Genomic DNA, 121,896 nt, shown 5'->3' on the forward strand with positions numbered 1-121,896 from the left:
CAGTCGGTCACCTCGAAACAGCCCTGTAGTTCCGCTATTGCCTCCTCTGACCACCTCCTAACAGTCCTGGTGGTCACAGGTTCCCTCCTCACAATTGGCACATAGCGGGGGGTGAGGTGAATCAGGTTATGATCTGACCTACCAAGTGGGGGGAGGGAGGAGGAGCTGTATGCATCCTTGACGTTAGCATACAGTAAGTCTAAAGTTTTCTCTCCCCTGGTGGGACAGTCCACATATTGTTTGAATGTTGGTAGTGTATTGTCCAGTGATACATGGTTGAAGTCACCCGAGATCACAATAAAGGCACTCGGGTGCTGAGTCTGTAGCCGAGCTATGGCAGAGTGGATAGTGTCACATGCAGCTGTGGGGTTAGCAGAGGGGGGAACATAGACAGCCACCAAGATGACGTGAGAGAATTCCCTGGGTAAATAATACGGCCTGAGTCCAACAGCACACAGTTCAGTGTCCGGGCAACAAATCCTTTCTTTGATTGTTATGTTGGCAGGGAAAGGAGACAGTTGAGGTGGTTTGCCTGTCTGACTAACACTTCTCCTCGATGTCTCCTCAAGCAAGGTGTTCGAGTTAAGTCCTGCCAGGCAAAGACCTAGGAGTAGGTCCAGGACACTCTGGGGAGATTATATCTCTTGGCTAGCCTGGGAATGTTATCCAAGGTGTTCCCTTGGATAAACTGGAAGAGGTGGCTAGGGAGAGGGAGGTCTGGGTTTCTCTGCTTGGGCTGCTATCCCTGCAACCTGGTCCCAGATAAGTAGAAGATGGATGGATGGATATTAAAAGCTATTCTTGCAGTATTCTGGTATACCTTTTTTAAACCCCTTGAATTAAATCTAAGGGTTTAGACTTGCTGTTTGTTTTAAAATCCACTGTGTATAGAGGCAGTTAGAAAGATTGCATTGTTGTCCAAAAACTTCTGAACCTACATGTATAACAGTTAGCCTCCTGAGTACCTTCATCTTACCCAGAAAGATGGATAGCTTTGTCGTGGCCAGAAATATATCAATACTGAAACAAATCCTTAAAAAAGAAAAAAAGAATTTAAAGTTAAATAATGAAGATAAATGTATATTTATTTGTAAGGATTATTTTCAGTAGGTTACGGCTCAGATTTATTACATTGTACTGGTTTGATTTTTAGCTTCTTGAGTGGACGCGGTCGCAGTTACTTTTGACCTAACTTTGGTTCTTCAAGTGAAAGGTGCAGTCCAGCCTCGTGTTGATAAAAGACTGGCTGGAAGTCTAACTGGCTCTTTGAAGGATAATACCAAACAATGGAGAGAACAGGGGAGATACTTCATGCACACTTGAGTGCACATGCTCTTATTCATTCACTTACTTATGTAAAACTTTCTTTTCTTCTCCTCCTCCCTCAGACTCGATGTCTCTCAGCTCCGTCTGTCCTCAGCCATCTCTCTCGAGTGCTTTACTCCAAACACTTTTATACTTAATCTCTGTCTTCTCTCCTTACTTACACAGTCACCGTCTCGTTGTCTTCTTTCTTCCTTCTCCCATCCTTCATCTGTGTACATCTAATGCCTTGCCAGTCAGTGCAGCACCGCTAGCATACTGAGAAGGTTCAAGAGAGACAGGTGGGAGTCAAGACAAGACATGAAGAGGCAGAGGACATCTGGAGCCTGGTTGCTAATTCATTCACAAATGATAAATGAGCTATTTTGCGCTTGGTAATGGATGAGAGAGGTGCCGACAAACGATAAATGTTCTGACTAAAATATATGTGTCTCCTCTCTGAGACAAAGTCCGAGATAGTTTAAAAATCAGGATGCGATTTAAGTAAAGGCAGTAAAATATGAAACATCCCTGTTGCTTGTAGTTGTTCATGTTTGCAAATAGTAACTACTACTTGACACTTGCAGAAGTTTGAGTAAACCGGAGGTGAAGAAGGTTCACCTTCCAAATTAAAGCTATGCCTCAGCAGGCAACAGTTTCTATTTCTGCTTTGTTTCATGCTTTTCACAGTTTCACTAAAGCTCAGAGAGCACCTGGCACTTTATGAGAGTACCTTGCAGACAAGTCAGTGACCTCCATGTAAGCTATGAATGACTGATGCATGCTAGCAACCCAAACAATCACAAGGAGGTTTTATCCAACCGCTTGGGAAATGTAAATTTCTTTTCCTAGCAATACCAGGGGGTCACACACCAATCTCTGTGGCAATTTTATTCATACAGCACAATTCATTATACTCAAACTCAATGTGCCTAACACAGAAATAAATAAATTATTTTACAATGACTTTATAATGAATACAGCAAAAAAAAAAAAAAAAAGATTACAAAGAGGTAGAACACACAGACACACAAGTTGACATACACATGTCTGTGTATTTCTGTGAGAATGAAACAGTTTTGAGTTTTTTTAGATTTCATATGTAATTGATCTCAGGTCAGCAGGCAGCTTGTACCAAAAAACAGGACAGCAGTAACTGAAAGCACCCTCAGCACACTTTAGACCTAATTCTGGAGACAGTTAAAAGAGCTGCATCTGATGAGAGTTCTAGTTGGATTATAGATACTGAGCCTATCAGTAATGCACTGAAGGGCACTGAGAGCTTTATGAACTAATAAAAAGTAATTATGGGCTCCCAGGTCAATACAGAGAGTGATGTAGCCTTTTCAGAAAATACTACATTCGGGTGAAACTTTCAGGGATTTCCTTACTTGTAGATTTAAAACTTTCCTTTTTAATAAAGCTTATAGTTATAGGGCGGATCAGGTGATATTGAACCTACTCTTTATATGATGAATAAAGTCTTTAGAATTCACAGCTGAGAAGGCTGACACTGAGGTCATGGCAGTCATTTGATAAGATTGTGATTAGCTAGATAAATTACAAAAATATATATTTTCTCCAATACTAGAAACTCTTTTCCGGAAGAGAAATGCAATTTCATTACATTTTTTTTCTTTAAAGAAATTCATTTGGTACAGTTTTGGAGGGATTAAGTATAGGTAAAAATAGAAAACCATTATTAGACTGATTAATGTTAATCAGTTAGAGAGATGTAGGATTGTATGGCTATTTTATTATTATAAAAATTAAGTGTCTTTTTATAGATTTCAAAGCTATTTTCTCTTTTCTCAAGTGTGTGACTAACAGTGTTGGTCAAGTTACTTGAAAAAAGTAATCAGTAACTAATTACTGATTACTTCCCCAAAAAAGTAATCTGTTACTTTACTGATTACTTATTTTCAAAAGTAATTAATTACTTAGTTACTTTTAAAAACATGATTTACAACCTGAATAGGTGATAAAGCGATAGATCTTTCAGCCCAATTCTACTTTTTCTACATAATCCATCATACAAAATGTAATCAAATGGAAAAGTCTCTTTTTTTAACTTGTTTTATTAATTTTAATCTTTTAACTTTATGCATCAAGCAAAAATTTAATTATCTGCAACATTCTCTGACTTGAATAAATTAGTTTAACATTTAAACCTATTTTTGACACATTCCAGCACATAAAATAAAATATTTTTTGTGTTTACACTCACTCTTTCAAATAGATGCAAGTAAAACACAGCAGAAAATAAATAAAGTCAAAGACTCAGCGGTCCTGTTGCTCTATTTTCACCCGTAAAGCAGGAGTGGGGTAGGCGGAGGTTTACCCTGGTGCAGGTGTGCCGCGGTCAGTGGAAGAATCCGCGAGTTTCTCTGTGAATTTCCCATTACGTCGTAGCTACTCGGTGCTTGCTTAGAAGTTTTGGGGGTTTTTTCGCTGTAAAAAGAAGTTTTCTTCCCACGCACAACGGACAATAATGTTTTTGTCACTTTTTATGGAATCAAACTCAAAGTAAGGTCAGTACTTCCACGCTTTAAACACTGCACGCTCATACTCTCTCCCACAATCGATATGTGATCCATTGTTGATCTGCACACAGCCGTTGTCACTAACGGCGCACTCGCGTCCGTCACTGTCGTGAGAGATTCTCGCAAAAAATCACGGTTTTAGTAACGCAGTAATTACCGTTTTTGCAACAGTAATCCCTTACTTTACTCGTTACTTGAAAAAAGTAATCAGATTATAGTAACGCGTTACAAGTAACATGTTACTGCCCATCTCTGGTGACTAATTATTTGTACATCGTTACCTTGTCGCTGTTTTTCTCCAGGAAGCTTTACGTGGAACGTGCATTTATAGTTCTAACAGGAGCAATATGATCAGTAATGTGAGAAATTTTCCAGCTTTTTATCACATGATGACAGAACTGATGATATGTACTTTGAAAATTCGCTGATAAATGTATTGGCTGTGCTGGCATTGATCTAATGCTTGTTAATGGTTTAGTTGGTGTTTATTTTGACACTTGAACAGAATATTTTGTTGTGATAAATGTCAAAAATTATTCAGTTATTTAGACATACAAAAAAAAGAAGGTAGAAGCAAAGTAAAACAGGTAGACAGCAAATGTTCAGCAGTTGAAGAGATTGCATCGCTCAGCAATGATGACAGTCAATGAGCAAAAGAAGTATCAGTCTCTAGGTCTGCATGATTGGGGCTTTAGCATGATGGTCTAAAACCAGTCTCTATGTGACTGGGATTTTATTAATTCTACATTGTTGCCATGATTGTCACACGTCTAAAATGCAGACGATAATACCACTTTTGTTTTGAAGGTTATAGCAAGGAATAACTTGGCTTAGGATGAAAATTTGAAAAAAAAAATCACTGATTGTGTGTAAGAGACAAATGTAGCTAAAGCCTGTCTAGCAGCAAGTCTTGTAACAAAATAAGCAGCTATCTTGAAACAAGACCAGATTATCTAAATAATGGAGATGGAGGCATAATTGTAATTTTCATGGTCACTAACAGATGAAAACTTCACAGTAACATAAATCATGCTGAATAAAAACTCTTCAAAAAAGTCTGGACAAAAAGACAAAAAACTATTTTTTTTTTTCCTCATCAAGATATAGTTGTACAATACATGTGCACTGTTTCCCAACTGTTCAGCTGCATTACGAGCTCGATGCAAGGTGGACACCATCCTGCTCAGACCACACGAGCACTGGAACAAATCCAGTGTCGAATGTGAATCTCCACTGTTTGCATGTGTAATTGCAACATCATGATGGACAATATCCTAAAAAGTAGCCAAACTGGGTTGGCAGGTTCGAATTTTCAGCCAGTGCTAGTGACTTTGGTTAGCCGGCTGGATCCATCAACTGTATGGATGCATTAGACAGGCACAGATATCTGCTAAGCAATGCTTAGGAACATTCAAATACAGCGTCTTCCTGAGTAGGTTGTCAGCATTAATGACACAGTGAACCATGTTTAAAAAAAAAAAAACTTTCAAAAAGCACCAATGCCACAAACACAGTTGAAAAGATGCAGTTTAGAGACTCGAATGAGCAGAAATATTACTCAGCCAGCTCTATCAGCCAGCTCTCTGTAAAACCACCCATACATAATAATTGGTGCATTTAAGCATTAATACAATAGGAATTGGTACTTATAAAAATACTGTAACGATGGTTAAGTGTTACTGGACAGTGACATGTTGGTTTTCTCTGCACACTGTTGTTGTTCCTTTAAGATTCATGTTTGGTTGGGCTGCAGGAAGTAGTGAGGGTGGTGTACAGGAAGGGGTGGGGGGACCTGGTTGTTCTGTGTGTGTGCCAGGCTGAAGAGAGGTGTAGTTCGAGAGCGCTTCCCCCTGAGTTAACAACCCGCTGGCTTATGTGCCGAATAAACGGACAAACTGAGACCCCAACCGTCTGGTTCTTGTGAACGTTACAATACATTTCTCCCTCTACAGCAGTCCCAGCAGGGAAAGTGCCATTTATTATTATGTGTCATTTATTTTTTCTGTATAGGTGGGCATTTTAACACTGGGTCTTTGGGGATTCACTCACTTTTGGAGCCAGCCTCAGGTAGACATTTGAGGAACTGCAGTTTTTTGCCATTTAAGCTTCATTCTTCTTCTTCCCAGGAGTTTGCTGCTTGCTGGAGAAACTGGGGCGAAAAATAACCTGACTCTGTCCAAATCACCACTTTTTAATTTGTATTTTATCTTTCTTTTTTTATTTGCCATAATATGCATAAAATCGTAAAAATGTTTATTTGTGTTTACTCAGTTAAAAAAAAGAGACTGTAAACAGCTCCTAACTTCTTGAATCACTATCTATACTTAAAAAATGTTTACAAAAATGGATTGATAGATTCATTTGTGACTCCTCACTGTTGTTTAGTTCTGATAGAGTTAAAGGGAGTGCTTTGAAATCACTTATGCAAGAAAAAAAAGAAAGGAAATCATTCCCAGGCGTGACCCATTTCATTTTAACGCCTGCTTGGCTACACTTTCCTACATTGTGATATTTTTTTCTTTTTAAACCAGGTTTCAAGGCATAAAGAGCAGGAAACTGTAAGGAATGAGTAACCAAGCTGTGGCCCATGTCATGCTGTCTCGCCTTAGCGGATTGTAATGAGAACTATGCCCCTGCATCATAATCACCGGTGACCCTCACGCTAAGACTTGATTGGCTCCTCTGTGACCTCCTGGGCGTCCTCTGAGCAAGGTACTGACTGTCCACTGGTTCGGACCTGACCAGAATATTCATGAATGTGTATGTATGGAGGCTTATATTGGTTTGTCTAAATAACCCATGCTGCTGCTGCCAGGGGAGAAGACCAGGTCGAAGTGTTGGGTTTCTGATGGATGTGTTCAGCTTCTGCGTGTATGTGTGTGTGGTTTGGTTTCTCGCCTAAACCATCAATGAGTTGATAAACTAATTTGGCTTGGATTTGTCTTACCTGCCAATACTGCGAACGCGCTTCAAGAATCGATGAATAGAGGTTCAGGCACGACTCTTTCAGAGTGAACCTGCTTCCTCCGTGATGCTGCTGTATAATGACATCACGCTGCTGAGGGGATTCGTGTAAACGGAACCATATGGCTGTGAGCACCTCTGCTTTCTGTCAACCTGTTATTGCTCCCCACTACTCATCTAATGTGCACATGCTTAGATGTTCTGCCATTGTTGTGAATGTTAGCAAAGCGACTATAGCTCATACGGTAATATCACACCACCTGTCGGGAAGGTTAATTGTTCCGTGGGAAACTCTCAGAGCTCATTTTATTCACTCTGTTGGCTTTTTAATATGTATCTGTTTATTGGCTGAATGAAGAAACTCGTGGTATTTAGATTTTGTAATAGCATGAAATAGCAGGGGATTCATGATGAAATAATTGTGTATGTATGTGTTCCCGTATATCAGTGTGTACTTTTAATGCTCATTAAAATATTCATTATTATTTCTATTTGAATATCGTTTACGATCATAAAGCTTCTGGTTGTTTCGTCTCTTCTCCTAAAAGCGGTAGACGCATTATTCATGTTTTCCGAGGTTACACACAGCACCAAAATTCCCACAGCCATCACTGCATTTGTTTTGCTGAGAGGAATACAAATGTGCTGTGTCTGGCACCCACAGAGATGCTCTGAACCACAGTAGGAATCACACATCCAAACTACATTTGAATTTGCAAGTCTCTCTTCAGGCTGGAAACAACACCTCTGGGTCATTTCTCTATGAAACTTTTTTTGATGGGCACGGAGGATTGGAGTTATGTTTTTGACAACTACAAACGCTACACCAACCTATCCTGTCATCTTTGACATATAATTTATTATTTACATTTATTAAGATGAAGACATCAATATGTGGTGTCTTAAAGTGGTTACTGTAGTGTCTTGACCGGCATCAGAGGGACTTTAGCACAGTTGCCTCATGGAGAACATCTTATCTATCTCACACTTTTACCCCGGTGTGGGATATATCCTATAAGTTAAAGCTGCAATTTAGATTGTCTTTTTTTAACAATAAATCAATATTAAAAATTAGACTGCAGGAAGCTGTGACCAGACAGTAAAGTTCAGCTTAACTCCATGTGTCGCTTTAGATGCTTTTTGTTCAGTTTTGTGGATATTCAGGTTTTCATAGGCCTCTATGCAAACCTATGAGTAGCTAGGTATACCTCATCATTCCACTGAATGAGTGCCTTATAAAAACACTAATACATTTCTTGTTGTGGAGCAATTTTGACTCACTCGTTTTTACAGCGCTGCTTCCATTCACTGAGGTTTGCATCCATTTATTTACACACAGCTCTCTTAAAGTCCCACCGCTGGTGTGCTTGGGATCATTGTCCTCTTGCATGAATCAGTTTTGACCGTTTGGCTGTCAGACACACGGCCTCACATTTGACTCGAAAATACTTTAATATTCAGAGGTTTCATGGTCAACTCAATGACTGCAAGGTGCCCAGGTCTGGTAACTGCCATCACCCGTCCACCACCGTGCCTAATAGTTGGTATGCGTATAACATTGTTTATTATGACCACACATCCCCACTTTAGTCCTGTCTGTCTAAAAGACATTGTTCCAGAAGTCTTTTCCAGTGTTGTGTTCTTGTTTTTTGCAAACCTAACCCAGGCTGTCATGTTCTTCTTAGAGAGAAGAACATGGCCTGGATACGGCAACAAACAAGCCATATGTACAGTCTTTATCTAACTGTACTGTCATGAACTTACTGACTGGCAACATTTCTGCTTTGACAAAGGTGCTCACACTGCTCAATTAATCAGTTCCATTTGATTTGCAGCACCTGGTTGGTTCTTGCCCTCTTAATTCTTATGGAGGCTTTTTCTGTATGTTTAAATTAATCTTCAACAGGTGGCATGAGTGGAAAAACCACACAGACAAGGCTAGCAAACAGCTGATGAGGGAAGTGTGGCATTGCGGAGTTGTCCTGTCCTTCAGTAAGTGGAGACAAAAACAAAAAAGAGTGAGAGAGAGCTAAGAAGCGGAAGAAATGTGAAAGATTTCTGAAGTGGACAGTGAGCTGTGGACAAATGAATGTTAATATTACTCACTGCATGCCGGAAGTGTGAATAGTATACACACCATAACAACAGTATCATGAGTATGTGCACATTGTGTCCAAAAAGAGTCAGTTGGTGTATCTGCCAACAGAACGCAAAACTTTCCAGATGTAACCTCTCATTTTTTAGTGAGCGGCCACTCTTCATACCTGCTACCACTGTTTCAGGTTCACAGTTCAGCACCTGCAGCTTATGTTACCTGCAGTTGCATCAGATGTCAGCCTTGGTCATTTGAATCATGATACATGGATATAAAAATGTGTAGTATATGTTATAAAAATCTCTGCTAAGCTAATGGTCGCCTTGTTTTATTTTTAATTCTTTTCTGACAGATAACAGGCACATTAGGGCTTTGTCAGCAGGCAATATGCACTGATGTCAAAAGCAGAAATGCTTCTTTCACTAACTGCAATAAACACAAGCCTGGCTGATATTCTCATACGTCATTAACTTTTGGTTATATCTATTGTACATATAATTTGTGCCTTAGCGGCTGGATTCAGGCATGAGTTATGGTTAAAGGCACATCACATTATCTCGGCTAAATCTAAGTGAGATGGATTGAGGGAAAGAAGGTGCAGCGATGAGAAATCCTGGAACTTTCCATTTGGTGTCGCTGGGATCTGTGACTTTGACAGCTGTGCCTTCCAGTGGCTGAAAAAAAAAAACTGTTTAAATGCAAAATTTAATCCTAACAGGAAGCCTGTCTTTCCTCTGTCAAGTCTGTGGCAAGCTGATTTTAACACACGAGATAATCAACGCGATTTGTATTTTCTTCCATATATTTGTGTAAATTTTGTGTTTGCAGTATATTGAAATCTGGTTGGGTGTCACTAAAGGGTGCATACATACAGAATATCATGCATCGCTCGCTCAATTTTCTCAACGCCTCAAATGCAAATGAGCCCATTTGATGTAGTGGTTGTTCAAAAGATATTGTAGAGGCAAGGAGATTGGTTACCGAGGTTGATAATTAAAAATGGGAGACTCTTCCCTCGCCTTCCTGTGTTTATAAGCAAGTGAACAAAATTCTCCTCAGAAATTATCTGAGTTGGCAGACGGACAGATGAATACGTCTGGTAGTTAAAAGGAAAAGCAGCCTCGCACTGTTTCAATATGTGTCAGAACAAGATGGTAGCTTTCTGCAAGCCTCCATTACAAGGCTTTACTAATCCAAACATGCAAATCTGTGTCTAAAAAGCGCTTTATGCATAATCCTAACACAATTTCTATGGTATTAAGATGGGGCAACAAGAAAAAGACTGGTTGCCAATACAGTATCAGTATGTCAGCTCTTTATTGAGCCGTACTGTAGCACAGAGCTAAGCAAACTGCAGCAGAAAGCACACAGGAAAGCATGCATCACGATTTTCAAAATACTGCTGTACTGGAGAAGCACACAAAACAAAAAGTAATATTTCATTCTTGCAGTGATTTGAGTCTTTATCACGGTGAGCACTCATCGGCTGGCACACAGAGTCGTGGTTAATAAGTTCAAGAAATCAGCAAGGAATTTCACATTGATTTTCCACTTGAACTGTGTCCGTGTAGCTGATTATTTTCTAACAGCAGTGGGTTTGATTGCAGGGATCAACATCACATTGCCCAATACTTCAGTCCTCTTTAACAAACACGCAGGAGCCTTGATTTAACCAAAGAACGCTTCGAGCTTAATTCATGATTAAAGACCGAGTCTCTAAAGTAAGGAGAGGCTTGCCAAGTTCATTTATATGGCACAAATTCCTTCTATAAAAGGCACTTATGTGACTGATATAATGCATTAAAAGGAAACTGCGGGGAATGAGTAAGATGCAAACCACCGCCAGCTTCACCTGTTCTGACATTTCTGAATGTGCACAGTTCGGAAATAGGTGTCTCTGAATGAATGCTCTCGAATTCCCTTTTAATGGCGGCTTGAATCCCTCACATGACAATGTGTTATTATGCAGCTAATTTGCATCAGCAACTCACTTTCACTGGTAATATTCAGCGACAATGCAGGATGCAGTGTGGCATTCACACACTCTAAGGGAAAACTAAAGGCATTGTGAAATAATGGGTGGTAAAAGAAGGTGCTTACATTACAGGCTGAGATTTACATCCTGTCTCCTAACCATGAGCTTCCCTCAGCTATAGTTGTTTTGCCTGGCATTAGATCACACTGGTTTCTCTAACAATAATTAAATAAATAAGCATAGCAATAAATACACAGTTGTTCTCACAGCTGCATTTAAAATGATAAATATGACATTCACTTTTTGTTTTGGTTTCAAGTGTTATTTTCAGCTTCTTTAAATATGTGAATGTCATTCAACTCCAGTGATGGCCATAAATCCCTCATCCTTGCTCCAGGGGACACTGTGTCGGGAAACGGTTACTATATTAACGTCTCTAAATCAAAACTGTATTCACACTGCTTATGATTTTCCCTCAGACACGCCGCGAGTGTTTAAATAAATCACGTGAGTTTAAAATATTACTGTGAGGCTACGAGACTTACAAGAAGTTCTGCGGTGACTCTGAGACAGATTTACTCAGGAATGGTGACATTTCCAAAGAGTGATGCAAGCTGACACAGCCACCCTGCCCTTTCCTGCGCGATTCAGCTCGATTTGTTACAATTATAATTCACTGTCCAGAGAGCGGGGCAGAGTGGGACGTGCGTGTGCACGTGTGTCGTGAAGTACAAATGCCACCACAGTACGAACAGACCGGTTACAATATGTTAGGATGAATACCTCGCAGCGCACACCGCAGACAACAGTTCATTACTGCCTGATTACCATATGCTTGTGAGACCGCGGGTTCAAACCTGGTTCAGATCTAGCCGGTGATTCATGTCCGACCTGATTTCACTCCGCTGTGCGCTGTTTACAGCAACAATGGAAGGTGTTTTCAATCAGTGACACAAAACGTCTTTAAATCTCGCTAATTGCGCGGGATGATGAAAATCACATTTCCTCTGCACTGGCCTGTTTGGGGGGTGGTGGACCAGATTCAAAGCTGGTGAAAGGATACGTGCCAGCTGGTAGCAGGTGATGTCAAATCGAGTAAGTCCTTTCGGTTAGAAAGACAAGAGAGGGAGCAAGGCCATCTGTGCCTGTGGAGATTTAGAAGGAAACGAACAGAGGTTTATAAATCTGACTTTGTATTGTATTATGGGACATATTACTGTAGACCAATCTGGGTATTAGGAAAGTAGTAGTCATGGTTAGGGTTGGAGTAAGTCTCCATGAATGTAAGCCAGTGTTCTTTTCGTTAGAAGTGTGTGTGTGTGTGTGTGTGTGTGTGTGTGTGTGTGTGTGTGTGTGTGTGTGTGTGTGTGTGTGTGTGTGTGTGTGTGTGTGTGTCCCATGTATTCGTTAACTAGCAGTGATTCAAAGCCTACACAGACACGATACGGAGGCTAAAAGATTAACAGCGTGTCACTGTCACATGATTCAAATTTCTCTGCATTATGAATGTAAGGATGAGTTTAAAAATACACAAGGCTGTGAATTATGCAGCCATGCTCTGTGGTTGTGCAGCTTCGAGTCAAAAAGCCTCTCAGTGAGTAATGTGGCAAATGTGACTGAGGAGAGCACCAGGCTGGAGGTGAAACATGTGACATGAAACAACATTCACGTTCTGTTCAAGTGCTCCAAAAATCTTTGGCACAGTTTATTTCATAGCAAGGGGGGGGGGGGGGGCAATTAGTTTAAGAGCAGTGGAATAATTAGGCGGAGAGAATATACCACCCGTGGAGAGTGTAAATAAGGCAATTTATTTGCTATCATGCAGCTGGATTCTTGTGCGCTAAACTCCCCAAAACTCCAGCATGCGATAGCATACTTTAATGAGCACTATCCTTTTGCTTTTTTTTCTTTACACCCTCTGCAAATGAATTGTTCTTAGACTAATTCTTGATAACTGATTTTTAGCTAAAAGCTCAACATACTTTGTGGGGTGTGTCTTAAACAATGCCTTTTCTATTCACCACAATCATACATATATATATTACTCAAAAATATCTCATTTTGATTCATTATGGGATGCTGCCTGAAATTCTCATTGTCAAATGAGGCAAACAGTATTGTGTGTGTGGGAGAGAGAGAGAGGCGCTGGGTGCATGTGTGTATGCTGCCACCTAGTGACAGCACTCAGAACAACGAGAGCAGATGAGTCATTCTTGCAGCCCGGACCGACTGCCTTTCCTCGGTGCTGATGCAGAGGGACCCGGGTTAGGTCATAAATTAGTCTCTTTTAACATTCACAGCTGATGGAAGGCAATCTCAAGGTGTGTGAAGATGAGGTTGAAAGGATGTGTAGACGGTGAGCACAGAGCGGGGAAAGCTGGGGAGGGGAGGTGGCAGCGGTGATGGTGACAGGAGTGAAACATGGATATGTGCAGAGGTGTGGACTCGAGTCACATGACTTGGACTCGAGTCAGACTCGAGTCATTAATTTTATGACTTTAGACTTGACTTGAAAAAATGTTCTAAGACTTGTGACTTGACTTGGACTTTTACACCAATGACTTGGGACTTGAATTGGACTTGAACCGGTTTACTTGAAAAGACTTGATATTTCACCCCAAATATAAAATTTAACATGCATATTATATAGAGATTGAAAATGTGACGTCATTCACGGGTAGAACCGCAAAGGATTCTGGGAACTCGTGGCAAGCGGTACTAGCGCACGCAGGCTTTCAATTAAAACCAGTCACACAGCGATAAAAAGAAACACAAAAATGTCAAGAAGCCGTTGTATTATTAACTGCAATAGCCGGTCGCATGACAGCCACGGGAAGCCGACGGGTAAAGAGATCGGTTGTTATCGGATTACGTCGTTGAAGAGAAATTGTTCGAGCCATGTTTCCGAAGTAACAAAGACACGACTGGATTGCAGCCATTCAAAGACCAAATATAACGTCCCAGAACACTCCAGCTCACAGGTTAGTCTGCTCCAAGCATTTACACGAAGGTCAGTATTTTTTAGTAGTTAATACGTCATTTTTCATAACATAATTGGTGATATAGGTTACAAGCAAGTCTGGCGCTGAACAGAAATTGTCGCGCTATGCTCCTTTATTTATTGTGCATAAATAGTAAATTATCCTGACACAATATTGTGTTTCGCTTCTGTTATTATGGTACACTGATAAAAACATATACTTTTATTCACAGGATAAAACAGGTTTTTTGTATCACTAATTGCACAGTACGATTACAGCATACAGTATTATTGTCACTGCTACATTTCTGTGATGGGTACCAGAAATTATTTCCACTACTAATTAATTACCGTTGAGCTCAAAGGTCCTATTAATAAACGGTTAAGGAATGTGTATTTATGACGACGATTTGTGAGACTGGTAAACTTATGATACGTACGATGGTCTTTACTTTCTACACGGTGCATTTCAAGGTCCTGCACCCATCCGTCGGTAAACTGTACCTGGGCTTGTTGCAGTGACCTGAAGTTACTAAACTTCATGAGTGTATGCACTCACTCCAAGAACCGTATAATTATAAATATGCATATAAATATGCTAAGATGAGATAGCTGACTTCATCTAACTAGCAAATGTTTTCCAGGCTACGTTGGTGATACAGTTTTTTTTAATGTGTATGATATTTTTGTCATGCGGTTTTAAAGCTGGTCCTACAACCGCATCCAAGAATAACATGCAGCTTATCTCAGAACTGTCGGTGAAAATTATTCTTGGAGCTAGGTTTAATTGAGCTGCATTTTAAAGAGGTGCAATTTCACAATTTGTGTATATTTTCTAAGTTCACTATTTTGTCATGTGTTGAGAAAAACACAGATTTTAAAATTACATGGTCTAATATTTACATTTAGCATAACTGCAACATTATTTTTTCTTTTTTTTTTTTTAAAGACTCGAAAGGACTTGAAATTCAAAGTTTCAGACTTGTGACTTGACTCGGACTTTTACACCAGTGACTTGAGACTCGACTCTGACTTGCCTGACATTACTTGAGACTTGACTTGAGACTTGAGGATAAAGACTTGAGACTTACTTGAGACTTGCAAAACAATGACTTGGTCCCACCTCTGTTTTCTAAGTTCACTATTTTGTCATGTGTTGAGAAAAACACAGATTTTAAAATTACATGGTCTAATATTTACATTTAGCATATAACTGCAACATTATTTTTTCATTTTTTTTTTTTTAAAGACTCGAAAGGACTTGAAATTCAAAGTTTCAGACTTGTGACTTGACTCGGACTTGCCTGACATTACTTGAGACTTGACTTGAGACTTGAGGATAAAGACTTGAGACTTACTTGAGACTTGCAAAACAATGACTTGGTCCCACCTCTGGATATGTGGCTCTGTGAAGCAAGAATAAGAAGGCGTGAGCCAGTAGAGCAGGGCCGTGGACAGCTAACCATTCAGAGCAACAAAAAAAGGAGCTGTCATTGACAGTTCTGCAGTGTTATTTCTGGAAGGAAAGAAAGAAAAACATTAAACCAAGAAGTTTATTTTCAGTGGCTTTTTCTGGAAGTTTATAATTAGACGTCAGAGCTTTTTTTTTTTTTTTTTTTTTTTTTTTTTAAAGGAACACTGAAAGCATTTCTCAAGACCAAGAGGCTGTAAAAAGCACCTATCTCTTTCCCCCCTCTATAACCTTGAAGAGCAGCATATGTTTTTAAGAGGTCACTGATAACAGGATTGTTTATGTCTTACAGACTTTTGTCTTCCCAAAGATCAAACTCTGCATAATTTAATATTCACCATCGTGTTTAGAGTACATTTATGTTGACAAAATTGACATTCAAAGCCGCTTTTGGCGCTGTTTAAGCGTACTGTGATTTAATCATGTCCCGAAGCCCCTACGTGCTAAATTAAGTCCCGGCAAAAGCAAATGTGTGTATTGAGGATTAAAGAAACGAAACGGCATAACATAGACGGATTTCCACTCAGAGGAGGCGTTAAAAATCTAGCAATAGAGGAGCAAAAAAGAAAAAAATACCCAGTGTGGAAACAGTTACCTTGAACATTCCGCTGAAAGGAAATGTCACAGGTGTTTATCCATTCGCTGAACTCCTCTCTTCCATAACCTCCAGCGAAATTGCCATAAGACCTCTAAATGACTGTAGACTGTAGTCAATTTCCAGACCCAAAGCCCCATGAAGTCAAGTAATACCACAGGCCAGTCCAGCATGAAAAGTATTAAGGCAGGCGCTGAATTCATGTGAGGATAAATAGCCTTCCCTCCACTGTGTGAGTTAATCTTTTTAATTGTGTGTCTTTTGTTGATAAATGGGCTTTTTTTGCATCCTTCATTTGGTAATACGAGAATAAATATGCATGTTAGGCCAATTTCCTTCTCACTCTGTGTTCAATCACAACTTGAGACATGGCATTCCATCCCATAATTACCACGTGACAGGTAATTTTAGTCAAGTAAAGCCTGGCTGTATTGATATTTTATTAAAAAAAACTGCTGTAAAGGGATGATGTATGCGGTTTAAAAACTGTCATTAATTACAGTCTGACATCGACCTTTATGTCCTTTTTCGCATCCTACCAAAATGCTGTCATCAATTTCAGTGAAATATAGAGTCACAATAAGTATGCATTAAATGGCTTAAAGAGGCCATACGTTTAAATTCTCCCCCTGTCTAGCACATCGCTCTCCTCCCTGGAGTCACTCTCAGAAAATTACACCATTACAACATTTTTAACTAAGCAGCCTCGGGCCACTGAGCCACTTGACACATCCTCATCCGTCTCTCTCCCTCAGATGTCGTCCACATCATAAACTCTGGCAGTCTGCACAAACACGCGCCGAGGAAACGCGTCGTGAAGGAGCGGTGACATTGACGGAGTGAGAGTGCGGCCACAGTGCGATGTAACAGCACGCTGCCACTTATGAAAACACCTACTACACACTGTCAGCAACTTAACCTTCTATCACCTGAATCCCCCGCTGGAGGATTAAATGTGGCAGATGTAGGACGAGAGGAGGGGGATCAGGGGAAGGGAGTGACAGAGGTGAGGTGGAAGGTAGGAGTGACTTCATAAGTTTTGGGAGAAAAACAGCTGAAAGGGGGAAAAGAAGGGAAACCGAGCAAAGGTTATACATGAGAAGAATGAGAAAAGGTGGAAGAAGAATTGAAATAAGGCACTTGTTTATATGTGATGCCAAGCAATGGTGCCTGATGTCCACATTATATATATATATATGCCTTTGTAGCTGAGAAAATGTGGGGGACACCGACAATATCTAAAGCACATTTTGTGCCAGTTCTTCCCATATTAAGATTATTTTTATATATAAGTATACTGGTAATAAATGTGAGTAATTAATGAATGCATTTCTGATGAAAATCACCATAAATAGCAAATTAATTCATCATCTGTACTGCTTGGTAAACATCTGGACTGCAATCCTTAAAAAAAGCAAATGTAAAAATTTGTTCAGTACATCTGTTTGTTATGTGATAAAATCATCATATCATTATTCACCAGAGTCTCAGTGCATATTTAAGGCTTTAAATTTCATTATTATCCTTCGCTTATATAAATTGGATCTGTGATGCTGTAATTGGGATTCATCATCTGGAGATGATTAATATATGTTGTCAGGCCACGAAGAATGAATGCAGTTCTGAAGGCAATGGGCTCCAACCTAGTATTAGGTATACACCTTGCTGAGACTAGGTTGGAGCCCCTTGCCTTCAGAACTGCATTCATTCTTCGTGGCCTCCAACAAGGTGCTGAAAACATTCCTCAGAGATTTTAGTCCATATTGACATGATAGCATCACATAGTTGCTGCAGATTTGTCTGCTACACGTACACGGTGCAAATGTCTGCACATGTGTGACTGTGGAGGCCATGCCTGGATTATCGGTTTACAGACCTCTGGGCACAAATGTTTGGTTTGGTTGTTTTTATGGTCAGGCTTTTCTTTTCTCAGTAGTCATACATCTCATACAAGTATGTGTAAACAGAATGGTTTTATAGAGACTTTTTATGGCGCACTTTAACTTACTGAAAAAAAGTGGTCAAGGCAGTGCACTGTTCCACTAAAATCTTTAAATTGTCAAATATGAAATGGAAAAAGTCTTTGTAAAGGAATAATAATATATCTCATTTAAGTTCACACACACACACACACACACACACACACACACGTTCTTGTCTCATCCCTGTCTCTACGTCCTCCTTTCCTTCCTTTCAGTGGTGCTTGCCAGTACCACTCCACTCCATCTGTTGTGCTTTTTCACAGTCCCACAACTGAATGAGTGCTTAAAAAATAATTGATGTGAGAGTAAATAGATTTGCCTTTTTTCATTTGTCAAAAATGTTTAAATTAAATTAAATAGACTAATGGATGGGACCCCAACTGTGGTAAGCCCCTGCAGATGTGTCCAGAATGATTAATCCAGCCCTGAGTACAGTGTTCAAGACACCAGTTTGAGATCCTCTGAGCCTTGCAACTTGGTGTGTTGTCCTCGGAGGATGGGTTCACTGTCGTTATTAAAGGATGAACATTACTCAGGTAGCCAGTGGTGTTTTAAATGATGCTCAGTTGGGCCCAAAGCATGCCCAGAAAATATCCCTTACACCATTACACCACAAGCAGCCTGGACCATTCATACAAGGCAGGATGGATCCATGTTTGCATGCTGGTTATGCCAAATTATGACCATACCATCTAAATGTCACAGGAGACATGAAGACTCATCAGACCAGGCAACATTTTTCCTGTCTTCCATTGTCCAGTGTTGTTTAGCCCATGTGAACTATAGCCTAATTGCCTGTTCTTAGCTGACAGGAGTGGCACAGGGTGTGGTCTTCTGCTGCTCTGTTGCATGATCAGAGATGCTTCTGCATACTTTGGTGTTAGCAAGTAGTTACTTAAGTTACTTTTGCCTTCCTACCAGCAGGGTAGGGAACAGTAACTCAGAGAACTGCTGCTCACAGGATATTTTTTCCTTTCTTTTTTTAGATGACTCTGTATAAAGTCTAGAGATGGTAGTGTGAGAAATTATCAGCAGATCAGCAGTTTCTGAAGTACTCGAACCATCTGACACCAACAACTATGGCACGTTTATTTAAATCGCCTTTCTTCCCCCATTGTGCTGCTCGGTTTGAACTTCAGCAGGTCATCCTGACCATGTCTACATGCCTAAATACACCGATTTGCTGCCATGTGATTGACTGATTAGGTATTCACATTAACTGCATCACTGGGGTGAAAATCTATTCATGCAATCAGGTTCTCATAGTGAACATATTCGTGCAAATTTTCACAAGACTACTTCCACTTTCTGTTTAGATCAAAGTGCTAAACCATTAACTAATTAACTAAACAGAATAAAATAGGTAGCCTTAAATAAAAAGTAAATGTCCATGTCAGCAGTGTTAGTTTTGTACAGTGCATAAAGGATGATGAATGTGTCTTTTCACAGTTGAAAGGCAGCTAATGGAGCAAGCAGACTTGTTAGACAAAAGGCCCTTTAACAAGGACACGAAAGACACATAAGGACACAGAAATGTGTCTGAATTAAGTCATCCTTCACCAGATGAACATCAAAGATTTAGACTGATGTTTGTTGTAAAGTTTATCTTTAAATTAGTTGCATCATCTTACTGTACATATTCAGGAGTTTGAGGATTTTCAATCTTGTCTTGTTGATAGCAAAGCATGCCATCAACTTCCAAGCCATGATATTGTCATGTATGTCTGAAGCAATAAATATACAGACAACAGATGGGTGACCAATGAGCCTTTTGATAATATTGATTAAGATTTTTTGGGGGGACAAAGTTTGGTTGCAAACAAGTGTGGTCTGCAGCAAAAAATCTTTAATCAGCTACTCTGTGACCGCAATCCTACATTTTCTGTGACTGTTTTGTGGTATAAGCCAATTTATGTTTAGTCAATTAAATGTTTTGAATGAAAACCAAGTGCACTTAGACTTCCACTTGTTCAGAGTTAAAATGCCAGTCTTCTCTACTAACAGCTAAAAGCCATACTTGAGAGGCAATTACAGAATTGGAACATGGATTTTGCTTTAAACAACCTTTAAAGCAGGGAAGTGTCTATGGCTGGGCAAGGGTGGACACTGCGCACTAGATGAAGTCTTGCCAACTAAGAAGCAAAATAATCTTTTTTATATGACCACTGGCCTGCAACCTGCATGATTTGGAAACGAGCAGTCATTTTCCCAGCAACTGCCATCAACCTCCAGTGGCCACCCACAACTAGTTGGGGAATGCTCATGATCGGAGGTTTCCAGATGGTTGCGGACCAGTCTTAGATTGTATGACTGTGACTGATTCGTTTGATCCTATATTATAACGACGATTTTCACATGTTCATGTGAGTGCTGAAGTCTCCAAGGAGCTATGGAGTCCTCAGGCAGAGCCCCTTCTAGGAAATTCACCAAAACACTCCAAGAAGGCCAGAAAAGGTCTGAAAAGCTGTTTGGCGTTTATGCACAGGCAAGAGTCTAAACCTTACCCTCCATGACTCAAAGTCATACAGAAGTGGCTCTCTCGCTGCTTCCGGGTCAGGAAACGGGGGACTCTTCTTTCATAACCACATTTTTGTTCTTGCCCTCCAAGACAATCCAAATACTCACCAAAAAATAAGATCTCAGTAAAATCTCTGCCCTAAATATTAAAAAACAATCCTAACTAAAAGCTTGATGGTCTGTTGATATGGAAAACATGATAATTCATGTATCTTTAAAAAATGACCACCAGAATATTCTTCAATCTGGCAACCAAAATGATTTTCTTAATATTAAACTCTTATCAAGCTTTACAGTGATTTCTTTTTTTATCCAAAAAACAAAAAAAACAAAAAACCCACCCACATATCTTCTTATGTATTAATATGTGGGACATTTGTGTTGCAGCAACGTGCTGCAACTGGATGTTATTGTTACTTTTATGCTCGGGTCCTAAAGTATCAGTTAGTGTGTTACCATTTCATTTGACATCGTCCTTATTTACTTCATTTTAAGGACTCTAAGCTTAATCACTCAGCTCTCTCAGTACAACTTATGACTGTTTAATCCCATCAGCAGCAGGGATTGATGTCAGAGTATTACTGAATTTGACAAATGACAGAAGCAGTACAACTGGGATTCAGTTCTTGGTAAAATGTTGATTCATGATTTCTGAAAACCCTACTTTCCAACTTCCCTCAAGCTTACAGGACTTTGCTAAACAGATTAATCTTCCACACTCAAAATCAACTTTTCCTCAAGCACAGCAACACAAGGAGTTTCACTGAGGCATTACAGCCATCTCACTATTGCATCAGTCAACAAGTTTTGTGCGAGTTAAGATGGTTGCAGAAGTTGCGTGTAGTTATTTCCTCTTTTTTTTTTTTTTTACCGAGTTCTTACTAGCTGAGTTTTATTGCATTAATTCTTGACAGTATCCACAAATGATTTATTACTTCCTGTCATGGTCATTCCTGCTAATGAGGCATCATTAGCATACACGGTTACATAAGGACATCTGCCAGAGGTCAGCAGCACTAACCCAGTCAACCACGCCTCCTCCACCTACCCTGATTGGTGTCTTTTTAGGAATTTGTGAGAAGGGTCTTATGGGTTTGACTCAGAGACCATTTAACATTTTGTGTGTGTGTGTGTGTGTGTGTGTGTGTGTGTGTGTGTGTGTTTGTTTGTTTTAAAAAAAAGAGATAAATGCCACTTTTTCAGATCCTGACTGTATATAAAATTATATGGCATATAAAAAATATTTATGACCTAATAAAGGACAAAGAGCAAAGTTTATTTAGTGTGGTTTGAGTCTGGGAGAGATTTGATTATGTTATTTTATGATGTTTCTAAAGTAGTTTACTCTGACTGATTACTGAACTGTGATTATCTGTCAAAATGCTTCTGTACTAATTTGTATATTTGCAAATGTAGCACAGAATAAAAAAAATATTTCATGTGAAATAATGTAATTTTATATACTAACATTCAAAAATTTTGAATGTCATACCATTACAACAGTATGCTATTTGCTGTACTAATTGCACATTATATTCTGACGACACTCTACCTTGTTCTATAGAGTACTTAACTTTATTTGTTTTTCTATGATTAGTATTCTTGTACTTTTGATTAGTTGTATTTATTTACTACAGTAGCAGGTAGCAATGTTTCATTCATTTGGATTTACAAATGAATGAAATGTGAGCTGAACGGTCAGGTTCAGAATGTTACTTCGCAGCCACCGTACTTTTCTGAACGGGAAACGGCGTTTGTTTGTTGTGTTACCTGTTAACATTAGCTAAAGACATGGCGGAATACGCACACGTAAAATCTACCAAACTGGTTTTAAAAGGTCATAATAAAGGGTAAGGGCTATTTTTGCTTTGTGGCATTACCCGATGCCACCTCAACTACTTTTCGGGGCTTATTATGTGCTCTTTTCTCTGCTAGCTTTAATTAATACGCTAGGCTAGGCTAACAGTAATGCTACAAAGAAGAAACTTACCTCTTAGCCCGTAGTTAACCAACATATCTACAGTCTTTAAGGTTGGACAGGAACGTTTTTGAAAAAAGGGCTTTGCAAGTGAAATAATTACCAGTCAAAATAAACAGAAAGATTTAAAGATAAAGCGTGATGTTAAACCACCAACCTGAAGGCTTTACCTAAAGCATAAGTTAACTGGAGTAACATAAACTAATCTGTTAGCAATGTTAAAGAAAGTGTAAGTGAGAGAGAAAGAACTACAAAGAAAAAAAAAACCCACATTATGCAGCATGTGGTTTGCAAAAAAATCATATTTATTATAAGGAACATAAATAACTTCATAAAATGAAAGCTCCAAGCTATAGTTTGGGTTAAAATTCACTGGAGCTGAATACTTTTATGGAGAAACAGAAGTCCTGAAACCTTTTATCCATATTAAGTAATAAATGATAATATTCATTTGGTGTTGCTTAGTATTTAGTATATATTATTTGGTATTATTCCAAGAGAGTGGAAGTTGCATTTCAAGGAAAATGCTTGGATATTGCAAGGTCTATTTTATAATTACATTTAGCTACTGTACAATTTAAGACATTTTTGATTTTTTTTTGTGTGAAAAAAGTAATAAAATACTAAATTAAAGCAGTCTGCCTATTTACTTGACACAAACATTTTCTTTACATAGGAATACATATATATATATATATATATATATATATATATATATATATATAACTTTGTAGCTAGCAAGCAGGGTAAAATATACCCACATTAATTTGTCTATTAACTAGTGCTCATTAAGAAGCTGATCTTTTCCATCTTGATATTAATGTCACAGGAAAAAGAAGAAAAACAAAGATAAGAAAAGAAAAGCCACAGATGAAGAGGAAAGGCTTGATATTGTTGGTATGTATATCTTCTGTATTTTATATTAGTATTTTGTCCATTAAGCAGTAAGTGTTCTTTGAGCATACAAACAGCTAAGATCTTTCAGATATAAAAACGAATAAATTAGAGGGGTCTGTTCAAACTCATTCAAACATCAACATTCTTGATACATTCATGACTGAAGGAATATATTCTTCCCTACTGTTAATGTCTCTTAAATTCACAGTAGTGCCGTGCATTATTTAAGCTCTGACATGGACCTTTTTTTCTCACTAGGTGGCTGGTGGTCTGTAAGCAGCTTTGGAGAAATTACAGGAACAGTTGCCATAGAGATGCAGAACAAGTCATACATCCATGCCCTGGATACCGGTCTCTTCACACTTGGTTCACCACACAGAGGTAAGAGGAGAGACTGGGGTTACATCAAAATTTAACTCTGTTTTTTTCAAAGGTTCAGCTATTTCTGCAGCTCATGGCTTATTCTAGAGACAGTCGAAGTTATTAGCTGATAAATAGTGTAAAACTATTTGAAGTCTGTGTCCTGTGCTGTATCTATACAGCATAGAGCTAAATTTCATTCAAGATTTTTTTTTTTATTATTTGTTTGTTTTAAGCGACATCAGACATTATCATGAAATCTGAACTCAGATTGTGCAAAGAAACTTGGAAGTCCTTAGTGGATAGCGCTAGGCTAGCAGTAGGCTGCCTGTACTAAGCAATTATGGATGAGGGTTTGGAATTTAATGTGGTTTAAAATAAGCAGCAAGCTGGAATTATTTCTTCTCAGTCAGTAAGCAACAACATCTACCTACTGTTATCCAGCTTTGTGTTTTCATATGACCATAGCATGCTATTGAAATGTTATTGTCATTGTTTAAAAGCATATTCTTAGGCTTTTGTAATCCTGTACAGCAGCTTATTATTACAGTTAGCCATGTTGCTAATGATTGGCAGTCCAAACGCATGCCAACTAATACAACCGAAAGGTTAGCAAGTAGATCAAGTATGATCCACTAAGGTAATGCTAATATAAACAAAAGAATATGTACATGGATACTCCTTTCCATTCTCCTCTTTTTATAAAAAGGAGTGTGTGAATCTAGGATTTAATTTTTAATGACATGATTCTTCTAGTTTGTGCTCATAGTTATTTATTTTGTGTTCATCACTCTGCCTGCTGTGTTCAGTGTTGTTTTTATATTAGGAGTAAAACAGGAAAGTTATGTGATGTGGCACAACAGTTCCTGTTGAGTCACTAAAGGAAAAAAAGTGATCTATTGTAGATTTAACTGTAAGATCAGCTCCTAGGAACTGTGATTTAGGTTTCACTGGTGTCTATTTTTTTATTTTGTTTTGGGTCTTGTTTTGTTTTTTATGGGACTGTACGAAGTCCGAACCAGAAGTTTCACCCTATTCAAGTTTTGTCCATTCCCTTTGCCTTCCTTACTTTGGGGAAAGGGACAAACAAAGCGGAATGTGGTGAGTTGAGTTTGAGGTGATTACATGTGATGGCAGGCCCCTCAGCTCAGGTCATTTGCACCTCAGATGTGGTCATTAAAGTAGAACTTTGCACTGGGAGCCTGAGCCTGTCGCTGAATTTATGGTATATGACCTCCTGACTTTGCATGTTCGTGGTGGAGTTGAGCTCTCATCACCCCTAACTAGGGCTGTGCGATATGACGAAATATAACTGATGACGTAATTAAAACATAATATGAAACACGTTTCATATTATATCTATCATTTGTTTCGTGGTGTGGCAAAATACACTGTATACAGCGATATTTTTTTCATCGTTTGGATGGTCACTACATGGATGCAGGCACAGAGAATACCAGCATGGCTACTGGGGATGAAGCAGAACCAGGTAGCTCCAAACAGAAGGACCAGTCAAAACAAATCGAGGACCTTATTTCTAAACAAGGGGCTACCTCTGTTCATGGACATGGTTTGGTTATGAAGTGTCTCACATGGACCAGAAAACAGAACTATGCAAATTATGCCACAAATCCATCCCCACCACAGACAGAATGCAGTCATTAACAAAGCATGCCATAAAACTATTGCTGCAAAAGGTAGCAGTACCATGAATTTATTCCACCAGCTGAAAAGTCTTCCACTGCAAAATGAGACCGTTTAATCTTGGCATGTCCACGTCTCCCCACACATCAAAGAAAATGTTAAATAAATCAGCTGTGATACCTGTGACTATTCCTCGTCAGTTGTTTTTATAGTCACTGTTTACGCTTTTGTTTCTGTAATTTGAGGTTTATTGTAAAATTTTATATGTTAGAAGCATGAAGGAGCACATTCTTAATTTCATTTGTTTTCAGAATCAGAATCGTGTTTATTGGCCAAGTATATGTGCAGACACATACAAGGAATTTGGTTCCGGTAGATGGTGGCTCTCAAGCACAGCAATGTAAAACACACACACACACACACACACACACACACACACACACACACACACACACACACACACGTCTATATATACACATTACACATACATACACAACGCTGTGTAAACCAACTATAAATAACTAATCTAAACTTATATACATAAAATACAGAAATGGAATGAATACTACAGAATGTACATAAGGTGCAGTTGCAGTCTGGCAGTGGGAGCAGTGTGACAGGTCAACTGTTTAGGAGGGAGATGGCAAGGGGAAAGAAACTGTTCCTGTGTCGGGTGGTCCTGGTCTGCAGGCTTCTGTACCGTCTGCCAGAGGGCAGCAGATCAAAAAGTCTGTGACCAGGGTGTGAGGGGTCTGCGATGATTTTCCCTGCCCGTTTCCTGGTTCTTGAGAGGTACAGATCCTGGATGGAGGACAAGGGGGCGCCGATGATCCTTTCTGCTGCCCGTACAGTCCGCTGCAGTCTGTTCCTGTCCTGTTTAGTGGCTGCACCATACCAGACTGTGATGGAGGAGCACAGGACAGACTCAATGACCTCAGTGTAGAACTGGATCAGCAGCTCCTGTGGAAGACTGTACTTCCCCAGTTGTCTCAGGAAGTACATCCTCTGCTGGGTCTTTTTGAGGATGGAGTTGATGTTGGTCTCCCACTTCAGGTCCTGGGAGATGGTGGTACCCAGGAACTTGAAGGTCTTCACAGTCGACACAGGGCTGTCTGATATGGTGAGGGGGAGCAGAGTTGAGGGATGTCTCCTGAAGTCCACTGTCATCTCTACAGTTTTAAGAGTGTTCAGCTCCAGATTGTGCTGACTGCACCAGAGTACCAGCTGCTCAACTTCCTGCCAGTATGCAGACTCATCACCATCCTGAATGAGGCCAATGACAGTGGTGTCATCTGCAAACTTTAGGAGTTTAACAGCCGAGTTCTTGGAGGTGCAGTCATTAGTGTAGAGGGAGAACAGCAGTGGTGAGAGGACACATCCTTGATGGGCACCAATACTGAGGGACTGAGTTTCAGAGGTGATCTCCCCCAGCCTCACTTGTTGCTTTCTATCTGTCAGGAAGCTGGTGATCCACTGACAGGTAGCTGGTGACACGCTGAGCTGGGAGAGTTTGGAGGGGAGAAGTTCAGGCACAATGGTGTTAAAAGCCGAACTAAAGTCCACAAACAGGACCCTGGCATAAGTTCCCGGGCGGTTGAGGTGTTCCAGGATGTAATGCAGCCCCATGTTTACTGCATCATCCACCGACCCGTTTGCCCGGTAGGCAAACTGCAGAGGGTCCAGCTGGTGGCCTGTAATGTTTTTCAGATGGGCTAACACCAGTCGTTCGAAGGATTTCATGACCACAGACGTCAAGGCGACAGGTCTGTAGTCATTCAGTCTCAGTTTATTTTGTCTTCTAAATTCTATGGCACTATATGGTTGAAAATAACATTTGTATACCGTGTATTGTGATATGGATGATCTGATATCCTCATGTTGGTGTTGTTCCAGGTTCAACATTGCAAGTGACCAATCACATTGTTGTGACGTTATTCTTTTGCGCGCCAAGCCATTCGTGCATTTATGAAATTCCAATGTTGCAAGGACAATATCAATTCTGCTTACTGTTTATTAAAGGGTTAGGGTTAGGGTCAGGGTCATGGTCCGTTGATCGGCGGACAGAGGCGGTTTCACGCAGCTTTAGAACAGTTTTTTGTTTTACGCCGCTTTTTCCCGAAGTTGCAAAAGTATGACGTCACAACATTCTGATTGGTCACTTGCAACGTTGATCCTGGAACAACATTTAGTATGATGATCTGGGAACAACACCAACACGAGGATATCAGATCAACCATTGTGATATAGCCAAAAAATGTCGTGATATTAGATTTTCCTCATATCGTCCAGCCCTACTCCTAACACAAAAATTTGCATCGCCCTCTCTCTGAGGTCTTATATGATCGGATGATAATTGTACATCTACTAACACAGTGGTTCCCAACCTTTTTTTTGCTAGGCCCCCTTTGTTTTACAAGAAAAATGTCTCAATTCTCAAACATTTAGTAAACAATTAAGCAAATACAAGTAAACTGCAATAAACTACAGGTAGTAATAAAATAAACTACTAACTCTTTTACGCTACGTGCACACCTACACGGGTATTTTTGAAAACGCAGCTGTTTCTGTGCGTTCTGACCTTTCGTCCACACGGAAACGGCGTTTGTAATCACCGAAAACTGAGATTTTTTTAAAACTCCTGTTTTGCGTTTACGTGTGGACGAGGAATACGGAGTTCCTCTCGCAACGTCAAAGGTATGTTCCTTTTTTCACATCACGCTGTGCTCCACATTATTGTTTACATGACATGAATTGCAGAATGGCAGATAGAGACAAAATACTCGCAGTTACTGTCCCTCTATTTACAAAGGCAGAGGCATCACGGTGTAATTATTTTACGTGTAGTTGTTTTTTTCCTGTGTAATAATATTCAACATTGCTATCAATAAATTTTTTCAAAAAATGCCTCTCTGTGCAAAATGGGTTTAAAAAAATAACTGTGGGATACTGTTTGTCCGTGATTTGAACCGAGGGAACAAATCGTGGCAGGATCAGCCTGATATTATTTGTATCCCACTGTAACTTTACTGTATAAAGAGCTAACATCTCCAAAATGTCAGGAGTAGTTAGTCATTACAACAAGTGCTTGTGAACTAAAAATCAAGAATGATACTGTTTGTCTGTGATTTGAACAGCCCAGCGCTGCTTTCGATGCAGGGAAAACCACTTCTGTCGCGGAGATCTACCTCGGCACTTGTGCAGGTGAAGCCAAAGGGAAGATATGCTTCACCATATTTTCTAGTCTTTGGTTTGGAAGGAAGTTGGTTTGGAAACATATTTGGCGATGCTTCATCTCCTGCTTTGCGTTTGTGTGGAAGGAAGCCCCGTCAAAAAAACTGTCCATTATGCTAGCAGTGTCCAAGCGTTCTTTTTTTTTTTTTTTTTTCTTCATACTGCGCCCCCCCTGCAATGGCTCTGCGGCCCCCCTAGGGGGCGGGCCCCACACTTTGGGAACTTCTGTACTAACAGATTAAACAGTGATCATATTGTTCTGTGTCAGAAAGAAAGCGCATACAGGGAGTGCAGAATTATTAGGTAAATGAGTATTTTGTCCACTTCATCCTCTTCATGCATGTTGTCTTACTCCAAGCTGTATAGGCTCGAAAGCCTACTACCAATTAAGCATATTAGGTGATGTGCATCTCTGTAATGAGAAGGGGTGTGGTCTAATGACATCAACACCCTATATCAGGTGTGCATAATTATTAGGCAACGTCCTTTCCTTTGGCAAAATGGGTCAAAAGAAGGACTTTACAGGCTCAGAAAAGTCAAAAATAGTGAGATATCTTGCAGAGGGATGCAGCAGTCTCAAAATTGCAAAGCTTTGAAGCGTGATCATCGAACAATCAAGCGTTTCATTCAAAATAGTCAACAGGGTCGCAAGAAGCGTGTGGAAAAACCAAGGCGCCAAATAACTGCCCATGAACTGAGAAAAGTCAAGCGTGCAGCTGCCAAGATGCCACTTGCCACCAGTTTGGCCATATTTCAGAGCTGCAACATCACTGGAGTGCCCAAAAACACAAGGTGTGCAATACTCAGAGACATGGCCAAGGTAAGAAAGGCTGAAAGACGACCACCACTGAACAAGACACACAAGCTGAAATGTCAAGACTGGGCCAAGAAATATCTCAAGACTGATTTTTCTAAGGTTTTCTGGACTGATGAAATGAGAGTGAGTCTTGATGGGCCAGATGGATGGGCCCGTGGCTGGATTGGTAAAGGGCAGAGAGCTCCAGTCCGACTCAGACGCCAGCAAGGTGGAGGTGGAGTACTGGTTTGGGCTGGTATCATCAAAGATGAGCTTGTGGGGCCTTTTCGGGTTGAGGATGGAGTCAAGCTCAGCTCCCAGTCCTACTGCCAGTTTCTGGAAGACACCTTCTTCAAGCAGTGGTACAGGAAGAAGTCTGCATCCTTCAAGAAAAACATGATTTCCATGCAGGACAATGCTCCATCACACGCGTCCAAGTACTCCACAGCGTGGCTGGCAAGAAAGGGTATAAAAGAAGAAAAACTAATGACATGGCCTCCTTGTTCACCTGATCTGAACCCCATTGAGAACCTGTGGTCCATCATCAAATGTGAGATTTACAAGGAGGGAAAACAGTACACCTCTCTGAACAGTGTCTGGGAGGCTGTGGTTGCTGCTGCACACAATGTTGATGGTGAACAGATCAAAACACTGACAGAATCCATGGATGGCAGGCTTTTGAGTGTCCTTGCAAAGAAAGGTGGCTATATTGGTCGCTGATTTGTTTTGGTTTTGTTTTTGAATGTCAGAAATGTATATTTGTGAATGTGGAGATGATATATTGGTTTCACTGGTAAAAATAAATAATTGAAATGGGTATTTATTTGTTTTTTGTTAAGTTGCCTAATAATTATGCACAGTAATAGTCACCTGCACACACAGATATCCCCCTAAAATAGCTAAAACTAAAAACAAACTACAAACTACTTCCAAAAACATTCAGCTTTGATATTAATGAGTTTTTTGGGTTCATTGAGAACATGGATGTTGTTCAATAATACAATTATTCCTCAAAAATACAACTTGCCTAATAATTCTGCACTCCCTGTAGTTATTTTTAGGCTTGTTGTTTCATAATATATCAGTAGTGCTGCAGTAGTCCAAAAGAGCTCCGTATCAGCTCAGGATGCTTTTCTTTGACAGTCATAATAGTAATCACAATAATTAACTCGAGGATTTTTTTTTTCCTCAATTGTCTGTAATTTTATAAACAGAACATTTTCTTGTTTGCAACACTTTCAGACTATTTTATGTGTATACTTATCTACATGATGTTGATTATGGGCAAGGATAATTGAAGAGCAGGATTATACGGAGGGGGGGTCACTGTGTACAGTAGGATATAAGTGGTTCTGCTTTTCATTTTGTCGTTCTAAATGAAGATGTAAAGTCTGCAGCTTTTTACTTATTCCATGCTCGTGCAAACTTGAGAAGCAAAAACCTAATCTGGGGTGAGGTTTACCGTAGGCTCCTGGATTCGCCTTCAGTCCACAAAGCAGTAATTACTTACGCAGTAAATCCAGACACCAGACTGAAAAGGCTGAACAGGGGTTGACTTGAGGAGGAGGGTAGAGCCAACTCTGAGTTTTCACCCATTTCTGCCTTCAGGCACTTCTGAGGAAGCGCTTTTCATTGACACAGTCCTCCCAGAACAGAGACCCTACTAACAATTAATTCAGACCACATTTATTGAGAACCTGTGAAAATGGCTGGAAGATTGAAACATCCCAATTCCCTTAGTGGGTCCTCATCCTCTGCATGCGCAAACACCAATTTCCAGTAGATAAAAGAGGGCACAAGCTAGAGCACCGAGAGGGAGATGAAAGATTTCATCGTCTTTACTGAGATTTCTACACTGATGCCACACTGTGGATGTTACAGCCTTTTAGAAATGTTCAGTCACTTACAGGTCAGCGGAAACATGCGGATGTTCTTTTAGCCACCCCACTGGGTCACAGTCAGACATATTCCAAACATAATCAGTGTCTGTTATTCATTAATGCATTCTTTAACATCTCAGAGTCTGCTCGGCGTTGACCTGAATGATGGACTGTGAATTCCTCAAAGCTCTGACTGATTGTAAATGTCAGAAAGTAGCCTCATCTCAGGCACCCAGATCAGCACAGCACTACATAACCAGTGGGTCTGCATCATTTATGAAAAACATACATAAGTAAAATACGAAGCGGGTTCAAAGATTCAAAGGTTCAAACTCTAAATATTGAATTAGGACAAACTATGTATAGGGTTCAAAAAATGGAATAAAGCCAAGATTATAATGAGAGCAATAATATAACACTTAAACAATCTGAAGAGGGCCACTGACACCTGTAAAATCTTTAAAAGGCAAATGTTGCTTTGTGTTTCAGATGATGAAGGACCAGATCCTCCCGAACAGTTTACTGCCATCAAGCTCTCAGACACACGGTGAGTATACAAAGATAAACTGCACATTGTTTTTTCATCTTCTCACCAGCAGATTTATTACCCCATTTCTGCATTTTATATTAAGGATCTGTTTCTATTGTCAAGATGTACACAAGTAATTTACCAGCCCATGGGCGATCAATCCTTGAAGATACGCTGCCTGTTACAGAGCTATTTCTTATGCATTAGTTTCAGTGATAGATCTCAGATTCATACACTAATGTTATTGAACTATTCTTTTCACAGAGAAACACATATTCTGTGGCGAACGTGTTTTGAATATTAGATTAGCCTTTTTTACAAATCTGTTTAGGGTTTTTTTCTTTTTTGCTGTCGCAGGATAGCCTTGAAGTCTGGATATGGAAAGTACCTCGGCATCAGCTCTGAGGGTGTGGTGATGGGGCGCTCTGATGCCATTGGCTCCAGGGAACAATGGGAACCAGTCTTCCAGGATGTGAGTAAATCTTCTAATCGATGTATGCCACCAGTTCAATAATGACATGCAGAGCTGCTGTTTGAGTTTCTTTCTAGTCCAGTGAGTTTTTTTGCAGAAAACAAACGCATCTTTTCAAGATTCCAGATTGGTAGCTTGAGTAGTTTCTGGTGGTGACAGAAAATGTGGCTTAATCCCACAGGTCACAAAACTATTGATTTTATTATTAATGTCAATTTCAGTTATTCTGGCAGACTCATGCTGCGCATATTTGAGTCTGCCAGCAGCAGGGCTGTGAAAGAAGTTTGTTACCTCATGAAGAGGTGTGCAGCGTGCTGAATGCAGCTTGCTGTGGCTTCTGCTCATTGTTTTTTTATCTTGTACTTATATAAAACATGCTGAATACTACAGCCATACAGTGATAAATCCTGAAACCTACTGAATTTTCTGTGATTATGTCAAAATATAACTCAACCCACCAATTAAATGCTGCAGCTGCCAGGAACGTTCACATTGCATTAGCAGTAAGTTGATATGGCCTTTGTTTGTTTTTGTTTAGTTTTCTTTTTGTTTTTGCTGTTGGCACAGTTACCCAGTTTGTATTATTGCAAGTCGCGACTGAACATCTGACATTTATTTTGAAAATTAGAGTTGCTTGATCTCACACTACAGCATCAGCATAATAGGCCAAAACAAGCAGGTGCAGCACCCACACTACCCCTCCTCTTCCTTTGTGTATCATTTACATCCACCTGGAAGCTTGTGATGATCCAACCGAAAACCAACCCGTCGCTATATAATACAATAAATGTCCCTAGCAAGTTGTCATCAAGCAATTTCACTTGTACAATTGTTTGCCTTTTGTGGCTGAATGCTCTCCGACTTCCTATTTTTTCATTGCCGTGTTAGAAGAGACTCTTTTTAATAAAAGGGACAGTGTTTTCAAAGGAACGAGGTTCACATAGATATGGATGGCCAGGCTGCCGAAACATAGAATAGAAAACCTTAGATACTTTATTCTCTGCTAATGAAGCTATCACTCCACTAAATCTAGTAAATGGTTGCACTGGGTTTATCAAACCCTTCTCGATAGAGTACACCAGCCAGATTTAACTGCTAAAGGCACTGGATTAAAATAAGAAAAATAATGATTATGTCATAGTTTCTAATTGCCTTCATTATCAAAGTGGCTGCCAACAAACACTGGAGGGACCCTGGCGACTTACTTTTAATTGGTGTGCAGCCTTTTAGTCCCTTTACTGTCTGACTTTATACTCTGAAGAGATGATTTGGTTAAAAAGGCAGTCGCACAAATTTAATCAGTGCATTTACTAGCCCGCTAGCAGCAGCACCACTGTGCAGTGAAGTGCAGAGAACATGTGCATGTGAAGATAGAAATCTAAACAAAGATAACAGGCTAAATAAAGATAAAAATTAAAGCATCAGATAATGCTGTGAACACTAAGTTGCTCTACTGATCGCACCGACACAAGTAAGATAATTGACTAAACAATTAGTGGTCTGATAAGACATTTGAATATATTTACTTGGGTTTTCTCTTTTTTTCATATGTTTTGGATACCTTCAAACTTGCAGAAGAATGATAAATGTTTTAATAAGAACTTTATATTCTTGAAATTTGTAAATATTTGTATTTGAAACACAACATGCATATTTTGTGGTTGTGTCACATCGTGTAAAAGGATCGCTTATGTTTTAGTTTCTTTGTTTTGTTTTGGTTTAACCAGCCCCAAAGAGCCCTGATTCATACAACACGCCTCTCGACTGACATTAAGCCCATGGGAGATGGCATTTACCTGAAGTTATGAGCAACTAGCTCATTATGCAGAAAGCATCTACCTTATCACTGCAGCGTGCTGCTTGCCTTCATGCTTTGTTGAAACTATAAACAAGCTGCCCAGCACAACCTTGAAACTCTTTTACATCAAATATTGGGCAACCTTTCATGCCTGTCACAACAACCAATCCCACTGCAATTCTATCTAATCTACCCGACCCCACCCCTCTCCCCATCTCCTGTGTTTTCTTTTTGTTCTGCTTCAGGGTAAAATCGCTTTCCTGGCAGCAAATAGCTGTTTCATTTCCTACAGTGACAACGGGGACATTGTGGCCAAGAGCAAGACAGCAGGGGATGGCGAGATGGTGAAGGTGATGTGTAAATAGTGTTCTTCCACAAGGTTGCACGTTAATCCTTTGATTTTAAGCATGCAATCTCTGTAGGGGTCTGACTGTTAAGTGGGAAGGGGGAAATGTTGTGACCTCACTTCATGGAGTTCAAGGTATTGATATGTAACGCACCACTTCCCTCCTGCTCCTCTCTTTCTTTCTCTCCCTCTTTCTTTCTTCTTTCTCTTTGTTTTTTGTTTTTTTCCCACTGGACAAAGAACAGATCCGAACTTGTGCAGAACGAGAGGTCAAGCGTAAAGATGACATTGCAGATGAGGACAGGGGCAACGTGAAGTCCTGCGAGATCAATTATGTGTACGTAACCTCTGCTGTTTATAAGCGGTGCTTATGAAATGTGTAAGCAGCCCAAACAAAGACTAATGAAGGAAAAATGTTAAGTTCTCTTATATTTTCTTTGGAATCTTCTCCGTTAGAAAGGTTATCGTAAGTTAGAATAAGTAAATGTTATAATTACCTGTTATTCTTTGCTAAGTTCAGTAGATGCTTTTGTTCTCCTTTAATGTGAAGTTTAACTAGACGTTTCTGTTCTCTTTCAAAATAGGCCTGTGAAAAAGAGGACGTTGTAATTTATTGACGTCCATAACCAGAAAAAGCGGCTGCATGTACCACGGCCCACTACTTAAAAAAAAAAAAAAAAGGCTTGTAGCAAGCAGTGAAACACAGATAAGCTGATGTGCTTATGTGAGGCGTTGCAAGATGGTTAAAATGATAGGAAAAGAGGGATATCTGACAGGGAAATACTGTGTCTATAGCAAAGCTATAGGTATCAGTCAGTATGAGGTCTCATCGATAAGCTGCTCAAAAAACAACGTTTAACCTCCAGTGTTTACAACGTCATAAAAACATTACATTTAAAGGCATTCATTAAGAGGTACCAGGTACTTTTTTAGTACCTACTTTACTGGGTTTCCAAGTGAGTGGAGTCGCATGCCACTGATTGGCCAGCCAGTGGCATCACTGTTGTGAAAGCAACTTTTTGAAACCCAACAACAAGGGAAACAGCAGCATGAAAACCAACACCGTGTCTCTGAGTCTGACTAAAAGCTGTAGACGGAGCAGCAGATGTACCATCGCCTCAACGTTCTTCATTGTTTTGTTGTGTTTGTGTCGCATACAAATGACATCAAAAGACTTTTGGCCATGTTGCTACGGCGACCTGACACACATTGAGGTGGCTCTCAGTTGTAATGGAAAACAACCAAAACCAGATTGAGCCGAGTAGGTACTAGTGGAAAAGAGGGATAACACTTCTTTTATATGACATATCATTTGTAATATTTCAGCGTAAGTAAATCATCTGAACCCCGACCACACTGCTGGTCACAACTTCTCGATGTTCCAAACAGTGAGCTGCATCTACACATGATGCTTCGGTTTCAGAGGTTAGAAGACTGAAAAATGCCCAATTTAAAATCGTTATGTTAGAAAAGGCCAAAGCTTAATGCCCGTTGGGTTAATCTCTGCATCCACACAGGAAACGATTCGTGTCGAGGTCACGATCAGAGATCATAGAAAACCACTGCCTTCGGCTTGGTGATGATGTCACTACTGTGGAAACACACTAGCAACCAGACGTTAGGAGCTCTCAAGATAAACTTTAGCACAGGATACTGGTGATTGCCATATGGCAGAGTAGTAAATACATTCAGAGGGTTGCCTAGACAACCCGATCCTGGACCAACCATCAGCTTCAAAATGATCATCACCTTTTTCCGTCCCATTTTCTGTAAATCATAAACTCTGCTTTGATACACTTTCTTTGTAAAAAATTCATACTGCTAATAGAATTTGTCTTACAAGCACTTGATGCTTCCTATCAGTAATTAAATTTAATATTTTGCAATAATTTGACATTTTACAGTTTCAACCGAGCACCATCTGCCTCCCCAAAACCAGGGAGGAAAATAAAAGAAAACAAACAGTAATTTCTTTATCCTCACAATTATCTTAAAGTGTCAGTCTCTACTGACAAGATTTGAACAGCAAAAACACTTGCCTGGGTGTGAAGAAGATCACGCCTAAAGGATCTGCCTCATCAATCCAATGCCTTTAAAGGCACAATTGATGGTCTGCTGTAAAAGCGTGATGAGAAGGCAGGCAGCGGCGCATTTTCGCTTCCAATGCTTCAAGTGTTTTATATACAGCCTGTCTGTGGCCTATTAAGTTCCGGGCAATATGTCTGAAGCTGTGTTTTTGTTAGTTTTTTTACTTGGCATGCTTTGGCTTTCGTTGGCCACTATTATTTGTTTTAGATGAATGCGGGGGAAATGGACTCATCTTGCTGACATGTTGATAATGGCTGCCCTTGAGCCTGTGTCTTGATGTAGTGTTTAGCGTCTGAAATGCTTTTCAGGATGGAGTGTGCCTTGGGAACGGCAAAATGCAGGCAGAATGGGAGAGAAAGTAAATATCGGAGAGTTTTCCGACACACTGCCGCGCTTGTTTATGAAGGTTTTGTCTGAGATATTTAAGTATGTTGTCAAGGTGGCTTATATTAAAATGAGGGATTATTTTAAGCTTTTTTCCAGGGACTTTATGATATTCAGGTGAAGCTTATTCAGATGCACAGCAACATGTATTAATTAAAGGGGAAATCCAACTACCCACTTCAACGCTTCCGGCAGCTGAGTATTTAAATAAGAGCACTGTATGTGTGGTCGCTGGTGGCAGCTGGTAGGCTTAACCACTCAGCCTTTTGCTGTTTAGGTGCCACTGTCAACATTTAGATAATACTTGAGAGCATTATTTGGAATTATTTTTTAAGGTTTTAGCTGCTTATGAAGCCTTGATGTCATTGAACATTTGTGTGTGTGTGTGTGTGTGTGTGTGTGTGTGTGTGTGTGTGTGTGTGTGTGTGTGTGTGTGTGTGTGTGTGTGTGTGTGTGTGTGTGTGTGTGTGTGTGTGTGTGTGTGTGTGTGTGTGTGTGTCTTACAGGAAGAAGTTTCAGAGTTTTCAAGATCGAAGGCTCAGGGTTAATGAGGGCGACGCCACTGTCCTAAAGAAAGCCAGGACGGATGGAAAATTTCACGAAGCTTTGCTCGACAGGTGTGAAAATAAGTGTATTATATCCTTACTGTCAGCCACTTACGCTTCTTTTAATGAGCGCTCTCTGTTAAGGGATCTTCTTTCCCAAATGAGTGTTTCTACCTGAAGTTATTAAATTCAAAGTGCCAGAGGAGTGTTTTGTGTAAAAAGAAAGCACTCAGGTACTGCAGAGGCCTGTGTGTTCACACACTGTGTAATACAAAGCAATGAAAAGGTGGCATTCAAGATCAGCATGTGTGCATTCAAAATCCACTTTATTCCTGCACTTCACTTCTGTTTGTGATTCCCTTTCAAAGATAAAGCTGATAGCAGTTTTACATCTCTAAATGAAGATTTGCTTTGGAAAAAATCTCAGTTGAAAAATTCAAGTGGGATTCAAGGGTTTAGAAAAAAACTGAAGGGTATATATATTTTTGTTTCTTTTCTGATTTAGTTTTTTTACACAGTGAAATTTTCGGAGGTTTTATCCTGTTGTGTTGGCATAATCTTTATCTACTCTTATAGTATATAAAGTCTTACACAAATCAGTTCTCTGTAGTTACCATTTAGAGCAGTTTTTAAATTCAAGTTATTCTAATCATGGAATTAATACACGTATTATTTGCACTGATTAACCCTGAATATAAGATGTCCTTTTTTTTTATTCTATTGCAGGCGAAGCAAAATGAAAGCAGACAGGTACTGCAAGTGAAGAATGTGGATTGCTGTCATGCCTTTGTAAATGAATGCATTTTATAGATTTGATCATATGACATCGGATTATGACTGTGAGTGTTTTATGTATTTTGAATAAACTTTTAAACTTTATTTTGTTTTGTGTCCTTTTTTACAGCCATGTTCATCTTTGTGAGATTCTTTGCTTTGCTTTGCTCTGGAGAAAAATTGTGTCTAATGTTTGTGGAATGCTTTTGCAACCTTTGATAGGAATCAAATGGCCTGTATAGTGGTATTTGATATGTGAACTATGAAGATTATTTAGTGGGAAATTAACTACAGGCTGATGTTTAACTAAGCTTTAATGAAAGGCAGCAATACCTAATTCGTTAATCTATAACTTAGTTTGACAGTACTCTGTGTGCTTCAGTATTTGCAATGATTTTATGCAATAAGGGTACATGAATGCAACTCAAAAGAGGTAGTGAATTCACTTACACAACTCAGCATGTGTTTTACCCTCCACTCCAGGCATTTATCCTTTTGGCCTATTGATGCATTACTAAATGGGCACACTGGGCACAGGATTATGGGGGCATAGATATTACACGTTTTCACCTGCAAAATATCTGTGTGAATGAAACCTAGTCTAGAATGAGTTATAAAATGAATACAATCAGTTACAAAATACTTCTTTTGTATCAGGGCAGTGCTGGTGATCTCACTGTTTTAGGATGTGTATTCATTTCAGTTCACCCCCCATAGTTAGACATGGGGGGTGAACAGATATTTTCTTAAATGTATCCTCACTTGTTGAGTTAGCCACAACCTAATTGTTGTCCATAGTCCCTACCTGTAGTCAGAATTATAAAGAACCTTTAGAAAAAAAAACTGTCAGCATTACAAAAATGAAAAGAAAGCGAAATAACAGACATAAAAAAACAAACCATAGAAGGATAAAATCAATGGAGACAAAAGTGATTATCAATCAAACATCTTTTAAACTGTGTTTAAAAGCTGTAGATGGTCTGCTGTCTAATACTAGTTTGTATAGAGCTCCACTGTTGCACAACCTTTACAGAAAATGCACACTGACCACAAGAGCTCTGCCTCAAAGGAAAAATACAGGCTTGTCAAACGTCTTTGATTCCTGTTTACACTGGCAATGAAGTAACTAAATGTTGAAGAAGCCACATAAGGTAATTTTCTTATAAATAGGACATGACCATATATATATGTATAGCTAGATATATATATATACACATATGTATACATACATATACGTGGTCAAGGGTTGTTTTTATACGGAAGTGGAAAAGGACACGTGATGATTTGCATTTATTTTTCTCATGTGACAGCCACTTATGACCAGTTACTGTAATCTGATTACTTTTTCCAAGTAATTTGTAAAAGTAAGGGATTACTATTGCAGGTGAAAATAGACTTAAGAGCAACAGTACTTAGTGGTCCTGAATCTTTGACTTTATGTTTTGCTATGTAAAAATATTTTATTTTGTATGCTGGAATATGGAGAAAATAGGTTTAAATGTTAAAAACATTTCTTCAAGTCAGAGAATGTTTCATATAATTTCATTTTTACTTGATGCAAAAAAGTTAAAAGATTCAAACTAATAAAACAAGTTTTAAAAAAACGTTTTCATTTGATTTAATTGTATATAATGGATTATGCAGGAAAAAATAGAATTGGGCTGAAAGGTCTATTGCTATATAACGTTTTCAGGTTGTGCATCATGTTTTTAGAAAGTAACAAAGTAATAAAGTAACTAAATACTTTTGAAAATAAGTAATCAGGAAAGTAATGGGATTTTTTTTTAATATATACATATATATTAGTGTATAACTGGCTGTCACATGAGAAAGATAAATGCAAATCATCACGGGTGTCCTTTTTCGCTTCCGTATGGAAACAACCATTGTCCTGTCATCTGGGGGGTGTTTTATAACACTTTAATTATTCTGTAATTGCTTTGTTCACGTCTCTCGCTTGGCAACCCAAAGCCATTTTAATTGTGCTGTTTTATCCACTCAGAAGACGTGTGGGATGCGTGTTTCCCTGCATTTATTAATGGAAAGGGCGTTTAATACATTCTCGAGCTCTTCCTGTTTCCCCTCGGCTGTGCAAAAGTCAGTTCGCCGTCATGGGATAAACAGCAGGAACTTCCGCAGTAAACTTAACGAAACAACAAACCGAGCTGGACATTAGAAAGCGGTTTGAGGGAGATCTTCTGAAATGGGTCCCGGTGTGCTTCTCGTTTTAGCGGCTTCGTTCTGTGTCGTATGGACACAGTTTGTGCCTCCGGTAAGCAAGATTTCTCTAACCACACTAACACGCCGTGTTATCAAAGCTCGACTGTTGTCTGACTGCATTGTTTTCAGTGATGTTTGAACCATAAGAGACAGTGACCTTCTCTCCCGCTTATTTACTGCTGTTACTTTCGTGTGTTTGCAGTACACAGAAGACTGTCGGACGGACATGTATCCACCGAAAGGCCCCACGTATGTCACATTATTGTGTAGCTGTCATGTTAATGTTTTAGAGTTGTTACAGAAACTCCGTGATTCGCCTGGTAGCTGAGTCACTGCTGTGTTTGATAACAGCCCTGCTTCGTAATGAGCTCTGCTGCTTTCACTTACTCCTCGTAAATTTGTTAGCCGCACATGTATCCGTTGACAATACTTTGTATTATTTCTTTATGCAATTTTATTACTGCCATTGGCCCTAAGTGAGCTCTGGGCGAGCTTTCTTCCCTTTTTGTGTGTGTGTCTTAACTGTACACTAAAGCTAAAACTGCCAATAATGAATATAGATAGCAGGGATCAGGACAACACATATGCATCGGATACTTCACCTTTTAAACTTTATCCACAGAGTTTTAAAGATCTCTCGGCTATAAGGGAAGTGTAAGATTTATTCTTTGCCACCATTCTTCAGTAATCAGGCTTAACAAGTTTTGATGAGGACCCCCTTAGATGTCTGCACTCCCCCACCCAGGAATTTAAAAAGACAATTCAATTCACTAATATTTATGCAGCGCCAAGTCACAACTGCAGTCACCTAAAGGTGCTTTAATTCTAACAATCAACCTTTAGGCAAGCACTTAATGAAAGTGGGAAGGAAAAACTCCATTTTAACAGGAAGAAACCTTTGGCAGAACCAGGCTCAGGGAGGGGAGGCCATCTTCCATTACCGGTTTGGAGTGAGGGGAGGGAGACGGGGCAAAAAAACTACTTCTTTCTAACCGAAAGAAGTAGTTTTATCCAGCCATTTATCATTTATGTCATCATATCTTCGACTAGTTTTGCACTCACTTTATTATTTCTTAACCAAGTCAGTAATGTATTAGAACTCACTTAGCTGCGATGAACAATAATGCTGTGAATGGAGGCTTACCACTAAAAGCAGGGGAGTAGTGTCGTTTTTAAATCTTTTGCTTTCTAATCAGGTTCAAAGGAGCCGTGAGCTGGTACACAGTGGACCTCGACTTACCGCCCAGCAAGAGATGGTCGGCTGTGATTACTGACAAAAAAACAGATGTAAGAGTCATTGGAAAACACTTCGCAATAATGCTCCAAGTCCCAGAAAAAAAAGCGCATTAAAATCGTGATCTTATTCTCTTCAGCTGGTCAACATGATAGAAGCCATCAAAGAGCTGGCTGACGCTTTAGTGCCGAGCGGAAAGCTGATAGAGATGGTCGACATTGCACTGGTGAGTGCTGTCTTCTCTTCTCCCACTTCCTTGATATATACTTTTTTTTTTTTTTAAACTTCATCTCAAGTGTTTCTGATTGAATCCTTTGCAATGTTTCACAGCCTTTAATGGTGGACACACTTCCAAGCCCGTTCAATGAAGAAATCAGAGGAATCGCAGCTGCTTCAGGGGCTCCTCTTGGTAAATAAATGAATTGAAGTAAAGTAGTCAACTCTCTAGTAAGCGAAAAAGGAAATCCAAATAATCTCTGTTTTCGTCATTCTTAGGTGAAGTCGTCTTGTTTAACATCTTCTACGAGGTGTTCACCGTGTGCACGTCGATTGTTGCAGAAGACGAAAAGGGTAAGTGGGCTGATTTTTTGGAGTCAGTGAAGTGATTTTTATTTTTTTTAATAATTAACTGATACACTGTTGGGCTTTGGCTTTTTTCAGGTAACCTCATTCATGGCAGAAACTTAGACTTTGGTCTATTTATGGGGTAAGTTTATCAGTTTCACAGGTTTCAAATTTTAAGCCAAGTCTTGCCTCAGACAGGTTAAAAGTGTGTTCTTCTTCAAAGCTGGGACGTGAAGAACAAGTCGTGGATCATTAGCGAGAGGCTGAAGCCTCTCGTGGTCAACCTCGACTTCAAGAGAAACAACCAGACAGTCTTCAAGTCAACAAACTTTGCCGGTTATGTTGGCATGCTCACCGGCATCAAGCCTGTGAGTCATTTAGTAGCACATCTGAGGACTCAATCGGCATAAAACATTATTTAAGGCAGCAGAGTTGCCAATGCTCTTTGTAGTTGTGGAAGTACAGAAGATTAAAAGGAAAGTTTCTCTTGCAGAACATCTTCACCCTGACTATGAACGAGCGCTTCAGCCTCGACGGAGGATACATTGGTGAGCTTTTGGGGTTCTACACGTGCTCAAGATCAGATGTTTTGTCATTGTTTGTCAACGTGTTGATCTGCTCTCATGCAGGAATCCTGGAGTGGATCTTGGGACAAAGAGATGGGATGTGGATGAGCTTTCTCACTCGATCAGTCCTAGAAAATGCAACCAGGTATTCTTTGATACTTAAAGCAGTTTTTTGGCCACTAATGAGCACCAAGACAGTGTGACAGTGTGCCTTTTCGTGTTAATGTGTAGAAGTGGGAGGCAGTGAAACGCTGCAGTGCCCGACTATAACAAGACAAAAGTAGATTTAAGTAGAAGATTAAGTTTTGCTGTTATTTGGTACGCAGTGCATCCACTGTTTGATACATCTTAGGGATTTCGATGGCATTGTTAGTAATAAATTAGTTTGTTTGTTTTTTGTTTTTTAGCGATGATCTCTCCTTTTGAGTTTTTGAAAAATAAAGCATAAGAATATCAGATTATAAATCATTGAAAGAAATCATATTAAAATGATTAGAAAATAAAATTCTTTCATTGGAAAGAAAGTTTCACTACAACATAAGAACTGAGTTAAAGCGCATTGTAGTTTCTTTGGTGAATCGGTTTCTGCGAACAATATTTATATTTTTATTTTTTCCCTCTCCAGCTATGAGGAAGCTAAAAGTCGTCTGGCTCAGACCAAGCTGCTCGCTCCAGCCTATTTCATCCTTGGAGGAAACAGCACAGGACAGGGCTGCATCATCACCAGGTCTAGGCTGCTCAGCATTGATATCTTGGAGTAAGTACTGCTGCCTAGATCAAGGCCACTTAATATTAAATGTGTGTTGAACAACACAGAACCTTGTATTCTTGGATAAAGGGATGATAGATCACCCTCATGAGGTCCTGCAAAAATCTCAGTGTAGATCTGTGGCGATTTGGTAGCTAGAGACCATAGAAAGTGATTATTTTGGTTACTTGTAAACCTTCAGGCAAGCGACTAAAGAGACTACCAGTAAGAATTGATAATACCATTGATCGATATAACTGATAAATACATTAGAGGGTCACTGAGGTACCCAGATCCTGATCTGCAAGCAACGGGCTGGCAGCTTTAAAGCAATGCGTGACAAGCGTATCGCTTCCTGTTTGTACACGGCTTAAGGCGCTAAAATCCAACACACAGCAAAAGTACTGGATCATGAGTCAGTGATGCTGCTTTCCTCATGCTCTCATGATTTGTTGCTTAACTAGCAGCTGAGGTCAGATGGTAAACAGTCCAGTTACTTGCTGTTATTGCACGTCACACACTGAAGTTTGACCAACTTGTTCCTCAGGATTGATCTGAAGCTGGGCCGGTGGTACGTCCTGGAGACAAACTACGACCACTGGAAGGACCCTTTCTTCCTGGATGACCGCAGGACTCCAGGCATGAAGTGCATGAATCAGACCACACAGGCTGTGAGTACTGAAGACGCCCACTTCCTGTCCAGAACTGACAGAATTCTGTCAGAAACCTGGCTTTAGGTCTGAGTCTCTTATCACCTTTTGATCATTTCTTTTGTTTTATTTAAATAGAACATCTCAGTGAAGACAATGTATGATGTGCTGTCAACCAAACCAGTGCTGAATAAGGTGAGCATTTTATGATTGCCAGGACTTATAAAACTAAAGACTACTGTACTTTGATCGGCTGTAACTACTTTCTCCTCCTCGATTTACTTTCTTTCCAGTTGACCACATACACGACACTGATGCAGGTCTCTGAAGGCAAGCTGGAGTCCTACATCAGGGACTGCCCAAACCCATGCATGCCGTGGTGATCCTCTAGACACTGAATCCTGATCAGTTTGGAAGTGCTTCCTGGCACAGAGACACTCAACTGATCCTTTGGATAAAACTAAGCTTTTGTACAGCAACCAGTCACCTGATCCAGTTTCATGTCACTCCAGCATTTGTTTTGCAAGCAGTTTAGTAATACTTTCAACTCTGAGAATCCCAAATCCTTTTTTTCCTCTTCTAATATAAAAGAGAAACGTGCCTCATTTTGTTTTTCCACTGTAATTATTTGTATTTTAGGACAAGTCTATAAGTTGATCTCTGTGTGTGTGTGTGTGTGTGACACAACCAAAATGTCAGTTTATTTGTTAAATGTGTCAATTCCAGCTCACTCTTGTCAAATACGTCAATAACAGTTAAGTTAGAGGAACTTAATGATCTGCCACCACATGACTGACATGTTACACACTGACAATGACAAATGTGCATCGGTACTGAACTACTTCCTTTTTCACTGTTTTAAATTATGACTATTAAAAGAATTCTAATAATGAATGCTCTGCTTTTAATTTAAAGGACAGTCCAACCTCTAGTGCTACTTATCCATCGAAATGGTTTTGATGTTAACTTCCCACTCTTGGAGATACTGGCTATAAACGTTGCTTCTGACTATAACTGAATTAGAGGGCCCTTAGTTCTTAATGCAACAAACCAAATTTAAAAATTAAAAAAAAAAAAGCCATTTCAGGCAGGACTGTTTTGTCTTGTCTAAATCCACCAACCAGGAAAAATAAAAGACTAGATGGGCAACAGCTCAGCTCATTATATTATTACATCCTGTCACACTTTCATGAGCACAAGCCTTCCATCCATAGATGCAGACCACCTCCTGCAGAATAATACAGCTCAGTATTTCAGAGAAGGCAGACATCCTGAACTGGACAATTCATGCTCAAACAATCTGCACGAATAAACTAAAACAGGCCAGAGAAACAATATTTCTGTATGACTGGGTGAACTGTGCCTTTGATCTATTTTTTTTTTCCTCCAATAAATCCACTTCATGTTTTTTAGTCTGCTAAGTAGATATTTATGTTACTAACCAGTTGAAGTGGCATACCTTATATTTACCTACATTCACCGACCACTTTATAAAGCGATATATACATACATATTTTTAGATATAATTATATTTGTTCAGTAAACTATGTAGGTGACAGTTCATTCAAATTTAGTGGTATCAAGAAGAAGAGCAAACAATCAATGAGCAGTAATGGAGATTTATCGTTATGATATATGTAGTAACCACATGACAAAACCATGTTTGAAAGTTCCAGCATTTTATTAATTAAAACTCATTACTGTAGCCAACATTTTAAATACATGGAAAGACTAACCATTAACTGAAACAGTATATAAAGAGGAGTGTGAAGGGACAGAAGCTGAGTTGGAGCTTAAAGGTGTGTTCAAGCTAAAGAAACATTTAGCTGAAGTCAGCTGTCATCTCTTTGTAAATAGGAACCAACTTCAGAAAAGGTGAGATGTACAGTAACAGTAAGGCCAGAGCAAGACAAATAAAACATTAAAAAAACCAAAACAAACAAAAAAAACCAAAACATCACAACTGATATCGAACTGATCCCAGAACCATGGGAGAAAAAAAAAAAATCTAAGGCGGATCTGAACAGGAGCATCAGCACTATAGCGATTCAAGCAGAGGATTAACTGTTGTGATCCAGAGCATAGAAGAAAATTCTCCACTCCAGATTATCCATAAATCACATTAAATATTCAGGGATAAAATTAACCCAAAAGTGTTGTTGTATAGGAGTACAAGTCTTAGTATTATCTGTTGCACATGTGTTTGTTAGAGAGTTGCAAATGATTTGCAACTTTAAACTATCAGATTAAGAGTTAACAATCCTACAACCAGAACAGGTTTTAGGGTTTTAAAGTATAGTGTTGCTAAAAAACAAACAAACAAAACATCTGTATAATTCTTTAAGCATCCTGGGCAGCAGCGGTTTCTGAAAAATAAAAGAGCAAAAAAAAAAAGGGTACAATTTGCTGTCACAAAAAAAAAGCTTCACAGTTTGTTTATGTATCGACTTAAAAGCTGCTCGGGTCTGTGGATGTCTGCCGAGAGACGGCGGCTTTGCTTTTGGCGAAATGTGTGACATCCGCACAAACAAAACTGCGATCTTGACTGACAGAGACTGTAATCCATACCTGGTTCCTTCAGTGCCTGCGCGTTTCCCACCAGCCCAGTCAGCAATTCAGTGTTCCCGTTGAGGATCTCTACCGACAGGTTGTTATTCTGCTGCTCCTCCACGATCCTCTTCTGCAGCTCCTCCTGATGTTTACAGCACACAGACACATTGTACAATCAGACACCTTTTGCCACGGGGGTGGGGGTCATGCCTCGGCTTTTAAAATGCTTGCAGTTTGCATTTTAACTGAGCGTTTTTGTTTTGTTTTTTTACTGTTAGTCTTTACGCACCTCACACATGACTGTGAGCTGTAGCGGTAAGTCGTCCACCTTAACAAAGTCGTCCTCATCAGACTTTTGGCTCGCGTTACCAGATCCCACCTCCTGAGCATAGACCCAGAAAAAAAAAAAAAAAAGCAGCAAATTAAGGTTTGACATTATTTCTACAACAGGAAGGGGAAAAAAGTCACATATAGGTCATATTTGGACTTGCATCCACGCTGATCATGACGGGCGAGTCTGTGTCTGGGCTGCTTGTGGTCGTTGCCTCCTTGGTGACATCCTGACCTTGGTACATGGTGGACTCCCTCTCTGAGGCAACAGCAGAAGCCCCAGCTTTGCTCTCCTCCTCGGGGCTCTGGCACTCCACCCTCTCATGCTCCTCCACTCCAGAATCCACAGTCTCAACTGACCTCACGATTTCTGCAAGACAAAGTTTGTGAGTGTGCAAAGAGAGCCCCAAAATATTCCTGACAAGTTTACTATCGCGCACTGGCCGGGATCGAATTCCGCTGCTGAATACGTAGAAAAGGCCTCACCGTCGTCATTCTCCGAGCTCCTCTGTTCAGTTCTTATCTCTTCGGCTTCGCTGGCTGCTGTACCCTGGAGTACAACACAATTACACAGTCAGACTAAGAAGAAGCTGCTTAATAATGTAAGCTACAGCTGTTGCACACATCTCCATGGCTGACCGTGGCTGTGCTCTCCTGCTCCGCCTGTCCGTCTGCAGAAGCCTGTAAGGATGTTTGGATGTCTACAGGTCCTGCTTCAAACTCCTCGATTTCCTCCTCTTCGTTCTCATCCTCCCCACTGCCATAGTTAGTCAGCGCCTGCGTCTCTGCTTTGGAGAGACCTGAAAAGCAAAAAAAAAAAGTGAAAATGAAACGGCAAAGTGGTCGGGGTGCAGGTTTAAGTGAGCAGCGATTCTCTGTTTTGATTCCCAGCTGGTTGGCCATTTTCCAGGTCGTTTTTACTGTTTGTTCTTGAATAAAGGCGTAAAATCCCAAAAGTATGTGCTTAAAAAAACCTTTAAAAAGAAAAAAGATAATGACCTTTGGGTTTAAAACTGTAAGAACATTTGAAGATTCAAAAACATTTAAACGCAATAAATTATGATTACAGATAAAGAGTAATTGAAATATTTGCACCATTTCAAGGGCACCAATCACACTGCAGATACCTTTTATTATTCTGTACTCAGGGTCAGATATCTTTCAACTTGTATACCTTTTACTGAAGCAGCCTTTCAGATCTACTAAACAGCAGCTCATTTAACATGCAGCCTCTGTTTACCTGTTAGAGACGTGGCTGCGATTAAAGTTTTTTAGAATAATGGTGTTTATTGAGCAGCTTTGTAATTGCAGAAAACACGGCATCAGAATTAGACAGCTGCACTGAAACGACTCCACTTCAGCCAGCGAGCAGAGACACTCAATTTTCCAGAGATGTGCTCCCCCTCTGGTTTGTACCACACTGCATGATAATGAGTACACATACACCTAAAAGGTAAACTACTACTTGAAGATCAAAGAAGACCAAGAAGTGCTGACTCTCGTGGTCAGTTACCTGACCTCAAACTCCACCTGTGGGGTGGAAGAAAAGAAGGAGAAGAAAGCGGAACTTTCTTAACACGACAAGAAGATTTTCGGAGCATCGTTGGGTCATGCGGGGATAACTCAGGCCGTCACAGTTCGAGGGCTGCAGTTATTAAGTCAAAACTGAGGCGTGATCAGACATCACGAGAAAAAGTTGCCAATTTTGTGTCATAAATACTACAAAACCGAGTAAAGAGCAAGAAAGTGAGGCTGAAAGAAACCTTTAATGTAAAGTTCCTATCAGAGTGGTTATCAACGATTTCAAATCACAGGATCATAAGTTGAATGTTTTTTTTGTTTGCATTTTTAAATATTTAGACTCTTATCACCTCAGAAACAACCTGCCTGACAAGTAACATAATTTGCTGTTTGCAAATTAAAGCAAAGGGCTGAATTCTGTTCACTGAACATTTTTAGCCTGAGGACCTAAAGTTATTCACAAGAACCGCCTTTTCTTACTCCACTTTTCACTCACTGATTGACAGAGGCACTTCCCGTCCACCTTCTTCATCCTCATTATCCTCTTCAGCCTCCGAAGCCTCACTGCTCCTACTGTTCTTCATCTGCGTCTGCAGGTAAAGCTCCTGGGAAGCAGAGGCACCTCCCTGCTCAGCCTCATCTTGGTCCTGGAAGACAGTGAGAGACATTGTTGTTACAAAGATTAATTACTGACAGTTTCACCCAATAAAACAGTCATCGGTGTGAAGATTACCTACCTTGTCTTCATCTGTGTATGCTGGAGAAAGAGATTTATTGCCGCCACCGGCTGTATTATTCTAATACGGAGGAATAAATAAACACAGCATTAAAATTAGGATCATTCAAGCTAACATTGCATTACAAATGCTTGGAGAAAGAAAACAAAAGATGTAACCTTCTGACTGTGTTTGGCTTTACTATGCTGCTCAGCCCTGTTCTTATGTTTGTGTTTGGCTGCCAAAGCGGTGCCGCTGCTGTTGTCCAAATCCTGCATGAGCCTGAAGAAGGCCAGTTCATTGAAGAGGATCTCTGAAATCTCCACGAGCAGGTCCTCCCCGCAATCCTTCAGAGTACGGCCGACAAATTTACTGAGAGAGTCCTGGAAGAAAAACAAAGAGTGAACCGTCAGACAGGCAACTTTTCATGTGATCCAACTGCGCTTGTTGAGGCAAATTTAGAGCAAGGCTGGCATCGGTCCTACCTGCAGTATGCCTCCCAGCTGTCTGTGGAAAAAACGGACAAACTCTTTGCTCTCGTCGTTTTGCTGGGTGAGAGTGAGGACCATGCGCCGGACAGAAGTCAAGAGCTGGACGGAGCACACCTCGTCCATGTTCTCCTGTGAGAAGAAAGACGGACAGTGACGAGTCATTTTAGTCTTCAGTAACTGCTCAGAAGCGCGAACTTTACTGACAACCGAACGCACATTAGAGCAGTGTGTGGACAGCTATCATTCTCATTTCCAACTCCACATTTTATTCTTGGACTTCGCATGAGTCATTTGAAATTAATCCCTGTTTCTCTTATATTTGGTGCAAACCCTCAGTTCAGCCTCTGTGCTCAATGCTATACACCTGAAAGACACACCTTATTAAAGACTGGAAAAACAAGAAAATCTGAAACTGAGGGTTTAGAGCTTCTTTCTTGCAACCATGTACATTTTTGAAAACTGGGAAGAGTTTAACATAATCATCTGACATTTCAAAAGTATATAGGACAGAAAATATTGAAAAGGTTAATAGGTGCCACTTAAAGGCTAATTTGTTCAATACACATTTAGTTGAAAGTTTAATAAGCAATTACTAATAAACCACAATGTGTTTTGCTTCTGTTAAGCACAGAAAATTCACGTCACTTGAATATTAGCAAACTCTATTCACTGTCTGTGGTTTATCCTACCTTAAGGAAGGGAATGACTTCTGTCATGATGGCTTTGATCTGACGATCCAACTGCTGGGTGTCGATCTGAGGGCAGTGCACTTCGCCTCCTGCAGCTCCTGATCACAGAGAAATATATATATTAATTCAAAACGCCATCTATTTATAATAAACAGCCATAAGAAAGACCACAATCAGCCAGCCACAGGCCTTCGTTGTACACATGCAGGGTCTTGTGATTAGGTACCTTCGAGGTGCTCAGCAGGGTTAGCAGAAGGACGTTCAGCATTTGAGACGTCAGAAGTGCCTGCACCTGCAGTGCTGGCGCTGCAGGGGTTAAACTCAGCTTTAAGCTTCATGCGCTCATATTCCCTAATCCTTGCCAGAGCTTTATCTAAATGAATCACCGTGTTGCCTGTCAGAGCCGCACAGAAAGGAGAGGGAAAGGAGGAAAAAAAGGGGGGGGGGACACACCAAACATTTTACAATCAGTGAAGCAAGAGAAAAAGAACTGAATAATAGATTGTTTTGTATCTGTAAACAGGTTTACACCATGGGATCAAACAATGTATGGCAGCCTTGCTCTCAAGTTATGATAGCAGGCCAACAAGTCAAAGTTTTACATTGCCAAAAAGTCCTGTTGTTTACTTATTGATCCTGACGTGTAAACTGATTGGTTTACCAAAACCAGCACTAACAAGCCCAGCGGGGGAAAAAAAGCAAGAGGAGGTACCAGATTTGTAGTTCAAGGCAGAAGGAAAAACGTTTCAGATGAATACCTCCAAGTGGAACTTTAAAAAAAGAAATTTTCCCCAAATACATTTATATATACCCAGGTCATCATTAGCAAAAGGTTCCAGGTTGGAGGAGGTTGACATGGTGCTGTCGTTGTCCACAGATTCTGCATCATCCCTCTTCTTCATTGTGTCTTGCGTGATCCTCAGATTTTTCTCCACCACCTCCTGAAAAAATAATTCAGATTTGAGGCACATACGCTGTGGTCGCCATTTTTTAGCATGGAAAATTAGACATTTCATCCATCACTCCTGAACGAAGCCATTATTTAGACAGACAAAAGCCTTGGCTCCCAATTAGTACAACTCTGGGGACCCTGGAGAAGAACAAAGACCACATGTCTGATCTGGCAACAGACGCACAGGCAGAACAGGGTCATTTTTTTTCCTTTCTCTTTTTCCTTTTTTGAAAAAATACTTCTGACGCGTGCCGTCAAGTTAAACTCAAAGACAATGAAGATCGGGGAGGGAAAATTAAAGTCAGAAAATAAAGAGGGACATGGAATGATGAAAGGAGACAAGACGAGGTGGGATGAAAGGAGATGAGGCCGAGAGAGAAATTAAAGAAAGGTATAATGAAATGTAAGAAAGAAAGCGAAGGGGAAGGATGACAATGAGGGATGAAAGGCTTCAGAAGGACCAAAGCGACATGGAAGCAAGAGAAAGGAGGAAGAAAAAAAAAAAAGTGTGAGAATGCCATGCTGGGAAGCAATAATGTTTCTCTTACTGCATCACTGGTAGTCAGGCTCTCGCTGGGTGTGAGCTCAGACTGAGAGCCGGCAGCCCAAACTGCAGGACCAAGACGGGGCATCTGGTCTTCGGTTGCACTCCTCTCGGCTAGATGCCTGCTTACTATGTCCTGTAAGAAACACACAGAGAGGGTATCATAACTGTTAGATCAAGTGTTTCAGTGTCTCTATCTGCCCATGTCATGTCACAGACATATAAACATTACAGTGCATCCAAAGACACAAGCTAGAGAGAGTCCATGAAAAAGGAAGCCCATCAGCAAAAACAAAAACTGAAGCAATAACAAACACACACACACACAACCCTAAGTTAACATCCCACCCGGCATGATTTCTTTATCTTGTCCACCATTGCTACTGTTTTGTGTGCATATGTCACTGTACCTGCCATGGCAAAGAGCTACAGCGCTGAACTAGACAGCAGTCAGGAAAAAGAGAGGAAGACAGCCCAAATTCCAGTAAAAATAAAAAATATTCACCCCTCACCTTTATTTGAGTTAATACTGTAATCTTGCTCAATTGACAGGATACATTTAACCAACTTCATGCAACTCTTGAACTTAACTTCCTTTTATGCATGTGGCTAGAGACTGGCCACAAAGTCAAACAATGTTAGTTCCTCTTCAAAGAAAATTTCACTAACCCTGGCTACCAGCAGCTAACACAGGCTTACTGCATCAAAACAGCAATGCTTACTTACAGAAAAGTTCAGGATCTCCTCAACAAATCGCCTCAGTATCACTTATCTGACAGAAGTGAGCTTCACTGGCTCATCAACTCATATCAGACTCCTTTCACAACAAGTTTTACAGCCTCCTCTAGAGTAAATAGACTTGGACACATGCTGACAGCTAAGGTCAACCACAGACTGACAGCCTAGACTCACTATACATGAATTATTACAGTGAAAAAAAAGTTTTATTTCCATTATTTCAGTTTCATAATCATCAGAAGCCAAAATCACATGATTAAAATTTTAAAAAATAAAAAAAAATAAAAAAAAATAATTTTGAAAAATATGATCTGTAGCCATGTTTTTTCAAAATTAGTTTTTTTGTTTTTTGTTTTTTGTTTTTTAAATGATCTGTAGCCAGGCAGCACGCTGGCACGGTGGTTAGCACTGTTGCCGCACAGCAAGAAGGTCCTGAGTTCAATTCCAACATCAGGCCGGGGTCTTTCTGTGTGGAGTTTGCATGTTCTCCCCGTGTCTGCGTGGGTTCCCTCCGGGTACTCCGGCTTCCTCCCACCGTCCAAAGACATGCAGGTTGTGGGGATAGGTTAATTGGATAATCCAAATTGTCACTAGGTGTGAATGTGAGTGCGAATGGTTGTCTGTCCCTGTGTGTTAGCCCTGCGACAGACTGGCGACCTGTCCAGGGTGTACCCTGCCTCTCGCCCTATGACAGCTGGGATAGGCTCCAGTGCCCCCCGCGACCCTGAAAAGGATAAGCGGAAGCAGATGGATGGATGGATGATCTGTAGCCATCGTCAGCTGTAGCTCTAGTCTCAACAAAAAGCAGAGATACTTTCAAACCTCTTTCAAAGAGGTGTTCCCAGATATTTTCAGACGATTGTAAAAATCAAGTCAGTGATCAAAGTTATCTTTAATACTTGACAGACTGTATTTACAGATGTTCAGTGCCACATTCTCACACCGAATCCTCTTTCCAGCCAGATGGGAAAAAAATAAAAAATAAAAAAAATAAAAATCACCCAAAAATCTTATTATGTGAACCCAGGACATTGGATTTAAACAGCAGTTGAACATGTTGTAAAAATTTTGAGCCTACCTGTAGGGAATACAGTGCCCTCTGGCGCAAGTAGTCCGTGTTGAGCAGCTGCAGTTCGTGGAAGAGCTCAATGAGAAAGTGTGGCCGGGACTCATTCTGGGATATCAAAGTAGCTACTTCAGAGTAAATGGTCTCCCTCAGCGTTTCAAACAGTGAGAAGTCACTGCTTGCATCTGAAATTTAAAGATGTGACACCATTACAGACAGATATTTGCAAACTGCCACAAACAACAGAAAATACCATACAAAAAACTACTGACTATTTTCACAGCTAAAGATTTATCCTGCACACATGTTTAGTTAAGCCAAAAAGGAGAAGAAAACAAAAAAGCCCATGCATGGGATAGTAAGTAATGCTAAGATCTGCATGGTGACTTTACCTGGTGCTTCAGTGCATGCAATTCTGTTAGAGAGGAAGGGTGTTCTCCAAGCATAGGCTGTGAGTAAGATAAATTAAAATTGACAAAAAAAAAAAAAAAAAAAAAAAAAAAAAAAAAGGAAATTAACCCAAAATTAAAATGAAATCTGTGGTCATGAAGAATGTGCCAAGTCAATTACATATATATTAAAATAAAAAGACAGGGTGTTATTATGAAAGAGAAAGAATAAACATTCTACAATAAAATAATGTGGATCATAAATAAAAGAAAACACACACACACACACAGAAATAACAGAGGAAAAGGAGGGTGCATTGATTTTACTACAAGCAGCTTCAGCCATACCAGAGGAGAGGTCGTTCCGTTTGCTCCCAAGCTTAGCCTTGCTGTCCAGCTTTTCTTGAGTAAGTTTGTCTAAAAGACTCTGATTGTGCTCCTTCTGGTGGCACGTGTCTGCCCTCTCCTGGACAGAGTCTGCAGTGCTGCCAACACTGTCGCTCTCATGACCTGAGGGAGCCACCAACAAATGAAAAGACACATACTGATAATGTTTCTCATATCAATAATTTGACACTTAGGTAAGGAAATGCAGAAAAATGCCCCTGAAGATAAACTCACAATACAATGGAACTGAATTCAACAGCTTTTAAAAGGAGCTTCCTGCATAAAATATTCAATTGGCCTCTCAGCAGGGTGCAGCATTCCACTTTTAATACCTTCACTGTTCTTGCCCTGCCCTTTGCTCCTCCTGCGGCGGCTTTTGGGAGTCTTGCTTCGGGAGGCCAGGTTGGCTTGTGCGGAGGCCTTGCGCCCGGTTTTAAAAGTCTTTGTTATGGTGGTGGGATCGACCGGCTCGGGCATGCTGCTTAAGCTTTCCTGCGACCCCTTGTCAAAGTCACGATGTCTTGATTGGTGGTTGGCAAAAATGGGAGAGGAGGAGGGAGACTCTCGGGCCTCAGCGTTAGACAGTTGATGGCGAGTGATATTGTTTGAGTAGGAGGTGTTAAGCCAACCTGCCGCCCTAAGGCAGGGAAAAAAAGAAGGTATTGATAATAATGTTCCATAAAGAAACACAAATGAGTTTTCAGGCAACATTGATTGACATACCCTCTCTCTGTAGAAGTGTTAAGAGGAGAACGCTGCAGCGGTGGAGGGAAACTCAAGTATTCTGTTTTGATTGAAGTGTTGGGATCTGACTTCTGCTTCTGATGTTCAGGAGTAGCCTGACCTACTGCACCTTGAGGAAAGTCACTCATGGAACCAGGGAACAGGGGATATAAATTAAAGCCTTCAGACAGAAAGAAAAAAAAAACAACTTAGATTAAGATGGCAATTAGGCAATTAAGTCAGACAGTGAGATTTTTTTACATTTCACACCTACTGAAGGTCCCCTTTGAATATATTAACCATTTCTAAATCAAATGCACCGATTGAAAATGTGTAATTCACACCAATAATAACATTTTTTCAATAGTGTTTATGCCAGAGCAGTCACTGGAGGTTATACTTTTAATTTTAGAGTGGAAAATAGGATTTCTGGCCAAGTGTAAAATTTGGCTTTTTATAGTACATCATAATCAATAATTCTGGTTAAAAAGTGAAAATCCTTATGCAAACTTGGCCCCTTCACTGTCCACTTTAAAAACAAGTCTTGAAACCCATTTTTCCTCCTTGGCATATGACACAGTATGACCCTGATTTTATTGTTTTAAATGTAATTCTAATTATCATTTTATACTATTTTATTTTTTTGCTATTTGTGCTAATTTTATTATTTTAAATGTCATTTTAATTATCATCTTATTTTTATTTATTTATTTTTTACTTGTTAAGTGTATCATTTCTGGCATGTCAAGTGTACAGCACTTTGTGTTCAGCTGGGAGTTGTTCTGAAAGTGCTATATAAATAAATTGCTTCCTTGCTTGCTTGCAAACTTCCTCTCTTTTCAGACTCAAAAATATTTGCCCTCTCTGTCGTTTCTATTACACAAAAATTCAAAAATTATTTAGAGAATTAAACTCAAAAGCTGATAAATTTTCATATCATACTGGGAGGAAACGGGGATGTCATGTTGTTGGCTGAAGGATGCAGGGTAGAGGAGAAGGGGAGGAAGAAACCAGGAGAGGCTGGAGGGCCGGAGCTGGATTCCTGGGATGATCCCTGCTTCTGGGTTTGCCAACCTGCTGATGAAGAGGAAGGCATAGGCTGCTGCTGATGAAGAAGGTCATTGAGGACCTGCTTTAGTCTGAAAGAAAAGTGACATCATGTAGTTTCTGTACTTCATAGACATAAAGTGAAAAATACATATTGAAGTTGCTGTTATCACCTCTGGATATTGTTCTGTTGCCAGGCCAGCTGGGTGTAGCACTGGTGTAACTGGTGCATGATGAGCTGAACCTGTGGTGATGACAGGTTGTTGGGCAACATGCTGTACTGACCTGTCAGCAGAGTTTGTAGCATGTATGATAGTGTCTGTGGAAACAGGTGAGACACAAAAAGAATGCTTTTCACTTGTTGACAGCGGTTTTAATCCAAACACTGGACACAAACTTCAACCAAAGAGCATTTCAGCATCTGTGCATGTATGTGCCGAGTGCACTAACCTGCTGGTCCTGCAGGAGTGTCTGACACATGCTGGTGCTGTAGTCCAACTGTCTCTGTAGCTGGCTGACCTGTTCCTGCCAGTGATACGAGCCCTCTGTGAAGGAGAGCTCCGAGGCCCAGCGCAGGTTTTCTTGTCGCCGTGTGCCCCCCTGCTGGCTTCCAGACTGGTTCAAACTTCTTGACTGCTGCTTGGCCTTAGTCTTGTTATGAAGAAGCCCACCACTGTCACTGGAAAAGGCTGCCGGAGGCTTCAGATTGCTGCAGACACAAAAAAAAAAGCATGTAAATTATTGATCACTACACAGTGACATAAATCCTTCCTTTGCCACTTTGTCTGACCTTCCTTGATTCTTCCTGTTACTGTAGGAGCACAGGTTCCTGCTTGGTGAGTAGAGATGAATGTCATCATCAGAGGTGCTATCTGTACATTCTTCCTGCTCTTCTTCTTCCTCTGCGCCCATCTCAGAGCGATATTCCTCCTCATCATCATCATCGTCGTCATCATCGTCATCATCGTCATCATCCAGGTGGCATGGAGAGGAACCCCAGGTGGCCATTGTTCTAATAACAAATCATGAACAATGGTTCAAAACGTTTGTGAAACAATGACAAATGACAACCTAGCAGAGGAAATGCTCTGCATCCGAAAAAGAGAGCATGCGTTACACACTTTCGCTGCTATTCATCTTCAAAAAAATTATCTCCTCATGAGACAGACCCCTAGAACAGAATCTCTCCTACCTTTCATCCCTGCTGACAGGCTGTGAGGGTGTAGCGATGCCCTCTTGATCTTCAATCTGGCAGGCAGAGTCTCCAAGACCACTACGCCTCTGGTGTTCAGCCATCAATGACTCTAAGTGCTTTCTTCGCTGTCTCAGTTCTTCGCGCAAAATTTGATGGCGACGCATTTCTGACCAAAGCTGCCATTTCAAAGCAAGAACAGAAACGATCAGTGGATGTGGATTATTCTCAAAGTGTAAAGTGTGTTTGATATATCACAAGAGTTGGTTTAAATAGTTAGCTAGCAGGTGTTTTGTCGTCTATGGTGGAGTCTGTCACCTCATTGTCAGTGACTGAAGAAGTAGCTGCTTCTGGGGCTGTGGCTTTGAGTACGGCTGAGTTTGTTTTGGCTCCAGACGATGGAGGAGCCGGGGCGGTTGCAGGAGTGGAAACTGCAAGTGGAACCTTCCTCAGCAAACCCTGCTGACTCACCGTGCTGGACACAGATGACTGGAAGGAAAACCAGCAGAAATACTGTTTACATCTGAAAACAGCTCGTAACACCTGACTTCTAAGCACAATGGCAACATGACATGGCCAACTGTGTTGGAATAAAATCTGTGGTTACAGTTACACTGGATTAAAATTCAATTTGTCATATAACAAAGCAAAAAAAAAAAAAAAGACTTCTGAAGTATGAGTATAAACAAGAGATCAATGTTTTAATGTTACAAACTTTATCTACTAACCTTATGTTATGTACATTTTTCTTAGCGAGTTATTTTTAGAAATTTCAAGTTTGTTTGTGCCATTGGTTGGCTTTGCCATAACTGAGCTGCCTCCAGTCACTTGTGTGTAAACAACAACACAGGTGGACATGAACTGAATCCACAAAATTCAATTTCAAGTACTAAGAATCAGAAATAAAAAGCATTACTTACTACATTCTTAAAGCATTAACATGTCAGTTTTTATACACTGAGACTGTTCCCTTTGCCACCAGTCCTACATATAGCTGCATGTATGTGTATTAATATGAGTCAAGTACCTGAAGGTCAGGGCAAGCCCACTGCAAGTCCTGGATCTTGCCTTGGATTTCAATGAGCTTCTGACGCTCTTCATGAAGCATCTTCAGCTCCTGCTTCTGCTGACGTAGCTTCTCCTCATACAGCTTTTCTCTGTCAGAAGAATAGGGTGGGACTGATGTGATGCAACTTCAAAGTCAAATAAAGGGTTTTCAAAAAGAATATTTTTACAGTTCTGTACCTGGCTTTGCTGGAGAGGGTAATTTCTCTGGGACTCTGTTTTGATCCTGCTCCTAATGTCCCCGGCACAGAAGCCCTGGTGTTATTTGGCTGCTGGCGTAAAGCTTCATCCTCATTAGCTGTTGTTCCATCTGTGTCATCACTCTGGATACACACAGATTGGGTCAGTGCTTCTTCACTAAAATAGTCAGTCGTTTATGATCTAAGGGAACAGTTCAACTGACTGCTTTAAGCGTCTTTAAGAGTCTTTTCCTATTTTTCTTGCAGTTGCAGGTGTGTTTGTTTTTTCATTTTTGTTTTCTCATATTCCAACAAACTAATGTCTTATGTTTATTTAAAACATAAGTAAAAGTAATGGTTGTTGAATTTGTCTCCAAAAATCCAAAACATTTCTACATGTCTACTCATGTCTAAGTACTCTTACTGAATTCCACCTAAAAGCTTTGGCACAGTATCAGTGGTTCAGCTACAGCTGGTAGGGTTAGCATTTAAAGCTTGGAACACTCTGTAATCTGTTAAGTCGCTTCGTATTTCAATAGTGAACCTAAACATAAGTCCCATAAGTACCAATAAAGTGCATGTAAGCAACAGATTCCTCAGTAGTGGGATAAAATGATTAATTTTACACACATTTACAGAATCAGAGCCTCATGATGGTTTACAGTGGTTGTTGCTGGGTTTATTTAATGACAGTTTAATCTGGAGTGTCTTTGCTGTTTACAGGTAGTTTGGATTTTAAAAAAATCTTTTTACTTTGTTAAGCTACACCCAACTCATGACCACAGAACTTTGAGCATTGTTCTCTCATCTTTCTCACTTGAACCATGGCCACCAGCTCCTGCAGCTGCCACAGTTTTTGCTTCGCAGTCTGTCGATGGACCTTCTGACCAAAACCAGCTTCATTCCCAAGGCTGCTCCTCCGACTAGACTCCGATGCCTCGCTGTCTGGAGCCACAGCCTGCGCCCCTCGCTCATTATCAAGACCATCTTCATCCTTCAACAAATTATAGGGGATGTCTCTGTTGTACTGGCAGTCTAAATCAAAGCAAAGTTACAGGAGTATCACTTACAGATCACAGAAAAACAAGACAAAACATTGGTCTGACTTTGACTTTAAGTGGCTGCTCAAGTCAAAGAAATAAAAAATGAAGGTTAACATTATTTTATACAATGGTCAAAACACAGCAGAAGACAACACATATGAGTTTCTCATACATAGGATTTTATTTGGACATGCCACCAGGTATTTTAACCCTCTCGAGGCAGGCGTTGCTGATTTGCAACAGTTAAAAACTAACAACCTGATTACCCCACATACATATTTTATGAGTTGTTTTTTTTTTTTACTCAGAAGTACCACTGCAGGACTTGGTTGTGCATTAGCAACAAAAAGTTTAATTTGAGCCTGAGAGGGTTAAAGACTCTCACGAATGCTTGGTGCCTAATTTTTACAAATTTTTCTGCAGCCTGACGCCGGTTATCTGGCACCACTTTAGTCTACAGGAAGGATTTGACAAGATTTGACATGGGTTGTCAAACAAGCGGCAGACTTTCACACCAGCATTACAAACTTACTCTCAGACTGTACTACAGTCTAAGAGAATGGTTGGTGAGCAATTTTTACAATTTTTTCTACAGCAGTTTAGCAGCAGTCAACCTTGTTGCTTTTATTTTGAAAGTTTAAACCCCAAATGGTAGATAGCCCCGCAAGTCCTTCCCATGTCATATTTTCCCTACTGGCTAGCTCAATCTGTTATGTAATTCAGGTGCCGTACTCCAACTACACCGTCTTGGACTGAAACTAAAATTAAAAAATTAAGTGCAGTATAAGCTTATATAAGCCTATTATGACTAACTCTGTTATTCAACTCACATATTCTTATTTATAAAATAACACTAACACCATCAAGTGTGTGTCAGTCTGTGCAGTGTGTACCTATAGCTGAGGGGATGTTGAGGCTTCGAAGGTTTGCTGCTGACCGGTTGTTGATCTCACATTCAGTGTTGAGCCTGCCGTCCCAGTTGTTTGTGGCGCCACTCCTGGGGCTGCGCCCGTTGGTCAGGCTGTTCAGGTCTGCCCAGTTCCCACCGCGCTGTGGGTTCCTAAACAGATAAGGTGCAGTGACCGTTGCGGTGTAGAATTACTTACACACAATCACCTAATTACTAATGCTATCATATTGCAACTTGGAACCAGTGACAATAATAACCATTTTAACAAAAGATACTGAACTTGTTAACAAAGATTAAGAAATTCAAAAAACATTTTATTCATTAAGTTACCCACCTGATGTTAGTTACAGGCTGGCGGTTCTCCTGCTCCGAGTCAAACATGGCCTCAAACATCGAGCCATCCTCCGTCTCATCTTCCTCGTCCTCCTCCTCATCATCGTCATCTTTCACGTTTTCATTTACTGCGTCTACCATCATATCAGAAGTCTGCTCGTAGTACTGGACCAACTCTCGCAGTTCATTCAAGCGCTTGTGGACCTCCTTCAGCTTCCTGCAGGAAGTGAATGAAATGTGAGTATATGCTAGGTTTAATCATTAAAAATTAAGTGACAGGCCAGGAAAATATTTTCACATTTCTCTTCCTTTTCAAAGGCTAAAGTATAGAAAAAAGAAAATAAAGACTGCCATAAACGAGGAGGTCTAGTGTCTTGTTCAAGAGCACTTTAGAAAAGGATGAAACTTGTCAACAGGAGGCCGTGTGGAAGGTTTTGTGACGTCAATGTTATACTATATCCCCACTCCCTGTACAGCAACCTGCTGTTGATATTTGACCTGCCTATTCAAGCTGTGTCTTTGTTTGCGTACGCACCTGAGCTTATCTGCTGAGTTGGAGCTGTCCTGCTGTTGTGTAATTGAAGGATGAAAGGAAGTTGAGGCTGAGGCCCCAGAGGTCAGAGTGGATGGAAACTCTGAAGATCCCCCCATACTCAGACTGTACTGTGCTGACAAGCCGCGACCTAAGTGAATCCACACGCAATTCATCAACAACTTTAGAAGAATAAAAGCCATGTAATGGTTGAAAAGAATGCCTTAAAAATACTCATACGTGAGTTATTATTGAGTGTCTGGTCTCTGAGTGAATGCAGCTCCTGCAGGATCTTGTCCATGGTCTGCTTTTTGTCTTGAAGTTCCTGGAGTTTGGTGAGTTTGGCGCTGGCAGCTGTTGCTCCAGTGTCTAGACCAGTGTGTGGGCCAGAGGCAGAGTGGAGGAGCGGCCTGTGTTGAGGGGGGCCAACAGGCTGCGGAGTCCTAGACCAGCACACCTCTCTGGAGAGGGAAAGACTCTCTGCCTGACGCCGGTTATCTGGCACCGCTTTAGTCTACAGGGAGGATTTTTCAAGATTTGACATGAGTTGTCAAATGAGTGGCAGACTAACGCCATTCACACCAGCATTACAGATTTACTCCCAGACCGTACTAAACAAATAGTCTGACATGACTGGCTCTGATGGAACTGATATGAATCTAATGTAAATCTAAAGTCTGTAGACTGATGGCTCAAACAGAGGGGATAAAATTATATGATTTATGGACATGAGAGAGTAAATTTACAGTTTCTACCATACCTGAGAGTCATGAAGCTGGTTGTGGAACCGCTGGATCAAATCGTTTAACTCATCATTGAGTTCTGAGGTGATGCTCAGACCAGAAACGCTGCCTGTGGTTTCTGTGACAACTAATAACAACAAAGAAATTAAGAGAAAAAAAAAAAAGAAAAAAAAAACAAACAGATTTATTTGTGTCAGTCACTGAATATAAATTTCAACTCTTAACACCTTTACCAGAGAATACTGATTAATGTTTGTAAATACATTAGCTCTGCTGAATAAATATTTCCTGAGAATATTCCATCTAAGATGTCAGGAATGCATAACCGACCGTTTGTGAGACAAATCGTTTTAAATTTTTCCTCTAAGACCAATTTACACAACGATGTGATGTGAATGATCATTCTAACCCTACACACTAATAGTCTGTACACAGTGATTATGCCTGTCACTTTTTACTGTATATCTCACCAGTGTCTTCAATCACAGCGAGTGCCTGCTCTGCACTGTACTGCATGGCCATTAGAGCTTCCTGTCGGCCCTGCAGGGCCCTGAGCTGCTCCTGCTGCTCCAGCATCTTCTTCAGCAACTCGTGCTGCTTACGCAGATTCTCCAATTCTTCTTTCTGGTCAGCACGCATGGCTTCTGGCCTTCCTCCCTAACAATGCAAACCCACAGACAGTCAGCATTATTTTACCAAAAGCCATGTTAACAATACTGTACTGCTACTGAACAAGAAGGTTAGAAGAAATAAATAAGACAAGATAAAAGCCAGAGGAGGGACAAAATGTTTAGTTTCCATTTTCTCATCACAGAACTCAAAGACAAAACAGAGTGTGTACGTACTGCACATATGTATATAACAGCTGTACATACTGTTGCATTTGAAGCATCTGAAGATCGAACTTCTGTGTTAAGAGAAGTGCTCTCTGCCACTGAACCTGAGCCAACTGCAGAGTCCAGCGTCCCCACATCATCTTCCTCATTCTCCTGTGCCTATAAAAGCAGCAGAGAGAACAATCAGTGATTGTAAAAAAGGATAAAATCAAGAACTGGCATGCCTATATACTCCCTCTCGACTGCAATAGATGGTGATGATAATTAATTGGTAGACTACAAGGCTTAAGACTAAAATGTATCTTTCTAGAAATTTTAATTTCTCAGAGAAAATATTAAATAAAACTACACAAAAAATTAATAATAATAAAAAAAATCACAGAACAATAAAAAATGGTAGTTACAGTTTTTATAGCATATTATAGCTTAAAATATGATTAAACTATTTATTAAATAGCGTGTGGAATAGCCCAAAGACAACAAACTACTGTAGTTATGAAGAAGCCAAATTTGTAAAAGAAAATAAATAAATAAATAAATAAAAATAATAATTTCCAAATGATGTTAAAAGCATGAAGCAGATTCTAAAAGATATTCGGGTGGAGCTGGAGAAACAAATATCAAATTTACCAGCATTTTCTGCAGGAACCGTAAATAGGACTTCTCCTGCTCCTTGAGGTGGTCGATGAGATGAGAAAGACGCTCCACGTTGGCCGGCACGTCATTTTTTTCCACCAGGTCATCCCGCATGGAGCTGGCCTTACTGATATACTCGCGGATCTGTACCAATTTGCTCACCACCTGAGACCAAAGAAAAAGAGGAGGGTGGTGTAAGGGTGTGGGTTTCAGATTGAAAATAAAGAGTAGACTGAGAAAGACTGTAGGATAGGTGAGCAAGCATCTGTAAGGAAGGCTCAGACTGGGCTAAACAAGGGCAAGAAAGGGGGTTGGGCGGAAACACTGGGCACAGAGGGTGGCATATTTATAAAGTGCCCTAAATACAGCCTCGTTTCAGCTGCACTGGCTCTCCCTCACTTTCATCCTAGTTCTCGTTTCTCAGAGTTGAGTGCAGTAACACACGGACGACGACACATATATGTATGGATAGGTTATTTCACTTGCATAAAATATAAATATCAAGAAAAGATCAAAAATTTTCATTGCATCTCAGTCAAATTAACTATAAACATAAATGTGTGTGTTTTTGGTAAGTGCCATTTACCTGCAACACTTCAACAGTCCACACTCTGTCTTTGCTGGAGGTCTTGTACCTGCCCCATAAACTAACTATAATTGCTATTCACCACGTGTAGCTGGTTTTAGGCCTTGTTCCTTGCTTGCAAACATTTCTTTGCAGCATCTGAATGTTAATATTATATACCACAGATAACAATATAACCCCTTTTTTGCAATTTTACATTGAGTAACATTCTTAAACTTTTAAAGTAGGCATTCATAGCAACTAAGCATCCACTCAGCCACTGCAAACTGATATTAACTTATTTTTAGATGTTCCAAAGTTTTTTTTGCTGAAGTTTTTCCAACTTATGAATTATTCAAATGATATTGGTTGCATCCACTTCAAACATAGTGTTGCATTTAAAAATAACAAGCAAGTTAGCAGTTTCAATACTTCACATGTCATTTTTGTCCTGTTTTGATCAATACAAGGTTTCAATGATGTGCAAACATGTTTAACACACTGTTAAAGATTCAAGTTCCCAAATAGATCTCCTCTAACTGCTTTAAAAAGTCTTATTTTCCTCATAGCACCATAGGCTGGTCAGAGTTTTCAATCATTAAAATTCCTATCTACTTAATGGATTGATATGTCTGCAAACTGCTCTCCACTCAATCATCAAAACTCCAAGACATCAAGCGGACATCAAACAACAGATCAAATTAGTAACAACAAAACATTACCTGGCTGCTGTCTATTCTCGGCTCTCCTCTGCCATGTTCCCTGTGCGACGAGGGCAATCTGTCTGTGCTGCCATGACCGAGCCTCGGAGGTTCCTTCGTAGGAACGACAGGAGTTAATGTGTCTCTGAGTCCTTGGCTCTGCTTCTTAGTTTCCTTGGTGATCACTGGAGTAGCCGGGGCAGAGGAGGAGGGGGGGAGCAGCTCCTTGCTTTTGTTAGTGTTTACATGCAGAGGTAGGAAGTTATAGGGCTTCTTGTTCTCGACAGCTAACTGGCGCTGGTTGTTGGCAGCTGTGACGCGCCCCTGGGAGTCACTGCCGATGCTCCTCTGAGTAAGAAAAGTCATCACAAATCAGACAAATCACCACTCAAAGTTTTGGGTATTTTTTATTTTTTTATTTCACAAACTGCAAGTGAAGTAAATGTTCAGAATTTTGTTTCTTTAAAGCAAACATCTGACAAAGGATAAATGAATATTGTAAAGGTATGTAATTTTATTTATATATTTATCTAACTGCCTTTTTTTTTTTTTTTTTTTTTTTTTAAACACTCTCCTCAACTTCTAGCTTTCTCCACTAATGAAGAGCCAAACAAATAGTTATATATTAACAATCTTCTCTTTTGCTTTCTCCATTTACAATCCCCAAATTCATCTCCCACGCTTGTGTGCCGCTCTGTCATTCTGCCACCCACACTGGTGCAACAGAACAAGGTCAGTCAAACAACTCTGTATCAAACTATGAAAAATATTCTGCTATCACTTCCCGCAGCGACTGCTGAAGTGCCACAGCAGATTTAATCACTAACTTTTTAGTTTGACGGTATGATAAGTGTAGCCTGACAGATACTGGGACTTCTGAGATCATTACCATATAAATTAGTTAATAAACCTGATGTTTTAATGAATCTGACTACTGAATATTTTTGTTCCCAACCGGCAACAAAAGCAACCAAATTTTTTAAGTGAAACAAAGAAATGCGAAGGCTGGGACACCCGAAGCTGAAAAATAAACTGTCCCTGACTCTGGTAGCCAAGCTATAACATTTTTTTGTGTCATTTCCCAGTTGAAATTTATACCAATGATATGTCTGCAACCTGCTCTCATGAGCCAGTATGACTTGTAAGCCTTACTCCATTCCTGTGGCATGCATGTGCATTCCTGTAATTGTTTTTCCTAAAAGACAGCAGCCATATTCATCCAGTCACAGGAAACACTGTCAGATTATAAATTCTGTATTGTGTTACTGCACAACAGCTCTTTGAACAGAAATCAAAAGCAACAAATGAAGCCAGTCAACATTTTTATACAACACCACCACCTGAGACGGGACATAGGTGTCATATCACTAACAGTAAGTCATGCAAGCCACTTTTTAGTAATCTATCACAGTAATACCCATTAACAAAAAGCAAAGCATTTTACCTCATCCAGGTCTGTAAAATTGATCCTCTGCCGGAGTTTGTCTAGTTCAGCCTGGTCCGGTACAGACATTTGGGTCGTGTACTTCATATGGGGGAAGGAATGAGGAGTGCGTGCTCTCCTGCGACCTGCCCCAGGAGTGGACTCTGGCGAAATATCATTAGTGAGGCGGCTTTCCACCACCGCAGCTGACAGCTTTTTCTTGTTTTTCTCTGATGATCGGTTGGCTTTCTTCTGCTGTACACCCCAATCCTTAGGAAAGCACACACAAAAAACAACATTTGAGGTTAATTATTATTCAAGGTAAAATCAATGAAATGTATTTATTTTAAAGGAGAGTGCAGTTTAACATAGTTCCAAAATGGACATGAAACTGATCAGAATCAGAATGAGAGAAGCTTTATTAATCCCGTAGGGAAATTGATTGACAATTAATTACATAATACTATCAAAACAAAACTAAAATACACAGTGTAAATAGCATACAAAAGAAAGTAGGATAGACGGCTATAAATGGGAGTTACCATAGTGTTTATATCACTTGGTAGAAAAAAAAGATAATGAGCTGTACTTCAAAAAGAGAAAAGTCCTTTATTGTCATTGTACATGTACAATGAAATTATGGGGCTTCTACCATTCTGACATTCAGCATTGGGCCAGCCCTTACCATGTTGTTCAGCCTATCTTCAAGACTGCAATTGCTTACAGTCCAGTTGTGCAGCTCTTCTGCACTGTCATCAAAAGGTGTACCTCCAGTTGCCATGCTACCCTCCTACAGCTTGCTGAAATTCACAAAAATTGTCATACTGGTCAGCACAGAAAAAGCACTCAAAATAAGTAAGCAAATAAAGTAACACACAACTATATCAAAATGACACCCCGTGTGGTTAAGCAAACGCTTCTTAAAAGCTTGCTGGAATCCACAACAGAAAGACACCACACTGAACCACGGACTGAATTAAATCAATTTCTTCAATGACAGACAGGGCATTACGCATCTCATTAAAACGAACTTGACCTTGTTCATAATTTAACTTTATGACTAAGGTCACTTGGCTAATCGTATTTAGCTATTAATAACAACGTACGGTTGATTAAACAGGCTCTGAATAAAACTTCATCAACGCTTCACATGATGGACAGTCACAGTTAACGGTAAAGCTAAATATGCATCAGTTCTTACCAACAGAGTTTAATTAGCGGCTTTATTTTAAAGCTCGAAAGCATCAGTACCTCTGCGCTGATCACATAAACGTGCCGTCTGTTTCGGTACCCTGTCTCTGAGCGCTAGCTACCGTTTGGTTATTGTATGTGGCCCGCTCGGATTCCCGGGGAAAGCTAAGCTATGACATACTCCCCCCAGCGCGCGGCGGCTTCTAGCGCGAGCTTCATTCCTGTACTCCGCAGGAGAATTTATAATATTACCAACAAGAAGTCCAGCGACGAGTATTGCAGCAGCTGGTGTTGGCTATAAACACAAACCCTAGTATCAGCGTACACATCATATTTGCTAAACTTCACTAGCACAACACTTGTGACCTAGTTCCGTCCCGCAATCGCCATGGCAACCCCGACTAACCCGTACCAGCTAACCCGGTGTTTAACCTTTACGCTGGTCTACAAAAGAATGAGAAAACTAGTGTTGCTAGCGAGTGGCTAAAGTTGTCAAGCTTGCCGATGGAGCTGGCTAGTACTAACCAGCTCCCAGGCTCGCCGTAGCAGCTGCTCGCAGTGCAGCTAACTTTAAATGTATAGGTAAAAGTTCGGTCTCACAAATATCTCGCGTAACGACAGCTGAAATACACTTAAAAGCTGCAAATTCGGTCATTTATGTGGATAACTTAAGGTCTGAATAACTTCTGTGCCACCGCACATTAGCATCAACGTAGCTGTACCAAAACGTATCATGTTAAGTGATGGCTTTTGGTCATTTTGTTAGGACTGCACTTGCTAAGGTAGCTAGCTTACGTTCCAAGATAAGAAACGGTGGTGTCACCGTTCAGAGCCAGAAACGGACAGAGATGTTGTTGCCCGTCGTTGTTCTTCATATACGCCAGAAAGAGCTTCACAGATTCTCTCTTCGTCCGGTGAAATCCATTTAATTATTAGCAACGTTTCCGAGACGCACCAACTAATGGACGCATCCCTAGCGTGACATAACATATACACTCCCGCACGGCAGGCGGCGTCAGCCTCTGGCTGACGATCGCAGGAAGTGCGTTTTCAGGAAACAGCAACACTGTCGTACGCTGTTTTTTGTTCTTAAACTTACACGAACGTGGTGTGAGGTTATTTACACTGGCCTGAAGAAAACATACAGCCGACCATTCTAGTCCCTTACCGAGATTGGATTTTGAACGCAAATTTCAATCTTTGCCTTCGAACTACGTAAGTTGTGGCTTCGGTTAATGACTTAGTTTTCATAGCTTATGTAAGCTAGTTAGCAAGGGAAAGCTAACCGCTTTCCCGTCATCAATCAAATCTTAAAATTGTCAAAGCTAGCGGTTTTATTTTTCACTGCTTGCATTTTTAATTGTTGTTGTTGTAATTTTCAGATAAACGATGGGTTCGTCTAAGAAACATAAGGAAAAGAGCCGCGATAAGGACACAGAGGAGCGCCGTCGTGAACATAAGAAACATCGCCACAAGGAGCGCGACAGAGACACTTCGGACCGAGACAAGGAGAAAAGAAAGCGCTCCAGGTCCAGGGAAAGAGGCAGACGGGAGAGCCGTGGGAAGGGTGAAAGGAGCAGCGGGGAACCACGAGTGAAGAAGGAGAAAGTAGATGCGGGATATGAGGAAAGCAATACTGAAGTGCAGCCTCAATCTGCGAGCGGAGATGCATCTCTCAGCATCGAGGAAACAAACAAACTCAGGGCAAAGTTGGGTCTGAAGCCTCTGGAACTGAATGAGAACAAGAAAGAGCTTGGGACCAAAGAGGAACCCATGGTTGCAGAGACCATCAACCCCGTGGTCATCCAGCAGCAGAAAGAGATGAGAGAGAAGCTTGCAGCTTTGAAGGAAAAACGCAAACTCAATCTGAAACTGGGGAAAGTCAAAACCCTAGCTGAGGATGACTGGCTGGATGACACATCCTCCTGGGTCGAGAGAAGCAGAAAGCTGGCAAAAGAAAAAGAAATGGCAGAAAAAAGAGCCAAACTTCTGGAAGAGATGGATGAAGAGTTTGGTGTCAGCAATCTGGTAGAGGAGGAATTTGCTCAGATTAAACAGGATGCGTACACATCTCGAGATTTAAAGGGACTCATAGTGCAGCACAAAGTAGAGTCTTTCTCTGAGGGCCAGACTGTCATCCTGACCCTTGAAGACAAAGGTGTTTTGGAAGAGGAGGAAGATGTGCTGGTAAATGTGGGACTGGTGGACAAGGAAAAGGCAGAAAAGAATGTGGAATTAAAAAAGAAAAAGCCAGATTACAAACCTTACGAAGAAGAGGAGAGCGTTGACGACATGGTTTCATTTAAATCTCGCTCTGTTCTGTCAAAGTATGATGAGGAAATTGAAGGTGAGAAGAAAAAGAGCTTCCGGTTGAATACAGGTGGTTTTGCAGATGGAGAGCGAGAGCGCGAGCTCCAGGCCATGAAAGAAATGCTGCGAAATCAGGCCCAGTCCTTGGAAATGCCTGCGCTCTCTATCGCCTCGGAGTACTACACACCACAGGAAATGGTGGGCTTTAAAAAGACAAAACGTAGAGTGAAGAAGATCAGGAAGAAGGAGAAGACATCCACTGCAGATGACCTTCACCTCGATGACACCCGCAGCTCTGACTTTGGCTCCAGGACACGTGGCCGAGGCCGCAAACAGGAGGATGATGAAGACCAAGAAGTAAAGAAAGAGGAGAAGGTGGTGACGCATGAAATCCCCCTACTGTCTGACGACATCAGGATGGCAGAAATGGACATAAGCGACGATGAGGAATTTACCCCTCCTGAGCCAGCTGTAATTGAGGAGGATGAGGCAGAGCAGGAGCTGCAGAAGCAGTTGGAGAAGCAGAGGAAGCTGAAGCAAATGCAGCTCCTGAAAGACTCTGGGGCGAAGGTGGCAGAGCAGGTTAAGAAGCTTGTTAAAGATGACAATGAAGACGATCCTGACAAGAAGAACAACATTGTTTTCAATGCTACCTCAGAGTTTTGCAGAACCCTGGGTGATATCCCAACATACGGACTGTCAGGCAACAGAGAGGACCAGGAAGACATTATGGACTTTGAACAGGAGGAGGAAAAAGATGATGCTGGAGGTTCAGACTCTGACATGGATGAGAATGTTGGATGGAGCACAGTTAACCTGGATGAGGAACAAAAACAACCAGATTTCGCCACAGCCTCTGCCACCATTTTGGACGAGGAGCCCATCGTCAACTCCGGCCTCGCTGCTGCCCTGTTGCTGTGCAAAAATAAGGGTCTGTTGGAGACTCAAATGCAGAAAGTAGCACGTGTCAAAGCGCCAAAGGGTGCCCTGCCCAATGGCGACTACTGCATCGAGGACAAGATGGGCTTTGATGACAAGTACAGCCGCAGGGAAGAATACAGAGGCTTCACGCAAGACTTCAAGGAGAAGGATGGCTACAAGCCTGACGTCAAGATTGAGTACGTGGACGAGTCTGGGCGGAAACTCACTCCAAAAGAAGCTTTTAGGCAGCTCTCCCATCGATTCCATGGAAAGGGGTCTGGAAAAATGAAGACCGAGAGGAGGATGAAAAAGCTGGAGGAAGAGGCGTTGCTGAAGAAGATGAGCAGCAGCGATACTCCTCTGGGAACTGTGGCTTTACTGCAGGAGAAGCAAAAATCCCAGAAAACGCCATATATTGTGCTTAGTGGGAGTGGAAAGAGTATGAATGCAAACACCATTACTAAATAAGCATGAAATAAGTGTATTATAATTGTGTATAATTAACGTAGAAACATTCAAGTACATAGATAAAATACACCACACACATACACATCTTTTAATTAATGTCTACGATTTAATGTCCTAGTTTATAGAAGCTGCATTGTTGTGTTGAAGAATTGTTCAATAAAATCAGTACAATTCAGAGGAAGTGTTTGGTTTTTCCTTGTGTTTGGAATTTACATGATTAATTCAGATCACAGCTATATTAAGTCATAAAAACAACAAAATTATTTCTCTAATATTGTAGGTTATTTACTTTACCACAAAAAAGATTACTGTACCTGTGAACTAGTGCTATATAAAAACCTGGAAATATTGAATTGAGCACTGTGTGTTTAAAATGCCTTTTAGTTTCATGAAAGCTGTTTGAGTAGGGTCTGTAATTGTGCCCTGGCAAATATAGCAGGTGCATTTAATTTCAATATTTTTAATGGAAACTACATGACAGGAATTAATGCAAACATAAGTGCATTATGGGTGCACACATTGACTAATTACCCAAAATATAACAATATAAACTCACTGGCCACTTCTTTTCAAATACTTGTTAATAAAAAATGTCTAATAAACCAATCAGATGGTGTAGACATACTTAAGATAACTTCCTGAATTTGAAAATGAGCACCAGAATAAGGATGAAGGGTGATTTCAGTGGCACTGGTGTTGGTACAAGACGGGCTGGCATGAGTACTTCAGAAAATGCTGATCTACTGTGATCTAGATGCAAGATCACATCTTTGGAATAGTGGTGTAGTAGGAGATTCACAAAGTGGATCTGCAGCAATGAAGATGCGGTCATGTCAATATGGACCAAACTCTGAGGAATGTTTTAAGCACTTTGCTCAATCTATGCTACAAAGAATTAAAGTAGTTCTGAAAGCAAAAAAGGCTCCAACCTGGAGGACTAAACTCTTAGTTATACGTTAATACATAATCTGTAAGTTCTCATATAAACTGGGCTGAAAGTCATGCTATACATACAACAATGTAGTTTGGATTTTTTTTTAAAGGAAAAGTAGATAAATGAACTTATTTTACATGCATAATACCATTCATATTGCTTTACACTGTAAACCAGAACAATACTAATGGGGCATAGCCAGTTGATTCAGATGTAAAGGTATTTATAAATATACATACCTTCTTTGAATTAGTATGAGAATGAGTATGGACATTAAGCATGTTTTCTTTACACTGATATAGCCTGCTTCTTTTTTGTCTGTGGAGAACCACAGACATTATTAGAGAGACAAAGACCCCTGAACTGAAACGTATGGGAGAATTCTACAATAGCAAAGATAGTATACATAGATACAGACATTCATACACTACGACAATTATAGTATAATAGTAATTATTTTTTGCATTATGTGATAAAATTATTTTTCAAACAAGGGATAAATAAAGTTTTTTCTCATGATCAAAAACGTCAGCAAACCGTTTTGTTGTTGTTGTTGTTTTTTAAGTTATTAAGTAGTGAAGATAATTTATGGGATGGTTAATTTTCAACTATAGAGTCTTACCAAATAACTTTGAGTCGTTTTTTTTTTTTTTTTCATTTTCACTGCAGGTAACATGTATGTGTAACATTGCATGTGACAAATAAAGGCTTGATGGATTGTATTACATTGAAAATAAGAAAACAATATCTGGATCTTCACAGGGCGTACAACCATTTACATCAACTGCCGAGAGGCGTTTAGATTGACTGGCGGAACTTAAGCGCACGGTTTAGATGCTGGTCGAACCCTATTTTGTTGCACAACCTGTAGCAAAGTGGTTAGCGAAGCAAAAACTAGCGAGCTAACGTCGCATCATCAAGCTCGATATGCCCGCCCATCGGTGAGTCTTGCAGCTATATTACATTAAGTTATGCATCGGATGGATGCATAGTGAGAGGGCTGCACGGTTTAAAACGATAATTGTCAACGTCTGCGGCGTGTCAGCTTTTCCAAAGCTTCCTGTTGTTTAGCTAACCGCAAGCTTAGTGACAGCGGGCAGAGTTTTAAGTAGCTTTGATGTGGTATTCGGGGTAAATTGACTATCAGTATCCATGCTGTTAATTTGACACTTCCATGTAATCCTACGAGACCAAGGGAACGGTTGAGCTCACTGTTATCGGCGCTGAGCTGTGTTTTCTGGATGTTTATTAGTTTCCTTCAAACGCGATAAAACTGTAGCGAAGCAGGTTATTGGAGTCGTGTCAGCGTCCCTCAGCTCGTTTTGTTTTCACTGGAAGGTGCCACGACAAGCCTAAAAGTTTCACGGAGCCAGAGCTAGTGCCAGTGTTGAGTCATTTTTTTTTTTTTACCTTTGACAAGCGTGGCTATGTAGGTTTAATTCTGATGACTCGGTAAACATAAACATAAGTGATTGCAGCCGATCTTAGTGGCGCAGGTTGAATCTGCTTCCGTTACCCGTAACGCATTGTGTCTTATATAGCCAAAGATTGATGAATTATATGGTTATAAGATGGTATAAACTTTAGGGTGTAGTTACAATGTGTCTTGATTTACTGTAAGTGTGATGTCTTTATAGTGAGCTTGTATCATGCACATCATGTATCAAATGTGATGTGCATGACACAAACTTTACAGTAATGCACCTGTAAATGTTTTTCTCTCCACAGCCTGTAACATCACTCAGTGAAAGCACAGGCTGTTGTGATGTCAGAGCCAAAGTCCCCTACTCCGACCCCTGGAGACACATACAAGGGTTGGCTCTTCAAATGGACGAACTACATAAAAGGTTACCAAAGACGCTGGTTTGTTCTCAGCAATGGCTTGCTCTCTTACTACAGGTAAGTTATATGAAGAATACTGAAGCTATAATAATTTGCAATGAATTTACTCTATTCCAAGCTCAAAAAGAAATTGCAAAAGTATAGCTTAAAGAGGATCCATGCATTAAAATTTTATTATAAGTATGCCTTGTAATAAAGGCCTTTTTACAGGACAGCAACAGAACCACAATAACACCACAAAGCCATCTGAGCAGTACACATCTATAAATGTAAGTGATTTGCAAACTGCAGATTTGACTGCTGTTGTCGTCTCTGTCTTCAGGACTCAGGCTGAGATGGGTCACACATGCAGAGGCACCATTAACTTGGCCACAGCCAACATTGCTGTGGAAGATTCGTGCAATTTTGTGATTTCTAATGGAGGGGCACAGACCTATCACCTGAAGGCCAGCTCCGAAGTAGAGCGCCAGCGATGGATCACTGCTTTGGAACTTGCAAAGGCGAAGGCTGTCCAAATGCAGGCGGAATCTGGTAAGAGGGACTCTTACCAGAGGACAATGCAGGGGACTCCATAGAGAAAGCTTACAAAGCACCCAGAAGCAAACTCTTTCACTGAATTGTGTTTGTGTTGACTAATGACACTCTCTGTTTTCTTCCTTAGATGACTCAGGTGACGATTTCCCTGCAGTCTCGCCAAACTCAGGACAGGGTGGAGACTGCCGTAACACAGAAATCCAGTCTACATTACGCACACTTAACAGCAAAGTGGAGGATCTTGCCACCTGCAATGATCTCATTGTCAAGCATGGGTCTGCTCTCCAAAGGTAGTACTTACTAACAGACTATTATCCATTAACTAATCTTTTTTTTTTTTTTTTTAATTACGCTTACCCATTAAAATCTTTATTTCACAATTTTAGGTCTTTATCAGAACTTGAAGGACTTCGTGTCGCAGTGGACATGGGAGAAAAGGTCAAACAAGTCACAGAGAGAGCCACGCTGTTCCGAATTACATCCAATGCCATGATCAACGTAAGTCAATCAAGCGTTAATAAAAGTTGAGCAAACAGCTCTCCCCCTGAGTGTGTTACTGATGATGTCTATTTTTTTGCGTGATCCTCTAGGCATGTAGAGACTTCCTTTCCATGGCTCAGAGCCACAGTAAGCGCTGGCAGAAGGCCTTACAGACTGAAAGAGAACAGAGGATACGTCTGGAGGAGACTCTGGAGCAGCTAGCCAAACAGCACAACCACCTAGAAAGAGCTTTCAGAGGAGCAACAGTTCTCCCCCCTTCATTCAGTAATCCTGCCTTAGGAAACAAAGGTGAGAGTCTTTTCATCATCGGAAATTCTTACTCTGCCACCTTCGTTACCGATCTGCTGAGGTCTGTCGAACCGTTAAGTTATTCAGTCTTCCAACTCTTTCTTCATTTCAGGGGGTGTTTCAGGGAAAGCCGATGCCAGTGACGAGGATGATGACAATGAGTTCTTTGATGCTATGGAGGAGCCAGCAGAGTTTATTACTGTCCCCGCTGACCCCAAATATCACAGGTACAAACTGATATTTTCTATTGTCAGACGTTTCTTTTCCTCCACATGTGTTTTGTTTTATCCTTGACTCTTATCCTCTTCTACAGGAGATCTGGCAGCAACATCAGTGGGATCAGCAGTGAGACTGGGACGGATGATCAGTCGGTAAATGTGCGTTAAATTTTTATATCTAATTATTTTTGTATTAACTGCATTACCATATCAAAGCCACCTAACTCCTGCTGATATTTTCTTTATCTTCCATCAGTTTGATGAACTTTCTTTGGCATCAAACCCAGAGTCTCCACAGCTGCTGGAGCTGGAGCCAGTTAGGCAAAGGCGAACTCGTATCCCGGACAAACCAAACTATTACCTCAATCTGTGGAGCATCATGAAGAATTGTATTGGAAAGGAGCTCTCAAAAATACCGATGCCTGTAAGAAATCTGTGCACACAACAGCGTCAATGTGACTTTTCCATTTAAAAATAATCAGAAGTGATGAGATGTGTCTCTGTGAATTTTTAGGTGAATTTTAATGAGCCCCTGTCAATGTTGCAACGTCTGTCTGAAGACCTGGAGTACTACGAACTCCTTGATAAGGCTGCAAAGAGTCATAGCTCTCTAGAGCAGATGTGTTATGTGGCAGCCTTCACAGTGTCTTCCTACTCCACCACAGTCCACCGCACAGGAAAGCCCTTCAACCCTCTGCTCGGAGAAACCTTTGAGCTCGATCGGCACAGAGAGTGCGGTTATCGCTCTCTTTGTGAACAGGTAGTTAAAAAAAAACAAACACACATTGTAAAACACAGAAATGGTCTACATTGCATTGTTTTTTCACAAATTATAATCGTTTTGATTCAGGTTTTACCTGTTTCCATTGCAAACATGCTTTATTTACTCATGTAGTATTTTGTCCTAGTCATGTTTGTTTTCTTAATGCACTCAAAGCCATTGTATAACTACAGTGACCATATGTTAAGCTTCCTGACTCTTCTCTCTCTTTGTTACCTCTTCTTAGGTCAGTCACCACCCACCTGCCGCAGCCCACCACGCCTTCTCTGAAAAGGGCTGGACCCTCAGACAGGAGATAACACTAGCCAGCAAGTTTAGAGGGAAATATCTCTCTATCATGCCTTTGGGTGAGTGCGTGTGTGTGTTTGTATAGCTGCAAACAAAGACACAGCATGCGTGAACAATACACCTGCTAAGCCTGATGTTTTTATCCAGTGAACACCGTCTGTCTTACACTACTGTAATTCACTATTTCAGTGTAGAATTTCATTTTTTCACTTTAGTTCATGGGATATATGGGATACGTTTCCATCACTTGCAACATCATTCCCTTTTCTCTCTCCAGGTTCTATTCAGTGTATATTTGAAAAGAGCAACAATCACTATTCTTGGAAAAAAGTGACCACAACAGTTCACAACATTATTGTTGGGAAATTGTGGATCGATCAGGTAATGCCAAAATGTTTTAGCTTAAACATTATGAAAACATTAGATGTTTTCATATGATGTTTTGATTTTAATCTGCTAGAGAACAAAACACGCAGAACATTTTCTTTCTTTATTTTGTCCTGTGCCAGTCGGGAGAGATAGATGTGGTGAACCACAAGACAGGAGATCGCTGCCACCTCAAGTTCGCTCCCTACAGTTATTTCTCCAGAGATGTACCGAGAAAGGTTGGCTCCTTTTTTTCCTTTTTCTTTTTTTGTGTTTGTTTAAATAAGATAATTTGAGTGAGGTTTCCTCAGGCAGTATTTTCCTTTCAAGATGATGTTATTACATCCACTAGTACATAAGTTGATTCTGTTGAGTCATCCTCATCCTCTTTCCTTCTGCATATGAGCCGTCATTTTCCCAGGAAACTTATAGGAAGCCTTTAATGGCAATGGTTTTATTATTTTCTCTCCTCTACAGCCTGCAATTAACATATCTTAATTAATTAATGTCTCCTTCTAGGTAACAGGAGTAGTAACAGATAAGGATGGAAAAGCGCATTATGTCCTGTCAGGAACGTGGGATGAGAAAATGGAGTTTTCCAAAATTATGCAGAGCAGTAAAGGTGAAAATGGCACTGAAGGCAAACAGAGGACTGTCTATCAGACACTCAAAGCCAAAGAAATCTGGAGAAAGAACCCGTTACCGTAAGTGTTTTAGTCTTAAAGCCTGGCGACGTTCAGAAGTGTGAACGTGTTCTCAAACATTTGGAGCGGAGCTGTTGTAAATACTGCTGCTCTTTACTTTTAATGTTTTTATATTGTTGAATTTGCAGGGAGGGAGCAGAGAACATGTACTACTTCTCCTCTTTGGCTCTGACTCTCAATGAACCCGAAGAGGGAGTTGCGCCAACAGACAGTCGGCGGCGACCTGACCAGCGGTTAATGGAGGAAGGCCACTGGGACGAGGCCAACGCAGAGAAACAGCGTCTAGAAGAAAAACAACGCAGCACCCGTCGAGAAAGAGAGAGAGAAGCTGTGAAAGCAGCCAGCTCACCTGAGGAAGGTAGGACGACGGAGAGCGAGTTTGTGTTTAGCATGGGTTTGATTTTTTTTTTGTTTTGTTTGTATTTGTCTTATATTTCTGTCTGATGTTGTGTCCATTCATCTTTTATCCATTTTTGTCTGTCTTGGTGTTTCTTGTCTTTCCTTTTTTTTTACCCCCCCTCCTCTCTTAATGCTAAGCTGTCACTGAGGCTTCGATCAATGACTCGCCTTTGAAAAGCAAGTACTCAGCTTAGTCTCTTCTCACCTTTGGTGTGAACTTCAGACCGCACAATCAAAAGTGCACACACGAAATGTTTGTGCGTTCAGTATTAAGGTGCTCAGCATCCTCCTCTCTTAATAACAGCTTATTTATATTAATATGTCCCCCCCCCCCCCCCCTCCCCCGTTCCTTTCTGTTTCATTTAGCTGATGCAAAAGAGCCTGCTCCTGCTTCAAGTGAGATTTCTGATGAAAGCAAGTATCATTTTACAGTTTTATACAAAGTGTACTTTTAAAGGTGCTTTGTGTGGCTTTTTTACTGAGCAAGTACCGTTTATGTCCACGGGGTGGTTGCTGGGTGCGTTTGCTGCTATCAGTGACTTCACAGCTCATATGTGTCATTTTGGATGTTCCAGTGATTTTCACTTCCTGGTTATAATGAACAAAACTATAAGTGTAAAGAGATTTTCACTCATTGTTAACTCATGTTCACATTTTAGACCAGCAAAGAGAAGATCTATAATCTAACCCTCTATAGAACCACCTAATCAGGTCAAATCTAAATGACCTATCAGTTCTTAAAGCACAATCAGTTTATTACACAAATCAACTTATTTCTTTGTTACGATTAGTCTGTTGGGCTTTTGTTAAATTTTTGAGCAGAAAATAATGCCTTAGATGCGACACATGGCACTTTTAAAATTTGAAGAAATCTTTTTTATGTGGATTTTGGATGTGTCTTTATGTTTGTGCTGGGTTTTGCTCAGCTGACACTGAGGATTCCCCCCCTCATACACCTGTTGCATGCAAGTAGTCCATTTCGTTTTCACTCACTGTCATTTTCAAATCACAGCAGTTCTGTTATGTCTCAACTTCCAAAGAAGAATCATCCTTTTTTTGTTTTTCTTTTTCTTTTAATAGCCCCTTATGGACCGTCACTCTTCCCTTATATAAGCAAGTATTCTGATCATGATTTAATGCATAGCACCAGTATATCACATTTTCTAGTAATGTAGTTGAATCCTAATGACCAGAAAAACATCCAACTTCCACCATTTTCCTCTTTACAATTTGCTCTCTTAGTGGAAGGCAGGGAAGGCCCTTATGGAGCTCCAGCCAAAAGCAAGTAACATTCATTTCGACTGTTGTCCCATCTCTTAGAGTAGCTGTATACAGCTGTAGAGGCCTCACAACATTGTAGAGTGGCAGTTTGTCTGTGATTGACCAGCATCCTCTGACTCTGAAGCAGCTAGTGTGTTATTTGTGAGCCTGGTCCTCTCCAAGTGGTTATACAGAAAGAGCCCCCTGCATTTTGTTTGTATAGGATGCATCTGAAGATCAAGGTAATGCTAACATTTATTTGTTTCTCATGGGCAGAACTCTGAATGCATATCGGCTTAATTTAAGCATGATATGTAATCCTGGCTGAGTGGGGGCGGGTTAACCTTTACTGTAGCTTCTAAATTGAAACGTTCTTTTCTTTTTCAATAGGTGGCCATCCAGACACCTACCAAGCACTGTGGTTTGAGAAGATGGATGATCCTGTGTCCGGAGAAACGTTGCACATCTACAAGGGGGGTTACTGGGAAGCTAAGGAGCAAGGGAACTGGGATATGTGCCCTGACGTCTTCTGAGCACAGCTGAACAATTTCCCCACTGAGGTGTACAAATGACACGATCGTTAGAGGGACCCCTTTTTCCTATCACATTAATTAGGAAATCCAGTTTGACATCAGCCTAGCCCGTCATCTGACCAACCTCCTTCAGCCCCTCCGTTCAGCAGGATCAAGGTCGGCTGGACTTCGCGTTTAAGTACACACGATTGCCTGTGTGGCATTGTAGTCACCCTGCAGCTGGTTGGTGTTCCTCCCACTGCCTCTCAAACCCTGAAGTTTAGCTTGGTTTTGGTCCACAGCTTCTTCCCAGTCCAGGGTTTTCTGATCCAGCCTTCAGGTTGCAGTTTGCAGCAGCTCTTTCTGAAAATGTCATTCTGCAGTTTCTTTGGATGTGCTATTGTTGGAAGGGTTATTGACCCAGATGGTACCTTTCGATATGAAAGGCTTGCTCTGATAGGTTGAGGTACTACCTAACATGATTAATGTATGTTTTTCTGCCACATTCCTGTTTGTTTTCCAAATACTCCAAAGCCTCCTCAGCACAAAACCACAGCAAGTCAAAGTTAAATCGCATCCTTTTATAATTCCCACAGTAATATCCACGTTACCATTTTCAGGCCACAAGTTTAGCTTTTGGCATTTTGGAGATAAATGAACATATGTTCGATACAGAGATACAGAGCCAGACTGATATAGGATTTCTAAGACTGATATACTGGCCTAAATTTGACACAGTGACCTTTTAATTTTCTTTTTGGGCACATAAACACATTTCCTTAACATTTGTTACATGTATTTATTTATCTACTCGTTTACGCTCTGCCTGACTATGCTCAGAGCATCTGGTTGTGTTTCTGTTGTGTTTCAAACACAGTGTAGCCAACAGGGAAGTGGACAAAGCGTAACATCAACAATCAGAATATTCCTTGTGTTTCTGTGTTCTGCATTTCATTCTCATTTATAGGTCATTCTAAATGCCAATACTGACAAATCGGCAAATAGCTGATATATCAGTCGGCCTCTAATGCAGAATTTGCCTTTGAATTTATAGTGATTTGTGGTGCTGCTTCAACCCCTGAAACAACAACTATGGAGGTATAATATAGCTATATACTAATCTTTTAAAAAAGTGGTTTGAACTGTCTTATTTTCCCCCATTCTAATACTCCTCCTATGCCCTGTAAGTACACCGCAAAGATCCAGAAGTATTTATTATAACTGTGCTGTCCCGCTTATTGGTGGAGTTACTCATATAAAACCTGAATATGGCTTCATACATCGTTCATTTCATACTACAGGAGTAGTAGAGTACTACTGAAATGGCAGTTACTGTTGCAGATGCATTTTTAGGTTGTCTGTGGTCACAGTCACTTAACCTCAGAAAACACTCTTTTTTTGGGGGGGGGGCGTCTTTGCTCAAGAATTGAAACAACAGCTATGACATTTGCGTTTGTGACATTTGCATTGGGGAAAACTGCCCCACTTCTCAAAGCTGATAAATTTCAGATGTATTTTTCTAATTTAGCTTTAAAAGTTTCACTCCTGGTTTCACAGTAGATGTCGAGGCCATCCACGTGAGTTTGTGACTAAATTTAAATCAGCAGATCTGTGCGCTGAGTTGTCACGGAGCTGCGTGGAGTTTACTGCTAACTCGAGGATTTGCAAACTGAGGGCATTTGAAGCGAGTGGTTTGGCCTTTGTGGTTAACTTCAGACTTGGCGAGCATAGCTTTAATCTTGATTACAAATATGTGTGTGCTGTGAGTTTAGATTTTCTTTTTTGTTTTTTTTAAATAGCAATAACAGTGCCTCTGCTCCTACAAGAGGCACAAATTGAAATGCGGGGGTAGCGTTGAGCAAGAACACTAAAGCTGCACAAACCGACTTTTGTCTCGGTCTTTGCTGTTGTTTGTCTCGAGGTGGTGGACTGTACAGGTGATAGAAAGTTTTAATCAATGTCATATTAAAGTGTACTTAAAATAAGCTCTACCAACAAAGATGACAAAAACAGCGCTAGAAAATGATTTCCGTGTGAATACACCAAATAGTGAAATAACTGTGATCATAAGTAGTTGTGTTGATGAAGAATATAAAAAGAGTGATGCACTTTTAAAGTTTTGTTTTGGGGTTTTTTGTGTTTCATTATCATTGTTTACTCCATATGAACATAGTTTCATTTTCTGAATCGAGGGCACCGTGTTACAACATGTAGCTCTTTAGCAACCAAGTTAGCTTTCAGTTTGAAATATTCGTCTTTATTTGTGTTCTGCCACCGTCATCTTCACCGAGGCTCTGCGAGCTATTTAAAAACACTTCTTTATAGAATAGGTGTACAGATTTGTGTCCTCTGTTGTTTTTATTACATGTAACATTTCTGTTTCTGTGTTCGTTTGAATTGTGTGGTTCTGTCATTTCATCTTTATGTTTCTAGTTTTTTTTTTCTGTCGGTTTCCACCAGTTTGATCACTTTGTTCCAGCTAGTGTGTGTTTTTTGTTTTTTGTTTTCCTCCTTTTTTTCTGACTGTCCTCGTCTACAACTGTCCAAAGCTCAGTTGGTCAGATTTTGATGTTGGCTATTGAGATATTTGTATGAGCTTGTTCTGGAAACTTTTCCTAAACCATGTTCAATAAAATATGAAATGAATTACAATTCTAAGGAAACTTTTCACCTTTTTCTGTCCTTTTGATGGAGTTTTTAAAAGGATTGTTTTAGAGCAGGGGTGCTCAATCCCAGTCCTCGAGAGCTACTGTCCTGCAGCTTTTAGATGCATCCCTACTCCAACACAGCTGAATCAAATGTTTGATTACCTCTTCAGCATGCCATCAAGTTTGGAAAAGGCCTGATAACAAGCCATTCATTTGATTCAGCTGTGTCGGAACAAGGATGCATCTAAAAGCTGCAGGACAGTAGCTCTCGAGGACTGGGATTGAGCACCCCTGTTTTAGAGATTGTGGCTGGATTAAAGTCTGAATTGAGATGAACTGCTTATCTTTGGTATTAATTTTATCAACTCTCAACAAAGCGGTTTTACTAATATAATGTATATGTGTAATTTCAAAGCAGATGACTACTTTTTATTTCAACCTGTTTGAATTGCTGTACCCCTTGAAAACAACATACCAACATTTAATAATGTAGTGTCTGTGTAAATAAGCTCCACGTCTAGTTAAAGGTGGAACTTGGGTCTTTTATAAACAAGTACTCCTGGATGTGCAAAGGTTTAATTCATTTTAAAGATGAAACTATACTTTCAAATGTTCACACACTGGACACTATATTAGGGACACCTTACTCATACAGGGTTGGGTCCTTTTGCCTTTAGAGGTGCATTAATTACTTGTGGCATAGATTCAGCAAGGTGCTGGAAACATTCCTTTAGAGGTGACATTGTGGACCATATTGACATGATAACATCACACAGTTGCTGCAGATGAGTTGGCTGCGCATCCAGTGATTCAAATCTCCTGTTTCACCACATTTCAAAGGTTCTTTCTTGGATTGGGCTCTCTGTAAGCCCTAAAGATGACTGCTTGGAAAAATCCCAGTAAGTCAGCAGTTTCTGAAATGTATTTGCAATATTTTCATTTAAAATGGGTCCACAAGAAAAAATAACATTTTATATGAATTAACATAAAAAGATTTATTTCATAAATACGGGACAGCAAGCTACCAAAATGTTTCTGTAACTTTACACATTTACAATGTAAACCCCGAGAATGTGCTGATAGATTTATTTCTTTTCAGTTACTAAAGATGAAAAACTTTGGCATAGAAAAACTAATTTGCACCGTAAATGTGTAACTAAACGTTTTTACACTGACGGTCTGATTGAGTTTAGATCATAGTGGGCTGGATGTGGCCCACGATATAAAATGAGATTGACATCTCTGGTGTCTACGCTCGAATGCATCTACCATGTGATTGGCTGATATTTATGTAAAATTGTGGTTGAATGGGTGTACTCAACAAAGTAGCCAGTGATTGTATTACACGAGTTAAAATAAAAATAAAATGTAAGAACCCGAATTAAATTATATTTCTGTTATTGTGAAACGCCTTGGGTCGATTGTTAGTTAAATTCAGTGATCAAACGTATGTTGTTTGCGTCTGGAGAAGTCGTTTCGTGGACGTTTGTAGCTGTTCTCGTCTCGGCACGCCCTTGAACGTAAAACGAGCGCATCTCTGAGTGACATCAGCATCTTTTGTTTACCAGTCAGCAGAGAGTCCCTCAGGACCACACAGCAGCAGTAAAGGGAGAACATCCGCTGCCAGAGCACGACTGGGCATTTTTGAGGCCTTCTCTTTGTCACATAGAGAGCGTGAATTTGTTTGGTTAGCGTTTAATTACTTGCCTGTGAAAAATGTCGGAAAACGGATCCGGACCTGGAGTGGACGATACAGACGCAAAGCCAGGCAACGGAAAACAGTGAGTCACTGGATTAAGCTAGTTAGCGATCTTTATGTGTTGCGATCTATTGTGTTCATATCCTGTTGACGGTTCATGGTAAGAGTGAAACCGTTTGTCGTCCTTGACCTCAAAGATCACAGCCGCTCGTTTTGTCTTCTTCTTCTTCTTCTCCTCCTTTTTTACTGCTGTATTAACGCTCTGCTGTACTTTAACATTGTGCTATTTGATCGTTTGATATAACGGAGCTGCAACTGTAGTCCAATCTTTGCATGCTTCTTTCTTTATTTACAGCAGCATCTCTCTGACGTGCATTATTTGCTGAGTTTCTAATCACACATTAAACTTCTAAACTAAATGTTGGCTTGTCCGTCAGATCAGCGGGCTCTTCGTCTGCTTCTGTCCCCATGGACGTGGATGCCAAGCCCCAGTCACACAGCTTCAGATACCGCCTCGATTTCCCCAGAATTGGCCAGTGTATCATCATCAACAACAAGAACTTTGACAGGAGTACAGGTGAGCATTTGGGCGGTCTGTTAGTTTCTGAAATTTAAACTCGAAACGAAACAGCTGTAAGTAACATCTAAAATTAATCTTCCTGATTCAGTTTCAAGCGCAAATCGAAAGGTGATAAAATGTCACATATGTGAGAAGCTGTAGAGCTACACTTGGTATATAAAGCAGGTCTGTGACATTTAACGTGTGTAACATTAGACAAACTGATGATCCATTTCTCTTTAGGTGAAATGTGCGATGATTTGACCAGCACTGCATAATATAGATGAGTTGGGTGAAGAAATTAAGGCTTTAATTTTGGAACTATGCATGCAAAAGAGCTCATCAGGGTTCTGCTGCATGCATACAGTTCATAATTTAACTTGGATCTACTGAACTCCATTATGCACTTTAGACATAAAAATTGACCTAGAGCTCCCTTGTCACAAAGGGTGACTTTAGCAGGGAGCTCCGCATGTTTGATTTGGCAGAGTTTTTACACTTGACGCAACCCCGAAGGTAAATGGCCTGTATTTATATAGCGCCTTACGCCTTACGAAGGGATTTGTGTCTTCGACTGGAATCAAACCAGTGACCTTTCCCTTCCTAAGAGAATGCATAAACCACTCCAGTATGGCTGTACATTTGACATAAAGGTCTTAAAACGTGTTAAAGTGTTGGGATGTGTGTGCGGGAATTGTGCTGCTGGAGTTCAGGGCTTTAGCAATTTATATTACAACCAGTTCAGTGCAAGATATTTTATGGATCTGGACAAAAAAGCAACCACTATGTGGGTTACAGGTTATTTATTAGCTCAGTTTTGCTCTTGTTGCACTTTGTTGTTCAGCCAAGTTAGGGCCCTTACGTGAAGTAATAAACTAGTGATACAGAGACCAAAGCTGATATAGAGGACAATGTTTGCACAACTGTTGAAACCAGTTGCTGTATTAACACATTAGAAAATGTATTTGCTTTGTTTTCTTCATGCTTAGTAAATAAAAACAGGTATGGGTGGTGCACCGAGTTAACTATTTACATAGGGAAGTGAATCCAGACTAATGGTAAAGGTTAACTTTGGGTAATGGATCCATTGTCTCAAATTTTCTTTGTTAAAACTTTAATTAGGTGTCATTCCCATACTAGTGTTTCTATTGACAATACATCCACCCCCCCATTTTTACTAGACGCCTTTGACACAGGGGTGTGCATGGTAGAAAGCTGGAGGAGGGGACTTCTTTGAGTATTAAATGTGAGGTGATGCCACCTTGTTGTATGAGTGTGTGTTGAGGCTAAAGGCTCACGTTTCATCTGCCTGTTGACAAGTGTTTGTTAGGGCTTATTTGCAATGCTAAGCTCTCCCTTGGTAACGTGTCGCATCACTGCGTTGAGGCTTGAACTCTGTGCAGTAATGGCCCACAGTGTGGAGGCAGTGCTAAAGTGTGGCTTCTCTTCTCCTCTATTCTCTATGTAGGACAGAAACCAGGTGATTCATCTCACTTCTACACCTTTTGAGAGTTTATAGGTGTGGAAGGTTTAACCTTAATGCTGTGGATTCCTATTTCCTCCATTCACTGCAGGTTTATTAGATGTTCTGGTTGGATCTGTTGCAGTTTACGTGTTAAGTATCCTTGCATTTGATGACAGTAGGTTTTGGGAGCTGCCAGCACATTTTACTGTCAGCTGGCTCATCAGCAAGTTCAGACACATGACTCAAAGTATGATCAGGCACGCAAGGCATGGGTGTGATCTATAAGATGACTGGCACCACAAGAGAGTATGCTGATCAGTTCCTCTTCCTGTTCAACATTTGCTGTGGAGTATTTTGTTTGAGAATATTCAAAATGTAGATTTTATTAGGAATGAAGTTGTTTTAAATATTGTTGCTTTTGGGTGTTGGCACAGAGTTCTTTATCATTTTCTGAGGCTCAGATGATTATACTGGTTGCGTGATACTGGCTTTTTTTCCATTTACTTTCAGAGATTAACCTTTCCCTCTGGTTTGTGTTCTCTAACTTTTTCTTTTTTGTCTCTCCAAAAACCTGTTTGCTGTTTTACTGTTTGAGGTAATCAGAGGGCCTCCAGGCTTGGTGGTTGTGGGCTGTGTTGTCCTGTTTTCATGTTCTTGTTTTAACAAAGAAAAAAGGTTTAACCTCATTTCAGTGGGGTTGGAATGTAAATGACAGAGAAAGGAACAATACATTTTAATGCACTTCTAGCAAATATATCATTAATCGGCACATATTAAATAGTTTAAGAAATCAAACTTTTAGCTGATTATGTTCTCTGAAATTGTTCAGAGCCCTAAAACTGTAACGGATGGTTGGTGCCATCATTGCACTCGAGTTCAGGCTCCTCGAAAGCTGGTGTGTCCTTCTCTGACCTTTCATCTTGCTCTAATATCTCATCCCTCACACTGCGATAAGTCTGAATCTCCTACAATTCTGAGCAAAAGTGAAGTACTCAGGAATTAGTAACTCCTATTGCCAACCATAGAGGACACTGAATCAAAGTTTTGCCCATCATTTTGAAAAGAAAGCCAGAAAGCCCAGGATGTACACCTGACTATGCTGATGGATATACAGGTCTCAGGTCCCTTACGTGATAGCAATGAATAAACATCAAAATAAACATCAAATGGCAGCTTTTCATTTATCTTTGTCAGTATAGCCATGTGTTATTTGTATCTACTGAAATGGGAATATCTCTTTTTTTTTCTTTTTTTTTTTTGCCCTCTAAAAATCAGAAGTGCCCCCAAACCCCCCAGTCTCAGTCAGCTTCTACATCTGTCTTTACAAACGTCCTGTGATGGTCTTAATATTCCATCAGATTTGTGTTTTTGAAAACTTGTCTGGCAGGACTAAAAGGGCACACACGACTGCGTATTCAACATGCATCTCGATGTTCTCAGAGCAAACACGTCGAGTCAAGTAAACATCAGTAGTGGTTGATCCTGTACTTCGTCGTTTAGTTAGCGGAAAGGAGCAGGTGTTACCTGAACAATAACAAAGCTCTTTTTCTGTTCAGGTGCCTCATGACGAATAAGCCCTGACAGTGTGACTGTAAAGCAGTCTTTTTTCTTTTTTTTCTCGTTTCTTTACAGCTGTGTAGGTTTTGTTATTTTCTGGCTCATTGCTGCTCAAGATGGGCGGAGATCATGCGTTAGTAAGAATAGGTGCGCCTGTAAACACCAAAGTCATTGGGTAGATCCATGCAGACTCGCTCCTGCTTCGCTTGAGTCTAGCACACCGAACAGCACATGCTGCTAATGCTGACCTGCCAGTGGCAAAAAAACCCTTGTACCAACAGAATCCAATATAAAACGGACCGATAATGTGGTTTTGTACAACACTTAGAAGCGTGTTAAAAGAAGAAATTGAAGATGCTGCTGTTTAGCTGCAGTACACCTCCCTCCTGCTACATCCAGTCAGGTTTCTCATGCCCGGCTGTCGTGTGGAAAAGCTAAATCAAAATGCGCTCCATTTATATTGTTTGTTTGTTTGTACACTCAGAAGGAGGAAATGTTGATTTGTCTTGCACATGGTTTTCATGTTGAAGTAACCAGAATTGTGGTTTTGTGTGTTCCAGGCATGAATCAGCGAAACGGTACTGACGTGGATGCAGGCAACGCCATGAGAGTATTTAAAAATTTAGGTTATCATGTGAAGCTGTACAATGACCAGACAGTTGATCAGATAATGAACGTTTTAACTGCTGGTGAGAATGATTTAAACCTCCCACTGCTACTCGTAAAATTAAAAATAAGCCTCATGCTACTGACTCTTTTCACATGCTTTTGTTATGTATCAGCTGTACGTGTATTCATTTATCCATCTCTTTGTTTTTTTAAGCATCCAAGGAAGATCACAGCAACTCAGCCTCTTTTGTCTGCATTCTTTTGAGTCACGGGGATGAAGACTTGTTCTTCGGCACGGACGGCTCAGTAGCGCTCAAACACCTAACTTCACTTTTTCGAGGCGATCGCTGTAAATCACTGGCGGGAAAACCCAAGCTCTTCTTCATCCAGGTACCGTGGTGGTTTCTCTTCTAGTCCACTTCCTCTAACCTGCAAACCTGTAAACGAACGCTGCTTCTTTTTTTGTGCATGTGTTGACATTGAATAGGCTTGCAGAGGTACAAATCTGGATCCAGGCATTGAAACAGACAGCGGAACTGATGGTGTTAAGATCCCTGTGGAAGCAGACTTCCTCTACGCCTTCTCCACTGCCCCAGGTTAAAATAAGGGCCTTTCCTTTTTCTTGTCTTGGTTTTTGCATGCTTGCATATTGTTTCCTTTAAGAAATATTGTATTTGAACAAAGCATATTCCATGACTCATCTACACACAGGTTACTACTCATGGAGGAATACTCAGACTGGGTCCTGGTTCATCCAGTCGGTGTGCGACATGATCAGCAAGTACGGAAAAGAACTGGAGATCCTGCACATCATGACCCGAGTGAACCACAAGGTGGCAGTAGAGTTTGAGTCTGCCTCCAATTCTCCGGGGTTTCATGCAAAGAAACAAATCCCCTGTATTGTGTCGATGCTGACCAAAGAGATGTATTTTTCTCGTTAATGTCAGAAAACTAGAAGAAAGGCTTTGGGAGTGCTAGAATTTTTTTTTTTTATTTAAATGTACACTTTGCAACTCAATATCTCTTCTAACGTTCATATTGCTTGGAGGGCAGACACGATGCAAATGTCAGTGATGCTTCACCACCTTGGCATTATTAAGTTTATTCAGTGTTGAGTAGTTATTTAAGTTTGGCATTCACTTTTACCCCAGCAGCAGGCCCTTTAACCAAAAGGAAGGTTATTTTTCACATACCAACATGACATAAAACCTACAGATGTCTACAAGTAATAACAGCTTGAATTTCCGGGCTGAGTGTGTTACACGTAGACGCCTTTTTGCTGTTTACACTGCACATTTCAGGGAACACTGTTGTGAGTCAGTTTGATAGGAAGTTTGACCTTCTGCGTTTGTGTAATCATGAAACCATAGACGGGCTGATTGTCCACCAGCAACAATATCTCATACATGAGGAGCCTATTGTAACTTAAGTGTCTAAGCACGAAGATGGTCTGTCTTTTTTGTTTTCGTCTCTATTTACATTTGTATTTGTCTCCATTGTTGTGTGAGTGATGTCATTCACTGGATCGGTACCTGATGCGTTGTGCAAAGCCTGAATGAAAGCACCACCTGAACCTGGTGGGTAAATTATTATGTAGCAAATTCAAGAGCATCCTGTAAGTTAAATGTATGTGGGTTAGAAAGCTCAGAATTACATTTTTAATTTTCTGGGGTTTTTTTTTTCTTTTCTAAAGGTCTATTTCTTTCTCTTGCTTGTGAAAATCTTTGATGGGGAAACAGGTTTAATAGCCTGCATGGGAAGTGCTCAGCAATCCGCACAATGCTGTCTTTTGAGCCATATTTTAACACGTTAGACATACTTGAACTTTTTTATTTCACTACTCTTTTCATGGCTTCTTGACTGGGCCGATTAACCTCATAGGCAGTCCACGGTGCAAAGTGTTAGACATTTCAGGATGTGGTTAGTTTAATTTGCCAGACAACCGGAACTACAAAGACGGATTTGTTCAGACAGGTGATACTTTCACTTTGTTTTTTTATCTTGTGTAGACACAAAGTAGTACCATCCTTTCCCCGTAAACTTAAGAGGTTTGGTCAGACCAAACATGATCTTTGAATATGTTCACTTTGGCTTCAGGGATCAGTGATGTGCCTTTTTCCACAAACAATGAGCCAGTAAAAGAAATATTGAATATTGATGGAAAAAAGCTTTTGGTTGCAGCCTTAAAGAAACATTCATGGTGGCTTTTTAAAAAAATTAATAATTAATAATGAAATGCAAATTTACTAAAGACATTTTGTACTTCAGTGATGCAATTTTCTTAATAACCACAAGCAAACTGAGTAAAAGTTCTTCTGCAAAACTCATGTCACCATGAATATCAACTAATTCATAAGAGATGAAGCACAGTTTGATTGCACATTGATGCTGTTTTTACATGTGACAAATCATGAGAATGCAATTTTTTATGTACAGCAAGCCAGCTGTATGTGTCACTTACGCTGTTAAAATAATTCATCGTTGCATGTTTGACACGCACTTCTCAATTTGGCTTTTTTGTAAAATCGTGATTTTGTAAGCAGCTGTGATGTAAGGTTGATGAACTGTCTTTCACGCAAAATAAAGACCACTTTGTATTCTGTGCTGTGGAATTGGTTTCATTGTTTAGTTTTGGCTCATCCGTTGCAAGAATATTCATAGCACCAAAGATTACCAAACCCATTTTTTGACACATTCTTGGCAAACTCGTTCCAGTTTTTTCAGAATATCATAACAAGAGCTAACCTGAAACAACAGTAAAAGATCCGCTTTTACGATGCCTTGAGTTTAAATATGCAGGATTTCTCCAGATTTGCCTGTAGGTGAGAAAAACTGAACCACCGCAACTTGAGACCCGGGGCCAGATAAAACTGTCTTGAGCACAAATGCACTTTACTGAAACTGCTCCCACAAACAAGTGAATTATACATTTACAATCGACAGTGATTAAAATGCTTTATCTTAACTTTGATACCTGAAACTAATAGTATAAATAAATATGGCATAACTGAACCTAAAGTAATAATTTCTAGCTGCAGTGATTAGATTCACTGTGTTGTATGATATAAAAAGTAATTTCCCTCCCCCAACATAGCCATTTAAGACTTTCAGATTCCACTAAACCACGGTGAGATCATTTTCCACAAATGGAGAAAACTTGTAACGGTGGCGAGCCTTCCCAGGACCAAAATCACTCCAAGAGCGCATCAACAACTCATCAGGTCACAAAAGAACCAGAACATCTAAAGAACTGCTGGCCTCACCTCAGTTCAGGTCAGAGTTCATGATTCAGCAATAAGAAAGAGAATAAACAAAAATGGCATCCATGTGATAGATCACCATTTACCAGAAAAACACCTTGATGATTCCCAAGACATTTGGGGAAATATTCTGTGGACTACTTTTTTCTGCACTTTTTTGCTTGAGGCTTGAGTCCCGCTACATCTAATGTGAAACTAACACAGCATTTCATAAAAATAACACCACCCACAGTCAAACATGGTGGTGATAGTGTGATGGTCTGGAGCTGCTTTGCTACTTAAGGACAAAGGGCTCCAGAAAACAAACAAACAAAAACCCAAACACCTCAAAGCGTTCCCACTCCAAAACCTGTACTGGCATCTGATTGAAATTCTTTTGCGCGACTTTAAAAAGGCCATTACTGCTCGCTGTCAGTTATTGCAAATAGCTGATTGCAGTTCTTGCTACCAAAGGTAGCACAAACAGTTATTAAGGTTACAGGGCAATCACGTTTTTAGAAAGGGTCAGGTAGGTTTCGATAGCTTTTCTCCTTTAATAAATGAAATCATCATTTAAAAACTACATTTTCTTATTTTGCATGTTATTTTCCTATAATATTAAAATTTGTTTGCTCTGAAAAATGTGACAGGTGCCAAAAAAAAAGTCAGGAATTGGGCAAACACTACTCAAAGAAAATTAAAGGAACACATTAAAAACTTCAGATCTCAAATCATGCTGGATACCTATACTGATATGGACAGTGTAATGTGTTAGGAATAGGCCGAATTCTTAGGCAAACCAAAAATAAAAATGAAAAAAATTTGTGGCAGCCTCATCATTTTTGATGTAAATCCTTGCAGTAATTCAAGATAATACTCAGTAGTTTCACCCCTACCTGGTTCTATCCATGCCTGACAACATCAGGGCATTTTGTCCTGGAGGATCCCGTCTATCAGCAGTCAGGTCATTAATAAACACGAGTGTTCCTTTATTTCTCCATACTTTTCTCTTCCAGTCATTCTGGTAAACGTTCATCTTGGTTTCATCTGCCCATAGATTTATTTCCACCCAGAACTGCAAAGCCTCTTTTAGATATTTTCAGACATCTGGCCTTCCTGGTGATAATTGTCACCAGTGGTTGTTGTAAACCCTCTCTATTTACATTCATAAGGACATCTCTTAATTTGTTGAGTTTTGCAATATTATGACTCAACTCCTTACAAGTGTTGTCTTGTGGTGAATGAATTTTTTTTAACTAAGGAAAGAATTCAGCACTCCTCCACTTTAATTGTCTTCTGTGGTCTTTTAGGCCTTTCGGTGTTGCTGAGCAGGCTGGTGCATTCCTTCCTTTTAAGAATGTACCCGATTGTCTATTTGGCCACTCCTGGAGCTTTTGCAGTCTCTCTGATTCTTTTATTGTGTTTTTCAGCCTAATGATGTCCTCCTCCAGTTGCATCAGCATCTCTTTGGATTTCATATTGAGCTACCAAACACAAATTCAACACTTCGAATCATATCCACATTTTTTATCTGCTTGGTTTGTAAAGAAATCACAAGGAAACATGAAAAAAATATAAATCTACTTGAGAGTCAACTGTACAATTTTTGTCTATAAAAATGTCTGTAATACCCACGCAGTTACTTCAGATTTTTTTGTTAAACATCTTCATTTAAATCTGCCCTTCAGTCACACCTTAATTGTTTGGTTTAAAATTCACACAGGCAAACCTGCAAAAACCATGCAAGGCTTGCTTTGTCCAAAATCTTATAGACCTGGCTATCTAATGGCTTAATGTTCAGCAAGTGCATGATATATGGTCCATTTTGATAGTTTATTTTATGGTACTGTTGGATTGCATAATAATAAGGCATTTTTAACACTATATAGAGAAAACTCGTCTCTGCAGTGGTCCACTTTGTTAACATACAGACAGATATATATCTGGAGTCTAACTGTAATCATTATTGTTTCAGTCCGGTGCACACTACGTTTTCTGTGGCAGTGATAAATGGCACTGATGACCATTTATGTTTTACATATTGTGTTGTGTGTTTTATCTGTTTTTTAATGTTTTATGTGAAAGTCTATGTGTGTTCTGTATAGTTATAAAAAATTTAACCATGTGTAAATTGTAAATATCAACAGAAAGTAATGAGTTGCAAATCTGTTAAACACATATTTATTTTCACAATAGAACATAGAAAAGAAATCAAACGTTTACACTGAGAAAATATAACTTTAGACAAATATTGTCTCATTTATAATTTTTTAATTTGGCAGTAGCCAAGTAACATGACTGGGTGTAAAAAGAGCATCTTAGAGAGGCAGAGTTTCTCAGAAGTAGTGATGAGCTGAAAATTGAGCATCTACAGATTGTGAAACAATTTCAGAATGACGTTTAACAACATAAAATTGCAACGATTTGTCTACCATACATAATTTCATTACAGAATCCCAGGAATGTGGACAAATGTCTGTGTGCAAGGGACAATATACAAAAACTCAGTGTGATCTTGTGGTGATCTTCAGGCCCCCAGGTGGCACTACATTAAAAACAGGTGTGATGCTGTCATCAAAAACACTGCATGGGCTCAGGAACACTTCCAGAGACTACTGTCTGTGAACACAGTTCATTGTGCCATCTGCAGGTTAAAGCTCTATGATGCAAACAAGAAGACAATCCAGAAACACTACCATCATCTCTGCTCATTTGAAATGCAGTGATGCAATCAGGAAACTGTTCTGTGGACAGATGAATCAAATTCTGAAATTCTTTTTGGAAAACATGGATGCCGAATCCTCCAGAGTAAAGAGGAGAGAGACCATAGTCCAACTTGTTATTAATTCAAAGGGCTGCATCTCTTATACTATAGGGTTGTGTTAGTACCTATTAACTTGGCTGCTTACACCAAGATACCATCAGTGCTAAAAGGTATATGCAGTTTTTGGAGAATCACGTGGTCTCATCCAGATATAATCTTTTTCATCAGGACAATATTTCAGCAATGCTAAACCTCACATTGCAGCTATTACAACACATAACATTAACAGTACAAGAGTCCAGGTGTGGAACTGGCCTGACTGTTCAGGTCTTACACCAACTAAAAACACAGCATGAAAGGGAAAATACAACAACTAAGACCCAGGACTGTTCAATAACCAGAATCCTATTTTGTAAGAGAATACGATGATATTGAGCAGCTGCCCTGTTCAGTTTCCAAATGTTTACAGACTGTTTTTAGAAGAAGAGGTGATGATACACAGTGGTAAACATGGCTGTGTCCTACTTTTTTGGGGTGAAATCTTGCTGCCATCAAATTCAAAATTACCTTTGCAATATCCTTTTTTTATTTTTGAATGTAATTAGATTTTTTTTTTTAAATTAAATTAACTTTCATTTAGGCTCCTGTGTGTGTGTGTGTGTGTGTGTGTGTGTGTGTGTGTGTGTGTGTGTGTGTGTGTGTGTGTTTAAAAACTTTAGTTTTTACTAGTTATATTTGGGTATTTAAAATAGAAATGAAAGAAACTGAACTTGATTCTTGTGTTTACAAATGTGGCAAATACCGAAATCATTACTTTTTGTTATTATTACTTTAAGTATTGGCTAGTTTTCATTTTTCATTGTAGCTGTCTCCGATCACTTTGGTTGTGTAAAGCCGGCTGCTACACATTTGCTTTCCATTCAAGCATCGCGAAAGCTTGAATTGAAATTCCGTTTGCATGTGTTTTTTTCTCATATTAGAGTGCTCCATTGGTGTTTTAAGACACTGATGACATTAAATTGTCTTAGACGGTTAAGTAAGGATTAGACCAGATAGGGATTTCTATCAAAAACGTGGATTTTGACCGTCTAAAGTGAAGTGTGGTAGTTTACAGGGAGTGCTTGAACGCATCACAAGTGCTCGCCTTTTTTGTCGCTGAAAGTAGGACCTAAACGTCTTTGACAGTTTGGGAGAGGTGGCTGCAGGGGACGGGTATCAGGTTGCTGATTTCCCTGGTTTTACATGGAGCACCTGTGTTTGAAACATTTAAAACTCTTTTTCTGGGAAGTCTGGAACTTTCAGAGGAATCTGTTTCTTGAAAATGCCCAAACAAACAAAAACTCTCAGTTTGGAGATAGAACCGCGATGGAGACCTGCACTGTCCGAACCATGCCGTGCAGGGAACAGACTGTAGTTTCCGTTTGAGTCCCAAATTTTGACCGGAGCGACTATGGACAAGTTCCTCCAGATCGCTCCGCACTCCCTGGCGCTGGTGCTGTCGCGCCTTTGCAGAGGAGATGGAGAGGACTCACCGTCGCCACCGGCCTTGCTCTCAGTAAACTTAAAGCATCACTCTGGCTATGAGGTCTTCGCTAATTTCAAAGCCGTCAACATGCAGCATTTCTGGAACAAGGCGCTGACACACGCGCTGACAGAGATCTTCTTCCTGGGCTGGATAGATGAGCATGTGCTGCTGATCCAAGGGAAAGAGGTGCACCTTCAGGTCCTCAGGAACGGATGGACGAGACGGACCTTGCAACCTCCCGAGGGCTTTGACATCAAATACATAGGTGGGTAAATTGTCTAGACATGCGTGATAACAACTACAAAGCATCTTAGAAAGTTAAATGTAGCCTCAGGGTTTTCTTGTCTTCCCAGATGGATGTGTTCTAATATGGGTTGTTTGGGTTATAGAAACAACTGAGTCCTTTAGAAGTTTAAAATACCCTATTCATAGTTGGAGACAGTATTCAGCAGTAAAATAGACAAATCTTATCTCAAAGTTGTGTTAACGGAGATATTCATCAGAGTGAAAAGAACTTGCTCAGATGTCCTTATAATAATAGCCGAAGGAAGAAGAAGAAACAAAAATGTTCCCCATGTTCACCTTCTAGTGCTAGACTTCAGACTAGGCCTTTGAACTAACTGAAATTTTTCTTCTACAACATTTGTGATGATTAAATCCTGACCCATGAAGTTCAGGTGCAAACAACAACAACATTAAGCCGTACATATGTTTTTATCATAGTTTCATATGAATTCAAAGCACTCATTAAAAGAATTATCAGCTTCATTAAAAACAAAAAAACATTATAATTACTAATTATCTAGTAATGATTACTATAATTACTAGTTATCTCTGGCTCTCTTCCACAGCATGTCTTTGTCCTGTCTTCCTCCCCTAACCCCAATTATTTGTGGCTCTCTGTCGGAGCTTTCTTCCTGTTAAAAGGGAGTTTTTTCCTTCCCACTGTCGTCAAAGCACTTGCTCATAGGGGTTCATATGATTGTTGGAATTTCTCCGTTTTCTTTGTGTGATTGTTGGTCTTTACCTTACAATATAAAACGCCTCGAGGCAACTATTGTTGTGATTTGGCGCTATATAAATAAAACTGAATTGAATTGAAAGCTGGATCGCTCTATTAAAATGCTGTCCACTTTATAAACTCCCTTTTTGGTGTGTCGTGTGAATCCGTTCTCATCAGCAGATCTTCTCGTCTTTTCTGGCTCTTCAGAGCTCTTCTGTGTTTTTGTTTTTCACGCTGACGTCCACACCTCTTTTTTTACGAGCTGGCAGAAACTACTGATTGGCATTTTTAGAGGTGAGAGCTCAAATATGTTCTCCTGCAGCTGAATAATTGAATAATGTGAGTCTGTGAGTAACGTTTCGACTGGCTAGCCTCAGTGAAAAAAAAGGGAGTGTAGGCATCATATCACCTTTTAACCTCAGCTGCTTCATGTCATGAGGCTTACTCATCCAGATAGCACAGACAGGATTGGAGCCCAGTTTGACTCCAGTTCAGCATTCCCACACTCTGATTCCGATTCTTCTGACAAGGCCATAACTCATATATGTGCTGAGACAGGTTGTGACGACTTGAAGTGTTGTCTAACCACTGCACCATCATACTGAGAGTTCATCATACTGGGTTTGCTCTGTGTGTGCATACGTCTGTGTTCAAATGAGACAGAGAGGCGTGCAGCTTGTCAGAGATCATCTTATTTATGTTTATTTCACAATAGAGCCAGGGTTTGAATCATCTTGTTTTATCGGTGAGCAGCATCAACCTGCAGCAGGGCAAATGCAAACAGAAAGGTCAGCAGGGTTGGGTGTGTGAAAGAAGTGAAGACTAAAAGTTTTAGTACTTGTCTTTTACTGCATAGGCTGATATCAAGAGTCTGCAATTTGAAGAATATGAGCAAAAGCATGGTTTCCAGGATTGTTTGCTGTGGACGTGGATCCTAAAAACCTAAATGTGGAGGAAATTATTGTGATTCAAATGATTGCAGCCATGACAGTTAATAACTTTGATAATGCTGACAACATTAGTGGTCATTTGAGAATAAAGTCCTGTCCATATATAAGGTAAGCAGTTGGCCACTGCTTACTCTCTGGCTGGAAGCTACTAGCCCAACAGCATCCTTTGCTCCCAGTAGTAAAAACTTAAATTCCATCCATCCATCTTCTTCTGCTTTATCCGGGGCCGGGATGCAGGGGCAGCAGCCTAAGCAGAGAAGCCCAGACCTCCCTCTCCCCAGCCACCTCCCCTAGCTTATCCGGGGGAACACCAAGGCGTTCCCAGGCCAGCCGAGAGATATAATCTCTCCAGCGTGTCCTGGGCCTGCCCCGGGACCTCCTCCCGGTGGGACATGCCTGGAACATCTCACCCAGGAGGCGCCCAGGGGGCATCCTTGTCAGATGCCCGAACCTCCTCAGCTGGCTCCTTTCGATGTGGAGGAGCAGCGGCTCTACTCTGAGCCCCTCCCGAATGGCTGAACCTCTCACCCTATCTCTAAGGGAGAGGCCAGCTGCCCTTCAGAGGAAGCTCATTTCTGCTGCTTGTATTCGCAATCTCGTTCTTTCGGTCACTACCCACAGCTCGTGGCCATAGGTGAGGGTAGGGACGTAGATCGACCGGTAAATTGAGAGCTTTGCTTTTACACTCAGCTCTCTCTTCACCACGACGGACCGGTGCAGCTTCCGCATCACTGCGGCCGCAGCACCAATCCGTCTGTCGATCTCCGGCTCCCTTCTCCCATCACTTGCGAACAAGACCCCGAGATACTTGAACTCCTCCACGGGGCAGGAACTCATCCCCGACCTGGAGTGGGTACTCCACCCTTTTCCTTAAAAACTTAAATTGATTGCCTTAAAGTTGAGATCCGTTTGACTGCACAGTGGTATGTTTGCCATTACAACATTAAATTGACTTCACACACTCACCTACCACACTTTCACTGCTTGTTAATATGAGTACCTACTCAATCAATCACATGGCTGCAGCTCAGTTCATTTAGGCATGTAGACATGGTCAAGACGACGACCTGAGGTTCAAACTGAGCATCAGAATGTGGAAGAGAGGTGATTTAACTGACTGGTTTTTGGTTCCAGACGGACTGGTCTGACTGTTTCATTAACTGTTGATATTCTGGGATTTTCCCCCACAACCGTGTCTTGAGTTTATAGAGAATGGAAAAAAAGAAAATATTCAGTGAGCGGCACATCTCTGGATAGAAATTCCTTGTTGATGCCAAAGGTCAGACGAGAATGGCCAGAGCTGATATGAAGGCAACAGTAACTCATGCTTGTTACAACCAAGCTATGTAGACGAGCATATTCATCAAAGCTGATGAGCTACACAGCGGAAGGCCACACCTGTTCTTAGCTTAGCTTACACCTGTAAGCTAAGAACAGGAAGCTGAGGCTGGTCTGATGGGGGTCAGAATTTAGTGCAAACAACAAGAAAGCACAGATCCATCCTTCCTGGTATAGGAGGAATGGGAGATTAACAGCTGACAAATCTGGAGCGTTATTACTGAAGCAGCATTATGTTATCATGTTAAAATGAAATTTTGTAAATTGTTGCTAGACCTTTTTCTTAGGTGAATCTCTGGATTGGGTTCTTCATATCATCAAATAGCTCAGCAGATATTTTCCAGGTAGACTTTCAGGGTTATTCACTTCATCTTGCTGTTTAAACAGTTGTAGAAACACAGACCATCAAACCAAACTCTTCACTGTTAAATTTAATAAAATAAATAATTATTTTTGTCTTGAGTGACTTTACAGTGAGTGTTATCTTAACTCTGCCTTTGAGCTGCTTGAAATCAACTCTGCTGAGCTGAAAAGCTGCTAGTTCTGTTACAAAAGACGTGATAGATTGGGATTGTGTTGTTCTGTGAGAAAAGGTGGCATAGCTTGATTGATACCGGTGAAGCAAACACAGATAAGCTCTGGAATGTTTGTCTTATAGCTAATAACTCACCAGACGTTATAAATCCTGAACCAGCTGACTTTGTATGCTGTGAATCCAGATGCAAATGACTTTCTTATGTATGTAAGCTTTGTGTAGGATACATATTTTTAAAACTGAACCCCAAAAAAGACAGACTGACATCATTTAGAAGTCATCAGTTAGCTGAAGGCTGTTTTTGTTGTTCTGTTGTAGTACAGTTTAAGGGGTTGTGTTTTTGCACTTACCACCACTAGGAAACCTATTCAGTCTCTGATTTTGTGGTGTTGTGTTGAACTTGAACCATTTTGCCTCTTTTGGCCTGATTTCAGTTTATTTTTTCCAGATTGAAACACTCAATATGTGTTTCTTTACTTCTTTGTGAAGTAACAAAATGAACTATAATTGTGATATCTCAATGAAATCTTCTGATTTTCAAAAGTGAGCTGCAAGTTTTACTGACTCGTTTTCCCAGCTGTGGTGTCAGGATGTTACTTTTTGGTAGACAAGTTCTAACAAAGATCAGACAAATTTCCACCATAGGGTACTCATTAACTAGAGGTAAGTGTTGGGGGGTAATACATACACACACACACTGATATGATATTTCATTAGCATTGCTATGGAAAGAAAATTCTTCAGAAAAAAAGCTTCAGGACTTAAACTATGCAGTGAATTTTAAAAAAAAGGACTGTACTTGCACATAGTCCAGATTATCAACCAAACAGTCTGAGAATGTTTGATTGGGGCTGTGAGCCAAATAGCAGTCGGATTAATATATTTAGAGAAAAGTTGTGGATTTTCAGCTATGTGGAAACAAAGTGTTTTTTAATAGGCGACTCAGTCTGATTAACAGAGGGACTTTGTATCCTTTAGCAGCCTACAAACAATAGACAGGGGATGGGGTGTACCCCTTAGGAAGGAAAAGTCGAGTATTTGTTCCACAAAAAAAATTCTACTCAGCTGCATTCCCAGCCACAGCACAGCTCTCCACTGGACGGAAAGGGAGGGTTTTAGGAGAGAATTGAGGGAAATGTTTGACGCAGCGGAGAGATGGGATGCTATATATCTTAATGTCAGATCAGGATGTGTTATGGTGACTGTTGTGTCAAAAAAAACCCAAAATATTAGTGTCTTAATTCGAGAGTTTGAGGGAACAAAAACATGTAATGCTACGAATGTGCCGCAGGAGGGCAGACCGCTGGGAAAATGCTTCTGCTTCTGTTTGTGAGGAAGTTGGATGTGAGTGTGTGTTGAGTGGAATCTCTCCAGGAGCATCACTGTTAGTCAGTCGACCAGTTTAGTCCAGTATGGTGGACTAATGCTATGGTGTTTGGTGCAGTGTCCCTTTGGGGGTTTTTTTTATTATCAGGTGACTATTTTTTGCAATATTTTTGTTAATGATCAACTAGTAGCAAAATTTAAAAGTAGTAGATTTGAATTTATATACAACCAAGTACAAAAAAATTAAAAAGGCAGCTGATAGTGGTTTAAAATTTGACCAAGACATCCCGTTTTCCTTACTACCTTTCTTTCCCATCTTCACCACATCAGGCTTGAGATGATCTATAAACAAATGCGTTTAATGTACAAAAATTAGTTGGCAGCATGCGTGATGATAGCGTAGATGCACCATATCGCCAAAAGTATTCGCTTATCTGCCTTCACACACATATAAACTTGTGTGAGATCCCAGTCTTAATCTATAGGAGTTAATGATGTATGCCCAACCTTTTGCAGCTGTAACAGCTTCAACTGTTCTGGAAAAGTTTTCCAAAAGACATAAGAGTGTGTTTATGGGAATCTTTGATCATTCTTCTAGAAGAGCATTTGTGAGGTCAGACGCTGATGCCGGACAAGAAGGCCTGGCTCATAGTCTCCTCTCTAATCCATTCCAAAGGTATTCTGTCAGGTTGAGGTCAGGACGCTGTGGAGGCCAGTCAAGTTCTTCCTCACCAAACTCTCTCATCCATGTCTTTATGGACCATGCTTTGCACACTGGTGCTCAGTCATGTTAGAACAGGAAGGGATAATCCCCAAACTCTTACCACATGAAGCATTAAGAGTTCCTTTCACTGGAACTAAGAAGAACTCCTGAAGAATAACCCCACATCATAATCCACCAGAATTTACACTTGTCACAGTACAGTCAGACAAATACCATTCCCAAACCCAGACTCATCCATTGGATTGCCTCAGTGGGATTTTTCACTCCAGAGACGATGTCTCCACTGCTCTAGAATCCAGTGGCGATGTGCTTTAAACCAGCGGTCCCCAACCTTTTTTGCGCCACGGACCGGTTTATGCCCGACAATATTTTTACGGACCGGCCTTTAAGGTGTCGCGGATAAATACAACAAAATAAAACTAGTACCGGTACCGAAAAAAAGAAGATTTATTCATAACACACGTGAAAAGACCCAGGAAAACAGAGTTAATGATAAAAACAATAACAAAATAACGCTGAAAACCAATAAAAACCTTGAAAACCATACATTTCACACCTGAGCCTCAACTCTCGTGGCCCGGCACCAAACGACTCACGGACCGGTACCGGTCCGAGGCCCGGGGGTTGGGGACCACCGCTTTAAACCATTGCCTCCAATGCTTTGCATTACGCTTGGTGAAAATATGTAGTCTATCTTTAAAAAGTAGGTGAACTAGCAGAAGGCAACAAACTGTGATCAGGAATGGGTCACCATCAGTCAGGATGTGTCCCAGAAGTCAAAGAATTATGATAAGTCAACGTTATGATGAGGAATGGTCTTTATAAGTACTGACTCTTAATTAAGATTAAATTGCCACTAAAAGCCTTCAAAGCATATTGTTCTTCACAAAAACTTTCGAAGATCTATTCCTGCCCTGTCAGTGCTCTAAGGTGATCACAACTTGTTGACTTCTGCTCGTCATCCTGCTTCTTAGCGATTGAGCACAGATTTTTAGTCAGATAAAGATCTGATCATTGATCCAAATTGTAATTTGACAGTTTCTTGCCTCATGGTTAGGCCTTTTTCCTTATGACATGCATAGTTCCACTATGGAACATGAAACTAATGTGCTGCGCATAGAGTTTATAGCTCTGTTATTTTTCAACCTTTCCCTTGTTGGGCTTCTACCAATTCATTGTCAAGTGTCTTAGGCTACGTCCACACGCACCCGGGTATTTTTGAAAACGCAGATTTTTCTATGCGTTTGCACCTTTCGTCCACACGTAAACTGCGTTTTCGGTCACTGAAAACGGAGATTTTTAAAAACTCCGGCCAGGGTGGATATTTTTGAAAACTCAGTTTTTACATTTACGTGTGGACGAGAAAAACGCAGAAAACGCAGCGTCAAAGGTGTGCGCCTTTTTTGACGTCACACTGTGCACCACATTATTGTTTCGGTGAAATGAATTTCTACAATACTGTTACTGTTAATTGTACTCTCTGCAGTGTTTAAATGCTTACATATACACACACAGTTACTGTCCCTCCACACATACGACTCGGTTCTGCTTCTACGCCCCATCCTTGTTTACTATTTCCCACCGAGGCTTCTAGACTTCTGATTGGCCAACATTTCTACACGGTTAGGAATATATCGCCACCTGTTGCTTTGGCATGTCCCTAGCAGCGTTTTCCTTCATTTCTGTGTTTACATGTGGACGGGATTATTTTTTAAAACGAAAACGGAAAATCTCAGTTTTCAAAAATACCCGTGTACGTATGGACGTAGCCTTAGTTTGTGCTAACTTTGTCTTAGTAGTCTCATCTTTACATTTCCTGAGGATATCTTACAAGTATTAAAAGTTGAAATAATCAATAAAACAGTAGATTCACATATTTATGTGAATTTTTACATCATTACTACTTTCTCATGCGTGCTCCAGCCTCAAACCTTTCTAGAATTGCCCTCAGGAGATGCAAGCTTAAAGGCAAACAGCTCACTTACGACAAAGTCCATGTCATGTCTGATAAGGACAAGAGCTGATGCACACTACCTACTTTGGTGTTCTGTATTAAAAAAGGAAAACTTTAATCATTCTCTCGGGTCCAAGTCACCAATTTCAGGAGAAATTTGTGAAAACAGCTCATGATTCATGTTTTTTTCTCAGTATATGTACCCGTGTCTTATAGGCAAAGTTGAAGGATCTCCATTTTTCAGCATCACTGCAGGAGCATCGTGTGTCCGTAAAACAGGCAGTCCTTGTGCGTGCGTGTGTGTGTGTGTGGAGCCTGTCTGCTTTCTATTTTGAGTAGCTGGCTCTTTAAGAGAACAGCACTCAAAGGTAACAGCTATGAGATCATCGGCTTGCGTCGTCATGGCAACAAAGGCTGTTGCAGCACTATTGAGAAATAAAATGGCTGGCATGGTGGTGTCGCTCTCCCTCCTCCTCCTTCTCCTCACCACCCCTCCTTTGCTCTCCTCTTTCTTTTTGGTATCAGTGAACTGGAGCAGATTGGTTGTGACACCGTCCACCCCTCTGCCTGTACCCCATCCTGCCCTCACACTTTTCTGCTCCTTATTCTATCCCCCACCTCAACCGTCCATTCACACTCCACGCATGTGAGTCAGCACGAGCCGGCTTCGAGCGGAGGAGCTGTCGCTTTTGGACGTTATTAGGGTGATGCTTTTGGGGTTTTTCGGTGCTCCACACAGTTAAGTTACTGAATCAACTGGTGGAAAGCGCTGATGAGAAAGACCCAAATCAGCAGGTTTAAAATGACTTCCACACTAGGTTGTGGCTTCACAGTCAGCTGAGAGACAGAAAAAAAGAAAAAAAGAGGAAGGCTGATTGTTCAAGGGGCCCCTCATCCTTCAAGAGTACAGCCAGTAATACTGAGAGGGTTGGAGAACAAGAGTAGGAAGGGAGGATGTAGAGACTGAGAGTTTTTGCAGTTCCCCTGGCTATCATCTGGATGCTGACATTTATTTATTTTTTTCTTGTATCTATTTTTCGAGCTGTTAATATTTGCTCTCCTTTCTGCCTTCTCTACGTCCCCTCTCTCTCTCTTGCTCTCTCTTGCATCCTCTCCTCTCCCCTCCCCTCAGCCTCAATCACCCAGACACAGACGCATGCATGCTCACGCAGAATCGCGCGCAGCAGGCGGATGCGCGCATACACTCTCTCTCACACACACATACACACACACACACACTCACACACTCTCTCACACACACACACACACATACTCACACACCCTTCCTGGAGGTGCTGGGAGCAGCTGCAGCATTAGCGTTGAAAGAGATTTGCCGTTGACTGGAGTTTGCATCCCCCCCGTTAATGAATGGATGCTATGGCGATCAGCTCAGGAGCTTCTTCCGTCGGATTGCGGGATATGGTGGATATCTATTCTTGAATTTATTTATTTATTTCTATGCTCTCCATTTTTTTCTCCCCACCCTCTGCTGGTGTGCTGTTGTCGAAAGGACGATGGGGTCTTGTGCTTGATCGGATAAAGATGGAGGTGAACGTGGCGTCTCCGCTGCTTGGCATACTATTGAGGTTTCACTGCCCATTAGGGTGAATGGAGCTTTTATTTCTGTGTTTTTTGAAGCGGGCTCTTTTGTTTTACGGGGATCGGCCGAGCACTCCTGTGGTGAATTGAGCTATTGTCGAAGACTGGGCCTCTCTTAAGCTTTGAATCTTTGACCATCCATCCGTCCCCTGCCTCTCTCCCCCTGCTACCTTCTACTCGAAAGGAACAAGCAGATCCCAAAAACCTCCGCTGAAATCTTCCCTCACCGTCCTCCTTCTTTCCAATGCCCCATTTCCCTCATCTCTACCCCTGCCCCCCCACCTCTCTCCTGCTCCCTCCTCCCACATCAGAGTGGCTACGTAATGTGCCTCCCTACGCATGCAAATGGGGATGCTACGAATGGTGGCTGGGACTGATGTCGATGAAAGGGTGATGCCTCGCGCAGTCACCTGCACCTCTGCTGCCACTGCCATCAATCCAGATCAGCCTGGGAGAGCCCAGCAGCCGATGACAACCACCCACAGTGCGAACACGGTCGTTTGTAGCTTGCTCGTGGATGTAAATGAGACATGTGTATGTGTGTGAAGGAGCACACTGGTTCCTGCCATGTCTGGTGTGTGATCGCTCTAGCGGGACGTTCTTACTAATGCGGGGGAGGCACTGAGCCCGAGGTTTGTCGACCTCCCCCTGCACACACCCCCCTTCCCCCTTTCCCCTTCTCCCTCCTTCCCTCCCCCCCCCTCCCTCCCACCCCATTCCACCCCCCTCCCTCCAACCTTATCCCGAGAAGCCCAAGGGGGGTGAAGACCACCTGGTTTAAAAAAAGAAAAAAAAATACGATTTTGAAAAAAGGGGGTCACGATGAAGAAGAACCGCAGCAGCAATCTGCGGCGGGCCTGGCCCAGCTCGGAGCTCGCCGAACGCCCGCTGGAGCACAACCTCTCTCGTAGTGAGAAAGACATCCGTGTGCAGAAGCAGCATCTTCCTCCGCCTCCTCCCCCTCATTTCTCTCCATCCCCGCCAAGTTATCGTGCTCCAGGTGAGTCAGACCCTCCCACTCTCAGAAGCTCCACCCTCTCTACTCACGACTGCTCAGTCAGTAAACTTTGGTCGCTCTGAAGTAGGAGGTGTTAACAGCTCCTTTTTTTCTTTTTTTTTAGTTTTCCAGGGTGTTATCATAGAATCAATGACTTTATTTGCACTTTAACGAGTCCTGCTTTCTTTCTTAAGGTTTAGGGCTTCTTGTTTTTCATATTCTGAATTAATATTGTAGTGTTTTAGTAGATTTATACGGTGTGTCTGAATAGTCTCAGTACAAGAACAAGTTGTGCATTCTGTGGCAGATTTGTATTTTGTGTTAGATAAGATTATGTAAAGGCTTGTGGCTATCCCAGTATCAGAAATGCAATTACCGGGAATTTTTTGATCCTTTCAGTACTTCTGTTACAAACATTAGCTTGTTCCTCTGTTCTCTTTCTCTTTCTCTTTCTGTTTTTTTTTTTTTTTTTTTTTGCTTCTTTGGTATAAGACATTATAAAAGCAAACTAGGAGGGGATTTACTTTTGTGCCGATCTTGAGCATACGTGGCTTTTCTTATGTTTACTAGAATACACGTAAAGCCTTGTACAGCCACATACAGCTTAATAGGGACTGTGATACTGAGTAGAGATAACGTCATTGTGTTGCTTAACTGACCATTCAGCTGAGCAGGCTGAGGAGGCAGAGCCCTGCACACATTTCATCCTAGGCAGAGGAACCATGGGCAGCACCAGATCTGTTTTCAAGTTGCTGAAGATGAGGAAGCACAATGCTTAATGAAAGATTAAATATAGATGCTCTGATGATGCAGTTTCTGCACCTTGTCATATGATTGTCAATCACCTGATGCAGGTCAGAGGACAGGGTCACTACAGCAGATGCCGCAGCAGTGGATTCAGTGTGTCGCTTTGCAACCTTTCAGCAGAACCAGTGTTTGCTCTTTAAAGGGCTTGAAGCTCGGGCGCCTGGTTGTAAAGATGATTTCACTACTCACTACAGCTGACGGCAAAGCTAGCTTATGGAGAATTTATCTGGGGTAGGTCATCAAAAATAGCTTTTCATTTAAATTTCAGATATGCTGATTGTCCAAGTTCCTGTTTCTGTTCGTAAAACGATGTTAATCAGATAGCTGCGCTGTGGAGATTCAGGTGATCTCATACTCCGGTCGCCGCAGCAGCAGCTGCCTCGCTTTGCTAAGCTACGAGAAACGGGAGGAGCAAGAGGCTGAGGAAGCAGAGAGGAGGGGTGGAGCCGTTACAGGCAGGCGGCATACACACTGCTGCTGTTTGACCATTACATCATAGCTTCACACGCTGCGCCTGCTGTTCATTCATGATCTAACAGTTGTGCTTTTGCCTCCTCCTCCTCCTCCTCCTGCAGGTGACGTGTCTCCGATCAGTATGTCACCTATCAGCCAGTCACAGTTCATCCCGCTGGGAGAGATCTTGTGCTTGGCCATCTCTGCTATGAACTCTGCCCACAAGCCTGTCAACCAGGAGGCACTGGTGGAGCACCTCACTGCCAGCTTCCCAGGTATGCCCTCGCACCTGCGTCTTAACATGGTACTGCACTCAAACATGAAGGAAAAATTGTAGAAAAAATGTTAAAAATCAAAGCCTAAAAATCTAGATTTTTTTATTCATTTATCAGATATGCATGTTGTTTATTTACCATTTATTTGTCATATCTTGGTTTTTTTGTATTTAGATGTTTTACATTTAACTAAATTCTTCAAGCAGAAGAGTCATGCTCTTTATGTTTCACATTTTATGCACGTCAAATGCAGACGCTTTGTTCAAAGAGCAACTTAAACATGCTGATATACAGTTCCTTCTTGTAATATCTCACGAGTGGCTGATATCACTGAATGGCTTCTCATGAAACTCCAGATACTTTGTGTTGATTTGTTTTCTGTATTTGTGGACTGTTTTCCCAGTTTTTAGCTTTACAAATACAATCATATTTAACATTAATAGCTGGACTTCTATCTAGAATCAATATTCTACTATATTTACTACTGACGAATATCACTTGCATGTTTTTACAGTTAATATTTATCTTTATCTCCTGAGACAACAACAGGTTCTAAGCCTGACACAACTCTGTAATTGCCTCCATACAGTATTAAAATAAAATGGATCAGTTTTTGTATAAATATGATAAATTTAACACAAAATCATCCTCCATTTGGATTTATTCAATATAATTAATACACGGTTTGAACAGTATTGGCCAGTCAGTTTGTCCAGTTACGTTTAAATCCTCTGAAAATGGGAAACTGTGTATAAAAATGGCTATAAATCTTGAACAGTTAAAAATTTTAAACTCAAAGCATGCACTTTGATAACATCCTGATTATTTGATTTGGAATCCACTATAGTGGTGTACAGAAGAAACAATAACAACAAATGTATGATTTTCCGAAACATTATGGCCCTAGCAGCATCTTACTTTCATATTTAACATTGTAAAACTCGTGCAAGAGAATTCAATTTTATGAAACTAGAGTGTTTATTGAACAAGTACAAATTCAAAACAAAAAAGAAAAGACATTAAATCAGTAATATCACTTTGCATATGTGAGTTTTAAATTTAGCTATATCCAGCATTTTTATACAGCCGTTTCCTCACAATAGCTCTGCATGTGTTTTGACTGGTAGAGGTCTCAAACTGTGATCATTGTGTAGCCTGTTGTCATTCACAGATATACTTGCATATGTTTCCTTGCTGTAAAGCAGTTAAAATAAATAGTCGCATCATTTCTGTGTTAAAAACTATAACTGATATAATGTCAATACATTATATGAATGTCTATATAAAGGTTATGAGTGAAGTGAACAGCTTTTGATGATAACTGGGTATTTATTAAAGGGTCAGTCCATGTCAGATCATCACATGCCACCCAGCTGAATATGTCAGATATGCCTGAAAATGTCACACAATGCCTATATTTTACAAGGTGATATAAGATGTGAGTGATTATCCCAATCACTTGATGCATGTGGATGTGATATTAACAGAAACTTACTCTTTCTGAAAAAGGTGTTCATATCTGGAGGATATGATACTAAAGGTTGATGAAAATGAATTTTCCCCATATTTAAGTTGGAACTATTCACCTGTTTTGGACTGTTTTAACCTCCTAAGACCCGAACTCTTTAATGGCATGCATTTTTAATTTCTCTTTGATATTTGGGCTGATTGGGACCTGATGAATGTAAAAACAAAGAATTACCAGATTTTTTTTTTTTTACCTAATTTTTGTTTCTGAGAAAAATGAGAGCTACATATGAGGATATTCATTTGAAATTTCGATAGAACAGTAGCAGCATAATGTCCTGGTTATCAGGCCCTTGTAGAGCAAAATTGAGTATTTTGGTCTAAATAACCCAAAATGTGATGTCCATCTACAGGGAGTGCAGAATTATTAGGCAAATGAGTATTTTGTCCACATCATCCTCTTCATGCATGTTGTCTTACTCCAAGCTTTATAGGCTCGAAAGCCTACTACCAATTAAGCATATTAGGTGATGTGCATCTCTGTAATGAGAAGGGGTGTGGTCTAATGACATCAACACCCTATATCAGGTGTGCATAATTATTAGGCAACGTCCTTTCCTTTGGCAAAATGGGTCAAAAGAAGGACTTGACAGGCTCAGAAAAGTCAAAAATAGTGAGATATCTTGCAGAGGGATGCAGCAGTCTCAAAATTGCAAAGCTTTGAAGCATGATCATCGAACAATCAAGCGTTTCATTCAAAATGAATGTCAGAAATGTATATTTGTGAATGTGGAGATGTTATATTGGTTTCACTGGTAAAAATAAATAATTGAAATGGGTATATATTTGTTTTTGTTAAGTTGCCTAATAATTATGCACAGTAATAGTCACCTGCACACACAGATATCCCCCTAAAATACCTAAAACTAAAAACAAACTAAAAACTACTTCCAAAAACATTCAGCTTTGATATTAATGAGTTTTTTCGGTTCATTGAGAACATGGTTGTTGTTCAATAATAACATTATTCCTCAAAAATACAACTTGCCTAATAATTCTGCACTCCCTGTATGTGGACGCCAGGTCCTAGGAGGTTAAAGAATATAATGTGCCTTGTGTTTAATAAGGTTTAAACAAAATATTGCTCCTTTCCTGCAAAATTGTGGTTTCTGCAGGTCTCCAAATATGCTGCCAGAGATTACACATCCAAATTATTAGTGACATCAGACATTGATCATGTTTGCTTGTTTTTTAAATTAGGAATTGAATGGAATAGCCCAAAAAACAAATCTTTTCGGAAACTAAACGTGCATTGAATCCAGACTAGAAATTCTCACAGTTTATCTGGAGTTTGTGTGGAGACACTGGCACACATGGCAACAATAATTTGCACATTTGTGAAGGCAACATTAAAACCTGGACAACATTTTCAGGTTTTGGGGGCAGCATGTGCTGCTATCCAGATGGCTTCTAATGGAGGGCTTTGCTTATTTCAGCAAGATAATACCAAAGAACATTCTGTACGTATTACAGCAACATGGCTCAGGAGTAATAGAGTCTAAGTGCTAACTTGGCCTGCATGTTGTCCCAGACTTGTCATCCATTGAAACCATGTACTGTATTGTGAAAAAAAGCATACTGCAAAACATGCATCAAGTTTCTGAACAGCAAGAATGGGAAATGCAAGCTAAACACCAATTAGCTGTAAAACACTCTTTTTATTTAAAGTCAAAACCCCTTCATTCTCACGGCATGGTCATGTTTAACCTAGAAAACACAAATTTATTTGGGATTATCAGGGAATTAAATAGATTACATTTAAAATTAAAATACTGGATCTGTTTTTGTGGTAAACTTTCACCTGTGGTGAACCATCAACAAACCAGAATCCAAAAAAATCCTGAACTACATTCACCAAACATAAGAAGCACACTAAAGATGGCATATGAGTAAAAAGTGAGACTACTACTACATTGTCCTTTAACACAGGGTATTTAATAGCCTGGATTTGATTACAGTTGCAGCTGGAAAAAAAATCCCTTGGTTAAGACTGTTCAATTGGGTAACTTTTTGCATATAAAGAGGGAAATTCACTTTGAGCAGCGTGTCATGAAAAGGTGAGGCAATGCAACACGTGTTAAATAAAAGTTTAAAAAAATAAGTAAATTCAAGACATTGCTGATATCATCCCCTTTTCCACTTCTTTCTAAGTCTTAGTCTCTAAGTTTTTTACATTCCACTTTCTTTGCCTGCAACAAATGTTACCTACATGCCTGTATTTGAAGTGAACTTCAGGAATTTGAAGCTTTTAAAATAAAGCTGTGACTCAAATAATTTTTCATCTGTTTTCTGCAGGTGTGCCTACACCCAGCTCAGAGGTTTTGCGACATACCCTAAACATGCTGGTGCGAGAGAGGAAGATCTACCCAACTCCAGAGGGCTACTTCATTGTCACTCCCCAGACCTACTTTATCACTCCTTCTCTCATCAGAACAAACAACAAGTGGTATCACCTGGATGATCGACTGCAAGAGCGTCCACAGCAGCAGCAGCAACAACAACAACAACAACAACAACAGCCACAGCAACAACCTCAGCATTGTGCTACACCTCAGTCTGGCAATGCCACACCATCCACGCCTGGCTGTCTGAGGGAGAGGCCTCCTCGCAAGAATAACAATGATTCGTACAATTCCTATCGCGAAGACCCGTCCAAACATCACCCCCCTGCACTCCCGAGCAAGTCACCAAAGGAGCACAGGGGAGATTCCTATCAAAGTAAGCCACCCAAGGATCACAGCGGCGGGGATCCTCCGCCGAGTGCGTCAGCCAAGGAGCACCGAGGTGAGCCGCCATCGTACCCCCATCCCCCGGCTCCCACCTCTCCCCCTGCCCAGCAATCGCCGTCTCAAGATCCAGCTGATAAGGGCAAAAGCATCACTTCTTTCCCCTATAAAACTGACACTCTGACCAAAAAGAAAGAAGGTAGTGGTGGGGGCGGCGGAAGCGGCGAGAAGCAATCCAAAAGGTTTGGACTCAGGCTCTTCAGGCTGAGTTTTAAGAAGGACAAAATGAGGCAGCTGGCAACCTTCTCAGCCCAGTTCCCTCCGGAGGAGTGGCCGCTTCGTGACGAGGATGTGCCAACCACACCCATCCCCCGCGAAGTGGAGATGGAGATCATTCGCAGAATCAACCCCGACCTAACGGTGGAGAATGTTGCGAGGCACACGGCTGTGATGAAGAGGTTAGAGGAAGAGCGCACGCAGAAGAACAAAGCGGGGTCTTCAGCCCAGCACAGCGCACGCAGCAGGAGGGGCAGAGGCCACCGGAGGGCTCCACATGGTAAGTCCCGCTCTCATAGCAAACCGCGGACCTCCAGGGGAGACCCATCTGAGGGTTCAAACTGGGATCTTGTGTTCATGGAAAGGGATTACCGCTTCTTTAGCCACTCGTTAGTTCGCTCACCCCGAGAGGCTATGTACACCTTGGAGCGCAGGCGAAGTGGCGGCGCGACATACCTGGTCCACAGCAACCCCAACATCACTGAGTCATACTGCCCTGTTACCCCTGAGTGGGATGTGTCTGGGGAGCTAGCTAAGAGACGGACAGAGATGCCCTTCCCCGAGCCTTCACGTGGAACATGCCAGTCCAGAGTGCAAAGGAGTCACAGTCACAATCAGGACAGGAAGTCTCGTCACGAGAGGTCAGATCAGGCGAAAGAACGATCTCGGTCCATGGACAATTCTCTAAAAGGCCCGTCACTGGGTGCACCAGAAGACTTTGAACCAAGTCTGGAGGAGCGTAGTCATTACTACACTGATGATGGCACCCTGCGGGCCACGCAGAAGTCCTCCCATTACTCAAGGATCATGTTTTCTGCTGCTAAGTTCCACTCTGATTTCAATGTGCCTGATTTGGGGAAAGGGAGTTTGGATGAGTCAAGGATCCGGAGTACAATGGAGAGGAACAAAAGCAGAGACAGCCTGCCAACGTACAATGAGCTAATGGGACTTTCTTCTAAGCCCTCAACAGATGAGTACTTCCAGTGCAATACGTCAAATGAAACAATCTTAACTGCCCCTTCGCCTCAGGCAAAATCAGAATATGACACATTAACCTCATCAGGGGGACTCCGAAAGGGCTCTCCGGCTGACCGCCAAACGCCTCACCTCACCTCTCCTCACACGATGGAGTACAAAGAGGACTTGTCGGCAGCAAAAGGACAGAACGGCTCAACGCGACTGACGCCAAGCCAGACGCCGGAGCCGGCGCAAAATGCCCGTTTGACGCCACACCAACACAATGTCGATCCCGGAGGGGGAGGAGGTGGTATGGTGATCAAGAGGAAAGAAATCTTCAGCAAGGACACTTTGTTCAAACCTCCACACAATGCCTTGTCCAGCGGCTACGTGGACAGCAGCTACACCAAGTCTGGCACATTGCGGAAAGCCTCACATGCCAAATCAACAGAGGCCCTAGACAATCCTGAGCCCCAGCAGCCTTCCAATTCAGCGACTTCCTCAGCGTCACCTGCAGTTTTACAGGGCTGCTTAGAGCCAACAGTCCCCTCCGCCTCCTTTGACTATTATAATGTATCCGACGACGAGGAAGAGCCAGAGGAGGACTCGCACAAAGAGTTGGCTTCGGCAGAGGACAACAAAGACCACGGGGAAGGGGGTGGTAATGGTGGAGGCAGTGGTGGTGGTGGGGAGGGAACCATGCAGTGGCTCCTGGAACGGGAGAAGGACCACGATCTGCAGCGAAAACTGGAGACCAATCTGACTTTACTCAGCCCCAAGGAGACAGAGAATAACAGCAGCCAGAAGTCAGCCCACTCTGCCCGTTTGGACAGCATGGACAGCAGCAGTGTCACGGTGGACAGTGGATTCAACTCCCCCAGGTATGTGCTAAAGTAGAGCTGGGCGATATGAGATTTTTTCATATCACGATATGTTTTTTTCATTTCAGGCGATAACGATATCTATCACGATATGAGCCAAATAACTATATTTGTAAGATTTAAATGTGCCGTTGCTCACAAGTAAAATGTGAAATAATCAGCAGCTTGTTTTGATTTAAATATTTATTTCCCATAATAAGTTCAACAGGGTAGATGTACTTAAGGAACATGAGACTTTTTCAGATAAATAAAGGCAAATATTGCAAACTACACAAAAGGCAGCCGCTAAAGCGTTTAAGTTTCAAAATAGAACAAACGAAACAGACTAAATTGTCAATTCCACTTAGAAACAAAATATTAATTCTAAAAATAAATCTTAGTTTGTTTTACAGAAGAACAGACAAAACTGACTAACTTTTGTCAATATCAAATAAACTGAGAACTAAAAGGAAATTCTCAATCTCTCCTTGTTGTATAGCTTAGCTTTTCAAACAGTTTTAACAGTTACTTTAGTCTGACAAAAGCCGAATGACGAATTAGCGCTTCCAGTCAGAGACTGAGGCTACGTCCACACGTACACGGGTATTTTTGAAAACGGAGATTTTCCGTTTTCGTTTTAAAAAATAATCCCGTCCACACATAAAGGCAGAAATGAAGGAAAACGCTGCTATGAACATGCCAAAGCAGCAGGTGGCGCTAGATTCCTAACCGTGCAGAAATGTTGGCCAATCAGAAGTCTAGAAGCCTCGGTGGGAAAAAGTAAACAAAGCTGGGGCATAGAAGCAGAACCGAGTCGTATGTGTGGAGGGACAGTAACTGTGTGTATATGTAAGCATTTAAACACTGCAGAGAGTAGAATTAACAGTAACAGTATTGTAGAAATTCATTTCACCGAAACAATAACGTGGCGCACAGTGTGACGCATGCACCAGTTTATTGTATTTCCAGACTTGCTTTCGGCACAATTTACAGTGCACGCTACTCTGTTTTTTGTCAGACTTGAAATAGCCGAAATACCTTCACCCTACGGAACTTCTATGGCTCTTCCGTTCGACAATCTCTCCGGCATTGGAACCATCATCTGTTTTCTCTTCGGTCACGCTCGGTTGATTTTTCTAGTCAGCACACTCATTTCCTCCATTATGCGCTGGCTCCATTATGCGCTGGCTCCATTACCCGCTGGCTGCTTCCCAAACAAACACACGTGCGGCGTGGCACTTGTGCTGTACGTAACAAGTCACGCGACGTGACGCTGCGGCTGTGATTGGTTCGGCTCTGCGCTACTTGATTTGGATTGGCTGACCCTTTTTTTTTTTTTTTTTTTTAAGAGGACAAGAGCGGCGAGGTCTATCGCGATAGCTTAATTTCTCTATCGAGTAAAAGTTATATCGCGATACATATCGTTATCGTTCTATCGCCCAGCTCTATGCTAAAGTAAACTGCGTATGACATAAAAGTGCAACTTAGAGTGCGGTTAGGATGCTGAGGTAGAGCACACGAGGGCCTGAATATTTCCTCTAAAACAGATGTCGTGGTTATGTGTAGTTTGTTGAAATGAATAAAGCTTCTTGCACCCAGACCTTAGTGAAAGATGTCATGGGTCAATATGAAGGCTCCAAGACCAAAGAATACTTAATTATAATTGATCTTTTATCCCGTCGTCAACCTTCCTGGTTATGAATCTATTCACTGTAGCTGGCTAACAATCAACTCATCTGAGACTACTCATATCAGTGTCGTGTTACACTGTTTGCTTATCACTAGGCTGAAAAAATATGAGCTTTCAGCTTTGGCAATAGTGCTGTAAAGGTTCTGTATGTATGTCAAAGTCCATCCATTGAAGATGCTGGTTTGTGCTCATCCACCGATGTGCTTATTTAGCTGCTGACTGCTTTGTTTAAAGCAACAATGAGGTTTGTGCATGTGTAAATAGGGTGTGAACATCCTCACAGTTATTCTTTTCAATAAATAGATGAAAGTGTGCAAAATGGCACGCATTAACATCAGATTCTTGATGGTGAGCAATAAACCAGTCTCTGCCTATCAAACTTCTATTTTTTTGGTCTTACAGGATCTGCACAGTTTTCACTTTAAACACACACGTACTCGGTGGATGACACTGAGTTGTAGGAGGGTTGTGTCATCATACACAGTATGAGCTTAGATGGGCGTAACTACTGTGATGTCACTGTCGGCATCTGGCATGGTTGGAAAAGACAAAAACAAATGTGAAGAGGATGAGCGGGTCTGAGTGTGAAACTGCACACTCATTGATTTATGCCTTGTGATTGACAATTTATTAGCTAATGACTGTGTGGTTTCATACCATGGGAAATCTTACCACAGATGATCAGGATTTATAGCAGGAAATATACCTTATTTTTTCTTTTTTTTAATTCAGTATAACCCAAAATGAGTGATCAAGCCCATACAATCAGACTTCTACAGCACCAGTCTTTTTGACACCACAGCCCTCTGCTGGCCTTCAGACAGAATGCAGGGTTAAGGCACCTCTGCTTTGGCTTTATTGCTCAAACCTGGAAGCTACAGCTATGTTTGCAGTGGTCATTACTTTTTGGAGAAGGTAATCTAAAAAGGACTGTATAATATACTATATGGACAAAAGCACTGAGCCGCCTACATAGTGCATTTTGCGAAGCTCCTGGTGTACAGTATTTGTGCTGATGTTAATGCCAGAGGAGGTTTGGAGCTCTGTAGCTATTCGGTCAACTGAGTATTGGCAACATTTAAGCGCTACTGATTTGGTTCTTTATAGCGAAGTTGCTTTAGTTCCTAAACGCTTCCACTTTCCAATATTGCCACTTACATCTGATTGCGGAATCACTGGGAGGGTGGAAACTCCACAAACTGACTTGATGCAGCATAGCATCCCATTACAGTACCACGCTCAAACTCACTGAGAAACATTTCTGAAAGAACAAGCCTTTCTTCCAGAAATGTTTGTAAAGTCAGACTGCATGGCTAGGTGCTTGATTTTATGCACATGTAGCAATGGGACTAAAAACACTTGAATTCAAAGATTAAACAGCGTATCCCAATACTTTTGTCCATCATGTAACCAGATATGGGCGTTGCTGTAATCTGATTACTTTTTTCAAGTAACGATTAAAGTAAGAGATTAATATTGCAAAAAAAGTCATTTGATTACTGCTGCTTTCCCATAGCCATGCTGCGTTACTGCGTTACTAAACCGTGATTTTGTTTGTGAGAGTGTCGCGTGTCAATGGTGTAAGCGCGCGCGACGTCTGTGGCAGCAACAGACGTGTGCAGATCAACATTGGATAACATGGAGGGCGGGAGAGAGTACGACCATGCAGCATTTAAAGCTTGGAAGTACTTACATTACTTTTGAGTTTGATTCCATAAAAAGTGACAAAAACATTAGCGTCCGCTGTAAACTGCATGGAAACAAAACGTCTTTCTACAGCGAAAACTTAACCTTCAAATCTGAGCAAGTACCTAGCACGCTGCCACAGGAATGTGAAATTCACAGAGAAACCCCCGGATCCTTCCACTGACATGACCTAATTAGTTTTTAAAATAAGTAATCAGTAAAATAACTGGATTACTTTTTTGGACAAATCGACAGTAATTAGTAACAATTACTATTTTCAAGTAACTTGACCAACACTGGTTTTAACTGTAACAAACTTAACTTTGAAAAATACCCAAAAGTAAACAGCGGTACATAAACGAATCATACAAAGCTATTCCAACTCCATATTTTACTGGTTGCAAGCATCTGTTTTACAAGCCATTTCTGTTTCTTTGAGTCAAATATGAAGCAAGATTAATGTGTGAGAATCATGTGTGAACCAGTTCTGGATAAACTGACAGACAGTACAGGGGTGTATATCTTCCAGAAGCTTCTAGAAGGCATGCATGCTCTCATTTAATATTATCAAAAAGTAAAAATTCAAACCTAAAGCAATCGATGCTGGGCAAGCTCCAAAAAATGTTGGATGCTACACTTGGTAAAATAGAACATCTGCCATTAAACCTGCCTTACTATTATAAATCTTTGCTTTTCAAACTCACTGGCACTTACAGTACTACTTCGCATTTTGTAAATGTCTCTAGCTGGTAAAAGAGAATGATGGTAGATGTTTTCACACACTGATGATCATGTGTAAAATGGAATCGCCACTGTAATACATTTTTAAATTTTGCTGTGTATTTAGCGTTGATACAAATACGAATATTTATTTATAAACTAATAAATATCCTGTATTTTGGAACTTAACATTGGGCTTAAAGATACAAGAAAGTAATTAGCATAATCGACATGTGGCAGATCTAATTGTTAACACTTGACTTACATTACCTTTTTGTTTAATAGCGTGATAATTTTGTCAGTAACCTATCATCTTTTTTCCCCTCAGCATTCGAAGTCTGCTTTAAAATGGTATCAAAAGTATTTCAGTGGGTTTCCAATATGTTTTTTTTTTAAACAAACTCAATTTATGTAACTCAATTTTCGTAACAAAAAAACTGCATGTCATGTTGTCTTTGTCGTGCAGGACACGTGAAAGCCTTGCATCCAACACATCCAGCATAGTGGAAAGCAATAGACGGCAAAATCCAGCGCTGAGCCCCGGCCACATTGGCACCAGTAGTATCGGACTGCCATTCAGCTTTCGCACCATCCCAGAGCCCCCCACCACACAGCCTGAGAAACTCCAGAAGTCATCGAACTGCCTGGCCTCCATCACCAGCGTCTGACAGGCAGCACAGACTGAGACCATAACGGTGGTGGAGGAGAGAGGAAAGTGGGGTGCTTCACCAGTTTTTTTCCACCCACGCTTTCCTCAACCAACACACACACATAAACACTCACACGCGTACATCTTCAGACTCCTGAGAATCCATTTACTGGGACTGTTATAAAAACAGGCATGGCTTCAATAGACTGTTCCCACAGCTTCAAGAACTTAACTGCAAAAAACAGAAGAAAAACTACAGAATATCCAGACAACTGTAGGTGAAGGAACCTACCTGAAGTACTTTGATTTTGGTGACATGGACTCTAGTTTGGCTTATATCAAGATTCTTGACTATTGGTATTGGAAAGTAGTAGACTATAGGATTCAAGTTACATTTGGAAATATCAAGGAAAAAAAACAACTTTTTATATTGCTTAACAATACATGTCCAATTAAATGTTCTCCTTCCTGAAATAGTTCTTCAGGACGATTTAATGTATCAGCACAATGTCAAGATAATAAAAGTTGATCCTGAGAACAACAAATGAAAGATATTAACACATAAATCAGCTCAGATTTGTGTACCGCAATGCAAATTATGTATGTATACTCGATACTTTTGATATCCTAATTATTATAATGGTGGTATTAAAGATGCTATGTGACCAAAAATGATGTTTGGGTAAAATTAGCTGCACCTCACCGCCTACACAAGCATTGCAGAAGATCAAACGGCTCTTGCAGCGCAGCGTGGTTTTGTGTCTGATTTTTGGAGCTTTTCTTCATATCACATGTGATGTTCAGGAAAAAGCAGATGTTTAAATTTCGTTTTTGCCTCAGGACCTGAGTGTTGGCCTAAAAGCTGAAGTCATAGGTAACGGCACACTTTCAACGCTCATGCTGAAGTTGTTTTGGAGCGCTCAGTAGTCTAATCATAATATTCCCGAGCAGATGGAGTGTGTTACCTGTGTTTTATCTGCTTAATGAAAGGTAAAAATGTGGTGCATTTTGGGAAAAATTGGGCAGATTTGCAATAGCTGAATCAGTTGTGGTTTTTTGTAAAAAATTTTGTTGGTACTTTTATTCTTTTTTTTTTTTAAATTTCAGTAAGTAGGCCGTTCCTGTGGCTTACACGTTAGCCTGCCAAGCAAAAGATCCATGGCGTGATTCCACAAGGAGATGCACATCGTTTTGGGGTTGCATCTGGTGTAAATATCAAACGTGCTGTGGTGACGCCCTGCAAATAAGAGAGTAGCTGACAGTCACTTAGTACATAAAAGTTCCTGTTAAAAGTCTCAAACTGACCAGAGGTGATTAATCAGTTAACTAAAAATCAACCTTTCTGATGAAAGTTTTGGTTGATCTTTGACCAAAAAATTCTAAAAACTTGTTTCTGCTCTCACTATGTTTTTTCGAGAGGGCTTCTCATAGTCCATTATTAGTCTCACAAAACGACTCACTGTGGGCTTTGAGTGGACTTTGAGGACTTTTGATGATCAGATGGTAAAAAATAGAATATTAATTAGATCAATCAATAATGAAATTCATTATTAGGTTTATCCCTACACACGGTGCACTAAGGCAGAGTACATAAACTGTATGAGAACAGCTACAGTAACTCAGCTGTTGTTGATGTTTGTTTAGAGAGAAAAAAGGCACGGGGATTTTTCACTTTTTTTTTTTTTTTTTGACCACAAAATCAGTCATTTATAACTCTATAACACAAAAGGTGTTGCAAAGCTGAAATTGTTCGCCCAGCACTACTGCCTTAAAGGGCATAAAGTCTTCCAACCAAGTGGGAGGAGCTGTATTCTCTATGGTATTCATTTAAAAAGCCTTTCCTTCAATTCAAAACAAACATGTTTCAGATCTCTATCAGGCTTCAAAGCCTTTTAATAAACAGATTTATCTTTTAAATAATAAATTGTACAATATTTTTGGACCAGTGTACAAGAGAACGTGATGTTTGCTCGTTTTTTCACCCTAAAACGTTGAGAGATGGTTACATCAGTCTGGCTGCAGTTCTCTGGGTGAACTGTAGGTGGAGACAAACACAGGTCTAACACACTGCTGCAGCAATATTGGGAAACAAGCATGAAGGGACGCTTTAAGGTGACTCTGTCCGGACGTTTATGGTTTCATTTCCTCATTTTAATGACTAAAAAGTGTAAAAAGTGTTGTACAGCATGTACATGAAAGTTTTCCCCATGATGAAAGTTTTAATTAACAGCCTTGTATGCCTTTAAAAGATTATTCAAGAGTTTTAAATATTTCTAATCAGTGTTGTGTTCATCTGGGAGAATACCAGAAAAACAGATTTCTAATAAAAAAAAAAAGATTTCTTTTATTTTTGGGGGCTCTGACCTTTGAAAAACTCATTAAGGGCGCACTCTAGTGGTTGTCTCCTGGTAAAGCAGCGGCATCAAACTGTTGGGAGTTTGTTGCGCCGAATGAGAGAGTGAAGCTCATTAAACCGATCTTATAAAGGTAAGATGAGTTAAGATCTTCTCATGCTGAAAAGCTGTGGTTTTTTGATGTTTACAGGAGTCCAACAAAGAAAAAACTCATTCACAAGAGAGAGTGGACTGCTGTTCGCTGTGGCTGTGTGTTTTTATGCGGAGTGTGCGCCACTTGAATACTTATAGATATTTTTTTATGAGTTTATTTAAAAGTATAAAATTATTTAGTAGCACCAAAGTCCAAAATCTAATTGGACGACTGTTACTTAGCTCTGTGATGACGTTCCTGTGTGATCAGCAGCTGTCCAATCACGTCTCCCGCTCTGGCACGTTGTGTAAGCATCGTTAAATCTACAAATAGCAGTGTTTGAATT

The 121,896-nt window shown here is 40.6% G+C and overlaps 7 protein-coding genes across 20 annotated transcripts; 6 read left to right on the forward strand and 1 right to left on the reverse strand.

Annotated features, from left to right (window-relative positions):
• Positions 1 to 22,129: 22,129 nt before the first annotated feature.
• Positions 22,130 to 38,251, forward strand: frg1 (FSHD region gene 1). The gene is made up of 9 exons (XM_086295299.1): positions 22,130 to 22,274; positions 23,232 to 23,299; positions 23,558 to 23,680; positions 31,700 to 31,757; positions 32,097 to 32,211; positions 34,255 to 34,359; positions 34,601 to 34,692; positions 37,334 to 37,444; positions 38,099 to 38,251. The coding sequence occupies exons 1-9, from the start codon at positions 22,216 to 22,218 to the stop codon at positions 38,133 to 38,135; spliced, it is 768 nt and encodes a 255-aa protein (XP_086151425.1). The 5' UTR covers positions 22,130 to 22,215; the 3' UTR covers positions 38,136 to 38,251.
• Positions 38,252 to 40,236: 1,985 nt separating this feature from the next.
• asah1b (N-acylsphingosine amidohydrolase (acid ceramidase) 1b) lies at positions 40,237 to 46,083 on the forward strand. Its single transcript, XM_086295309.1, has 14 exons — positions 40,237 to 40,418; positions 40,569 to 40,615; positions 41,563 to 41,653; positions 41,740 to 41,826; positions 41,931 to 42,009; positions 42,096 to 42,170; positions 42,261 to 42,306; positions 42,388 to 42,532; positions 42,658 to 42,712; positions 42,794 to 42,875; positions 43,356 to 43,487; positions 44,026 to 44,149; positions 44,267 to 44,323; positions 44,422 to 46,083. The coding sequence occupies exons 1-14, from the start codon at positions 40,350 to 40,352 to the stop codon at positions 44,509 to 44,511; spliced, it is 1,179 nt and encodes a 392-aa protein (XP_086151435.1). The 5' UTR covers positions 40,237 to 40,349; the 3' UTR covers positions 44,512 to 46,083.
• Positions 45,791 to 68,768, reverse strand: pcm1 (pericentriolar material 1). 7 transcript variants are annotated; one of them, XM_086295304.1, is made up of 40 exons: positions 68,444 to 68,768; positions 67,115 to 67,229; positions 66,451 to 66,699; positions 65,028 to 65,354; positions 63,735 to 63,905; positions 63,144 to 63,263; positions 62,739 to 62,925; positions 62,286 to 62,395; positions 61,766 to 62,039; positions 61,529 to 61,676; positions 60,995 to 61,210; positions 60,644 to 60,810; positions 59,525 to 59,742; positions 58,709 to 58,851; positions 58,491 to 58,620; positions 57,782 to 57,952; positions 57,464 to 57,642; positions 57,062 to 57,283; positions 56,722 to 56,980; positions 56,445 to 56,590; positions 56,167 to 56,363; positions 55,225 to 55,405; positions 54,834 to 55,138; positions 54,463 to 54,624; positions 54,118 to 54,174; positions 53,738 to 53,910; positions 51,926 to 52,057; positions 51,237 to 51,366; positions 50,652 to 50,819; positions 50,426 to 50,523; positions 49,731 to 49,865; positions 49,425 to 49,628; positions 49,267 to 49,326; positions 49,026 to 49,176; positions 47,648 to 47,808; positions 47,495 to 47,558; positions 47,170 to 47,378; positions 46,968 to 47,060; positions 46,697 to 46,820; positions 45,791 to 46,494 (listed from the first exon to the last, which is right to left on the reverse strand). In XM_086295304.1, exons 2-40 carry the CDS (start codon positions 67,208 to 67,210, stop codon positions 46,469 to 46,471), a joined length of 6,363 nt encoding a protein of 2,120 aa, XP_086151430.1. In that variant the 5' UTR covers positions 67,211 to 67,229; positions 68,444 to 68,768; the 3' UTR covers positions 45,791 to 46,468. The 7 variants fall into 7 exon arrangements, with proteins under 7 accessions (XP_086151430.1, XP_086151426.1, XP_086151427.1 ...); XM_086295300.1 differs by having other exon boundaries at positions 68,416 to 68,768; XM_086295301.1 differs by lacking the exon at positions 68,444 to 68,768 and adding an exon at positions 67,873 to 68,029.
• On the forward strand, positions 68,048 to 71,552 carry sart1 (spliceosome associated factor 1, recruiter of U4/U6.U5 tri-snRNP). Its single transcript, XM_086295308.1, has 2 exons — positions 68,048 to 68,835; positions 69,003 to 71,552. Exon 2 carries the CDS (start codon positions 69,010 to 69,012, stop codon positions 71,317 to 71,319), a length of 2,310 nt encoding a protein of 769 aa, XP_086151434.1. The 5' UTR covers positions 68,048 to 68,835; positions 69,003 to 69,009; the 3' UTR covers positions 71,320 to 71,552.
• Positions 71,553 to 72,915: 1,363 nt separating this feature from the next.
• osbp (oxysterol binding protein) lies at positions 72,916 to 82,598 on the forward strand. Of its 6 annotated transcripts, none has more exons than XM_086295310.1 (21): positions 72,916 to 73,194; positions 73,982 to 74,152; positions 74,418 to 74,626; positions 74,757 to 74,919; positions 75,016 to 75,127; positions 75,220 to 75,418; positions 75,531 to 75,645; positions 75,732 to 75,795; positions 75,893 to 76,060; positions 76,151 to 76,396; positions 76,644 to 76,764; positions 76,983 to 77,086; positions 77,215 to 77,310; positions 77,591 to 77,775; positions 77,904 to 78,133; positions 78,313 to 78,351; positions 78,541 to 78,588; positions 79,101 to 79,139; positions 79,255 to 79,287; positions 79,417 to 79,455; positions 79,825 to 82,598. In XM_086295310.1, exons 2-21 carry the CDS (start codon positions 74,019 to 74,021, stop codon positions 79,965 to 79,967), a joined length of 2,487 nt encoding a protein of 828 aa, XP_086151436.1. In that variant the 5' UTR covers positions 72,916 to 73,194; positions 73,982 to 74,018; the 3' UTR covers positions 79,968 to 82,598. The 6 variants fall into 6 exon arrangements, with proteins under 6 accessions (XP_086151436.1, XP_086151439.1, XP_086151440.1 ...); XM_086295312.1 differs by lacking the exon at positions 72,916 to 73,194 and adding an exon at positions 73,219 to 73,384; XM_086295313.1 differs by lacking the exon at positions 78,313 to 78,351.
• Positions 82,599 to 84,139: 1,541 nt separating this feature from the next.
• On the forward strand, positions 84,140 to 91,085 carry casp3a (caspase 3, apoptosis-related cysteine peptidase a). The gene is made up of 6 exons (XM_086295317.1): positions 84,140 to 84,375; positions 84,731 to 84,870; positions 88,435 to 88,563; positions 88,698 to 88,873; positions 88,971 to 89,079; positions 89,195 to 91,085. The coding sequence occupies exons 1-6, from the start codon at positions 84,311 to 84,313 to the stop codon at positions 89,422 to 89,424; spliced, it is 849 nt and encodes a 282-aa protein (XP_086151443.1). The 5' UTR covers positions 84,140 to 84,310; the 3' UTR covers positions 89,425 to 91,085.
• A 4,581-nt stretch (positions 91,086 to 95,666) lies between these two features.
• stox2a (storkhead box 2a) lies at positions 95,667 to 120,987 on the forward strand. 3 transcript variants are annotated; one of them, XM_086295318.1, is made up of 4 exons: positions 95,667 to 96,276; positions 107,820 to 107,972; positions 111,795 to 114,339; positions 118,881 to 120,987. In XM_086295318.1, the coding sequence occupies exons 1-4, from the start codon at positions 95,937 to 95,939 to the stop codon at positions 119,080 to 119,082; spliced, it is 3,240 nt and encodes a 1,079-aa protein (XP_086151444.1). In that variant the 5' UTR covers positions 95,667 to 95,936; the 3' UTR covers positions 119,083 to 120,987. The 3 variants fall into 3 exon arrangements, with proteins under 3 accessions (XP_086151444.1, XP_086151445.1, XP_086151446.1); XM_086295319.1 differs by lacking the exon at positions 95,667 to 96,276 and adding an exon at positions 106,154 to 106,440; XM_086295320.1 differs by lacking the exon at positions 95,667 to 96,276 and adding an exon at positions 106,461 to 107,475.
• The last annotated feature ends 909 nt before the right edge of the window (positions 120,988 to 121,896 follow it).

Source organism: Aulonocara sp. 'chitande type north' Nkhata Bay, linkage group LG6, assembly GCF_057382095.1.
Source record: "Aulonocara sp. 'chitande type north' Nkhata Bay isolate Kocher_YH1m ecotype deep benthic linkage group LG6, A_spYH_male_GT1.1, whole genome shotgun sequence".
In the NCBI taxonomy this organism is placed as follows: Eukaryota; Metazoa; Chordata; class Actinopteri; order Cichliformes; family Cichlidae; genus Aulonocara; species Aulonocara sp. 'chitande type north' Nkhata Bay.

Bases quoted from the DNA above. Each gene is read 5' to 3' on its own strand.
- frg1 (XM_086295299.1), top strand. From the start codon at position 22,216: ATGGCGGAATACGCACACGTAAAATCTACCAAACTGGTTTTAAAAGGT. The intron at 22,275-23,231 runs GTAAGGGCTATT...TTAATGTCACAG, and splicing joins TTAAAAGGTCATAATAAAGG to GAAAAAGAAGAAAAACAAAG. The intron at 23,681-31,699 runs GTAAGAGGAGAG...TTTGTGTTTCAG, and splicing joins ACTTGGTTCACCACACAGAG to ATGATGAAGGACCAGATCCT.
- casp3a (XM_086295317.1), top strand. From the start codon at position 84,311: ATGTCGGAAAACGGATCCGGACCTGGAGTGGACGATACAGACGCAAAG. The intron at 88,564-88,697 runs GTGAGAATGATT...TGTTTTTTTAAG, and splicing joins AATGAACGTTTTAACTGCTG to CATCCAAGGAAGATCACAGC. The intron at 88,874-88,970 runs GTACCGTGGTGG...GACATTGAATAG, and splicing joins CCAAGCTCTTCTTCATCCAG to GCTTGCAGAGGTACAAATCT.
- pcm1 (XM_086295304.1), bottom strand. From the start codon at position 67,210: ATGGCAACTGGAGGTACACCTTTTGATGACAGTGCAGAAGAGCTGCAC. The intron at 49,177-49,266 runs GTAGGTAATCTT...ACTGTCTTCCAG, and splicing joins CATACACAGATGAAGACAAG to GACCAAGATGAGGCTGAGCA. The intron at 47,559-47,647 runs GTCAGCCATGGA...GTTGTACTCCAG, and splicing joins AGCAGGAGAGCACAGCCACG to GGTACAGCAGCCAGCGAAGC.
- stox2a (XM_086295318.1), top strand. From the start codon at position 95,937: ATGGACAAGTTCCTCCAGATCGCTCCGCACTCCCTGGCGCTGGTGCTG. The intron at 107,973-111,794 runs GTATGCCCTCGC...TGTTTTCTGCAG, and splicing joins CCTCACTGCCAGCTTCCCAG to GTGTGCCTACACCCAGCTCA. The intron at 114,340-118,880 runs GTATGTGCTAAA...TTTGTCGTGCAG, and splicing joins AGTGGATTCAACTCCCCCAG to GACACGTGAAAGCCTTGCAT.
- asah1b (XM_086295309.1), top strand. From the start codon at position 40,350: ATGGGTCCCGGTGTGCTTCTCGTTTTAGCGGCTTCGTTCTGTGTCGTA. The intron at 40,616-41,562 runs GTATGTCACATT...CTTTCTAATCAG, and splicing joins TATCCACCGAAAGGCCCCAC to GTTCAAAGGAGCCGTGAGCT. The intron at 42,533-42,657 runs GTGAGTCATTTA...TTTCTCTTGCAG, and splicing joins TGCTCACCGGCATCAAGCCT to AACATCTTCACCCTGACTAT.
- sart1 (XM_086295308.1), top strand. From the start codon at position 69,010: ATGGGTTCGTCTAAGAAACATAAGGAAAAGAGCCGCGATAAGGACACA.
- osbp (XM_086295310.1), top strand. From the start codon at position 74,019: ATGTCAGAGCCAAAGTCCCCTACTCCGACCCCTGGAGACACATACAAG. The intron at 76,061-76,150 runs GTAAGAAATCTG...GTGAATTTTTAG, and splicing joins TCTCAAAAATACCGATGCCT to GTGAATTTTAATGAGCCCCT. The intron at 77,087-77,214 runs GTAATGCCAAAA...GTCCTGTGCCAG, and splicing joins GGAAATTGTGGATCGATCAG to TCGGGAGAGATAGATGTGGT.